The following is a 144,179-nucleotide window of genomic DNA, read 5'->3' as shown; positions in this document are numbered from 1 at the left end:
CTCTGTAGCAAGGATGCTTACAAATAAGTAACCATGGTAACAAGTGCACTAGATGCTCAACAGAGCTTGAAAGTATTGTGAGCATCACAAAGAAGGTTTTCTCTAGAGAAACTGAGAAAGATCTGGAAGCTATAGGGTTAGAAACACAATTTCAAAAAGAAAGGGTAGGTATGGGGTAAAGTACAGAAAAACTTGTCAGCAGTGAAGACTAAAGCTGAACCAGGCATCACAGGTCTGTCATCCCCACTCCAGGGGGAGGCAGACTATCTCAAGTTCAAGTCCAACTTCTACCATTTAATGAGACTATCAGGAAATGAAATATTAAAAAGAGAGCCAGGGCTGTAGTTCAGTGGAAGAGCATTTGCCTGGCCTGTGTGAGGTCCTAGGTTCAGTCTCTGATATTGCAGAACAAACAAACAAACAAACAAACAAAACCTAAACTGTGGCTTTGATTGAGAGAGGAAAACACATGAATATAGATTCTTTGTTTGGGATAAATAGCAATTAAAACATATAATGTCCAAACTTCACACATCTAGCTTCCTGGCTGCTATAGCAGTATTATCTGTTATTTTCCCAATAAAAGGCATTTGTGCCTGATTGTGGAGGGCAAGAGAGAGCTCAGTACATTGTGCTTACAACCTAGTAATTGCAGTCATTGTCCTGGTATTCTGCCTGCTCTGTGAATGCCGGCTGGAACCCATGTTCCCTCTGAAGAATAATGGTGGGTAATATAGGGTGTTGTAGTAATTATCATGACTCAAGACTGCAGATACAGATACTATTAGGCAAGGCTTTGTCAACTATGTGGAGGTATTGAGTGGGAAAGGGCATCCATCACTTTTAACGGTTATACCCCAGGCTCTTTCACCAGACCAGAAATGGCAAGATGGTTTTGAAGGACTCTTGCTCGGGATCCATGAACCCCCAAGTGTTAGGAAGTGATGTGGGAACCAGAGTGCTCACAGCACAGTGGATGCTTCACAAGTTCCTGTGCTATTTACAGCTTAACTGCTACCCCCTCTTCCTGTCTGCAGTCTCTGCTAATGTGTGGTCCATGGTTTCAGCCACAGATCAACTCATGATCTCCAACTAGGAAGAAATGTCTGCTCCACTGTAACAAGAGTGAAAAAAATTATCAGCGACCAATATGTATTCCCTCAATATTTTAAAATCATATTTTAGTGTTTCATAGATTATAATTTATATAGACATATATATGTGAATGTTTTTTCTAATACATTTAAATATCTATATTTATATTTCCTGGGTAAAACTTAGAAAGTCCAGAAAGGAATCATAGGTAGATAAGCCTTGAATAAGCCATGGACTCTTAGGTTGTCTTAACTTGAGTCAACCATGGTGGTTATAGGTGGTGAGTGGAGGCAGGCCTTCCTTTCTGAGGGAAGCTGGTCACACAGGAATGCAATGTGTCCCCTGATTTTATTACCTAGTCATTGTTCAGTGACCCTTGCTAAATTTTGGCCACTGGGATGATATCTTTACTCATCTTGGAGACAACAGTTTACTCTACATCTAGAATTGTATCACTAAAAAATGTGAATTGTAGTCTGGGGATGTAGCTCAGTTAGAGTCCTCGGTGAGCATGGACAAGGGTGTTGGATCAATAGCATTCTATAAAAATGAGCATGTTGTTGCATGCCTGCAATCCCAGCCTGTTCCAGAGACAGGAGGATTAGAAGTTCAGTGTCCTCCGCCTTACAGCAAGTGAAAGAAAAGCCTGGGAAACAGGAGGCCCTGCCTCTAAGTCAATCAATCAATCAATCAATCAACAAACTAACTAAAAGAAAATCTAAAATTTACACCCTCCTTGAAAGTTTTGACTAGTTAGTGGTTACTTAGTGTTAGGACTTCCTCTGTACTATCTAAAACAATATCTAGATATTTTTTTTGTTTTTCTCTAATAAACACAATATAGAGAACTATTTCATAAAAAGCAAAACAGATTATGTTCAGAAATCTCATTATTTTCAAACCCTTGTGGTGTAATAAGTGCATTGTAAAAGCAGACAGAGTGACTCTTGTTCTAGAAAGATTCCTACAGCAAATGGGAAATGAAAATGTTTACTTTTGTGTGTATACATGATGCTTTTTTATTACACTCACAGCACTCTAGATTGAGTTGGTATTTCTATTATTCCCCATGTCTCTTAGACTTAAAATATGGATCTACCACATGGCATTTCACTCTTAGATTTCTTTTTCATTTAACTTAAACTAGTTATGGATTGATGGGCTGTACAAGAAGTATTTAACAAAGGACTTTATAAACCTGGGGTTATCCTGCCCTAAGACTCAGTTAACACAATGTCTTGGTTGTTTTTCCATTGAGCATCCTTCAGACCAAGCTGCAAACACATTAGGAATTGTTTGTTACAATCTTAGGATGTTCAGCTAAGACCTCAAACTTTTAAAACTTGATAACTGGTTGCTTTTTAAAAAGGCGTTTACTTAGATTGAGCAAAAATGAAACTCTCTGTAATTCAAATAGTTTTCTAAGTAACTAGAAATGACTCACCAGTTTCTAGGAAAGATGAAATATTCCACGTTGAGGGTTAAAGATTCTCAGTATTAAAATCTCAGAATTAAAAAATACAAAATATTAATAATTATGGTTGTGAATCCCATAATTGGTGGTGGAGCATGACAGAAAATCTCCTCTAACATTTGTGCAGAGATCATCTCCTGATACAGTTATAGCAGTGAGCTGTTCCTCTCTCTTCACATGTCTGCACTTGACCATATCCCAGCACACAGGCAGATCATCAGAATTAGGGCTTTCCCCAGGTCAAATGCCATTGTTTGCATTCTATTGCTGTGATACACACTACGAGGCAAAGCAACTCCAAGAGGGAAGGGTCTACTTGGCTTAGAGGTTTCAGTCCATCACTGTGGGAAATCAGGGCAGGAATGCAAGGCAGGAGCTGAAGCAGAGGCCGTTGGGGAGACACTCCTTACTGGCTTGTCCCCATGGTCTACTCAGCCTGCTTTCTTATGTAACCCTGTAACCCAGGACTACCAGTCCAGGGGTGGCACCACTGCAGTAGGTTGGACCCCTCTACATCAATCACTAATCAAGAACATGCCTTTACAGGCTTGCTCATAGGCCAATCTGATGGAGGCATTTTCTCAACTGAGGGTCCCTCTTCCCACATGACCCTAGCTTGTGTCAAGTTGACAAAAAAAAAAAAAAAATCAACCAGGAAAGGAAGGAAATCCCAATACAACCTCAACTAGACGACTGTAGCAAAGATCACCTACACCTTCCAATTAGCACATCTGCAACATACTCCAGATGTTCAGAAGGTAAATATGATTTATAAAGTATATTTTATATCCTTAGATCTGTCTATTTGTAAAAGGAAGTCTGAATCGCAGGATCTCATGTGGTTCTAAGAAATCATCAAGCTCTTCAGTATGCAAAGTGGATGTGTATGCCTTCTTCCAGCTATGCAGCGGTCTGTCAGACACACGTTTCTCATTTTAGTAACAATTTTATGAAGCATTACTTATTTCTATTCTTCAACATAAAACATTCTCTGTCTCCAGACCACGTGACAGAAAGAGCCGTCTCCTTGGAAGCCCTTGCCTCCCAGCTCCACACTGTCCCATGAACCCCACGTAGACTGCTTCTTCCCTCCTTTTCCGGTCATCTCAACACAAGCATCAATTGCATTCATCACCTCATGTGGCTTTAATGACAGCTTACAGTCTACTTGCTTGATGCCAATCTCCTTGCTGATTCTGCATCTTCGGGATCTGCTGGGTCCTTTGGTGCTATGTAAACACTCAGTCAGAATGCTCAGAGAGGAAGTCCGTGTGGGCTCCTCCCCTCACTCATCAGACATCTCCACTGGCTGCCCAATGGTCAGTTGTCAGTTTAAGGTAGTAATTGTGGTTATTAGTGTTCATTGTCAGCCTGACACAACCTGGAATCACCAGAGGAAAGAGTCCCAATGAGGAATTGTCTAGCTTAGGCCAGCCTGCAGGCATGGCTGGGAAGGATATTCTTAATTGGGTTAATTGAGACAGGAAGGTCCACTGGAAATGTAGGTGGCACATTTCCTGGCCTGGGCCCTGGACTGTATAGAAGTAATATATACAGGAAGCTAGCTGGGAGCAAGCGAGCGTGCTTTAATTCATTGTTGTCTGTTCTTGACTGCATATATGACTGATTGCTTTGAGTTCCGGCTGCCTTGACTTCCTCACCATGATGGACTCTGTGAGCAAATCAACACTTACTCCCTTCAGTTGCTTTGTCCGAGTGTTTTATCTCAGTAAGTGGGAAGGAAGCCAGACAGTAACAAACCCCGATGTCACACCTCCTAATTCCTCCGCTAATCATGGCCATCTTTTCTTAACATCGACATCTTTCTAGTCATTCACACTAACCTCTCCCAGACTGTATGTGTGGGTTGGGGTGGGATGCGGGATTGAGGGGTAGGTTCTCATCTTATGCAGCAAACACTGAGAAACTTGCCAGGGCCACTTCCCTCTACTCTTTCCTTTTCCAGGAGTTTCAAAGTGTTGTCATAGTAATTTTTCAAACCATATTTATAATTGTTAGACTACACTCAAAAAAGAAAAACTATAGTTATTGACCTCTGTTAAGATATGTAAAACTTCTTAGTGTTGGAATTAGACACTCCACAGCCTGGCTTCAATGTACATTTCCAAAAACACTTTCTTAGTATTCTGCAATGTCAATACATTGGCCCAGGAAATAGTCTCATTGCTTATAATGAACTAATTTACTCAAGAGGTACCTAGTAAAGTCAATGTCCCAAATACTGTGCTAGCTTCATTGAATGGGTGAATGTAGATTTCCTGAACTCAGCTGACAGGTGAGGGAGAGTGCCAGTGGCTGGCAAAGGTGATGTCATACAGCCTCACATGATGACATAGGTGAGGAATGCAGTTACTGACCTAAAGCAAATGACTGGTGTGGAGTCAGCAATAAGGAAATGCTTTCGGCAGGGCAGGTGTGATCAGTGCAAAGGGAAGTTCAGCCATTGGTCATGTGGAGAGTTGAGGTTATCAGCGGAGATGACTGGAATGTTGATCTCCCACCCAAAGCCAGGGGCTCTGCACCTGCCACCTACTGTCTGCCTGGGACAGAGGCCAGTCAGTCCACTTTCTCCAGTGACTCTGGAGTAAGGCAGGCTTTGCATATTCGTGCATATTGAAGCTGATGTTTCAGGGTGTAGTGGGCAGAACTTTTGAATCCTACAGGAACTTTTGTGGGTCAGTTTCTGGGCTGGAGACTTGCAAATACTCCAATGGTTTGAATGACTGACTAGTGCTTTCAGAGATCAGCACAGACGAGACTAGTGGAGTTTGAAGCCACATTTTCAACTTCTGGTGTGACTGGGTCTAAAGCTTGGGTTTGTCCCTTTGGTAATGAGAAATTGTGGGCAGGAAGCAAAGGCTTGGTGATCATATGCTCTGCTTTCTCTTACTCAAGCATTTAGTTAACTTCTTTAGGAAGTTAAACCAAAGCATGAGTGCTTTCCTCTTTGGAGATTTACATGGTTTCAGCCAGTAATCTCTCATTCCCAACCCTTCCTTCACTCTCTTCCCCTCCCTTGATCTTTACCATTTTTCTCCATATCTTGTTCCTTCCTTTCTTCCTCCCTCCCTTCCTTCCTCTCGTTCTCTTGTTCTCCCTCCCTCTCTTTCTCTCTTCCCCCTCCCTTCATCCCTTCTTTCTTTCCTCCTCCTCCTTGAGATAGCTAATCTGGGTTGTCCATTTGACTGCATCTGGAATCAAATAAAAACCAAGCAACTGGACATACCTGTGAGGAATTTTTCCCCCATTGGGTTCTTAGAGGTGGGAAGACCCACCCTAAACCTGGGCCACTCCTTCTGGTGGCAGCCCACATAAAGGACAAGGAAGAAAGAAGCTTTTGCTCTTTACCTTCTTGCCCTCACTCTTGCTGGCAAGCCCATCTATCCTGACGCCGAAGCATTCCTTCATTGGTGCTAGAATCTGCTCCTTCAGGATTCCAACCTAGACCGAAGACTTGCAGCAGCTCTCTACCAATTCCCTGGGACACCAGCTCCTATTGGACTGCTGAGATATCTATGCTCATGGACTGAACTGCCACGGGATTCTTGGCCTTTTCCTGTAGGAAACAACCATTGCTGGATTACCCAGACCATAGCGTGTAAGCCACTTCAATAAATCCCATAAATAATGTATATGTATAGGATGTATATGCATTGGTGTGCACATATATGTATAGCTATAGATAGATGATAGAAGATAGATTAGATAGGTAAATGATAGATAGATAGATAGATAGATACATAGATAGATAGATAGATAGATATTCATTCTATCTGGTTCCTTTAGAGAACCCTGACTAATACACTCCCTTCCTTCTCTCATGCTGGAGATTAAATCCAAGATTTCAGGTGTGCAAGGCCGACGCTCTATCACATAGCAACATCCTTCTCCCTAGAGCTCTTCTTCAGTTATTTAATTATGAAAGGTTTCCATAGACTTGTAGGGGTCCATGTTTTGTTTTAGCAAGATTTAGGCTTAGTAAGCTTTAGGTTTGCAAATTTTAAAACAGTCAGCAAATTTATATTAGCCAATAAACTTTTACTTCTTCAATAAATTATAGAGCAGGGAGGAAATGCAAATGCAATCTCTTGTTTTTCTCTTACAGTAAAACACAGCCTTAGAGATATCAGTCCCCAACCTCAGAAACAACAAGTCTTCTGCCAACACCTGGGCTCATGCAGACAGTCCGCTTGATGCTGACTTCCCACATTTATCCAGTGGCTCACCTTATTCTCGGCATAAACTGTGACAACCTGAACTGGCAAGTTTAATGAAGACTGGTATGTATTTGGCCACTGTCCTAGTTTTAGCTTTAAGTGTCAACTTTACACAGCTTAGAGTCACCTGAGAGGGAGTCTCAATTGAGGGGGCAACTATATCAGATGTCTGTGGGGGATTGCCTTCATTGTAGTTGACATAGGAGGCCCAGCGTACTGTGGGCAGCACACCTTCCTGGCCGGGTAGTCCTGGCCTGCTAAAGGAAGCTAGCTAAGGATGAGCCTGCAGGAGAGTCATCAAGAAGTGTCCTCCATGGTCTCTGCTACACTTTCTTATTCGTGAGTGTGTTACCAGAGCTTTAGCAGAGAAATTGGGGGTGGGGAAGGGACAAAACCATTTGGTCATCATAGAACTTGAGTGAGAAATATGGAGGGAGAATGGATTCATTCCCACATGAAAGGGTCACCCAGGAATATGGGCCAAGCACAGTCAACAGATATGTCTATGGCTTATTCCTTTCTCAGATGTAAACCTGATTTGGGGGGAATCTTATAAATAAGACTATAAACTTGTGTTGATGCAGACCTATCTTGACTTCTCATGAAACCCTTTTGAGATATGGTTTTACGTCATGAGCTCACATCCCCTCTGGTGTACCACAAGAGCCATGGTATGATCTCATGTGAGTTTCTTCGCCACCCTTTGAGTTATAACTTCAGCATCCACCCATGTCATACTTATGTTTGAAGTAAATACTTGAAGAGTGGCATTCTCTTGAGAAGTGCCCCCCTGCTTGGGTGTGTCTAATTCTTCCCCTGAGTACCTCTCTTTCGCTTAAGTCTATGTGGAAGTTTCTCCTTAATGAACTCCAACTCTACTTCGTAATGAGTTGTCCTGAAATTCTTTTCTGCTGTGGAGTTCAGGGTCTTGGTGTCATCCTAGTAGATAGAGGTCTCTAAAAAACATGAGCTTCTACAGTGAAGGTGTTTTTCTGACTCCCATCCCACTGCTTCTGCCAGGAGACTGTGTCTTTCCAAACCAGTTTAGTTTCAACAAGTTGCTAGACTCCCAGGAATCACTGAGACCAATTATATTTACTGCTGCATTTATGACAATCAAAGAAGACAGAGATGAAACGCATGGGCCAGAACCAGGGACGGGAGGCTCAGAAGTGAAGCCTCACTGTTGTCTGGGGGTGGGTTGGGGTGAGGTGGGATGGGGTGGGATGGAGTGGGATGGGGTAGAATGGGATGGGATGGGGTGGGAGGTGTCATTCTCTTGGCTTGGAACACTGCTAACAGGAAATGTACCTTAGGATCATCAAGCAGTTGTACTGGGATTTCATGATGTGGGCATCATTGGTTGAATCCTTACCTAGAGTTTGAGCACAAGCTCCAGGCCCTCTTCTTCCTCTCCTTGCCAAAGATGTGCCTCAAAGCCATATCTAATTAGCATGACCAGCCCCCCCACACACTGAGTTACCCCATTACCATGAACTATTTGAAGATGACCCCTGCAGTCACCTTATTAGCACAGACGGTCAGGTGGCTCCTAGGTAATCAATATCTGAATCAGCCCATCTCTCCTGGGATCCATACAGCTTACGTCTTTTCTTTTAGTCCACTGGGCATAGCACGGTGGCCAGGCAGTTAGCAGTTGCTTTTTTAAAAAGAATCAACACATTGCCTGGGCCCAGGAGGCAACTGAAAGCTTGTGGAAGCCTGCTGTCTCTGCCTTCATTCTGTGTCTGCTAGGCTGAAAACACAGGTGACCTTTTCTCCTGAATTGCTCTGAATGCTGGGAAGGGTAAATCCTCACAGGACACAGGAGGAGAGACTGCATCCTTAGTGGTGAATGGAATGGAGCTTGAGCAACCTTGCAGGACCAGAACTGAGACATGGTGTGGTCAGTCACGGGTCACACCTTGACCCAGTTTGTGTGGTCCTGCATTCCTCTTCCCTCTGTCTAAATCTGAACTCAAGCCAGGACCCTCCACAGCCATCCTGGGGTCACTAGACCCTTGCATTTGTTCCTGTTCCCAATGTGACCACAATGGCAAACCCCTGCTTTTCACCATTATCAGTTTCTTTAACTGGCACATTGGCATGGTGGCCAAGTCTACCTTGCTGAGGTTGGCAGAACCCAGGCTTTTGTGACAAACCCCACTAACAGTACCTGACAAGCACCAAACAGGACTTAATTAAATGAAGGATAAACTGCGTATTTCTGCTCATACAGATACAGCAAAACTCCTTGGTAACGACTGAGGTACCCAAGATGGGATGATTTCTCTTAGGAGTGAAGTAAGCTCTCAGAGTCACATGCTACTTTCGAAGCTTTGTCTTTCTGGAAAAAAATAAATAAGAAGAGGGCTGGCAAGGCAGCTCAGCAGATAAAGGTGCTTGTTCCTAAGCTTGATGACCTCTAGGATGCACAGAGAGGAAAAAGAGAACCAGCTCCAGCAACTTCTCTCTCTCTCTCTCTCTCTCTCTCTCTCTCTCTCTCTCTCTCTCTCTCACACACACACACACACACACACACACACACACACACACACACACACACACGAGAGGGAGAGACAGACAGACAGACAAAGCATGAGGTGATCACACACAGTGGCTTTGAGTGGCACTGCAGGAGACGGCTTTCATGAACAGTAACTTTTGGCAGCAAAGACAACAGAAGAAGACCTTGAGCCTTTGAGGACAGCAGTTTGTATAAAGGTAAATGTAGCCGATAAAGGCTACTCAGGTATCACCTCCAGGTCTAGCAAGTTTGTATGCTGTCCGCAGTAGTAGCTAAACTTTGTTCTCCCTGGTCCTGATGCTGGGAACTGGGCGGCGGCACAATACAATGCATCTTTGCAGATCTGTGTCTGACTCTCACCTGTGCCTGCTTCATCTGGGCTGCTCTCCACGTACGTGCTTTACATCCTTTGCGGTGGTCCGCCATGGTCTCCCTCAGGGAGTACTGCTTGTGACCTAGGCTAGTTGCAGATGGCACTGAACATAAATGGACTGGAAGTTCCTCTTGGAGGAGAAATTTTCTTCAAGAGACATTTGTCCCAAGAGGAGTGGCTGAGTGGAATCAGGTGAGATTTCCTTAAGTCTATATAAGTTCTGCTGTGTGTTTGCAAAGGTACTTACACTTAAGTAAGATAGAAGTCAGTTAAATATGCATTATGAAGAACCAGCTAAGACTCTCTCTCTCTCTCTCTCTCTCTCTCTCTCTCTCTCTCTCTCTCTCTCTCTCTCTCTCCCTCTCTCTCTCTCTCTCTCTCTCTCTCTCTCTCTCTCTCTCTCTCTGTGTGTGTGTGTGTGTGTGTGTGTGTGTGCATTTGCTCGCACACATGCAGTGGGGAAGTACAGGGAGAAGAAAGCTTTAGGATGGAGGAGTGAGCAATTTCAAACACACTCCGATTTCTGTATTTGGCCTTGGAGCAAAGCTGTGAGAGTAAATTATTGAGGCTTGTTAAATCTCTAGCTCAGAGCAGACCCTGGAAGCACACGTGTATTCTCTCCTTTGTCTGCTGCCCCTCACCCCCATTTTTCTAACTCAGGTACCATCAAAATGGACTCAGGGATGACTCAAAACAGACTGCTTATTTTAGAGCACCGAATTGCAGAAGAAGAAAGAATGAATACCTTTTGAGATGATGTATTGCTTGGAAATGTTCTGGCTGTAATGTAATCACCACCCCAGGCAATAAAACAGACAATTCCGAGTGGATTCCCAGACTCCAGAAGCCAGGGTTTTGAAATGTCTTATTGGGTTCTGATGAAGTCACTCATGACCTTGTACTTTGGGCTGTATCTAAGCATGGTGCGAGGCTATTATTAATTCTGACCACTTTGCCCTACAATAAAGAACTGGCTTCTTTCCTCTGTGTTCTGGAAACATAGATTCTCTCCTGGTGTTAGGAAAGATTCCTTAGCTGGTGTTGCTGGTCACACATACCTCCCACTGTTCCACTACCATAGTTTAATCCTTAGACCTATGCTAAATCCTTTAGTATTTCATTCCATAAGACATTGACCTTAGGAGTGTACACTCTCTCAGGACTAAATTTTCTTAGCAAATAATAAAGAAAAAATATCTGGTTACCAAATACATTATCAATCCCCCAAATTGTTACTAATTGATATATACTTTAGATAATTCTATCAAAGCCATTACCACATATTGACTACCTTGTGTGGTACGTGAGAGAAAGTTCTAGAAAACGAATTCATATCAAACATTCAAAATTCCAAAGATGCTTCTAAGGGAAACCTCTTTCCTGAGTTTATTTTGTCAATATCTGTTTGCTTTTTCTCTGAATCCCAACATACAAAGATAAATTCTCCTTGGGACTGTCACATGTCTGTGGCTAAAGGCACAGACAAAGGCTGGAGGGAGATGTAGATTTTCTTAAGTGGGGCTTTGGAACCTGCAGAATTATTTAAAAGTTTGCAATTAAATGGCATAGCTGTGGCCCAAGCCTTTCATCAGAATTCAGTTCACTTCCATTCTAATTACAAGAAACAAAAGAATTTCATCGCGATCTTATTCTGCCTGTGCAGTCTCCACTAGCCCCACATGAACCCCTGGGAGGTGGATGGAGCAGTTTCCAACTTTCGCTACTGAGCAGAATCAAGCCACAGTGCAGGGACCACCACTGGCACAGCACGCAAGACAATGGGCACAGAACACCGCACTAGTTCTATTACAGCAGGAAACCAATGCTTATCAAATATTCAAAACTCCAAAGGTATTTTCAGAGTGTTGCCCAAATTACATAAATGAAAAAAGAAAAGAAAAATCATGTGTGAGATAATCATAAAATCGAAGGTCCCAACCGGGACCCACTCTCCTTGGGATTTTCTGCCTGCTCACTAACAAGAGAAGGGAGAGACTCGTGAATTCTGCCACAAGGCAAGATAAAATTTTTGTCACGTTCCATGTGTCTCGATGCTCATCAGACCGTGTGAGCTCCATTCCCGGTGTTTCTGCTGTAGTGATGTTTCCCCTGTTATTATTTTTAAAGAATACACATTCTGTATCCAGGGGCTCTTTTGACCACTGACTGCCAGAGCCAATTATAATTTAAATAGCCCAGGCAAAGAAAATTTAAATTTGAACCAGCAACTAGCTGTCACCAACACCTAAGTGCGACAAAGTCATCTGGGGACCCGAGGAAGCACATTGACATTCAGGCTCAGTGGCTCTGAATGGAGACGGGCTGAATTTAAAATAGAAGGGTTTGGTTGTTTTTTCAGTAGTCAGATAAATATGCTTCTAAATAAAATAGTTAAGAAGGGATCAAGAGCTAGAGTTATCCTGAACATGAGGCACACTTGAGTGAGATTGAGAACAGAGAGTGAACAATAGAGATTGAACGTTGAAATATTCGAAGACTAAGAATGGATGATTTTAGCTTTCAGTGGCTGCATCTTTAAAAGAAAACCATACACCCATTTCTTAATAACAAATAGGAAGCTTTTGATGGTAGGAAAACCTCCTGCACCGGCTATTTAGAGGGATGATGCACTTGCATTTATCCTGTCTCTTATATAGTAGAAACATTTACTGTGCATAAGCTGAGCAGACGAGGGAGCACACCCTGTGACTCTCACTCAACACAGAGCATCCACAAGAAAGAACACCTCACATCAGGAGGAGGGAGGGTCCTTAGAAGTAGGGTTCCCAGCAGGCTTTTCAGCATTTCCTGTGAGTTAGCTAGGAATCAGGGCTCTTTAGTCTCATTGGGAAAAGAATCTAAAATCCAACTCAGCAGGAGGCTGGGAAGGGGTATCTTGTTAGACTTGGGTAGGAAAACAGCAACAGGGCATGTAAGCTGTAAATCTCGGGAGTTGCCTGGAAAAGAAGGATTAAGAGGAAGAAAACCATGCCCTTGAAGCAGGGCCCAAGAAAACAGGCAAGTTAGCAATGGAGGTCACTGAGCAGCTGCATTGGGAGGGAGGGGGCTGGGGCAGGACTGCTGAGAACTGTGAGAATCTGGTGTAAGGACAAACATGCTTAGCATTTGGGCTGGGATCAGAAGAAGCACCAGAAAGAGAGAAGGAGGAAAGTTAGACAGGCTTACTTAGGAGGGAGCTCCTGGGAGGACAGGTACATTACCTCATTAAGGGGGAAATTATTCCTCTCATCTCCTTATTGTGTCTTTCAGTGAATCAGCTTTCCAGGCAATTGACAGACCCTGTAAAATTAACTCTGAGGGGGGGGGGCATCATATGTAATCTTTGGAGAAGTTAAGAATGCCATGTCTCCTTCCATACAGGGCCAGGGGTAGACCACATATTTTGAACCCAACAGCACATATAACAAACCAAGAGATATTTTTATCTCTTCCTTTTCATATGGTATTTTAAATCTTAAGGAAGAGCAAAGCTTTTATGATGAAAATGTCCATCTGATACCCATCTAGTTGAAATCATGGCAAGTGCTATCTGTGGAGAAGGGTGATTTAGCTAGGATCTGTGGGTTGTATTAAGTGTGACTGAAGTAGACAAAAACCAACTCTCTTTCCACGGGCAATAAGAGATGGTTTATTCTGAACCGAATATGAGTGACCACGGCTCAGATAGATGCATTGATATTTGCTCCAAATGTATTGTTCTACCATGGAAGAGGTTACATGGATTTTACAATCACAGACTAAAATTCAGTCCTAAACCAAGGCATTTACCAAATCCATTGCTGGGACAGCAGGAAGCTGGGTTACAGCAAAGTGGGGAAATGGTGTTTGTAAGTCAGGTGCTTCTTAATGATGTTCCTAGATGTTAGATTTGTGGGAGCTAAGGATCTACTGCATTAGTTTATCTAGAAAGTTTAAGATGTTAGAATTAATCAGTGTACCCATTTATCTATCCATCTATCCATCCATCTATCTATCTATCTATTTATCTATCTATCTATCTATTTATCTATCTAATGCATATATGTTTGTGTACCATGTGTGTGCCTTGTGCTCATGGAGGTAAGAAGAGGGCATTGGATCCCCTGGAACTGGAGTTGTGGATGGCTGTGAGCTGATATGTGGGTGCTGGGAATTGAATCAGGGTCCTCTTCAAGAATAACAAGTGCTCTTAACTGATGAGCCATCTCTCCAGTCCATTATTTTTATTCATTTTTGGTATATGCATGAGCATGATGTTATGTGTGGTTGTGTATAGGCCTGTTTGCATGTGTGTGGCCACACCTGTATGAGCGCATGCAGGTATGTGTGCACGTATGTATGCAGAGCTGAGGTTGGTATTGTGTATTTTCCTGGATCACTCTGCACCTTACACATTGAGAGAGAGCTTCTCATAGAAGTGCCAGCTCTGGCTAATTAGAATGGCCAGTTTGCTCTGGGAATTCCTTGTCTCTGCCCTGGTGCTGGGATTATATCGTGCAAATCCTTCACCAGCTAAGCCATATCCCCAGGCTGACTCTATGTCTCTTAAACTCAGCCTCCCATGAAATCGTAGGGTGTGGGCGGGGAGTGGGCGTGTTTCTGCCACTGTGAGGAATGCCATCTACTCCAACTCCTGACAGTCCTTAGCCCCACCTGAAATGGCAAGAATGGAGTATTTACTGTGCACATTCTGTCAGCTTTCTGGCTTGAGCTCCTCTCAGAATCACCAACTATATTTCTCTATCCTACATTCCAAACTTTTCCGACTTCCTCCTACAAAGCAGTTCCAAAGGCCTGAGAGCCAGGTGGGTAGATGGAGTCACGGTGGCTGCTTCATGGTAGCTGCTTTACTTCTCCGGCACCCATTTTCTGTCTTCTTAGCTCTGGTGCTCTGATACAACAGCTCACACAAACAACTCAAGGAGGCGGGTTACATATGCCATCTTATTATGAGGAATCCCCAGAGAAGACAACCCAGACACAGGTTCCAACTAATAAAAAGTATTAGCTGGCTGGTGACTACACTGGGTGTTCAGGACCCGAGTGCAGTCCCAAGCTTTTTTTAGAGTGAGCTTTGAAGTATACAGAGGACGTTGTGGATTGACACACCTCAGTTAGTAGGAACAGTTATCCAGAAGCAGAACTACAGAAGCCAAAAAGCAACGTTAGTACATTAGGGCCTTTCCCAGAACTGTGGACTTGATGGCTTAGGTCTTTGTTTTCATTTCAGCAGGTGGTACTGCCTACCTGCTGGGTTCCAAGGCCTGAACGGTACTTCCATCATGGTGTCAGTTGTGCTAAGGTCTGGAGACTGGTCACAAGTTCACGCTTTCAGGGGCTTCAATCCACAGTTCCTGGCTCTATTGATTCGGGACCTGTGGTGAGACAGAGACATAATTTACATCAAAAGAATGTAGCAGAAATGACTTACCTCACAGCAGACAGAGAGCAGAGAGACAGGATCAACTGGGAATAGGCATCATCTTCAGAGGCATGTCCCCCAAGACCTACTTCCTGCAGCCAAGTCCCACTTCCTAAACTGGTGGTTCTCAACCTTCCTAACCCCACGACCCTTTAATACAGTTCCTCATGTTGTGGTGACCCCTAACCATAAAATTGTTTTCATTGTTACTTCATAACTGTGATTTTGCTACTGTTACAAATGGTAATGGAAATATCTTTGTTTTCCGATGGTCTTAGGTGACCCCTGTGAAAGGGTTATTCACTTCCCAAAGGGATTTTGACCCACAGATTGAGAACCACTGCCCTAAAGTATTCAGAGCCTTTCAAATTAGCACCAGCTGTGACCAAGCATTCAGTACACAAGCCCATGGAAGATACTTTATATTCAAACCATAAGAGGAGACTCATAGCCCCAAACTTCATTATGGAAAAACTTGGGTGGAGATGGAGTGATGGCTCATGGATAAAGTGCCTTTGGCTCTTGCAGAGGACCAGAGCTGGATTTCCAGCTCCCATATCAGGCACTCATAACTTGTAATTATAGTTTCATGGGATTCACCACTCTCTTCTGGCCTTGGTGAACAATGTTCTCTCTCTCTCTCTCTCTCTCTCTCTCTCTCTCTCTCCCTCTCTCTCTCTCTCTCTCTCTCTCTTCTCCCTCACACACATAAAATAAGAAAAGAAAATAATATTTTTCTATAGGAAAGCTTAATATCCTAATATATAATGTGATAAATTATATATTGCATATAGTGTGATATATAATATATTGTAATATTATAGTTACAGATTTCAGAGCTTTTTAAAGATCTCTTTCAGTTGGGTAAGAACACACACACATGCTGATTTTTTTAAGTGTCTCTTATGGCAATACATTCCTTTGTAAAGCTGTTTATTGTGATTTCTTAACATTTCAGCATGAACTTCTGGGTTTAACCATGTTTGCATCCTGGTATTTATAAACTATAATCTTTCCCCAATCACGAATAACACTTTATTTCTCAAAAGTAAAATTAACTTTAAAACAATGGTATGTGTTTACATTCCATCTTAGACTACAAGGAATGAGCATACAAACTGCTGTCCTTCATAAAGCATAGCTGTGTCTTTATTTATTTCTAAAGGCAATTTAAACTGTATTAACCACCCTCCCCTGAAATTCTAGAAATTGCTTAATTAAAATTTTAGGTATTTCATATTTTTGCCAGAAGAATATTTTGTAGTGGCAGCTAGTATCACTTTAACTAGGACTGGATTAAGTTCAAGAATGAAATGACTTCCAAGAGTGGCAGAAAAGGAATTCTAAAATTGGGCGATGTGCAGCTTGGCTGCTCCTGGCTCTTGGTGATCTTAGAGGACTTGGGAAGTAGGTTGGCTTGGTCCCTGCACAGACCTTAAGCTGCTCCGTGTTGAATTCCTGCACTTGTGAATCTGAATCTTTGCAGTCCCATACTCACAGATGGAAAGTCCAATCTTCTGGTAAACTACTGATTTACCTCATTCTTCTCCTGGGCCTTATGAGGAATGAGATGGTGGTGGTCGGTCAGAGGTAAGATCCAGGCCACTGAAATCCTAATGTCCTCTTCTTCCTACATACTTGGAAAAGGCTAAGGGAAAGACTAGGAGTCCAGTCAGAGCCCACTTACTTGCTGAGAGAAACAATGACTGGGAGAGATGTCTAGCCTTACAGGGGGACACAGACCTTAGCATGGTGGCTTCCCGGAAGTGATCTTTAGGTTAGAAAGTGAGCTTGAGACCCCGGGGCACAAATGGCCAACGTAGCCAAATGAGCACGGGCTTCTTCAGAGTCAGAGATGATGGAGAGAGGTTGAAGGCCATTGGTGAAGCTGCAGCTTATGGAAACCCCAGCATATTAGAGACACCAGGACTGTGGGACCTAGAAATAGAGAAGTCTCAAAAGAGACAGATCAACCCAATCAACAACAAATGGCCTCTGTGGCCAAGTAAGTGAGATTGCACCTTGTTGTAGAACAATCCTTTTCTATACTACGAATATGTATTATTCTCATTTGCTTATAAAAAGTTGATTGGCTGACAACTGGGCAGGAAGAGATTGAGCACGAGAACCAGACTAGGAGAATTTTGGGAAGAGGAAGGGAGGAGTCAGAGAATTGCCAGCAAACTTGGAGAAGCAAGATGAAAATGTCCTACTGAGAAAAGGTACCAAGCCAAGTGGCTAAACATAGATAAGAATTATGGATTAAAGTGTAAGAGTTAGCTAGTAACAAGCCTGAGCTATCAACTGAATATTTATAACTCATATTCAGCTTCTGAGTCAGTTATTTGGGACTGGGTGGTCAAAACAGAAAATAGTCATTTACAGCACCTACTCATACCATGCTTAAATTCTTGATGGAGGGATTTATGAGAAAAATGAATGTTGTTTTAGGTGCTCAGTATCAGAGCTGTTTGCTAGTCATTAGAAGTTAAGAATCACAGGCACAGTTCTGATGTGTTTGGTTTGGTGCTATTTTTAAATGTATACATATTCTTACAGAATGTGTGTGTGTGTGTGTGTGTGTGTGTGTGTGTGTGTGTGTGTGTGTGTATTTTATTTTAAATGTTGTAGGGTACACCTCAATTTGTTTTCAAGTAAACACATGCTTCTGGCATCCACTCATGTCATCAGATACACATACCTGCCCATGCTTCTCTTTTATTATATACATTCATGTTTTAATCTACACATTTTATCTGCTTGTGTTTACAGGTTGCCTCCAACTCCCAGGTGCTACATGCAACACTCAGATAAATATCCTGAGAATTCCTGCTGCCAAGTTGTGTGAGGACATCTCTCTTTGGAAGAGTGGAACAGCTCCAGCATAGTTCATGCCTTCTTTACTCTACGAGACATGTCGTCTTTGCTCTTCGTCTGCATAAAAGTTAAAATGAGATCTGTTTTTAACCTGTGTTTTTCTGACTGCAGGTAATTTTGTGCTTCCTCGATTGCAAAGTACTTGATTGTAATTGTTGCCACTTTTTAAGATTGTTGTCTTGTTCTTACAGCTTTTCTTTGAAATAGTTTTTCACGTACACAGGAATATTTGAAATGTTACAAAAATCTCATCTATTCTTTCATTAGCTTGTTCATATTTACTGTAGTATATATCTGTGAATAGGCATACTTATTTTTATGTTTTTATTTATTATTGCTTTGTATGTGTGTGTCTGTGCCTATGTATGCCATGTTTTCTAGAGGGCTCACCATACATGATGTTTTTAACACATTTTGAGCTCATTTTTTCTATGACCTGCTTTATAAGCATCCAAAATCAGTCTTCTAGAGAGGCTCTCTGACTTTCCCAGCACCACGCAGGAGAGACGGGGCTCTCCACTGTGTGTTCTGGGCTGTGGTTGCTCTTCGACTCCATGCTTGCTTTTTGTCTGCACTTATAACAGCATCCTACATCTTAATCACAACCGTTTTGTAGTAAAGCTTTGAATCCTTGAGTGAGATGTCTTCAGCTCCACCCTTTCATCCCCTGGGGACATTCATTTGATTATTAGAGGTCTTTTGCATTTCAATTTAGATTTTATGCCTTTTAAAGAGATTTCTGTGAAAATGCAATTAAAGATGTGATAGGGCCATGTTACTTCAGGTAGTACAGGTATTTTTTCTTTCTTTCTTTCTTTTTTAACAATATCTAACTTTCAATCCACAAATAAGATGGCTTTTCATTTCTTATATAAATGCTAAATTGTTTTTTTTTCTGTGATATCCTAAATGGATTTTTTCCCTTAGTTCCTCCTCCTCCTCCTCTTCCTTCTTCATACCCTGTCACTGCCTATTGTACATTGTTTTGTTTCCTCAATTTCCCCCCATCTTTTAAAAAACCATTTTTAATGAGTTGTAGTGGATTCTCCATGTCTTATCAACATGCGATCATGCCATCGGTGAAGAGAGATAATTTAACTTTTCCCTTTCAAATGTAATGTTGTTCCTTTGCTTCTCTTCCTTGATTGCTCTGGCTAGGATGCCATGTAATCTGTTAACTGGAATAGATGAGAAAGGAGAGCTGCCATTCTGTAGATCTTCTGGGTTTCCTTCCCAGAGTATGATGACCTAACAGGCCCGCCCCTCTGGTATCATTGGCAGTGTGGAAGTTCATTCCTAGGTTTCTGAAAGTTTATCAGAAAAGAATATTGAGTTTTCAACGGCTTCTCTCTTAGCCGGTTAGCAACTCCCCTATTCCAATCTCCATTTGTTATGATGGTATATCATGTTTATTGACTCATACGTGCTGAGCCTCTCTTTTATTTAAAGTGCTTTTCAGTTCAATCTGCTAGGGTTTGGTGAAGATTTTGACACCGATAGTCATTAAGGATATGGAATCACAGGTTATCTTTTCATTTCTTTTGGTTTTCTGGCTTTAGTGCCAATGCTGTGCTGGATTGCAAAATTGGTTTGGAAGCTACTTCCCTCTACCTCCTCCTCCCCCTCTGTAATGATACAGCACGTGGGTGGCCTCGGCAGGTTGGCCAAGGTGCCCTGAAGTTGCTGAGGCACTGTGGATGGTGACAAGTTATTCACGCAGCAGGCTCGTTGTCCACGTGGCAAGTTTATTTCAGGGCTGGGGGGAAGGGAGAGGGAATGGAGGGAAGGAGAGAGAAGAGAGAGATAGATAGGAAGAAAGAGAGAAGTGGGGAGAGAGAAAGAGAGAGGTTCGTGGTGCTACCTCTGGCGAGAGAAGAGAGAGAGAGTGCGCGCTAAAAGGGAAGAGTTTTTCTTAAAGGGAATGTAGGATGGCATCAGGAGGATGCTGGGCGGGTCCCCAAGGGGCAGGTCAGAACCTTAACATTCCTATGTTTTGATTATTCCCCTCTTCCACCTCCCCCTCCACCTCCTCTGCCTCTTCTCTCTCCTCTTTTAAACTTTTTTTTGAAAGCATTTGAAGAATGGTTCTAATTAATTATTCTTAAAAATTTTGGTCGATTTCATCAAAGAAGCCATGAGATCTTGAGCTTTTTTGATGGGAGAAATTTTATACTGATTTATCTCTTTACTGGTTACTGATCTGCTCAGATCCTCAAACGTGTCATCATCCTCAAAGCTCAACTGCTTTGTCTTCTAAACTGGCAAAGTGAGGTGAGCTCCCTACGCAAGTAACTTAATGAAACGGCTGTCTGAAAAACCATCCTTGTGGTTTGTAAGAGAAACATCGTCCATAGGCTCATGTCTTTGAACACTTGGTCCCCAGCTGTCAGTGCTACTTGGGAAAGTTCTGGAACCTTTAAAAGGTGGAGCTTTGCTGGAGGAAGCACATCATCAGGGGCGGGCTTTGAGGTTTGTTAGCCCGGTTCACTTCCTGTTTTCTTTCTGTTTCATGGGTGCCAAGAGGAACTCATGTCCATGCCGTAGTGATTTACACACACAGACACACACACGTACACACACATACACACACACCTCTACACACACACACACACACACACACACACACACACCTCCTGGGAACTGAGAGCCAAAATAAACCCTTTCTCTCTTAAGTTGCTTTTCCTTGAGACATTCTATGGCAGCAACATAAAAGTAATGATTGTAATGATTTTGATTTCAACCACAGTTTTTCATTTTATACCTGTAATTAATTATATGAATTCATTTTCTTTCTTTAATTAATTGTTGGCTTTATTCTAAAAATGTTTTTATATTTTAAACATACTATTATTGAACATTGGGGCAACTAAAATACAAAAAAGGCAATGTTATAAACCAACCAATTGTTAATTGGGGTTTAGTTTTACAAGAGTGCTTAAAATTATTTTAATTCCTGTATATTTTAGTGTATTCATCATTTCATATAGTAATCCAAATTTCAGACAAACACATACATAATCTGTGTATGTGTGTGTGCATGCACCCTTTTGTGTGTGTGTGTGTGTGTGTGTGTGTGTGTGTGTGTGTACATAGCTAATATCTAACCAAGTACAGAGGCTTAAGATTTAGAAAATTTGGTGTTAGGTAAGTAACTCAGTGAACAGAATTATGTCATATGTTCCCTTGAATTTGAAGAAGTACATATATTATTAGTCAAAATTAGTAGTTTTCTACATTTTAAATTACATGTAAATAGCCTGATACATCACAAAATTTTAGTAAGACAGATATCTTATACTCAATATAATAACATTTCACTTTTTACTGGTAGTCACCTTTGTGGACAATCCCCCTGACCTTTTAGTTGCATACCTAAAGGCTGAACTTCAGGTATTAGCTGAGCAAAATTCCTCAGTACAGAGTTATTCCTGCTCTCATGAACACTAAGAGAATTAATTACTGAGCAATATGTTAGTGTTTAGGGAACTTGGCTGAAAAAAAATCTGTTAATAATTTCATTTATATTTACCTTTTCACAATAGATAAAGTTGCCCTCAATGCCCTTGAGAACTTTTAGATTCCAGTGGTTTGGTAATGCTTCTCCAGCATATTTTCACAGAGAATTTAGATACTGTTAATAAATGTGTATTTTTTACTTATGTATGCATAAAATCAGGAAAGCTATTCTTCGATGCTGCTAACTAATGACTGTACAGACTTTAGTGTGGTCTTGAACTATAAGAACAAGGAGTCTGATAGTGAGCAAATGCTTGATTTTAATCATTTAAGGAGCATGGGAGACCTAGCCTGAATCCTTGTGTTTTCAGCTAAGATAGGAATTATGGGAAAGCATGTACTCTGGACGTTAAGTCAGTCAAGATCTTAATGGGAACTTCAAAGTGCCAATTGAGTCTATAAATTTAATGTCAGGTTGTAGTTAAGTACTCAATAATTAATTTTTCTCAGTCAAACACTACACTGTATTGTTAGTGCAGAAAAGCTCCTGGTCACACATGAAACCTACCTGAGCTGAGACCTAACATCCCTCTTGGGGTGTCCAATCATTGTGCACTCTTAGGAAGGTGGGCTCTCCTTTAGCCATGGTAAAGAGATGGGTGGAATCATTAGTCCTTAAATGAGACACTGAACTTTTCCTACCCAGAATCTCCAGCCCTGGAGCAGATGCTTAGGACTACAGCCATGTAAGGGTCATGTCTGCTCAGCATTCTGAATTGTCAGAAGAGCAAAGTTTTTCCTTTACCTCTTTCTCCCTCTAAGCATGCTTTCCTTAACACCCTGGCCTTTCTCCCTAACCGCTGAGCTTCCTGACTTCCTCTACTGCTCCCTACCCCCACCACGTGTTGTGTCTCCACCCAGCTTAAACAGCATGACCTTTCTCCCCCTCTGCTGTGTCCTCTTCCCCAGGCAACAGCTGCTACTTCACCTCTTGCCTGCCCTGGGGCTTATCGTTTAAACTCTAATGAAATCGCTCCTGAGCTTCCATTTGGTCCATTCTTAAATTCTTTTGTTAATGAGACTGAGAACCCCAAAGAGGACTCCAATTTCCCCTCTATCAGTATGATTTCAGACTTCTTCTGAAGTTCAACAAACTATAAAAATTGTTAAGATTTAGTTATTCTTTCCATGAAAATTCATGAGTTCGGGATTATGATCACCACTCAGTTCCTCAGCAACATTCCAACAGAGCATTAAATTACAGTATTTTAGTATTGTCATTACTGGTAGGAAATATTGAAATAAAATAGCAAAAATTCACTGTATATGGGAATGGCTTCGAGAGAGCCAGTTTCCAGATTGTTTGTAAAAGAGCTTTCAAATGTGCAAAGCAGCATTCCTTGTTTCTTGCTGGTGTGGTGTGCACTTTGTGAATAGATGCAATTTCTTCCTTTCTGCTTAGAAGGAATCTGAACTGCAACTGGCTTTGTTTCAGCACTTTAAAAGGCATTTTACCAAATGGAATACAAACTGAATTGCCTTCAGAAATAAATGCAGTTAGCTGCTGTGAATCGGAATGTGGGGTTTTAAAAGCCCAGACCGTCTGATGTGTCTGCCTGTGTGCACAGGCTTGTGTGGGAGTGCTCATGTCTGCTTCAACCTTGCAATCCTGCTTAAGGACATCATTATAGAGGACTAATAGTGTCTGGGGTGGACTAGGAAATTCCAGTAACATTAACATTCTGCTTCTGCTGAAGAGAAGACTAGTTTTATCATTGCCACGACTGACTCTGACAGTCATATGTATGCCAATATTTTATAAGAATCTCTGCTTTTCACCAACTTCCTAAGCCTTATTATGATGTATAATATACTATTATTGGCCAAACATAAATATTGTGAAATGGGACTGGGGAGGTGACCCAGTGGGTAAGAGTGTTTCCTTACTGACCAAACAGGAAAACCTAAATTCAAATCCCAAGCACCCACGTAAAAAATATCAGAGTGTGGCCACGTGTGTGCCTGTAACCCCAGGGCTGTGGGGAACAGGGTGAGGTTGATGATCACTAGGATTTGCTGGCCCAGCCTAGCTCTAGGTTTAGTAAGATATCCTGTCTCAAGGGAGGAAGATAGGGAAGGACAGAACATTCTTCACACACACACACACACACACACACACACACACACACACACACACACACACACACCATTTTAAATCTAGCAAGGGTATAGGACAAGTGCATGGCATATCAAATCAATTTCCAAGGCATTTATTTTAGTTTTGTATCAAGCTGAATAGAGAAAAAAAATCACAAAAAAATTGTTACAGTGCACGGGTAACTAGAAACTGTATTGTCTTTTTCATTTTCTTATGACTGTCTTGGAGCCCAACCAGAGGGGCTGTGGTCAGCCCACAGCTCTCCTCCCTCTTTGCACTCAGCCACCCTAAACTGGGCTCTCTTATCAACTTACTGGATATAATTACAGGCAGCTGAACCCATGCCTCTATTACTTAACATCAACATAATTGTAAGTCAACATTTACAACCTCTGTAACTGATGTTTCAAGTATCTGTTTACTTCATTTAAATTTTTTAAATTTGTAATTTATGCTTGTTTTTTGAGTCAAGGTCTCACTACATAGCCCAGGCTGGCCTCAAACTTAGGACCCTTCGGCCTCATTCTCCTGCAGCTGGGATTAGAGGACGTTCTACTATGGGTAGTCCTTGTTTTGTTTTTAAATGGTCTCAAGTCCTTGATTTTTAACATCTTTTTAAAAAATAATTTATTTTTATGAGTATTGATTGGTGTTTTGCCAGTATGTATGCCTGTGTGAGGGTGTCAGATCCCCTGGAAATGGAGTTACAGACACTTGTAAGCTGCCTTGTGGGTGCTGGGAATTGAATCTTGGTCATCTGCAAGAGCAGCCAATGTTCTTAACCACTGAGCCATCTCTCCAGCCCCCTCATTTTAACATCTTACCACCAACTCTCCATTTATTCAGGCTATCTTTATCTTCAGTGATCTTAAATGCAACAGAAAGAAAAAATATTATTTGTTAAATTACCCACATGTGAGGTTACCGTCATCTCTGCCACAATTGTAGAGAATTGTTTAGAGATTCATAGCATCTCATTATATCCTCTTAAATACCTGTAGGCTACATAGTGATGTCATCCTTATAATTAATAAGCTTTGTTTTCTTAGTCAATTCATTAATTAATCTGAATAAAAGCTTATAAATTCTATCAGTTGCTTCAAGAATAAGCTTTGGTTTCATTGATTATTTTGTTTCCTCTGACAAGATAATTGATTTATTTAAAAAATATTACATTTTATTTATTTTACATGTGTATGGTTGTATGTGTGTATATGGTGTGTGTGTATGGTTGTGTGTTCTGTGGCACATGTGTGGAGGGCAGAGTACAACCATCAGGAGGCAACTTTTTTCTTCCATATTATGGGTCCTAGGCATGGAGCTCAAGCCATGAAGCTTTGTAGTAAGTACCTTGACCCACTGAACCACCCACTCCTCCTGACTTATTTGGTTTCTATTTTCTCTCTTGTTCCTTTGGTTGGAAGCCCAGCAGTCTGATGTTAACAATAAATAACTATATTTATTGCTCAAATTTTTCAGATTTTATGGTCAGTTTTCCTTAATATCAAGTAAAAACAAAGAACAAATATAATTAGCTTTGTTTGTTGCATTTTTTATTATTTATTTTCCTGAATAGTTCTGAGTGTTTTATTGTATTAGACTTTCCTTCTCTGAGGTCTGCCCTTTAACATCGCTCGTCATTCAAACATTAATGACTATAGTTTCACTTAGTTTTTATTTGAGAAAATGTTTCGTTTTAATTCATTTTGAAACATGCTTTGTGGGGTGGAAGTATTCTTTCTATCATTATTTCTGAGCCCATACCTCATTCTCTTCTGTCTTGCATAGCCTTGGATACGATGTCTGTTGTTCACACACACACTGTGACTTCTTTTTCTTCTGATGACTTTGGTGTTTCCTCTCTTCGGTGGGTTATTCTATGTCTACTGCTGGTGTTGATTTTACAGTTGTCCTGGTGTTTGTATTGTTTATATTTTCTGAAGTACTGGGATTTAAAAAATAATGTCTGCCATTAATTTTTTAGAGAGCTATTAATTACTTTTATCTCAAGTTTATTGCAAATTTTCTTCAAATATATTTGTGTTAATTATTTGAGAATTTCATGCATTTTATTTTCAACATTTTTATCTCCCTCCTCATCTCCTCCAAATCCACTCCCATTCCATACTCACCCAACTTTTTGTTCTCATTTTTTTAAACACACCGAATTCTGTTAGAGCATAGTAAGTACGCCCTATACACTGGAGCCTGTTAGTCCTGCCAGAGGCCACGTCTTTAAGGAAAACTGACTCTTCCCCTCTCCAAGCAGCTGTCAGGTACCAATAGCTCCTCATATCCGGCTGGGACTTTCTGCCCACCTCCCCGCTCTGTGCATCTGGCTTGAGCATGCACAGGTGTGTTCGTGCTGTCACAACCTCTCTGAGTGCAGTTGTCCTACTGTGTCCAAAATCCAGTTTCCTCGTCACTCCATCTCTATCTCCTACAACCCTTCGGTGATCCCCGAGTCTTGGGAGGAGGGGGATATGATACAAATAAACTCTAGGACAAGAACTTCATGATGGCCAGAGGCTTCTGCAGCTCTGCTTCTGTAGTCAAGAGCTTTCTGCTGGGGACCTGGGGTGGTCTCTCCTTCTGTCCTGCTTACCTATCTGTAGTGATTTGAGTTTCTTCTGCTGTTTTTTTTTTGTTTGTTTGTTTTTGTTTTTGTTTTTAACACACACTTAAAAAATAAACACTTGAAAGAAGACATGGGACTCTGAGATGATTTTTCAATAGAGTAGTATTTTGTGTGTGTTCTTTTGTCTGTTGGGACAATATGGAGTTCGTGCTTTGTTGATGAAGGTTCCCCAGAGAAAGACAAACATATGAGCAAGTAGGCGGGGCCGTAACTCCACTACTATCCCAACATTGTCCACAACAAAGAAGAAGACAGAACATGCCTACATGCCATTCTACCATAGACTTACAAGTAGCCTTGTTGATCCAGATCAGAATTTCAGTTATCCAATGCAGGAAAATACTCCCAGTTTGACTGACTTTGGCTTCTTTGCCTTGTCAATCAATAGGTGACTCAGCTATTATCTTCTTATTTTCTGTCCCTCCATGTTTTGTTTTTTCTTTTTTTACATGGTCCTTTGAGACTGGCTATGGACCAAAGCCAATGCGCACTGCTTTCTGGCTCTCTCCTCGGTTTTTGGATCTTAATTAGCAAGTGACTTCTGGCTCCCTGACCTAGACTTTATTCCTGAGCGATCTGAGCCCTGTGGACTGTTCCATCCCAGCTGTAGCCACGGCATTCACTCTGTTTTCTGTACATCGTGTGCAGGGATGCAAAGAGGCACCCAGCCAGATGACTCCGAAAGACACATTTCTCCCCATCTCCCTCAAGTGACTGATACCTAGATGTTGCTCAGCTTCAGGGATTGCATGTAAGATGTAACCCTTCTCTAGAGCCCTCATCTCATGTCACATGCTCTGTCTTAGGAACTAGGGCTTTAAAAGTCCCACAGTGCCCCAAAAGAGTCACCAGTAGTGATGGAAATACTTAGGCTCTGGGTCACAGAATTCCATCCACTGAAGTCAGGATGACATTTAGATGTCATTGCCACCAAGACCAGCTCTGCAGGCTGGAAAGTGGCACCCATCCTCCCTGGTCCTTGCTCCATGGTGATGCATAGCTGTGTTTTCACCATGTCTTCTAGTGAAATAGTGTGTGGGAATCAATGACTGACCCTTGGCTGTCATGGCTCATGGTCTCCCCATGTCAGGTAATGGTAGCTGTCTCTTTATAATGTACTTTAAATTTATTCCTCTTGGTTGAGTCCCTCTCCAGGTTTTGAAAGGAGACTCCTCTCTCCCTTTAAGTTCCCATCATGCCATCTGTTACAGGATGCTCTTTCCCCTCAAATTGCTCTCCCACTCCAAGGCCTGCTGGTGTCCCTGCTATGGCACAAGTCTCTCTCCTAATAAAGCTTATCTTAAGGGAGATTGGTCAATGATTATTACAGTGTTTAAGAAACGCATACCACGCCGGGCGTTGGTGGCGCACGCCTTTAATCCCAGCACTCGGGAGGCAGAGGCAGGCGGATCTCTGTGAGTTCGAGGCCAGCCTGGGCTACCAAGTGAGCTCCAGGAAAGGCGCAAAGCTACACAGAGAAACCCTGTCTCGAAAAAAAACCAAAAAAAAAAAGAAACGCATACCAGCATACCACATTATCAATTCAGGAAGCCCTGAGAGGTTCTCACTCAGAGAGACCAGATGAGTAAGATGCCACATGGCTTGATGGTCGTCATTCCAAAGTCAGCTGCAGAGAAATCATATTGTAACACAGCACCTTACTGGGTTACTCGTTTTGAGCTCCCTGGAGGCCAGGCTTGCTGCTGGTGTCAGTGTTCCTGAGAATGTTGACACTGCAGTCCTAGCACCCATCAATTTAGGGGCAAGTGTTTGGAGTCCGGGCAGTGTGGGAGAGTGCAACTCAGCCTCCTGGAAGCCTGCTAAACTGGTTTAACCCGATTCCAGTTCTTATGAGGATTTGAAGGGAAACCCCAGTGTCAGCCCTGAGCCAAATGTGAGGACTGGAGTATGAAGCCTTCAGAAACAGGCAGAATTGTAATTACCATGATGAGTGAAATCTTAAATGGTCGAAGGCTCATCTTGTGTAAACATGTTCCAACCTGAGCTGATGGGAGCCATGTCTCTCTAACACAGACTGAAGACCTTGCCACGCCAAGTTTCTAGTGTCTTATTTACTCTTGCCATTTGCTGTGAAAAATTTGGTAAGAGATTTGCATGCAATTCCCAGGAGCACAATGTGGGAATGCAGCACAACTCTTATATCTGTCTGCTGTGGGGGGAAAAAAAAGAATGTTTAAATAATTAACAATTTCAACAAGAAGCTGGAATTTTAAAAAGTATTTAATTAAGAAAAAACTTTTAGTGGGTTTTATAGATTTCTTTTCTCCTTGGTTAGAAGTCTGGCAGCTGGCAGCTGGCAATGGACATGTAGACCACATCAGTCCTCCTGCATCTGGCCACGCCAGCCCCCTTTGTTCAGATTGTTCTCTTCCACCCTCTGACCACCATCACTTCCCTTCAACCCTTCTCAAAGACTACCTCCTCCTCATGCCTCAAGTTTTATCTGGAAAGTTCTTTGGGCAGGTGATGACTTTTCCAAACAGACTCTGTTGTCTTTCACGTTGTGTTTCCATAACACAGTTTATACCTCTTTGGTAATGTGCACCCTATGATGTAACATCCATTAGCAAGGAAAAAAAATTGTTTCTCAATGAACAAGAGAGATATCAAAGGTAAACTCACATCTTCTCTACGTTTTCCATAGTATCTTCAACACAGTAAACGTAGAAGGTGGTGAATAAGCAAAAATCTTTGATTTTTTTCCTTTGTGTAGATAAGAAAGAACTCATGTGTGTGTGTGGGGGGTACATGTGTGTAGTGCACAGTCTTTGAATGTGACATAGATAAAAATGAGGAAACTAAACAGAAGAAAGGTCTTAGGTGAAATCAAGTCTTGGTGCATTTCTTACTGCAGGGAGTCGCACAAACATCTGATGTACTGTTTGGCACACAGGTTGCCTTGGAGGGTCTATGAAGACGCCTCTGAGCCACTCTGATGAACCGACTGGGGGTCTGTGTGGCTTTCCAGCAGAGAGCTTGACTGTTGTCAGGTGCATTGCTGTTTAGCTCAGAACTACCCCACTCTCGAGAACACCAACCAGTTGACTCAATTCCACTCCAAGGACAGAGCTCCTGACCATGTAAAACCTGCTGAATGAAGTTGGAAGGTCCCAGGCTGTGTTCTTATCTTGGTTCCTAATAATGATATGCTATTTCTGCATGGATATCTTGGAAGCTTCACTGATTTGTATCATAAAAACACCACAGAATACATGCAATGATGCCTTTGTTGATCTCTGTTTATTCTTCTTTTGTTCCTAGCTTGTTCCATGAACCTAAACATCTCCTGTTGGCGAGATCTCTCTCTGAAAGACACTCAGACCTTCTGTGGAGGCAGGAGAATCAGAAACATGCTTAGACCTTGCTGTGATTTAGTGTTCAATAAAGCTGGTGTCTCTACAAGAAAAATATTTTTTTAATTAAATTTTTTACAGTTTCCCCTCTCTCCTCTCATTCCATTTCCTCCCTCAACCTCCTTTCTACCCCTACCTCCAATCCACTTCTCAGAAAGGATGTTGATTCCCCATGGGAATCAACAAAGCATGGCATACCAAGTTGAGGCAGGACCAAGCTCCTCCCCCTGCATCAAAGCTGAGTGAGGCATCCCACCATAGGGAATAGGTTCCAAAATGCCAGCTCATGCACCAGGGACAGATTTTGGTCCCACTGCTAGGGACCTTACAAACAGACCAAGCTATACAACTATCACCCACATGTTGGTCCCATGCAGGCTCCCTAGCTGTTGATCTAGAATCCATGAGCTTCCACGACCTAGGTCAGCTGTCTCTGTGGGTTTCCCCATCATGATCTTGACCTCCCTTGCTCATATAATCCCTCCTCCCTCTCTTCAACTTGACTCCTAGAGCTCTGCCCAGTGCTTGGCTGTGGATCTCCTCATCTGCTTCCATCAGTTACTGGGTGAGGTTCTATGATGACAATTAGGGTAGTCACCAATCTGATTATAGAAGGCCAGTTCAGGTACCCTCTCCGCTATTTCTAGGAGTCTTAGCTGGGGTCATCTTTGTGGATTTCTGGGAGTTTCCCTGGCACCAGGTTTCTGCCTAACCCCATAATTGCCCACTCTATCAAGATACCTCTTTTGTTGTTCCCCTCATTGTCCCTCCCCCAACTCAACCATCCTGATCCCTCATGTTCTCATCCTGCGTCCTCTCCCCTTTTATCCTCCCTCAGTTCACCTGGGAGATCTCATCTATTTCCCCTTCCCAGGGTCATTCATGTGTCCCTCTTACGGTTCTCCTAGTTAGCTAGCTTCATTGGAGCTGTGGGTTGTAGTCTGGTTATCCTTTGCTTTACATCTAGTATCCACTTATGAGTGAGTATATACCATGCTTGTCCTTCTGAGTCTGGGTTACCTCACTTGTGATATTTTCTAGTTCTATCCATTTGCCTGCAAATTTCATGATGCCATTGTTTTTCTCTGCTGAGTAGTACTCCATTGTGTATATGTACCACATTTTCTTTATCCATTCTTCGGTTGAGGGGCATCTAGGTTGTTTCCAGGTTCAGGCTATTATGAATAATAATGCTATGAACATAGTTGAGCAAGTGTCCTTGTGATATGATTGAGCATTCCTTGGGTATATGCCCAAGAGTGGTAGAGCTGGGTCTTGAGGTAGATTGATTCCCAATTTTCTGAGAAACTGCCATACTGATTTCCAAAGTGGCTGTACAAGTTTGCACTCCCACCAACAGTAGAGGAATGTTCCCCTTGCTCTGTATCCTCTCCAGCATGAGCTGTCTTCAGTGTTTTTGATCAGAGCCATTCTGACAGATTTAAGAAGGCACCTCAGAATTGTTTTAATTTATATTTCCCTGATGACTAAGTATGTTGAGCAATTCCTTAAATGTCTTTCTGCCATTTGAGATTCTTTTGTTGAGAATTATCTGTTTAGGTCTGTACCCCATTTTTTAAATTGGATATTTGTTATTTTGATGTCTAGTTTCTTGAATTCTTTACATATTTTGGAGATTAGTCCATTCTGTAGGCTGTCATTTTGTCTTATTGACTGTGTCCTTTGCTTTACAGAAGATTTTTGGTTTCAGGAGGTCCCATTTATTAATTATTGCTCTCAGTGTCTGTCCTACTGGTGCTATATTTAGGAAGTGATATCCTGTGCCAATGCATTCAAGGCTACTTCCTACTTTCTCTTCCCTCAAGTTCAGTGTAACTGGACTTATGTTGAGATCTTTGATGCACTTGGACTTGAGTTTTGTGGATGGTGATAGATATGGATCTATTTGCAGTCTTCTACATATGTACATCCAGTTATGCCAGCACCATTTGTTGAAGATGCTTCTTTTTCCCATTGTACAATTTTGGCTTCTCTGTCAAAATCAGGTGTTCATAGGTGTGTGGATTTATGTCAGGGTCTTCAAATCAATCCCATTGATCCACGTGTCTATTTTTATGCCAATACCAAGTTGTTTTTATTACTATAGCTCTATAGCAAAACTTGAGGTCAGGGATCATGATGCCTCCAGAGGTTGCTTTATTATACAGGATTCTTTTAGCTATCCTGGGTATTTTTGTTTTTCCATATGAAGTTGAGTATTGCTGTTTTAAGGTCTGTGACAAATTATGCTGGGATTTTGATGGGGATTGCATTAAATCTGTAGATTGCTTTTGGTAAGATTGCTATTTTTACTATGTTAATCCTACCTATTCATGAGATGGGCGATTTTTCCATTTTCTGATATCTTCTTCAATTTCTTTCTTCAAAGGAATTCAAAGTTCCTGTCACATAGGTCTTTTACTTGTTTGGTTAGAGTTATCCTGAGATATTTTATATTATTTGTGACTATTGTAAAGGGTATTGTTTCTCTGATGTCTTTCTCAGCCTTTTATCATTTGTATATAGGAGAGCTACTGATTTTTTTTGAGTTAATCTTGTATCCTGCCACATTACTAAAGGAGTTTATCAACTGTAGAATTTCCTTGGTAGATTTTTTTTTGGGTCACTTATGTATACTAACATATCATCTGCAAATAGTGAAAGTTTGACTTCTTCCTTTCTAATTTGTATCCCCTTGATCTCCTTTTGTTGTCTTATTGCTCTAGCTAGAACTTCAAGTACTATATTGAATAGATATGGAGAGAGTGGATAGCTTTGTCTTGTTCCTGTTTTTAGTGGAATTGCTTTGAGTTTCTCTCCATTTAATTTGATGTTGGCTGTCAGCTTGCTGTACATTGCTTTTATTATATTTAGGTATGTTTCTTGTATCTCTGATCTCTCCAAGACCTTTATTGTGAAGGTGTTGGACTTTGTCAAAAGCTTTTCCAGCAACTAATAAGATGGTCATGTGGTTTTTTCTTTCAATTTGTTTATGTGGTGGGTTATATTGACAGATTTTCATATGTTGAACCATCCTTACATCTCTGGGATTAAGCGTACTTCATCATGGTGGATTTTTTTTAATGTGTTCTTGGATTCAGTTTGCCAGTATTTTATTGAGTATTTTTGCACCAATGTTCATGAGGGAGATTGGTCTGTAATTCTCTTTCTTTGTTTCATCTTTATGTGGTTTAAGTATCAGGTTTACTGGAACCTTATAAAAAGAGTTTGGCAATGTTCCTTCTGTTTCTATTGTATGGAACAATTTGAGGAGTATTGATTGATATTAGCTCTTCTTTGAAACTCTGGTAGAATTCTGCTCTGAAACCATCTGGTCCTGGGCTTTTTTGGGGGTTGGGAGAGACTTTTAAGGACTGATTCTATTTTCTTATGGGCTATAGGTCTATTCAAATTGTTTATCTGCTCTTGATTTAATTTTGATATGTAGTACCTATTCAGTAATTGTCCATTTCTTTTAGATTTTCCAGTTTTGTGGAGTACAGAATTTTGAAGTATGACCTAATGATTCTCTGGATTTCCTCATTGTCTGTTGTTATGTCTCCATTTTTCTTTCGTACTTTGTTAACTTGAATATTCTCTCTCTGACTTTTGGTTAGTTTGGATAAGGGTTTGTCTATGTTGTTGATTTTCTCTAATTACCAACTCTTTGTTTCATTGAGTCTTTGTATTGTTCTCTTTGTTTCAGTTTTATTGACTTCTACCCTGAGTTTGATTATTTTCTGGCATCTATTTCTCCTGGATGATTTTGCTTCTTTTTGTTCTAGAGCTTTCAGGTGTTCTGTTAAGTTGTTAGTGTGAGATTTCTCCAAATTCTTTATATGGGCATTTAGTGCTATAAACTTTCTTCTTAGTATTGCTTTCATAGTGTCCCATAAGTTTGGGTATGTAGTATATTCATTTTCATTGAATTCAAGAAAATCTTTAATTTCTTTCTTTATTTCTTCCTTGACCCTTTGATGATTCAATTAAGCATTATTCAGTTTCCATGAGTTTGTCGGATTTCTGTAATTTATGTTGTTGTTGAATTCTAACTTTAAGCCATGGTGATCTGATAATATACAGGTGGTTATTCCAATTTGTTTATATCTGTTAAGATTTGCTTTGGGACTGAGTATGTGGTCAGTTTTAGAGAAGATTCCATGAGGTGCTGAGAAGAAGGTATATTCTTTTGTGTTTGGATGAAATGTTCTATAGATGTCTGTTAAGTCCATTTGAGTCATAACTTCTGTTAGTTCCCTTATTTCTCAGTTAAGTTTCTGTCTAGCAGACATATGATGAGAGTGGGGTGTTGAAGTATCACACTATTAGTGTGTGTAGTTTGAAGTGTGATTTAAGTTTTAGTAATGTTTCTTTTACAAATGTGGGTGCCCTTGTATTTGGGGCAAAAACATTCAGAATTGAGACTTCATCTTGATGAATTTCTCTTATGATGAATATGAATTGTCCTTCTACATCTCTTTTGATTAATTTTAGTTTGAAGTCTATTTTGTTAGATATTAGGATAGCTACACCAGTTTGTTTCTTAGGTCCATTTAGTTGGAAAATTGTTTCCAACCCTTTACTCTGAGGTAATGTCTGTCTTTTGAGTTGAGGTGTATTTTTTGTATCCAGCAGAAGGATGGATCCTGTTTTAGTATGCATTCTGTTTGCCTGTGTCTTTTTATAGGCAAATTGAGTCCATCGATATTAAGAGATATTAATGACCAGTGATTGTTAATTCCTCTTATTTTCTGGTCTTGTTTTTGTTGGTGGTGTTGTGTGTTTGCCTTCTTTGGAATTTGCTAGTGTGAGATTACTTACTACCTGTGTTTTCCTTGGTGCAGCTAACCTCCTTGGGTGGGAGCATTCTTTTAGTGCTTTCTATAGGGCTGGATTTGTGAATATGTATTGTTTAAATCTGGTTTTGTCATGGAATATCTTGTTTTCTCCATTTATGGTGATTAAAAATTTTGCTGGGTATAGTAGTCTGGGCTGGCATCTGTGGTCTCTCAGTTTCTACAAGATGTCTGTTCAGGTCCTTCTGGATTTCAGAGTCTCCATTGAGAAGTCAGGTCTTATCTGGTGGATCTGCCTTTATATGTTACTTGCCCTTTTTCCTTTGCAGCTCTTAATATTCTTTCTTTATTCTGTATATTTAGTGTTTTCATTATTATATGGTGAGAGGACTTTTTTTTTTTTGGTCCAGTCTGTTTGGTGTTCTGTAAGCTTCTTGTATCTTCATAGGCATGCCCTTCTTTAGGTTGGGAAAGTTTTCTTCTATGATTTTGTTGAATATATTTTCTGTGTTGGTGAGCTGGAATTCTCCGTCTTTTTTCCTATTATTCTTGTGTTAAGAATTTGTTGTGTCTAACATTTTCTTTGACTGATGAACTTATGTTTTCTATTATATTTTCAATGACTGAGATTCTCTCTTCTATCTCTTGTGTTCTGTTGGTTCTGCTTGCATCTGTAGTTCCTGTTCATTTATCCAGATTTTCCATTTCCAGAGTTCCTTTGGTTTGTGGGTTTTTTTTTTGTTTGTTTTGTTTTTATTGCCTCTATTTCAATTTTCAAGTCTTGAACTGTTTCCTTCACCTATTTGATGTTTTTTCCTTGGGTTTCTTTAAGGGATTTACTAATTTCTTCCTATTTTTTGTTTGTCTTCTCCTGAATTTCTTTAAGGGAATTTTTTTATTTCCTCTTTAAGGGCCCCTATCATCTTAATAAAGTTATTTTTAAGGTTGTTTACTTATGCTTCTTCTATGTTGGGATGTTCAGGTTTAGCTGTTGTAGAATCACTAGTTTCTGGTGGTGTCATTATGTTGTTATGTTGTTATGTTATGAATGTATTCTTGCACTGGCGTCTACCCATCTGAGTTTGGGATAGTTACAGGTACAGGTGTTGATTCTTGTAATGCCTTTGTTGGATGGGTCTTTGGTTCCTTTATTATCTGTTTCCTTTATTGTCTTTTGGCCTAAATGGCCAAGGGTTCTGGTAATTGTCTGGTTATCAGGTAGAGTAGTGTGAGGTTTATAGGGGGGTTGGATGCCTAGATCCAACCTGTATCTTACAGGTTTTCTGGCTGATGTGGGCTTTACTTGTGCCTGTGGAGTCCGTTCTTTCAAATGGTATAGGTTTTGCTTGTGCCTGTTCTTACAACTGTTGTGGGTGACACTTGTGTCTATAGGGTCTGCTGATATTGCTGGAGAGGGCTGTTCATGGTGTGTGTGGGGGGGCGCTCTTCTTCCAAATGGGGCAGGTGGTGCTTATGCCTCTAGGGGCTCTTCTTCCAATTGGTGCAGGTGGTGCTTGTGCCTCTAGGGGCTCTTCTTCCAATTGGTGCAGGTGGTGCTTGTGCCTCTAGGGACTCTTCTTCCAATTGGTGCAGGTGGTGCTTGTGCCTCTAGAGGTTGCTGATATTGCAGGGATGTTTGGCCATGGGGAGGCTGATGGGATCGGTGGGTTTAGGAAATGGAGTGGATCTTCTAAGTTATAGAGTCTAATGGGAGGAGGCGAAGGTGTAGCAGCCTGTCCACAGGGCTCTTACCAGCTGGTGGGCTGCAGGACTACAAGAAAAATCTTAGTGTCAAATGTGAAGGTAATGACATTTTCTTGATCCTTAGGGGTATTTTCAACTGAGATTCATGTTAGAGGTCAGGTCAATGGCTTTAGGATGTGAAACCTGGAGCTGAGAAGACCCCTAAGTCAATGCAGCACTGAAATTGCAGCACAAGGACCTGCCTTTAATCCTCAGAGCCACACCAAAGTCTGCTGTGATGGCATGTGCGCCCACTGCCACACTGGGGAGCTGGAAACCGAAGACCGCCTGAGGCATCCCCCAGGATCGACAGCCAGCAAGCCTAGCTTACCTAACAAGCTCCAGGTCAGCGAGAGACCCTGTCTCAGAAAAGGAGGAGGATGGTGCCTGAGGAACAACAGTCAAGATTGACCTCTGGTCTCCATTTGTATGTGCCTTAATACATATGAACAGATGCATGCACAATAAAGAAAATAAAATATGGAAACATTTTAGGAGTTCCAGCTGCAAGCATGATTTCAGTTGTTATGACACACATTATAATGTCACTATACCTCAATGGTTCTCAACCTTCCTAATGCTGTGACACTTTAATATAGTTCCTCATGCTGTGGTGAGCCTCAATTATTTTCATTACTACTTCATAACTGTAATTGTGCTACTGTTATGAATTGTACTGTAAACATTTGTGTTTTCTGATGGTCTTAGGTGACCTCAGAAAGGGTCATTCAACCTGCAAAAAGTGCTACATAGATTCAAAAATTCATTGACATTTCCTTTTCCATAAAAGATGAAGTCTAGGATATAAGTATCGGATCCACAAATAAGAGGATAACATGGAACACAGTCCACGCCCGTGAAAACCAGGGAGACTGCCAGCAGAGCTTCTCTTTTTTCTGTTCTCCCAGATCTATCTGTCAGTCTCATGCCCAGCTCTGCAGCAGAACCCCTGCAGCAGCCTTCCCTGAATCCCCTGCTCCCATCTCCTGTGGATGCCGCTACAAGTCTTCCATTTCTGACCATCCTCCTCCCACTTGTTTCTTTGTTTTAGACCCCAACTCCAGCAGGCACCCCCTGCTAACCCAAGAGCCTCTCCTCCCAGGACGACAAGTAGGCTGAAAGCAGACCCACACTTCTCCTACTGGTCCTGAGATCTAATTCCCTCAGTCTCATCCCCAGTTCTGTGGCAGGAAACCTGCCATGGTCTCCCTTTAATATCTGACCCCATCCCCAAGGCATCACAAAGACCTTCTCCAACCTTACTTCCACCTCATTCCAGTATCCCAGCCTCCAACACCATCAGGCCTACCCTGTGAACACACCAACTGAGCTGGCCAAGGAAACATGCAGCATACAGCCATCACACTCTCCAAAAATCAGGGGAGGAAACAGAAACCAAGGAACAAAACAGCCGCACAATAAAAACAAACCCAGAAATCAGCACCTAGACTTACAATCACGCCAAATCCAGATGCCTAGACTCCAATGTAAGAACACAACCAGTAACAACCAGGGCAAAGTCTCCACCAGAGCCCAGCTAGCCTGCCACAGCAGGCCCTGAATATTCCAACACAACTGAAGCATAAAACCAACTTCATGAAGATGATAGAAGTCCTTAAAGAGGAAACAAATAAATCCCTCAAATAAATTCAGGAAAACACAAATAACGGGAGGAAATGAATGAATTCCTCAAAGAAAGCCAGGAAAACACAAACAAAAAATTAGAAGAACAAATGAATTCCTGAAAAAAAAAATGCAAGAATACATGAGCAAACAGTTGAAGTAAACTACTAAAACTGTTCAAAACTTGAAAATGGAAATAGAAGCAGTAAAGAAAACACAAACTTAAGGAAATGAAAATTGTAGAAATTCAAACAGAAGCTACAGCATCAAGATTCACCAACAGAGTACAAGAGATGGAAGAATCTCAGGCATTGAAGACGTGATAGAAGAAATGGATACAACAGTCAGAGAAAATACTAAATCCAAATAACTCCTGACAAAAACATCCAGGAAATCTGGTACACTATGAAACGACCAAACCTAAGAATAATAGGCATGGAGGAATGAGAAGAATCCCAGCTCAAAGTCCCAGAAAGTATCTTCAACAAAATCACAGCAGAAAACTTTCTAGCCTAAAAAAAAAAAAAGACTATAAAGTTACACATGAACACCAACCCAGCCACGAAACCTTTGAACTACAGTCTGTCCTGCCTACAGAATATGCTAGGGCAATGATTGCACAGAACTTGTGGGAGTGGCCAACCAATATCTGATTTGACTTAGGGCCCACTCCATGAGAAGGATCCCATACCTTACACTACTTGGGCAACCAAGAACCAGAGACTAGATGTGGTGGTATTGTGTTCCCCAAAATGTTGTGCACCCTAATAAACTTAACTGAGGTCAGAGAACAGAACAGCCACTAGATACAGAGGCTAGAAAATGGTGGCACTCACACCTTTAATCCTAGCCATCTAGAGGCGTAGATCTCTGTGAGTTTAAGGCCACACTGGAAATAGCCAGGCATGGTGACTCACACCTTTAATCCCAGGAAGTGATGTCAGAAAACGGAAAGATATATAAGGTGTGAAGACCAGAAACTAGAAGCTTTTGGCCTGGTTAAGCATTCAGGCTTTCAAGAAGTAGTTCAGCTGAGATTCATTTGGATAAGGACTCAGAGGCTTCCAGTCTGAGGAAACAGGATCAGGTGAGGTAGCTGTGGCTTGTTCTGCTTCTCTGATCTTCCAGTGTTCACCCCAATAACTGGCCTCAGGTTTGATTTTATTAATAAGTACCTTTACGATTCATGCTACAACTAGATAGCCCAGAGACCTGGGGTAAAACAAAACAGGACTGGTCTAAAGAAAAAAAATTAATAAAATGATTCTTGATGATGGCTGTATTCATTGATCGGTACCTTATCCAGTCATCATCAGAGAAGCTTCCTCCTGCAGCAGATAGGAACAGATGCAGAGACCCACAGCTAGATATTATGTGGAGATGGAGTCTAAATTCGAGATATCTATCAAATTCCTCCCTTTAGAGCCCAGAGAATCCCATGGAAGAAGAGGGGAAAGATTTGAAGAGTCGGGGCGGGGGGATGGAGGACTCCAGGGGAACAAGACGCATATGAGCTCACAGAGACTGAAGTAGCAAACATAGGGCTTACCAGAGCCTGCACCTGGTCCTCTGCACACATATCGTAGCTATTAGCTTAGTATTCTCAGGGGACTCCTGACTAGGAAGTCAAGTAGGTCTCTGACTCTTTTGCCTGTCCTTCGGACTCTTCCTCCTGTTGGGTTGTCATGTCCAACTTTGATATGATACTTTTTGCTTCATCTTATTATGTTTTATTTTGTCATGTTTGATTATTATCTCTTAGAATCCTGTTCTTTTCTAATGAGAGACAGAAAGGGAATGGATCTGGAGGGGAGAGAGGTTGGGAGGAAATGGTAGAGGAGAACTATAATCAGGATATATTGTATGATAAAAGAATTTATTTTCAAGAAAATATAGGAGTAGAACATAGAGTCTGTTTCATAGATCTTGTTTATGAATGTCTTTTGAATTAAATTTTTAAGTTTCACACATCTGAGGGCACAAATGTTGAAATCTGTACTAAGGTGGTTTTGGTGTATGTGTGTGTATGCGTGCGTGCGTCTGTGTGTCTCTGTGTGTGATAACTGCTAACTTGGGACCTCTATGTTCTGGGAGAATTGCTATATTCTAAGAAGTAAGTCTGTGCATTTTGAATCCCTAACAGAAGTGTCCTGTCTGCAGCAGTCACATCCGTTGTTCCCTGACTGAAATGCCAGTTGTCAGGAATCCTGCTCTGCCCAGCATCCTCTCATGGCACTGCCATTCTCACTGCTCATTGAGTTTGCTGTTGGCATATCACACCCGTGGGAATTTCTGAGTTCTAACACTGTGCAGGGAATAGACTGAACCTGCTTTGGAGTTTTTGTCTTGGTCTGTCACTTGGAAAAAGAAGTGCTAGCACTAAAAGATACCCAGTTCCACATGAACACCATCTCCGGCGTTGTGTAGATTCTGTCCCCATCGCACCACTTTTCCCGTTGCTGTCATAAAACACCCACAAACAAAGCAGCGTAGGAGTTTATTTGGGCTCACAGCTTGACGGTCAGGCACTGTGAGAAAGTTCCGGTGTCAAAAGTCGAGGCTGCTGGTCCCATTTCACCCTGGATAAGAAAACAGAGAAAGATGGAGTTCTGGCCTCGCCCCACTTTCTCTGTTTTATGCATCCCAGAGCCCCCACCAGGGAATGGTGCCTGTAGCATTGGTCTTCCAATGTTAAACCAACCTGGAGAATCTCTCGCATGCTCAGAGGCTCCTCTCATAGCTGTTTCCAGATCCTGCTGAGACAATCAACAATGATGTCACAGTTCCCCAGTGGGGTTACTCTTCCCACACCAACTGTACTTCTCAGTGTTCCTCTCTGCCTCCATCTCTTGCAGCAAGAAATTAATACCTCCTACCCACTAAGCATACTCAAGAATTCCTAGAGGAGTTATTTATCCCGTAGTGATTAAGTCACCTGCTTCCAAAACAGCTGCTCTTGGTGGGAATGGAACATCCTGGTAACTTTATGTCTCCGCAGTGCATTATAAACTGATTTCACTAGAGCCTCACTGGTCACTAATTTGTAGAGAAGGAGACTGATGCTTAGAGGCTAAGACGATCTTTAAAGCATGGCAGGAGTCCACAGCACGTTTCCCTCAAGTCTCCTGGCATCACACAGCATCAAGCCTATCCTGTAGGTCCTAAGGGGCTGCCCCCAGGGGCACTTCATACACCATCCCCACGGAGCACTCGCTGTCATCTGTTGCTCTGTGCTGGGAGCAGGTGCTGCCGGGGTTTTTCCCACAGTGCCTTGCATGGTTGTTGGAAAACATAAAAACAAAGAGTGAGAGTGGACAATGCAGCAAAAGTTAAATAAGCAAGTAGTTTTTGCTTCAAAAAAAATTCACTGTCACTTGTATTACCTTGGCCATAAAACTATGTTGAAAAGATGTAGCATAATGTATCAGGGAAATTTTGTTACTTCATTATGTACCTTTAGAATAAAGTAAAACTTAATAATGTTATATGTTGAAGATAGTCCCATTATGTATTTTTAAGTATTTGTGATGATGATGATGATGATGATTGTTTTGCCTGCATGTAAATCTGTGCACCATCTCATGCCTGGTACCCAAGGAAGTCAGAAAAGGTGCTTGATACCCTACCACTGGAGTTACAGACAGTTGTGAGCTGTCAAGTGGGTTCCGGGAATTAACCTCTTCTAGGTTAAAATGCACTCTTAACTACTGAGCTGTCTTACTAGTCCCCAAATGGAGTATTTTTTATGTCTGGTTTGATTTTATGTCTGATTATTACACAAATAGTGATTATTTAAATACACTAATATGGACTGATTTGATGTAAAACTTCAAACTATCCAGATAGTAGAAGTAAGATCATCAAAAGGGCTACCTATTTCTCCTTAGTGCAGTGGGATAATCCTATTGTTCACTGTGAAGATGTGCTTCTCTCATTGTTAATAAAAGTTGACTGGCCTATAGCTGAGCAGGAAGAGATTGAGTGGGAGAGCCAGACTAGAAGGAAGCAGGGAAGAAGAAGGGCAGAGTCTGAGGAGTCACGAGCCAGAAACAAGGGAGGCAGGATACGTAGAAAATGAGGTAACAAGCCATGAGCCACATGGTAGAATTTAGATAAGAAATAGTAGTTAATTTAAGTTGTAAGAGTTAGTAGTGAGCCTAAGCTATCAGCTGATCATTCATAATTAATATTAAGTCTCTGTGTGGTTATTTAGGAGTTGGACAGTGGGCTTGATGAAGCACCCCGCCTACACCTTGATCTAGAAGTTTCTGCATGAAAGATGTTAGTGAGAAGCCAGGAGATTTTGCAGTCATCTCTTTTGTTAGTGTTGGTTCTGGAACAATCGTGCTAACTGGAGGCCTTCCAACTGCCTGTCATGTCCACCCTTGCTCATTTCCTTATTTGGTTGCTGCTTATAAATGTTTTTTTTTCTCTTTCTCAATTGAAGCTATTTTTGTTTGTCTTATTGGTATGGGGGAGGGTGATGTCACATCACTGTCACTTACTAGCCTCAAACTTTATTTTTTCAAAACATTAAATGATGATGTGGCTTGGCTTTGCTCTTTGGAGTTGGAGAGTAATATGAATGAAGACACAGGTTAAGGAAGAAGGGTTTACTTTGTGTTAGTCTAACTTGAGAGAGAAGTATCAACCACAGCAACCCCTGTTCCCCATGTTAGAGACACGGGGATCTCGGGTCTCTATGGAAGCCCAATATCCTCATGGACTGAGAGCCACAGAGGGCACAGTTTACCGTTAGGGCAGAAGTTGCCATTCTCAGGTCCCATTGGGGAAGGACTTGCTCTGCTGGTGTCCTCTGGACAGTTTCCGTTCTCAGCTCTTTGGGAATTCCCACACTTGCAGAGAACAGAGCCTCAGTCCTCCTCCCAGAGGCTGAGTGCAGTGGAAGCTTCAATTGGGAGAATCAAAGCTGCCCATTTGACCCACTCAAGGCCCACTCCAGTTCAAAGGTCTTCAGGAGGTAAATGAGACATGTCATTAGCCCTGTTGCTCTGCCCGCTCCAGCTTTACCATCCTCTCCCCGAATACAGATCCGTAGGGAATTTCTCATAAAGTCTATTAGAGATGCCCATAAGCCATCCTCCATCTCAAGTCTCCTCCTCACTGATGGTGGGCACTGTGGGTTTCCTCAATCACACCACTGCCTCATTAGGTATTTCATTCTGTGGGATCAGCTCAGCACTCATCTCTGGGAGAAGTCTTTATCCGAGACAGCCAGTCAGGTTGTAGTTATTAATTCACTATAGCCAGAAGCTCAGACAGTCCAAACTGGGAAACTCATCACAGTTGCCTGAGTGTGGGGATTGTTGGAACCAATGCAGGAATCAACCAGTCAGTGTGGGCTGCAAGACCGATGATTATAGGAATGAATGTTGTAATTCACTCTCTTTCATTGCCTCCTCCTCAGCTTCCCTCCCTCCTCCCCCCTCCTCTTTCTCTTCCTGCCCCTCCCTTCTATCTTCTTCACGTGCATTGCCTTTCACCGTTGCTAATGTCCATCTTCCATTAATAGCAGGATGCAACTTGAAGATGCTTTTATGGCCCAGGAAAGAAAAACTGGAGGAGATGTTGGGGTGAGCTGGGCCCTCGTGGAAATGCCTGCATCTTGTCCTGTCAGTGTGGGGGCAGATGATTCAGCAAGGCAATTTTGTCTCCTAAGAAACGACACTTCAGAAATAGCAATGAAATGGGTCTGTGTACTCTTAGAGGGTAAATGACTAAGGGGAAATTCCATCTTGAGCATGAGTTAGCTAAGGAAGAAACTCTGCTAATACTCAGAACAATTCTTATGGCCTCAATTGTTCAAAAGTTAGTTGGACTTACCCAGGAAATGTACAAATTACATATATTGAATATCTCCACCAATTCCACTAATTTGGGCATATATGTTTATGAACATTGGTTATGATTTAATGCAAATGTGTGGTGATTTTTATTAGAAAAGTAATGGAAATTTTTCCTTCTCTCTTTTATCCATTAGAGTGAATTGATGATTGTACATTATGATAATTTCTGTACAGCTCAGTGACATTGGGGTCATGTTGTTCTCATTCCCAACTGAATTTGGCCAGAGTTGAAATTTATTATTGAATTTGTATTTAAAGGATATAGAACAAAGATAAAGGCTGACCTTGGTCACCTTGCAAATGTATCACGCTGTATTACATTTTTACTTTATTGCTTTGTTTATTGTAAGGGAAAAAATGGTCACAGTAAGATGAGAAATACTGGAAGCTTCAAAGCACTCCACTACAACAGGAGTGTGGTATTTCTGGAGACCTCTCTCAAAATTGTGCATGTAACTAAATAAACAAGAAACAGAAAAACAGACAAGAAGTAGGAGGAGGGCTACAGCAAAACAAAGCCAACCACTTGCTGTTGATGTTTGTGTGTTGTAAGACTGTCTTAGCCACTGTTCTGTTGCTGTGAAGAGACAACATGACCGAGGAAACTCTTATAAAAGGAAACGTTCGATTTAGGGCTTGCTTACGGTTTTAGAGGGTTAGTCTGTGATCATTACGGCTGGAAGCAGACAGGCACAGCACCAGAGCAGTAGCTGAGAGTTTTACATTCACAGGCAGCAGGCAGAGAGAGAGACTTGGCATGGTGTGGGATTTTGAAACTTTAAAGCCTGCCCCCAGTGACAGATCTCCTCCAACAAGGCCACACCTCCTAATCCTTTCCAAATAATTCCACTAACTGGGGACCAAGCATTCAAACATATGAGCCTGTGGGGGGTCATTCTCTTTCAAACTACCACAAACACTAAAGTGCTTCCCACATTGACACTCACCCCAGTAACCCATGCCCACAAACAATGTCATAGTCTGCTGATAAGTTTTCCAAAGATGTCTGGGGTTTATGTGCAGGGCAAGGAGTCAACTGCTTTCTGTATGAGCTCTACACATTTCAGATGCTCCTAAATGTCATCCACAAGTGTTTAGGAGCACACCAGTTGTAGTGTCCTGAGCATCCTCCTAGAAATATCTTATTTGTGTTGTGTCTCCTAGAAAAAGGAATTACTTATTTCCAAGGAGAATACAATAAAATTCAAGATCATTTTGTTATCTTTTGTTTGTGTGCTTGACATAATATATTTTTAACCAACTAAAAGGGAGTGTAAGTTTTCTGATGGTACAACCATTAACTCATTGAAAATAATAGTCATTCTGATATAATTCACTATCTGTTAGTTTAAGACTAATAAATGAAAATGATTTCTTGCATGAAGGAATTAAATGTATTTTAGGTTTATGAATAAAAACATCATTTAGGAATGAGTTTTCAGATGGAGTATAATTGCTGACATAATATGTGGAAGTGTTGCTACTCTATGTCACCATACTTTGTAAATCATCCAACAATTGTGTGTGTGTGTGTGTGTGTGTGTGTGTGTGTGTGTGTGTGTGTGTGTGTGTATGTGTCCTGTCTTTCACCTTGTTTAAGACAGTGTCTCTGTGGTTTCTCCACTGTATGTGCCAGGCTAGTTGAAACTTCTATATGAAAGGCAGCCTCTCCCTCACACATGGTAACCAGGACACACTATGTTCAATTGTTACTGATCACACTTAAAAAAAAAAATATGTGTTAAAACAGCAATGCAACTTTTTTTGGTCAAAAATGCTATTTTTATGCAAAATATAAACTCTATACACAAAGAGACATTCTGTCTAACAAATCTGGTAATCACTGAGAGCATTTCATGGCTTGGCTTGATGACATCAGGAATTGACCCAGGGAGCTTCACACTTCTAGGCTGGACTTTGCCCTGGGGCCATGTCCCCATCCCCCAACCCCAATCCAGGGTGCTTTTTTCCAGACATTTCTCTTCCTTTGGAGTTACTTTGGGTCACTGGTTCTCAGGAGATATTGCTGACTTTTCTTCCCTGAAAGGACATTTATCTATGTCTGGAGACAGTGTACAGAAATGTGTGCTGACCTGGGGGAGGCTACTAGACCCAGACTGAGACACGATGCTGAGCCACACACGCTCAGCAGATACTGTTATCCCTTCAATTTTTTCAGTGATGCTCTTGAAGGGATAAACTTTGACCTTGAACTTGAGTAGATCTTATTCTTTCTCAGTTTTAGAGAATGTGTAACTGGGTGTGAGAATTTGACATCATGAACACCATCATGGGTGAAGGTGGCACTCTGAAAGACTAATTTAAAACACACTGTCCATACTAAGCAGTCATGACAGATAAGGTAAAACATCAACCATAAAATATCAAAAGATGTTTCCACAGATACATTAATTGTTTATGGACCAGAAGCAGAATAGGAACACATGACTGTAGCTTTTGCTCATACAATTCTAGCTCTAACACAAGCAAGGTCAGATAGTGCTCCACTCGTCATGAATTTAGCTCTGGCTCCCTGCTGGGCAGCAGAGCAGTGGCATTATTTGAAAAGATTAGGACATAGGGTCTGGTTGGAGTAGGTGTGGCCTAACTAGAGAAAGTGTGTCACTGGGGGTAGTTTGGGGAGGGGGTTCAGAAGCTCGAGCCAGGCCAAATCTCTCTCTCTCTTCTTGCCGCCTGCTCACTGATCCATATGTAGAAATCGCAGTTCCTTCTCCAGCACCTTGTCTGCCTGAATGCCACCATGTTTCCTTCCATGATGATGGTGGACTAAACCTCTGAACTGTAAGTCAGCCCCAATGAAATGTTTTCCTTTATAAGAATTGCCATGGTCATGGTGTCTTTTCAGAGCAATATAAATCCTAACTAAGACAGTCAATGGCTCAGATTTGGCCATATCCTGAGACATTTTGATAAGGCCAGGGCCAATAGACTAAAGAGCATTACATAAGCAAGAAGTGTGTGGGAAAAGAGGAAAAAACAGCATCCCTCCCCAAACACTTCCATGTTTCCAGGCTGCCTCTGTCTGACAAACAATAGTCTTGAACAACCTCACTCTTCTGATGGCTTGTCATTAAGAGGGGATGATGGCTGTCACTTCCTTGATGATCAGGGTAGAAGACTTCAAATCCTCTGAGGGACAGAGAGGAGGAAGGAGCTAGCATAATGTGTTGACAACCTAGCACAACTAAGAATATTTTGATTGGCTGTGGAGATGAAGACCACTTGGAAAGAAAATTTCCTAGAAGATTCAAGAAGGTACTCATTACCACAGGCAAGAGCGCCAAGTTAATCAGGCGTTTGTCTCATGTTTAATAAGCAGCCATCTTCCCCTCTTGAGGTTACCTGAGATTCTCTAGGAGGTAAATGCCACAATGAACTTTGGTTGCTTGCTTTTAAGCTAGTGTTTAATCTAGTGGTTCTGTTTAAGATTGTTTTGGATGTAGAAAATGAGCCAGGCCCTACAGGAAGTGTGACATACAGGGCATAGCCAGACCCTACAGGAAGTGTGAGATACAGGGCGTAGCCAGGCCCTACAGGAAGTGTGAGAAACAGGGCATAGTTGGGGGTTGAAAGAACAGCACAGACACAAACTGGCAAGTGAGCAACTAAGCAAGTGCTAATAGGATGTGTTGATATACACAAGATAATTCCAGAGACATAAGCTAAAGAAAATGAATCAAGGTCACTCACAAAGTGGCAGATGGGGAGACGGATGTACAAGAGAAGACTCATTGGATTGCAGGTTTTAGCAGTGGAAGTGTGTCTACAAAAATAGCGATATCCAGCATGCAGTTATTCTATGGCTCATATGGGTGGGTGGGACTCAAGATGTCGGCGGCTCATTTTCAAATTATTCCATTAATTCCACTGGCTTGTTGGCTCCGTTTAGTCCCTGGAAGATAAGCCACAACTGCGAGTTCCCTTAAGTGTGGTGTCTGACAAGAGACAAGAGAGAGGTCAAGCTGTCACTGTCTGACTTGTCCTCAGCAGCCCCTGAAGTTTTGATATTTAAAAATGAAAATGGCTGTTGAGTGTGGAAATGGAGTAGATTGCTTAAGTGCTTGGACATTTTACAGCTGGACTTAGTACTCTTACCAAGCTGTAAGGAGCCTGGCTTCCAGCTCCAGACTTGGATGCAGGTTATTCTGAAAGCAAATAGGGGAGGCTGTGGGAGGCCTTCTGCGGGATTAGCTCCTGTAGGTGTCAGGTTATGTGTGAGCATCATGGATCCAGCCACTGAAGCTCTGCTTTGGAAAACTCTTGATTGGTTTTAATTCAAGAATAGATCCATAGTTAACGATGATTTTCTAAAAATAGATTGAGCTAAGCAAATTTATATTTGAGTTTAGACACAAATGTTGAAAAGATGAAGATTTCATTCATGTTACAGCATTTTCTACTTTCATTGCTACTGTTAGAAGCTTTAAAAACAGCAACAACAGAATGGAAGTGTGTGTGTGTGTGTGTGTGTGTGTGTGTGTGTGTGTGTGTGTGTGTGCGTTCATCACGTGTGTACAGTGATCATAGAGACCTGGAGAGAATGTCAGATTCTCTGGTTTTAGAGTTACAGGTGGTTTTGAGCCACATCAAGTGGGTGCTGCAAATGAACCCAGGTCCTGTGCAAGCAGAAAGTGCTTTAAAGATACTGAGCCATCATAGTCGAGAGGGTGCCTGAACTGGCCTACTCTGGTGATCAGATGGCTGAATACCCTAACTGTTATCATAAAGCCCTCATCTAGTGACTGATGGAAGCAGATACAGAGATCCATGGCCAGATGCCAGGCCGAGCTCCAAGAGTCCAATCGATGAGAGAGAGGAGGGATTCTATGAGCAAGGGACATTGAGACTATGATGGGAAAACGTACAGAGATGACTAGCCAAACTAGTGGAAATGCATGAACTGTAGACCAATAGCTGTGGAGCCCCCATGGTACTGGGCTAGGCCCTCTGGATAGGTGAGACAGCTGTTTAGCTTGAACTGTTTAGGGGGCCCCCAGGCAGTGGGATCAGGATCTGTCCCTAGTGTATGAGCTGGATTTTTGGAGCCTAGTTCCTATGGTGAGACACTTTGTACAGCCTTGGTGCAGGGAGGAGGGGCTTGGACCTGCCTCAACTGAATGTACCAGGCTTTGCTGACTCCCTATGGGAGACCTTGCCTTGGAGGGGGTTGGAATGCAGGGTGGGTTTGTGGGGAGAGCTGGGGGGCAGGAGGAAGGAGGACAGGGGAATCTGTGATTGGTATGTAAAATGAGTAGAAAATCTCTTAATAATAATAATAGTAATAATAATAATCTGCCGGGCATTGGTGGCGCATGCCTTTAATCCCAGCACTCGAGAGGCAGAGCCAGGCGGATCTCTGTGAGTTCGAGGCCAGCCTGGGCTACCAAGTGAGCTCCAGGAAAGGCGCAAAGCTACACAGAGAAACCCTGTCTTGAAAAACCAAAAAAAAAAAAATAGTAATAATAATAATAATAAAGATACTGAGCCATCTCTTCAGTTATAGCAGGGTTTCATGTGAACTTGGTGGCACGAAACTAAGAAGCAAGCAACTGACTCTTGCATGGTTTCTCATACCCATACAAGGAAATACTGAAATAATTTTCATAATATTTTGGGGTTCAAACACAAAGCAATTCTGGCATTAAGACTATAGGGTCTTTAGGATTGCTATGCTGAACGCAAAAATCACATGAATGGCAATAGCATTTAAGCTAACTAAGACTTTCATCATGCACTCCTGGCTATATGTATATTAACCTTATGTTTGTAAAAGAAGTCATTTCTGATAGAATTATTGCAGTTGGCAAAGAGGAAGTTCTTATGAGGTATAAAATACAACAAAATAAATCAGCTGTTTGTGATCCAAGTACTTACATTTCTTAATTTAAACATTTTACGGAGTTTTTACAATGATGAAATTATACAAGATGCCAAAAGATATTTTTGTCTTATTGCTGATAGCCTCTTTATGGTGCAAACATACTGGCAGCCGTAGTTTCTCCTTATTTTCTTAACAAATTTATAGTGAGCCATTAAAATAGTTAAGAGGCAATGTGACTGAGGCTGGAGAGATGGCTCATGGCTAAGAGCATATGTTGCTCTTATAGAGGACTGTTCACTATTGTCTGTAACCCAGTTCCAGGGGATCTGGCACCCTCTTCTGGCCCTGAAGAATGTTACACACACATAGTTCATATACATACATACATGCTGGTGAAATACCCATACACATAAAATAAAAAGAAATAATCCTCTAGGAACAATCTGATTCTTACACAATCTGGAAGTGTTTGGAAACTTTTAAATGATTAAGAAACAAGCATTTAAAGCTTGTCTGAAAGCAGACGCATAAACAAAACTGCTGTGGGATAATGCCCTTGCACACTGTAAAGATTTGTCACTCAAACTGTTTTAATAAAACACTGCTCAGCCAATAGCCAGGCAGGAAGTATAGGTGAGGCAACCAGACCAGGAGAATTCTGGAAAGAGGAAGTGTGGAGTCAAGGAGTCACCAGTAGACACAGAGGAAAGCAAACATATCTCCTTAGTTGAGCAGAGTAAGGAGCTTAAGACGCCCTGTTTCTCCAGAACTGGCTACACCCCAAGAGAGATCATCAGTCACCATCATTGAAGGTAAAATCAGAGCTCAGCCTCCACTTTGGCCAAGATGATAATTCCCAAATGTTTAAATGTTTTTTGTTTGTTTGTTTGTTTGTTTTATGTTCATGGGTGTTTTGTCTGTGTGCATGTGCTTGTTGCCCACAGAGGGCACAAAAGGCAACCAGATCACCTGGAACTGGAATTATAGATGGTTGTGAGCCACAGGGTAGAAGTGAACCTGGGTCCTCTTCGAGAGCAGCCAGTGCTCTCCACCAGATCAGTGTCAGAATGTCATTCCAATAATATTACTGTGGACATCTTGAACCCATCTGTCTGCTTCATGATCTTCCCCATTTATGAGTGGTAATACCAGCAGAGAAGTTGCTGACTATTGTTATGAATTATTATGCGGGGGGGGGGGGGGGGCGGGGGGACCCGAGGGTATCCAGCAAGTTCAGGGAAACATGCTGGGCACATGCACACCATATAGGCATAGTGTCAGCGCCGGCAGCCAGTAATTCACAATACAGACACTGTATCCACATGGAGAGTTTATTATAATAGAGAGATGAAGAGAAAGATAGGAGAGAGAGACAGAGACAGAGACAGAGGGACGGGGTGCACACCTCGTGGGAGGAAAAGCAGAAGAGGGAGAGAGAGGAAGGGGAGGAGTTTTTCCTTAGAATGAGAATCAGTGTGCAGGGCAGTGCTAAGGGGTGGGGTTTCAAGGGTAGATCAGAATATAAACAACTATGGCAACATCCCCTGACTCTGTTGCTGGGCTGAAAGCTGCAGGTGCAGAGCTGGGGTTGCTGCTTGCTATGGGGACTGGGGCCTGCTTGCCAGGACTCACATCTCGGAAGCTGGAAGCCAGATCACCATTGCCAAATCATAATTTACTTTCAGCTGTATGTCCACTGCTCTGTGTGAGTACCTTAAAATGCTAAGCCATAGCAACCCAGTCACTAGGGACTTTTAGTATCCCTGCTTTGGAGAGAGGAAGTCTGCTACTCAGAGAAAATAGCTTACTTGGTTCAGGTACTTAAGAAATGGCAGTGACATGGCAGGTGCTCCTCGCAGTGGGATGTGTCTCAATAAATCTGCCACTTTGAAAATGCTGTAAGCAGAACATGCCCCTAAATTCTTAATGTACAGAATGCCAAGGCTCCCGTCTAGAGCTCTGCTGTGACTGTTAATATGGATTGTCAGTTTGAATGGATCTACAATCACCCAGGAGAAAAGCCTCCAGGGACATCTAGGAGAAATTCTGTAGAATTCTTTAGGCATCCATGGAAGGGACTGTCTTCATGTGGGGAGACCCTAAGGGAGGGCAGCATCATTCTCCCGGCTACGAACTACATAAAAAAGAGAGGTTGAGCTGAGCACCAGCATCGTGTCCCTCTGCTTCCTGACTGCAGATTCAATGAGGCCAGCACTCCTCAAGCTCTTGTAGTGTGAGTTCCAAGCTCTGAGGGACTGCAACCCAGAACTATGGGCCAAGATAAAACCTGTCTCCCTTAACCTGCTTCTGTCAGGATATTTTATCACAGCCACAGGGAAAGTCACCAAGACATCATCTCATAGCATAGGTTTCAAACTCATGATTCTCCTGACTCAGCCTCCTGAGTGCTGGGGTTGTAGCATGAACCCCACACCTGACTCACAGTCCTAACTAACAATGTGTGTCCTGTCCCTCTGAAGCAGCCACAGCAGTGTAGTGACAGTCACTTGTGTTCCCTGATGCGGAGTCCCCACTAATGTGCCTGCTCACCCTGCTTAGTTTTGTGAAATATTTTTCAATTTTGCTTAATTTGGAACTGGAATGGCCTTCTTTGTTTTCATTGCTCATCCAAGATGGCTGGGAATATGGCAAGTCTTCCTAAGAAATCACAATGGTGGTATCTACAAGTAGAAAGAAATCAGTCCAACTGAAAGTTCATCCTGAAATCATACAAGTATATAGAAGGAGGTATGTGTTTTGGTGTGTTCTTGTGTATGTGTTTTTTTTTTTGTTTTTTTTTTTAGTTTTGAAGAACTTAGGTAATTAATGATAAATATGTTTTCTGGTCCACTAACCACAGCAATCATATACTAGTCCCCAACTCTACTCATGAGTTCTTTGGTTCCAGGAAGTATAGTTTGAACCTTTGAGGCCCCTGGATTCCAACCTGAAAGTAAAATTATTTTCAACTTTCTGGACTCTTCCAAGCTCTCAGCTTTCATGCTGTATGTGAGGTCATCAGGCAGACTGCTTTGAATGTCTCTCTAGATTGAGCAATTGTCTGTAAAACTGGCGATGAGTGAGAGAAAGCTGTCTCGTGGAAATTGTCTCATGTGTCAGGTGAGTGACACATGCATCACTCTGCAGCCATAACCCCAGGAAGCCAAGCATGCTGATGAGTGTGCAATATCACAGTTGTGTTGACGTGTGTAATGCAGAGGTTGACTTGTGACTTTTGGACTTTACAGTGGTGCAGACTCAGTAGAACATTTGGTGAATCATATGGAATGTTCAACAGTTTATTATGAAGTGGTCACTATATTGATGATTTTGTACAACTTCAAGGGTAAGAGTCTAAGTGTTAATACGGATTCTTAACTTGACAGGATCTGGAATCACCTCGGGGACAGCTTCTGCGCATGTCTGTTAGGGACTTTGTAGATTGGGTTAATTGAGGTGAGAAGACCCACCCTGAATGTGGGTAGCACCATGACATGAGCCCAAGTCCCAGACTGAACCAAAAGGAGGGAGGGAGTTGAACACCAGCATTCACCTCTCCCAGCCAACTGGGGCTTCAGAGTGACTGAGAGCCCGCATAGACCCTTCCCTCCTGCAGCTGCTTTGCCAGTACGTTACACAGTGACAAGAAAAGTCACTGACACACTGAGCATGTTCAAGGCAGGCTGGGCCAAGCCATGCTCTGTGAGGTGGTGACTGTGGATTCAGCTTAGGTCACAGGCCCATGCCGAGGCATGTCTGTAGGACTGTTCTATACAGCAGAGGCTGCACAGCTCTAACATGGCCATGACTCTGTCCTCCTCACTCAGCGGATCTTCTCAAGCATGCTCAGACAAGATCTTTTCTCCCTTCGGAACTGAATGAAGGGAGCTGACATATGTCCCAACTTCCGAGGCATTTCCTGGGAGATCCAGAGCATGTTTATTTCAGGATATAAAAATAAACCATTTGTGGGTGGTCAAAATAGCTTATTTGAGTGAGCAAGAGACTGAAGAGAAACCATGGGGCTGCCGAGATGGCTTAGCAGGGAAGGGCACATACTACTAATCCTGATGATCCGAGTTCAATCCCCTGGACCCCCATGGTGGAAATAAAAAACCAATTCCCCAGTGCTTTGACACACATACCCACAAACATGCACACATTCACCAAATAAAAATGGAGCAACAAAACTCAAGCTCATCCAGTGAAAAATTCTCTGTTGAAACACAAATGATCTTGCATATCTAGAGTTGACACTGAGATCTCAAGTCTGCAGTGAGTGTGCACCCTCAATAGTGCTCCCCCCTGCAGGCAGTGTGGGCGGGACTCTTAGGAGGACAGGGCATGCACACATAGCTGTAGGTCAGACAACTACTTCCCTGGTTTCCCTGTGCAGACGTCACTGTGCTGGCCGCAGACTCTCGACACAGCATCCATGGAGAGCAGATGAAGTTGCTGAGGAAAGCCATGCTTTAAAATGAGAGAAACATGGTGACATTGGGGGACCACACAAATAGAAAAGAATAGAAAGTCCTGGGCTTATAAATACATTGTGACAGGCAGCTTGCCGAAAACATTAGCAACCATCCCCACCCACCCTTAAGCAAGTGTTAATACAATGTGCTATTAATATATCTAAGTCAGCAAAGCTGACGAACTTACAATAGGAAGAGTCTTGCCCAAAGAGCCTTCCCCTAGGATGGGTATGAGAGAAGAGAAGAGCCAGCCAGCCAGCCAGCCACACACACACACACACACACACACACACACACACACACACACACACACAGAGAGAGAGAGAGAGAGAGAGAGAGAGAGAGAGAGAGAGAGAGAGAGAGAGAATTTAGTTTGAATTTAAGAGACTATCAAGGATCAGAGCCTTGAAGCATAAGGTCTGAAGGATGCAGTGTGTAATTTTTCTCATGTTAACTCTGCAATAAAACACATGCTCTCTTTTCATTGAGTGGAATTCTTTTTAGAGATGCTCAAGGGTCTGGTGTGTTCAGGTGGGAGAGATGGAGGCAGTTTGGGGATTTATAATGTGGGGTAAAGACTATGTCAATGAGGCCTTGAGGGGTTAGGCACTCTAGAGCTTGGACCAGATGGACAAGGGATGGCAGCCATTCCAGAGCTGTCTGATACTGTGCTATCCAGAGAGCCCACACACACAGCTGGTAACAACAGCAGAGGAAGCCAGTGTGCCAGGCAAGGGCAGGCAGAGAGGCAGCTTGGGAGCAATGCCCAGTATAACTGCTTCTCTGACCTCTCAAGGGTGCATCCTGAGCAGACTGAATTGTGTCACTTGAAATCTGTGTGCTGAAGTCTTATACTACAGTGCCCCAGACTGTGTCTGTATCTGGAGATGGGGTCCTTAAGGAAGAGAAACTGAGGTGATTTTGGTGAGCTCTAGCCTGATATGACTGGTGTCCTTATGAGAAGGTACTGGGAAGCAGGTATGCCTAGATGAAGACCACATGTGGATGGCCAACCAGGAGCCACAGGGTTGCCTTCAGCAACAGAACGATTCAACAAAAACAATGCTGCTGACACAGCCAAAATCCCGACTGTAGCCTTCAGTGTTGTGTGATAAACCTTCATGTTGCATAAGTGTGTCAGCCTGGTGTGCTTTGCTACAGTGCTGGCAAATGGATCCATTTCCCACTGCAAGCACCTTAGGTACAGTTAGAGAGAAGTGATTTCATTTTCAAGGGATGGATTGAGACTGGTGGATGGGAATCTAGCACAGGTGAGAGTCTGTTCTCAGATACCAAAAATGGCCCATCGGCAACATCTGCTTGGGGAAAGAAAATCATTTTCTGGAGGCTTATTTATCCCTTGGTATATTTGTACATCCAAGGGAGATTTTCTATTTTTCTCTCCTTTTAATTTATCAGGATTCTGCCTTTAAAATCCTAGGGAAATAATATCTTGGGTTTTGTTTTTTTCCTTTTATTTTCAGCCAGTATAAAGAAAAAAATTGATTTTTCAAAGATAACTACATAGGGGATAAAATTTTCAAAGGCAGATTGAAGGAAGGGTCATTTTACACTTTCCAGAAAACCTCTCAGGCCTCTGCAGAACACAAGCACATCTCTGTAGAAGAACTAACTACCCAGGCCCGACAGTATTCATTCTGAAACTGTTTGCTCGGTGCTTACTGCAATTTTTAAAGGCACGAAACCATAAAACGTTCTATATGAATGAGGTTGGCAGATAACTTGGGGGTTCAGACACTTGTTGTGCTTGCAGAAGACCTGAGTTCACTTCCCAGCACCCATGCTGAAAGGCTCACTAGTAACTCCAGCCCCAGGGGATCTTTTGTACCCTTCTGACCTCTTTTGGCTCTACACATGCACACACACACACACACACACACACACACACACACACACACACACACACACATCAGAGTTTTTGGTTCGTTAAACCATTCCAGGGATTGCTGGAATATTTTATCAGTTGCTTCAAGACAGAGTTTGGGGGAGTCTGTCAATAACAGATGTGTCCCTGTGGGTGAGCCGACCTGAGTCACCAGCTCTTCAGCAAGGTCCCTTCCAGGCCTTTCCTACCCACTTAACAGAGAATTCCATCAGGGAAACAAGCGAAATATGTTCTCCTGTCATGTCTCCCTGACTCTGAGCAGGCTTACGCCGCTCTGTATGATGAGGTCGGTTGAAGCAGGTCTGAGCATCAATTGTCACCTGTAACAGCCAGGTTTAGCATGCTTGTCCATGTTGACAAAACAGACTTGGTACAGCTGGGGGCCTTGGCCAGTATAGACCTGAACACTTGATGGCTGGAAAGAACTTTGCTCTGCCCTAATGCAGAGCAGACTCACCATTGCCTCTAGAGTAATTGGATTCTCACTTAATCATGCATGCGTGCCACTTACAACTACATGAAAACGTTATCTATTAGAAATTGTAGATTTCCTTGGAGACCTGAACAGACACTACATCAGAGCTGAGGCAGGGCAGAAAGACAGGAATAATCAGGGGCACAAGGAAAAAGAGCCCCTCACTCCATAATCTGGTTTTATCAGCTACTCTTCTGTAATAGAATACCCTGATGGAAAGCACCTGGGGAAGGCTTTATTCTGGCTTGAAGTTCCTCGAAGGACACAGTCCATCATGGCAGGGAAGGAACAACAGCATGAGCATGAAGCTGACCTGGAAGCAGAGAGAGAGAGAGAGAGAGAGAGAGAGAGAGAGAGAGAGAGAGAGAGAGAGAGAGAGAGAGAGAGAGAGAGAGGTGGATGGGTTGATGAATGGACAGATGGATGGATGGATGGGTGGATGGGTGGATCAGGGAGGGAGGAGGGAGGGAGAGATGGAGAGAGGGAGGGGAAGAAGGATGGAGGGGAAAAGGGAGGGCACAGGAAGCAGAGCCAGGCTATTAAACCTCAAGGCCCTCCCCAGTAGTATGTATCCTCCATCAAGGCCCCACCTCCTAAAGATTCCTTAACCTTCCCAAGCAGCGCCACTGGCCTTGGTTCCAAGTGTTCAAACACATGAGCCTGAGTGGGAAATGTCTTGTTTAAACCACCACACTAGTAGAAGCTTCTCCTGAGATGAGAAGCAAGAATTTTAGCACAGTTACATTTGCTTTGGAGGTTGGCAACATAGAGTAGACACACCTTTTACATAGAACTATTTTACATGGAAGGAACAGTGAACCAGGGTGCAGGCTTGAATGAATGTGACTGTGTCTAGAGCTTCACACCTCTGACAGATGTTTTCTGTAGTCTCACTAATACAACTATTAGCCTTATTTACAGTAAAGACATCCTAACTCAAGGAATTCCTACCCCATCAGTCATAATCTTGCCAGGAACCACCCACTGATCTCATTTAAATTCCTTAATCATCTTTTCATACAATAACTTTAAAATCACTAAAATCCTGCAGATGATGGTTGTAAAGACAATGAAGGGACTCTCCTTCTAGAAGCCCACACCCAGGCTCTCAGGTGTCTCTTACTTTCTTCTTGAGTATTTGTTTCTCTTGGCTCTTGTGGTTAAATCCTATGTTTAAAATGTCTTTTAATGAACACCATCAATGCTTCTCACTGTCTCCTCATGAAATTCTTTTCAGTTGGGAGCCCAAGGATCTCAGGTATCCTTTCTCATTTGTCCTTAGTAAATCTATGCCCACTCTGCTTTTTTTCCAATTCTTTTAGGGCACAAGACTATGAAGAAAATGAGCTTAGACACCTCTGGCTAGAGGTGGCTCCAGTGACTGGTTCAGCACCCTAAGCTCTTCAAGGTGTGGTCCTTCACATCATTGCATCATAGGCACATGACTGGCTATACTTTCCTTCAAGGACAGATTGTCAGAGCAGTATGCAATCTCTTTCAGAGTGACAAGCTTCTCCTCTGTTTGACACCAGGCTAGTCCTTTCCTCCTCCCAGTGTGGGATTCCTGGGGAAATGAAAATTTCTTTGGGTCCACTGTTTCAGTATCTGATAGCCAAAGGGAGGGATACAGTGTCTCTTTAGAATGCCCTCGTTCCTTCCAGGATGGCTGCAGCGTGTTAGACACTTGTATTCATGGGCAACACCATCTCCCCCTTTTATTTAGAAAGCTATATGAAGTGCTGGTAGCCTGGGTCTTGTAAAGAAAGTAGGTTAACTACAAAAGCAATTCCTAGATTGCATTGTACAGCATTTAGCATTGTACAGCATTTAAGGTAGCCATTTCTTTTAATTAATGAAAAGAAAACTTCCACACTCTCTTAAGGCCTCTCTATTAGAGGTGATGCCAGGGGTCAGTACACCTCCCTCAAAGACCCCCCCCCCACTAGCTGCAGAACTACTCCCTGGCACCCCCACAAAGGTCTAACAAGCCCTTTAAAAATGCAAAGCAAATTCTTAAGGTTCTGGAAGGCCAAGGAGATGTGGGGGAATTTGGAGTCTGGCTATATTGCTCATAATTTCTCATCTTTAGCCATTTGTAAGTATTTAACAATGATTCTATTTATATATGATAGCATGCCACACTGACAACATAAACAAACTGTAGCTAAGAGCTGCCCTTCTTTCTGTTACAGTTAGTTTTTTTTTTTTTTTATCAACATGGGCTTATCAAGACCTGGGCTTCACCTGGGAGAAAAATGCCCAAGGAGACAGAGAAGGGAGAGGCAAGTGTGTTCTACAGCAATGGCCCATTTTGATGCCAGGACATCTGAAGCAAGGCTGTTCTCTAGTTAATGCCTTTGACTCTCAAGAGAGAACTAATTGGAAGCAGGTTTCCTCATCCAAGGCGTCCCCAACATTTAGCGTAGACTTCAGAGCAATTTCTGGCTCCATGGAAAGCACCTTTACCTGTTGTGCCCTTCTCACCAGCCCCAAAGGTATAGTGGAGATGGCCTGGGCCTCTGTTGGGAGCCTTTGTTCAATTGCTGCTTTTGACTTCACAGGTTCTCAGCTCACACTTGGAAGCTTCTGGTATCTCTCGCTCTCTTAAGTGGATTGAAAAAGTACTTTTTGAGTCTTCCTGGTCTGCATGGAGGCCTGGAGGTCATGGAGGTCTCCCTGCAGAAAAAAAGAAACCCTAAGTAGCTATTTGAGTTTAAGGCAAGTGTGATCAGCACTGAGTGTGAACAGGGCTGAGAGCATTGTTCATTGAAATGTCAGTACAGAAGGCAACATTTTAAACGGGCTGAAGCAGACAGTTGCTTCTTCTAGTTTGAAATCTGCCTAATCTTAGTGGCTCTTTCTCAAAGCTCAGGGAATGATGGTGTAAAATGCCAGGATCGGCTTGGCATGCATAGTTTCCCATGCCTCATTTGACCACATCTCCTGATCTAATTCATCACCTGGCTTAATTTAGTGATGGGATTGAAGGCACCAGGTGCATTCATGTTGATATCCTTAGCTACCGTGTTCGAAGAAGCTTAGTCCAGGTATAATAATCCAGTTTTGTTGGTCTATTTCTATGAAGCCGCTGATGAACTGGACTCTGGTGCCTTTGCTTTAAAACTAAGAAAAAAATTAAATTATATTCATAAACCAATTCAGCATCTTTATGTCTCTAATTCATATACATATAAACTATAGAAAATGAGGAGGAAACACTGCTTCCAGATGATTCTGAGACTTCCAGACTTACACTGAGCAAACTTGTGTATTGAGATCAAGGTGTGGTTAGAGGTGCCAAGAACCTGCCCATGTGCTTCTTGCCTCTCGGTCCCTGCCGTAGTTTTTTTTTTTTTTTTTTTTTTTTTTTTTAATGATGTAAAGAGACACCATGACCACAGCAATTCTTGTAAATGAAAACATTTAATTGGGGTGGCTCACTTACAGTTTCAGAGGTTCAGTCCATTATCACATGATGAGGAGCATGGTGGCATGCAGGCAGACATGGTGCTGGAGCTGAGAGTGCTACATCTTTCAGGCAACAGGAAGTCAACTGACTGTTACACTGAAGGAAGCTTGAGCAAAGAGGCCTCAAAGCCAACTCCCATTGTGATACACTTCCTCCAACAAGGCCACACCTCCTAATAGTGCCACTCTCTTTGGGGGCCATTTTTTTTCAAACCACCACATTCCACTCCCTGGCCCCCAAAGGCTTATAGCCATATCATAATGCAAAAAAAAAAAAAAAAAATGCATTCAGTCCAACTTCAAAAGTCCCCATAGTCTATAACAGACTCCAACTTTTTCACATACTTTCAGCATATAATGGCACAGAATAAACATTACCATTCCAAAACACAGGGAAGGGGGCACAGTGAGGAAATACTGGACAAAAGCAAGACTAAAAACCAGTTGGGCAAATGCAAAACTCTGCAGCTCCACGAATGATGACAAAAAACTCTTCAGATCTCCAACTCCTTTCAGCTTTGTTGATTGCAACACACTTTCTCTTCGGCTGGTTCCACTCCCTAATAGCAGCTCTCCTCAGCAGGCAATCAAGGCTTCAACTTCACAGCTTCATGCAATGGCCTCTCTAGGGACACCCCTGACACATGCCTGGCCTCAGCTGCTTTCTTTAGGTACAGAGACCATTTCCATAACCCATTTCTTCTATCCTTAACTCTAACGCCAGAACCATGTGGCTGAAGCTGCCAGGTTCTGCTGCTTACTGGGGCCCGAACATGGCCCCCTTGTTCAATTACAGCTTCATTAGCTTTCTCTCCTCCATTGCTTAAGCTTGACTGTCCTTGAACTTGCTCTGTAGCCCAGGCTGGCCTCAAACTCAGAGATTCACCAGTCTCTGCTTTCCCAGTGGTGGGATTAAAGGCGTGCTCCATCACCTCCGACTCTAAGCTTTTCTTTAGTTCCTTTTCAGTATAAATCTTCATTAGAGTTACCAACAAAACCCATAGGACAGAGTCTATACTAAGCTGAGATTTCTTCTGCCAATGAAATTAATTCAAAATTCTTCACTTTAGCCTCGGGCAAACTTTTTGGACAAGAGGAAAAAGCAGACACCAAAATATCATAAGAATAATTTCTAGGTAACATACTAAAATTCTTCTCCTCTGAAACTTCTTGAAGTAGCCCCCCACAGTTCATCCAATCACACTCAGCACCATTGTCTTCCATACTCCTACTAGGATGGCCCATTAAACAGAGCTTAAAGTGTTCAACTGCTTTCCTAATCCACAGTCCCAAGGTCCATATTCCTTCAAACAAAAGCATGGTCAGGCCTATCACAGCAGTACCTCACTCCTGGTACCAACTTCTATCTTAGGGTTTTGGTTTTTTTGTTTTTTGTTTTTTGTTTTTTTATTTTGTGAAGAGACACCATGACCACAGCAATTCTTATAAAGAAAACATTTAATTGGAGTGGCTCACTTACAGTTTCAGAGGTTCAGTCCATTATCACATGATGAGGAGCATGGTGGCATGCAGGCCGACATGGTGCTGGAGCTGAGAGTGCTACATCTTTCAGGCAACAGGAAGTCAACTGACTGTTACACTGAGGGAAGCTTGAGCAAAGAGGCCTCAAAGGCTACCCTCACAGTGATAGACTTCCTCCAACAAGGTCACACCACTTAATAGTGCCACTCCCTTTGGGGGCTATTTTCTTTTAAACCACCACACTCACTGACCATCTAATTCTCACACTGGGAAGCAGGTGAAATAATCCTGTCAGTCACATCCTAAGGAACCAGTACTAGAGAAGTTCTTAAGTTTTGGTACCCACTAGCCCTCTTCCCTGAGCCTGAGCTGAGGGTACTGGCATCTTTTGATGGCTGACTGCTTCTGAACCATTTACAGGAGAGCTAACTAAAATCTCCTCAATGAATACACTAGAAGCACAGAGACAGACTTCTGGGAAAGGTGGGCATTCAGTTGTTTTCTCAGTGTAAGTCTGGAAGTCTCAGAATCATCTGGAAGCAGTGTTTCCTCCTCATTTTCTATAGTTTATATGTATATGAATTAGAGACATAAAGAGATGCTGAAATGGCTTATGGATATAATTTAATTTTTTTCTTAGTTGATAAAATAGCAATGTGTGGAGAAACAGCATGTTTTCAAAGGTTTCCTGTCTTTTCCCACTGAGACTGTGAATGTGAATATAAAACCATGTAGCCACATTGGTCCAGGGGCCAGTCTCAGGCTGAATTTAGCTAGCAGCCTTGTCCACCATCAAGCTATGAGGCCTTGTTGAGTTTCAGGCAGCTGAATAAACCCTCCCTCGTCAACTTCAAAAAGCCGCTCTCTGTTTCTAAGGAAGATGCCCTGTTGGCAGTAAATTAGTTGCGAGGACCCTGAGCATCTGTCTCTCGTGTCCCAGGTTCAGCCGTCTGCCAAAGGTCAGGGGCTAATCAGCCCTGCTGCTTGGTTACACAGCAGAATAACAAACAGTTTCAAGGCCAGCGCTGTGTGTGGACACACTGGGGCCCTCACACTTCCCCGCAGCATTTGAAGGCAGATTGGAAAAAGGGTTCTTGTTTGCCAAACCGATGTTAAGAGTATTCAGGTGGACCATCCACAGCTCAGAGCTTGTATTTACTTGCTTCAAACACTTGTTATCAACACAGCTGCCCGAGATGGTCTGAGAAATGTTTACAGCACCACGGAGTTGCAGTTAGGAGCCCTGTTCCCTGCACAGGAGTACATACCACTCCGTTGAGGGTCATGATGTGGGGACTAGGAGCTGGCATTTTATCTCCCACTTTGTGCTCACATGTCCGAAGGGGTAGGCGCTATTCATCTTGTGAAGCGGCGAGACATTCCTAAGATGAAATGAGGTAATTGGTACATTTGTCTTTGCTGCCTAGAGGCCAGGCTCCTCAATATTTAATGATCTCAAGTTCTGTGATGTTCACTCTTCTGGTTAGGACAGTGAAGTCCTTTGAAAATCGGTGTGTGGGTTAAAGCTTTCTGCCTCCTCTGCCGACAGAAAACAACATTGTGGACCCACAACACCTGAGGTGGATGGAATTGACAGCTAGCCCTGATGATAATTCAGTGAGCCTGATTGGAAAGAAGCCATTTGTGATTTAATTTCCAAAGGGAATTTGATGGATCTTACCTTGGTCTTACATGGACCGCCCCCCTCCAAAAAAAAAAAAAAAAAGACTATAACTTTGTAATCGTCAGCTTATATTGTGTCAGTGTTCATACTTGCCACCCATTATTTCCAGGTTGAATTAATTGACTCAGCATGGGAGATAAAAGGCATGTCACTGGTCTTTGGATTTCTTCTTGTAATAGACACAAGAATTAACCTTGAGCCAGGCAGCACATGCCTTTAATCCCAGCAATTAGGAGACAGAGGCAGGCAGAGCTCTGTTAGTTCAAGGCCAGCCTGGTCTACAAAGTGAGTTCCAGGACAGCCAGAGCTGTTACACAGAAACCCTGTCTCAAAAAACCAAACCAAACCAAAATAAAACAAACAAACAAACAAACCAAAAAGAATTAGCCTTGAAATGTTGAAGAACAAAACCCAAACCATCAGTTTGTTATAATCATAAAATTATGTGGTAGCAGATCCATTAATGATCTTCAAAGACTAATTATTATATAATATATATGCTCCTAAGATTTCTGTAAAAGAAAAGCACAATGAAACGATTCGACAGAGCTAAGCCGGCACCGAAGTTCACGGAATGAAATAAAATCTCAGGCTCTTCAACTACTCATCATTTGCTCCAGAGTAAAATTCAAGAGTGTATGTGACAGGTTGCTCCCTTTTGAGTCTGTGTATCAAATGCATGAATAGAATGTCAACACAATGACAAAAAAGAAGAGAAGACTTGTCCTTGGATATCTCAGAAGCTAAGCCAGAGAAGCCAGGATTGCTCGTTTCTGAAGCCCCAGCACAGACTCCTGGGCCACGGGCTTGTGTGACGGTGCCAGCCAGGCTTGCTTCCTGGACTGGGTGATGAACCTTGTCTGCTTCAGAGTAGGCCAGGTACCACTTAAGCTGAAACACATACCATCCACGCAGCGCACGACGCCATTCTGAGTTTGTGGGAGTTTTTCCCTTTGCTGAACATTAGCTCACGTCCCACGTGTATTCTCAGTGTCTATTTAGAACCACAGCTGCTGAGTGCCAGGGTTCTCAGAAGTGCCCCTCCTAACCCCTCCCCCGCCTCCCTCCCCTATTCTCCCCACCCCCACCCCCACCCCCCTCCCTGGCTTATTCCAAATCTGTTGCCCCACCTGTTGGCAGGCTCAGGACATTCCTTTCACAGAAGATAAAAATTTGGATTTATTATTAGAATTCTGACTTGGGAATACTCACTGCCGGAGTGTGGAACACAGCAGCCCAAGCTACAGTGGGGTGTCACGTTTCTCTCTGCTCTGGCTGACACCCAGGCACTCAGAGAATCTTTCCACAGTGTGCTGGCTTGCCACCTCTTTTCCATGTGCAACCAGATGGCAGTATGTTAGAGAGAAGCTTTTATTAAGATGACAACATCCTAAAGCTATTCTTGTAAGTGCCAAGCGAGCATCCTGGGACCCCGGAACATCAGGCCCAGTGTGACAAAGGAGCAATTTACTTAGAAAAGTCCTTCAGGAGTCACTCACACAAAATTGGAGGCAGTACCCCTGGCATGAGCCTTCTGTCCCCAGGATCTGCTTGCTTTGGTTTCTGGGGTCTGGGTTCTTTTTTAATCCGAAGTTTCAGTGAGTTACTGGAAGACAGTAAAAGTTTCACTCCGGTTTTAAAATGCTCACAGAGAAAAAAGTAACGATGAAAAGGGAATGCTTTCCAGGGTGTGGAAGCCTGTGGAAGCTTGCTTGGCACAAGTGTTAGTGTCTGCTTCCCTGCTGCTACTGGTCCGTGAGAGAATGAGGTTCTTAACCCCTGTTAGCTTGACCCTGACCCCAGCCACACCACACCAATGCTACATTACCCCACTCCATGGGATGGCCACTTTGAGAAAACATTACCGACACTGATGTGAATTTTCCCTTGCTCCCTGGAGGCTCACATTCTTACATATATACTTACATAAGGAGTGTAGAATATGATCCACAGGCAGCCCGGACCTGCTGCAGCATTCTTACATACATCCTTACATATGGAGTGTAGAGTATGATCCACAGGCAGCCTGGACCTGCTGCAGATGGTCCTGGAGGACTCACCCCTTGCCTGCAGCTCTGGCTATGGACTATCTATACACCTGGTGTCCCTACTCTAAAAATTTCAAATCTGAAATAATCCAAAATTTCAATGTTTTTGAGTGTGGACATGATGTCACAAGTGGAAAATTCTTGTGACATCAGAATCAAATGCAGGTGTGGCAAACATTTTGTATCAAATCACCTTCGTGAATTGCGGGTAGGCCATGTATGAAACATGAATAATGCGATGTTTAGACTCAACTCCCACTTCTAAGTTATCTCCTGTTGTACATTCAGATACCCCATGTTCTAAAAATTTTCCAAACTACAGACAGTTCTCTCTCTCTCTCTCTCTCTCTCTCTCTCTCTCTCTCTCTCTCTCTCTCTCTCTCTCTCTCTCTCTGTCTCATGTGTGTTTGTGTGGGCAGGTATGCCACAGCAGCGTGAAGGTCAGAGGACATCTCTGAGTTCATTTTTTCCCTTCCACATCTATGGAGGGTCTAGGAATCAAACTCTAGTGGGCAAGGCCTTTTACCCACTGAGCCTCCCTCCTGACGAGGTTGCCTCACAGTCAACAGAAACCATTTAAAGAAACAGTGTCTCCAGGTGAGTGGCCATTGCTCCATCCTTCAAACTTTGAGGTCATCAGTTTCCAACCATAGAAGTAAGAGGAGGACTCATCAGCACAGCTTGGCTAAGACCTACAACCTCATACACCCCTACCTCTCCAAATAAGGGGGAAGTCGCCTCTCCCCTGTCTGAGGCTCAACAGTATACAAGTTTCCCTGGCCCTGGCCCAGTTGCCCCATTAGATGCTGAACTGAAAAAACAACATTGGTTCTTAATAAGATGGTTCTTCTCACAAGGGTTGCTCACACTGGGCAAGGATATCTGCTAAGCAGCTTCCAGAGTCTCTACTAAGACTAGGCATCCTTCAGCACATGAGCAGGCAAGTTGCTATGAACATCCTGGGCATCCCAGCAGGAGGGAATGATTCATGGCCACCATTGTGGCTGTTTCTGTGAGCAGCCTCCTTGGAGGAGGGCTATCATTTTCTTTCCTGGGGCCGAGGAGAATTTGTTGATCTGTGTACATTCTTTGTTTTGGGAAGACTGCAGGGCTGTTTTTCCTGGGTTTAAAATAGAAAAGGAAAGGAGAAGGAAGGGGAGGGGAGGGGAGGGGAGGGAGTGGAGGGGAAGGGAGGGGCATCCTATTCAGTATCTAAACTGACAAATAATCACTGGGAAAATTTCATTCATCCCCCCCCCTCTCTCTCTCCCTCTCTTTCTCTCTCTCTCTGTTTCTCTTCCTTTCTCTGACAAATAACTGCTGGTGCCTTCCATCATAAACCCACTGCTATGATTATCTAGTTAGTTTTCCAACCAAAGTTTTGTATCCACAAACCTATCAGTTGAACTAGCTCCCCTATGCAGTCAAATAAGATGAACTATTTATGGAGTTTTATATTTTGTGGAATTTATGATTTCATCAGCTTTTGGGGAACAACAGTTCTGTACATGTTTTCAATAGGCTACAGAGGCCAAGCCATCCCAAGGATGAGGTTTCAAGAGGGCACCGGAAGTGGGAGCTCTCTGAAGGAAGCGTGTGCTCTTACTAGTCTCCTCTGGCCTTTGGTCATGGTAATGGGACCTTCTGCTTTCAGTTGAGGGGCTGAGTTGCTGGATTCCATTTAAAGTTCCTCTGGTATGGAGGAACTTGTTGACAGACAGCCTTCAAGAACCATACTGTGACCTTGAGATTAAGTTGGGGACCATTGGTGCTATTAACGTGCACCTGACACACGCAGCACGTTGCCCTTTGTATCCTGGATATTCTTGACATAAATGGAGTCTACAGTGTGTCCTCATTCTTTCTTTGAAATTTAAGAGCTACTCAAACTGTCCATATGCAGAACACACATAGGTAAGGAACGGCATGTAGTGACTGCTCCCAGCTCCCAGGCTTAGCTCAGTGACATTGTTATCTCTAGAGAGACATCTTTATAGAGAAGGACTCCCTGAAGGTCATACACATCTAAACCCATTTCCCATATGGATCCATTCACTCACCCGTTTGCTTCCTTGTGCTTTCTATATACCAGCTGCTATCTGAGCTGCCAAGGGCAGCCTGAGAGCAGACAGAAGGCATTTCTGCTTTCCACAGCTGGCAGTGGGGGAAAGACCCACCCACGTGGAGAATTTATAGACCACGGAAGAAATCCTCAGAGATACAAAGGACTTACTCACAGAAAGATCTAAGAGTGAGTGGATTCTGTGTGACTCTGTACAAGTGGGGACTTGCAGTGTGAACACCAGAAAATGAATGTCATCAAAATTAGAATCTTGAGCTCCTGCAAAGACATATTCCAAATGCAATCATATTTCATAGACACAATGAGAAATTGCTTTTCTCATACACACATATACACATACAGGAACACAGATAAGAATCCTAAAAATTGGAGTTGGGCACAGCAAGAAGGAGGTATAAGTATTTAGAAATTATTGAAGTATAATTAACAAATGAAAAAGTAGGTATTCAAGGTATAGGATGTGACCATTTTTCACACAGTGTGTAACTACCAAAATCAAATCAAGTTTATTTGTCACACCGTAGTTATGATTTCTGTGAGGTGACACATGTTGAGAAGACTGTATGCCTGGCCTACCGTATTGCAAGTGAACAGTCAGTTACCAGTGTCTGTGCTGTGTATCAGAGTCCCTTAGAAGCTGTCTGCTCCTCTCCCCGCATCACTTCCAGCCCCCAGCAGTTGACACTGCACCATTTGTGTGTGTGAGTTCCAGGTTCTGTTCTTTGAGTTTGAAGCAAGTGGGGTCCAACATTTGTCTTTTCCTGCTGCCAGCCTCATTTCACTTAGCGCAGGTTCATCTATGTTGCAGCCAATGGCAGGTTTTCTTTCTTCCCGTATGATCAAATAATATTCCATTCTATTGGCATACCAGTGTTTATTTATTCACCGATAGTGTGTATGGATGTGTGCATGTGCCTATACATGTTAGTGTGTGTGCACATGTGTGTCAGCCAGAGATTGACCTCCCCATTTTGTCACCTTGTTTTCTTGAAGCAGTCTCTCACTGAACCTAAAACTCACCATTTTGACCAGCCAGGCTGACCAGCAAGCCCCCAAGATCTGCCTGTCTCTACCCCCATAGCCTGGAGATGACAGAAGCTCGGGGTTGTGCCCAGCTTTTAACATCAGTGCTGGAGATCCAGACTCCAGTCCACATGCTCCCTCAGCAGGCACTCTCCCCTTCTGAGTGTTCTCCCCAACCCTGTCACTAGGGTTTCTTCAGGTTAGTTCTTTACCTCTGTTCTCTCCCTTTGACCCTCCCCACCCCTATTTCTTCATTCTTTTGTAATCTCCTTACTCTAATTGGATAATGTCCAAAGGTTGTCTTTGCACCTCTTGGCTCTAAGAATGTCTGTTTGACAGCCTTTCCATTTTCATAAACACTCAGCACCCTGTTGTGCTCTGAAGCTCTGGGGTTGAATTGTTCAGCTTCGGGATTTGTCTGACTCTCAATGTGGCTTCTGTTCTGTGTAGAATCTCTCCTTTGGCTCATGCATCCTCTAGATTTCTTCTAGTGAACTACCTCTATACTCCTGTGTCTTATGGAGCTTCTTTAAAATTAAGAGTTCACATCTTTCTCCTGGGATGTCTAGATCTCCATTTCTTTAGTGTTGGCTGTTGGTGCTCTTTGGTGGTGGTGTGCTTTACTTGTTTATTCATTTGGGGACAACATTGAATTGTTTTCCATGCACTTACCAGAGCAATGTTCTCTGTCGGTATTTGCAGACTGGTTTCAGCATGAAGATTTTGTCCCACCAGCTCAACAAATGAGCTTAGAGACCTGTCATGTAGCTGCTGTGGTGTCCACAGTGCAGGCTGTGGTTGGTGAGTCTGTCAGGAGGTGCGTGCAAGAGATGGTGCCTGAGGTCCCTGTGAGGCTTCTGCTCTAAAGGGAGATCACTCACTGGGGAGCGAGGGTGGACTTGGACTGCACAATGAGCAGCACTGGCTGGTATGCTTCTGAGGCCAGAGCCAAAGCTGAGAGCTACAGGTTCATAGTAGGGAACAGGTGTGCAAGCTCCTATGGGATTGCCGTGTGAGTGGGGCTGACTGGTATCACACCTATGAATGCCTGGAGTCAGAGATCAGGGCATTATCAAGAAGTTAATGAACTTGTCTCTGAGGTGGCAAATGGATGTGTCTCCCAGGAGATAGGCAGGCAAGACTGTTGACAGAATGCCCCTGAGAAACCTAGAGCTGCAGGATCACTTCAGGACCCACAAGAGATAAACATTGTTGAGTTGCCTCTGGGAGAATGAATGGCCTTCCTCAGTAGGACCTGGGCTAGCTAGATTCCCGTCAGCCCATAACTGGGGTAGAATCGAGCTGAATGAAGGGCTCTTCTTCCTCTACATGCAAATGTGATGTTCATAGGGTAGTCACGTGAGCCATGGGGCTCTTGTCTTCTTCCAAGTATGTAAGTGAATCCTGCTTGGAGTAACACCAAAGACAGACGGAGTGATGGAGAAGTCCACAGAAGAACTACAAGGCTGTGCCTGAGGTTGGAGTCAGGGCATCCTTCGGGAAGAATGAGCTTGCCCTCTCAAAGCAGAATGTCTGTCTTATGAATCACACATCTAACCCTAGAGCTCTCACTAAAGTACCTGAGCCACAATTCACCTCCAAATTCTTCTGACTGTGGGAGACACAAGCGGAAGTCCCATATTTGCCACCTTGCTGACACTGCAGGTCACTGGGCAGGTTTTAATGTTGCATCCTCAGTGCACGGCATTTGGAGGGTTGTCTTGATTCTGCTCTGCCCATCTCTAGCTGGGTGGCCATTAGAATCCTCTGCGGCACATTTGGTATAGTGTTCATCATTCCCCCTCTTATGGTAGCTTTCCCTCTTGAGTGTGAAAATTTCCCAACTCGTCAGTTTCTTCTCTCAGTTACTTGGATCCCATGTGATCTAGCTGGCTTATCTTCCTCAACTTCATGCTTTTATTTTATGATTTGGATAAAATGGGAAATTTCATGAGAAATTTTATAAGGAAATACCTTGAGTCATTAGCCAAGCAATTTCTTTTTATGTGCTTGCAACCTAATGGCCTCTGGTGGCTTCACATAGGGAATGTATTTGTTTTTAGCTTAAGCTATTATGGGAAAAATGTATGGCATCAAGAAAGGGCTGGGTGGCTTCATCTATAGACATTTTTAATGCATTTTCTAAGAACTTGACCCTTAGCTGGATTCTTTACATATTTCTTTCAAGGATATGGATTTAAATCCAGTGAAAAAGTAGAACATGAAGGTCTTTGTGTGCCCTTTGCCAGCTCAGTAGTGGCAAAAGTAAGACATATGTTCATTCATTCTAGATTATTTCCACATGACTTGCCTATTTCACATTAGTATGTAATTGTTTTTCTCTGGTTCCTAGAACTTTCTGCTCTTTTTTTTCCTTAATCACACAGTACCACAGTTATCAGAAGGAGATACCCTTCTCTACTACCCACAGTCATACACAGTACCACAGATATCAGAAGGGGGTATCCTTCTCTGCCACCCAGTCATACATGGTAGCACGGTTATCAGGAAGGGGTATCCTTTTCCACCACCCATAGTCATACACAGTAGCATAGTTATCAGAAGGAGTATCCTTCTCTACCATCCACAGTCATACACAGTAGCATAGTCATCAGAAGGGGTATTCTTCTCCACCATCCACAGTCATAAATATACAACCATAGTATTTTAGCCATTGCTTAATAAAGTAAAAGAATAAACAAAAACAAACAAATGAAAAACAGCATTAGAGATTGCAGGAAGATAAGGCTCAAATCAGTTACCAAGGCATTCATATAACATACTTCCTTATGAGCCAACCTGGAGTCTGCCTGAGGGTCTAGCAACAGGCACTGTCAGATATCCTGATCATGTCTAACCAATGAGGGATGACCATGAAATGTCACCAGATCAGGACACAGCCTGGGTGCAGAGAGGAGGGTATATAAGGCTTTCCCCATTGCTGAATAAACAAGTCTGCTGTTTGCCTTTTACCTGACTCCCAGTGTGTGTGTCGTTGATTCTGTGCCTTCTCACCCCCTCCAATGAGGGAGCCATTAGGACCCAGCAACAAGAGATTAGTAGGGATAGAGACATTCAACTTGTATTTAAAAATTATACTTTTATCTAAGTGTCTATTTGTAGAAAAGCCCCCAAACCTGTAAGAAGAGTTCAGGTGGATATATATATATATATATCTGGAATCATAAAGGGGATCAGCTGGCATCTGTGCTAATGATTAACTGAAATCATGTGGATAACTGCTCTTACAGCCTATGGTGTCTCTACCTTAGTGAATAAAGCAGAACTCTGTAAAAAGTGACAAATAACCTACCATGCAGATCTTACAGTGCTAGATGCACTTTTACAATGTCAATCAAGTCAAGATAGCATCATTCAAATCTGTATTTTTTTCTTGATTACTGGGAAAGAATTCAGGAAACCTCCAGTTAGAATGATTCATTTATTTATTCTTTCTTTGAATTCTGACTAGTTTTTCTTCTTGCATTTTAATGTCACTTGTGGTTGTATGTGCTTGTTCAGCTGACCCTTTAACTATGAGAAAGAAAATCTGATGGTTCATTTTCAAAACAAAAGTGTCTTGAGTCAGCTCAACTCTAGCCACAGAAAAACAGGAAGCACTGGACCCCTTCTGACAGTCCAACTATGAATGCTGCCCTCCAAAAATCTAGAAGGTGAAAAAAACTAGAGAAAAAAATGACTAACAGTCAAGTGTGTCTGTAGGATCATGTGCCTGATAAGCTTTAAGATAAACAGGAGGTAAAATGTGGTGATGAATATTTTATAATGTGGTGCAATCACATTACAGTGATTGTTGAGGAAAAGGCAAATCTAAGGGACAGAAGGAAGGGTAACTCTTGGATGACAAGTAGAATTGTCCCTCCTGGTCACTTGAGAAGTGGAGGTCGGTCACGCAGTAGGGTTTGCTAACTGCGCTCTGCACTCAGTGCACCTGCCCTATGGAGGGCTTCACTCACTGCTGTCTCCAGCATCCTCACTGTGAACCGAGGCTCCAGGTTTCTCACATACACTTTCACATCATCTCTTTGTCCTGCAAACCACTCTGTCAGATGCATCTAAAGCACTGGCGTTTTCCCTCTGTTTCTTCAAGTTTCTTTCCCCTTTTCTTGCTCCCAGTAGGTCTGTCTCTGAATTGAAGTAGCTTCTCTTGTGGAGAGCACAGATTAGACCTTTCCCTGGGATGATGACCATCATTCTAACCACAGCCGACCAGCACAGCAGCAGCACACACGCTTCCATCAATCTCCAGCCTGCAGTTCTACAAATAGCACAAACTTGATGATATTTTGTTACTGCCTATGGAGTTAATTGGTCATTGTATTTTATCTTTTTAAGATTTAAAAATAAAGTGTGTGTGCCTATGTGAATAAATGTGACACATGTGCAGGTACCCAAGGAGGTGTCTGATCCCTTGTATCTAGAATTACAGGTGGTGCTGGGAACAAAACCCAGGTCCTCTGTAAGAGTGGCTAGTGAGCCATATCTTTAGCTCTGTTTAACTTTTTAAAGCAGTGAATAAAAATATTTAGCTTTTTACCAAAACCTGTTAGTGGGATGCCTGTGAAAATGTTGCCAGGACAGTAGACAAAGCAAGAACAGAACTTGAATTTTGGCCTGAGGCCCGTATGTCTTTATCTTGGGCTGAGCTCATATTCTCAATTTCTGCTATAAGATCAGTTTCCAACTCTGCCTGATTTGCAATTGTTTCAGAACAATCCAAACTTCACAGTTGAAATTTCTCAGACCTGTTCTAAGGTAGAATCCTCATCAAGTCACCTCCCATTCCAGCAGCCCCTGAATGGTGGTTAAATATAATCTGTGTTCCTGTGCCTAGGAAGAGCTCAGGTGCCATGATGTTTGATGTTGCTGCCCATAGTGTATAGATCACAGAAAGCCAAAGAAGCCCCTGCCAACCAAGACATAACTCGGGCTTAAATAAACACAAGAAATAAATCCTATGTGATAGTTGCATAGGAATTGAAGATAGAGTATTAGCTTGAATTTTTAATTTTCTTTTTTTCTCTTCTTCCTTCCTTCCTTCCTTCCTTCCTTCCTTCCTTCCTTCCTTCCTTCCTTCCTTCCTTCCTTCCTTCCTTCCTTCCTCCCTTCCACTCTCCTTCCTTCCTCCCTTCCTTCCTTCCTTCCTCCCTCCCTCCCTTCCTTCCTCCCTCCCTCCCTTCCTTCCTCCCTCCCTCCTTCCCTCCCTCCCTCCTTCCCTCCCTCCCTCCCTTTCTTCCCTCCTCTCTCTTTCTTTCTGTCTTTCTTTTTCTCTGTTGTTACAGAGTCTCATTTAACCCAGGGTGGCCTCAAACTCACTGTTAAACCAAAGATGACCTTGAACCTCTGGCCCTCTGCCTCTGCTTCCTGAATGCTAGGATGGGAGACTTATGCTACCTCACCCAGCTTGATTTTCCTTTTTATAAAGATTTGTTGTCTAGTTTTTGTGGATTGTTTTTATACCTGAAATTCTTGTGTGAAATGAGTGAGACTCAACATTTTTCATGCTTCTAAGTCTGTGTCTATATCATTGTTTTAACATGTTATTCTAGTAGGAGTCAATGAAATACATTTTAAGAAAGAGATCAATAGGATGGATGATAAGAAAATATACACATTTCAATTGCTTTTGAGTCACTTTACCAGCAGTGAGAGAATATGATGCCTTTGTAGATAATAACTAATACTTATTACCAGGTACTAAAGGCAAACTATATTAGAATAAATTCAAATGAAATTTACTGAGGTAACTTCAATATATAGACACAGAGAATTTCTTTTCATTAGTTATTTTTGATCACGTATAGCCAAGAGAGTTGTCTAACTAAAAAAGACATTTTCTCAATATCTTGACAATGGAATTGGTTCCTTAGGGAATGTGCCCTATATTTATACATAGCTACCTTGGCACTTTCAATCAGGTAGGATGGCTCAGTGGGGAAAGGAGCCGGCTGCCAAGCCTGAGAACCTGAGTTGGGTCCCCAGAACCCATGTGGTAAAAGGAGAGAATAAAAGCTGTCCTCTCACCAACACTTGTATGTTATGGTGTGCACCCACACCTGTACACACACACACACACACACACACACACCACATACATACACACACACCACACACATACACACACACATACACACATACACACACCATACACAAACACCATACATACACACACACCACACACATACACACACATACACACATACCACACACATATACACACATATACACACACCATATACACATACCACATACACACCACACCACACACAACACCACACACACATATACAATACACACAACACCACACACCACATGCGCACACACACATACACACACATATGTACACACATACACACACGCATACCACACATACCACACACACACATACACACAAACATATACACACACATACACACACACCATACACACCACACACACACACACACACACACACACACACACACACACACACACCAAATAAATGAGAATTAGACATTTTCAGGAATGGAGGCTTTGCCTTTTGAGAAAAGCCTTAGGAGATGGTGACATATGATAAATACTCTGTAAAGACAGAAGGCCTTTTACTGGATTTGCTGATAAGAGAGCCTTAACTCAGAGCAAAGACCTGATTAGGCCTGTCAAAATGTCAGAGTCAGTGGCATTACCATTCTGGTGACCAGCACAACAAACGTGACTTCGTTTCATAAAAGAAATGAAGAAAAACAGTGACCCACACACCACCCTTGTGCTATCTATGTGGGGACATTCATATTCCCTAAGGAGTACTGTGATTTTCTTCCTTCCTTTGAGGATTTGGAATCTGAATTGTAGGTGACAGACTCACTCAAGATCCCAGTCTGAGGGGATGGCTCAGTGGATAGTGTGCTTGTCTTGCAAGCTCAGCAACCTTGACATCGATCCACAAGAATTGATAACAAAACAAAAGTATGATAGAGAGTGTTCTTGATTCCAGTACTGGGGAGACAGACACACAGATCCTTGGACTCACTGATCAGCCAGCCTCTCCCACATGGTGTTCCCCAGGCAAGAAAGAGGCTGTATTAAAAAAAGATAGGCAGTGAATGTGTGCACGTGTGCACGTGCACACACACACACACACACACATAACATACGTGACTTAGGGCACATTAAGGGCAGAGTTTGTGCTGGTACTGGAGCCTGCACAGCCTCAGAGCCTCGTGTTGGTGAACTTGGACCAACGCAAGGCTTTGGAGGAGGAATTTAAAGACTCCTGCTGCCTTCTCCATTTCTCCCTCCTGTCCCAGAAGCATCTGTGATGTAAGAACAGGCAGAGTCTGTATCTGATGGGGTCTGAGAGGGTGCAGTCTCGGGCTTTCCTCCACCTTCCTGTGTGACTCACAGACCGGCACCCTGACACAGACACACTGTCCACTATTCACATGCCCAGAGTCTGTAAGCAGCTGTCCTGGGAGCTACAACTCTGTATCTGTCAGAACAAGAACTGCCTGTCAGGTTGTCAGCCTTCCAGGTGTCAAATCAACCTGGCCTAGAGGAGGAAGAGAGCTGGAGCTCTCTGGGTTAAAACCAAACCTCTCACAGTATGATGCTAGGGCTGGGGATGTGTCTAGTTGATAGAATATTTGCCTAGCAGTCATGTGGCCCTGAGTCTGCCCCCAGCATCATGGACACTGGCGCCAAGTGGTCAAACACACACACACACACACACACACACACACACACACACACACACACACACACACCTGTAATTCTAGTAATGGGAATGTAGGGCAGGAGGATCAGGAGTTCAAGGTCATACTTAGCTACATAGCAAGTCTCAGACCAGCATGTGCCATAGGAGACCCTGCTTGGAAGACAGACAGACAGACAGACAGACAGATAACCAAACACACCCAGAAATTGTATCACATGCCTTACAGAGACACAATACACAATATAAAGATGAAACCTCTTGCCTTTTGAAAGGCATGGTTCATCTATGATGTAATTTGGGGTAATTAACATTTCTTTATCTCAGCATCCTCAATTAGAGGTAATAATTAATAATCAAAAGAATTCAGGCTTAACACATAGGAAATGCTTAATAAATATTAATTCCACCAAAATATCTTCTGAGATCTTTGTTATGTATTTAGCATGCTAATTGCATAAATGTAAGCATTCAGACTTTTATATTTGAAATTGTATTTCAAGAATGACTTCATTATGTCTCAGACACAAAGCGCATCTTATCTCTTCAGGCTGATTGGGAGGGCTGCTTGCACTTGCTCTGATAACAGAGAATGTCACTGTCACTGGAATATGCTAATGCCTTATTTCTGAAGGCTGAGCCTGAAGTACTGTTGCACTTGGTTCCTGCAGGCCTATTTTAATCAGAGCTGCTTTGCAGGACAAGCTAAATTGCTGTAAGAAGGATCTCTCTTTCCCTTTCTCTCTGGGAAGTGTATCATCATCCTGACACTGCCTGTCTGATGGAGAGGACTTAATTACACTCACGCAGCCAGCTGCTTCCTCCTTTTGCTTTTGGTCTTTATGAACTGGGCCAGGCCTTGGAAGGAGAAAGAGGGAAGAGAAAGCCAGCCATTGTCATGGTGGAAGGGTCAGGAGGTTGCTTGGCAGTTCCAAGTCAGGCTGCTGCTGAGGGAGGTCTCTCCCATGTCCCAACATAGATCTGTGATTAGGACAATACAGACAGAATACACTCAGGTAACAGCACTCCCATGTCTTTGCCTCAGTGACTTCTGGGAAATAGCAACCACCTACAACTGAGGGGCCTTTGAGAACAGGTAAGAGACTTACCATTCATTAGGGAAGAACCATCGGGCTCATTTCTCTTTTCTTCCTTCTGATCAATATTGAAAGCACTTTTGAGTCACCAGCCAACAGCCACCAATACTGACAATAGTTTGTAATGAATCAAGAAGTACGGTCAGAAGTTTCTCAGGGTTAGCTGTCCTGAGCTACTACTGAACTCTAGCCTTGTGGAAGCCAGGTTATAGCCAGGCAAGAAATCCAAGAGAGAGACAGGAAGAGGAAGGGCAGAGTCAGGAGTCACCAGCCAGACACAAAGGAAGCAAGATGACAAGGCAGACTGAGAAAAGGTACCAAGCCATGTGGCTAAATATAGATAAGAATTATGGGTTAATTTAAGAGTAAGAGCTAGTCAGTAATAAGCCTGAGCTAATGGCCAAGCAGTTATAAATAATATTAAGTCTCTGAATTATTATTTTATATGTGGGCCACAGGACTGTGGGGGCCTGATGGGACCAGAGAAACCTTCAAACTACAGGTAATCACTCCTTTTATTCCACTTAGCATAGGCTTTTATCTCTATCTCCTTGAGCACAGAATTTAGCTCCATTACACTTCTTGGTGCCACTTCAGTTCTTTACAAATTGTACAATTTTTTTTAATTTTTCCTTTCTCAGATTGCTCCTTTTCATTATAGATTTGTATAAGGTTGGCCATTAACAACCATGCTATATGGCCAATATGAGGCTATTTTGAAATCTCCTATGCCAACACCATTAATCCAAACCTCTTCAATTTAGCCTCAGACAGGCATTTTGGACAAGGGCAAAAAGCAGTCACATTCTTTGCCAAAATGTTACAAGAAAAATCCCTAGGCCATTTACAATATTCTTCTCCTCTGAAACCTCTTGAGACTGGCCTTCATAATCTACATTGGTCTTAGCACCACTGTCTTCCCTGCTTCTATTAGTATGGCTCATGAAGCCCCACTTAAAGCATTCACCTGCCTTCCTAACCCAAAGTCCCAAAGTTCACCTTTCACCAACAAGAAGCATGGTCAGACATGCCACAGCAATACCCCAGCCCATGGCACCAGTTTCTGTTCTAATGCTGTGAAGAGACATCATGACCATGCTAACTCTTATAAAGAAAGAATTTAATTGAGGTTTGCTTATAGTTTCAGAGGTTTAGTCCATTGTCATGGTGGGAAGCATCGTAGGAAGCATGATGGCACATAGACAGACATGGTGTTGGAGAGGTAGCTGAGAGGTCTACATCTGGATCTGCAGGCAGTAGGATGAGCCAAGAGCCACTGGGCTTGGCTTGGGCTCCTGAAGCCCTTGAGCCCACCCCCTAGTGACACATTTCCTCCAACACCTAGCCCAAGAAGGCCACACCTTCCCAACCAGGACACACCTCCTACTAGTGCCATCCTCTGAGGACTAAGCAAGCTTAATCAAACCACCACAGGGACACAGCAGCACTTTTTTTTTAACCTCTTAGATGCCTAAGAAGTAAAAAATAAAAAGAGCACTGTGCTGTGCTTTCACAAGCAGCAGGCAATGGTCCTCTTGCTGGCTCTGGGAGGAAGATGCTCTGACACTGATAGAATCATAGGCCACATTGACACATTTGTTGTTTGTGTCAGAAGCAGACAGACTTTAAAAATCAGCAAGATTAATTTTCTGGTGGATTCATGTTGAGAAGCCAAGGCAGGTGTACAGGTCACCAAACACACAGGTCAACAAGGAGAGAATAGCCCAGGAGTGCAGGAATGAAAGACAGGGATGGGGGGGGCGTTGCACCTCATCTCCAAGGGAAACTGAGGTGATCAATCACTCAGCCTCCTCTCACCAGAGCTCCTGGAGATAGAGAAACATTTTCACATATGCCGGTTCCAGGTTCACTGTGGCAGCAGATGGAACACTTCACAGGCCCCCTTTCTCCAGTCTTCTTCTCCATAACCTACAAAACAACATGAAAGTGTTCACAGTGAGAGAAAATATTGGCTCACAGGGCAGGCAGCGGCTGCTCTCTGAGCAGGGTTCACAGAACCTGAGGCTTGCTTCTGCAGAAAACCATGAGCTCTGCTATGCCAAGTAGAGGGAAGGACCCAGAAGGCAGGGGCAACCTGTGTTCTGACAGCAGGAGAAGGGATATGGGAGATTGTAATTGCATTAACCCCCAACGTCACATTCTCCTCTTAGTCCTCTTCTTTTGCAAAGCCCAGAAGACACCAGAAAAATTGCTACTGTGAGTTAATGTCATTGGAGATTAGTGGTTAGGGGGAAAACCTCTAGCAGCAGTTATGAGAGACACAGGTGGGTATCTATGTTTCAAGGGTGTGTGCCTGAAGGGCTTTCCACTAAAACATGGAAGAAGGACAAATGTTTTCCCTCAAGGTGCTAACTGGTGACTGGAGTGTAATGAGCTGCCCTAGGAACATGACGATTGAAAAATAACATTTCAAAAAAGATGACGCTGGGCAAGATACACAAAAATGTGTCTCCTTCCTCTCCCATTCTCTTCCCACTTTGAGTGGCAGCTTTCCTGTACTGGATGTGACATCACCAAACTCCAGTCCTCACTCCCTGACATACCTGTGGCACTGCAGGGAGCTCTGCATTTGTAGATGTGGCTTCAGCGTGGGGGTGGAAAAGCATTCCTCAGCTTGAACCTCAACTATGATCTAACATCTGCTTCCAAAAGTAGGTTAGTCACATCTGGAAACAGAAGTACCAAAGACAGATATGGAGACTTTGAGCTCAGGGCCTCCTACAGAGTGGGCATACTCCCAGGCACTGAGCTACATCCCAGCCTGAGACACAGGGGTCATTGTCAGCATGTGGATGAAGACACTGATGGGTAGCTTTCGTAGAAAATTGATGATTGGTTTTCATATTAAGCACTATTTTTAACCCTGATTACTTTGTTACTTTACATTATGTTTCTTTCTATAAAGTTAGTGTGGATGCTCACAACACCAGGCCAGCAATCTCGTAGGAAGACAAGCAACCGCAGAAATCAACAGTGATGGGAGACTGAAAGCTATCTCATTGGTTCCAGCACCAGGGACAGAGGGTGGCCTAGGAATAATAAAGGGTATTTTTAAGATGGATATCAAAGCAGCAGAGGTGAGAACTGAACAGTATTTCACAGTATGTGAGGGTAAAAGCTGGTGTGAGCTCAGATATACGCTTCTGGAATTATAGGTGGAGGCTTCATGCTTATTAATTTATTTATGTTGACTGAGAGATATAAGATTCCTGATGTTTTCATGACATCTAAGAAAATACTGAGTTAAGTGTCTCTCTTATTACTGTCCTATCAAATTTGTAAAGTCATACTGCTGGTTCCACTAAGTGTCCTGGTAGATAGAAGATTAAATCCATACTTACTGGAGTTGGTTTATAGAATAGCTGGCCCCTCTCAGGACAACTCCAGAGAGCCAGAGTGAGTATTTAAGAACAGCTAGGGTAACTGAACTGTTGGTGGTCTGCAGAAGAAAACACTACTTTAGCCTTGGGCTTCATGTGTCCAGAATGACAATTTACAGAATTGTCAACTCAAGAGATCAGAGGATATGAAAGTCCTCTTCCACAGTTCCTTTGTACAATGTTAGCTTTTAACGGTTTTATTCTTCTGTGATTTTGAGACAGGGTCTCTCTATATAGCCCTGGCTATCCTGGAACTCACTGTGTAGATCAGTCTGGTCTCGAACTCGCAGAAATCCACCTGCCTCTACTAACTTCTTAGTGCTGGGACTAAAGGCATGTGCCACTACACTCAGCCAATAAGGCTTTATTTTGACAGTGCAGTTCAATTTTTTTTTTAAAGCGAGTGTTTAAAGAAATGAAGTTGGTTGTGGCAAGATCTCTGGAAAGAGGTGTGCAAGAGTGCAATGCTTCCTGGAGCTACCTTCTGAGAGGTTCAACTGTGTCAGGTTGTGGGGAGGGATTGAATATTAGATCGCAGAGTGCAAGATTTTGTCAGACTACAAACAACCCAATGGAAGATCCCAAGCATCCCACCCATGTGTACCACTAGCTGCTAAGCTTTGTAAGATGGGAGGACCACTTCCTACATTAACTTTGGAGATGTTAGCATTAGTACCTAACAGATGATCCCATCTTCTGGGTATGAATTTGCTTTACTTCAGTTTCAGCAGCCCATGGTCATCTTCGAGCACAAGTATTTTCTTCCTGCTTTGGACTCCACTCTCTCTCTCTCTGTCTCTGTCTCTGTCTCTCTCTGTCTTTCTCTGTGTGTGTCTCTCTTTCTGTCTCCCCTCCCCTCTCTCTCCTTCCTTCCTTCCTTCCTTCCTTCCTTCCTTCCTTCCTTCCTTCCTTCCTTCCTTCCTTCTTCCCTTCCTTCCCTATCAGCACTGGGATGTTGAGAGTTAAGGAATTTATTATTTTTATTTTTATTTTTACTATTAACTTTTAATTTATTACTTTTGTTTTTATTATGAACTAGAAACAGGTTCGGGATACATTCCCATTCATTGGAAACTCTACAGATGGCTCTCAGCTTCCCATTTGTCAGCGTATAAGTATAAAATTGTGTCCATTTTCCTCCACAACCTCATCCAACTGCCTTGTGAGGCCAGGCAGATGTTTTTGAATACCCCTGGGGATGGGCATTGTAACATCTGCAGTCACATCGCACAAGGAACTTACTGGAAAGCATGAAGATGACGATGATGAAAAGTTATTATTTTATAAGTAAGACCCACTTAATGTCAAACTGATTAATGAAAGCAGCAGCAGAAATTTTACCGATTTTTTCAGAGGATTTGTAAACACAAAGACCCCTTTCTTTCCTCTGGATTGGAAACTATGTCAAGTGTTGCGAAATTGCTTAAGTTTTTCTGTTTGTGTCCAGAGTATCCGCAGCTGTTGCTCGCAGGTCTGGCAAATTATTAGATTTGTCAGGGGAATTACAGGATGGAACTCGTTGGAATTAAGACCAGGGAGTCCTTAAACTCTGAGAGGCCTGAAATCCTCCACAAGAGACTTTCATCAGCTGTCAGGTCAGGAAGCATCTGTCTGGGGCAGAGGTCCCCACAGAGACAAAAGAACTAATTGAACATTTTCATGTGTATCCTTATTTGAACATGGAACCTTCTAGTCTTAATTGCTGTTCAAAAGCTGTCTGGTAGACACAGCCCGTGCATGTGATCTCAGTCACAGTCATCTGAAGCCTCCACAAAGTTGTCTCCAGTTATTTTCTCCATCTGTTTATTACATGCAGTGGAATAAATGAACTCTGTTGGACACAGTTGCTTACCTAACAGAAAATGGGGGGACAAAAAAATCGAGTTTTAGTAGCAGGAGGTGGTTCAGATATATATCAGAGATGAATGTGGGTATCTAGCAAGAGCTTATAGAAACTGTGGTGCCTCTGGGAAGCCCTTACCAATGGGACAGTGTTAATGTTCTAGATGCTGTATGGCGCTGTTGAGAGGCTCAGAAATATGACATGGCTAAGCCCTTCAGAGATCATCCAGGCATTGTCTCCAGGTAAAGGCAGATTTTAAACCAAATAAGTAATTCATAACTCACACAGTAATACAGAAATCCCTCAGCAGAGAAACCTGAAGCTCGTACAAGTCTTTATTTTCGCATTCCCATGCACAGGCATAATGGCTGAAAGGGGGGTTGGTTGTTATTGAATTCCATGGGCATAAGGATAACTAATTCAGGGGGAGAGACTGCTCCGAGACTAAGGACAGTACCACTCTCCAGACGACCCAGTTTGGCTCCCAGTACCCATGCCACGTGGTTCACACTGCCTGTAACTTCAGTAACTCTAACACCAAAGGATCCTATGCCCTCTCATGGCCTCCCAGGGCACCTGCACTCATGTGTGTGTACCTACATATACACAAACAAACATTCATACATGTAATTAAACATTAAAAAATTCTTTTAAAAAGAATAACCAATTCATTGTGAGGGCCATTTAAAGATTATCTTGAAAATTCTGAAATAATCGTAATTGCTTATTATATCCTATCTCACAAATACAATGTTTTTTTTTTTTTTAAGTTCTGAGATTGGTGTTTCTGTCTATTAAAACAATAGCAGTAGACTAAGCAGTTAAAAATTAATAGTACTCATTTTATATTATTAAAGTTGCTTATATGATACAATTATCTTATAATTTGATAGTGTCATGCTCAGCAAACAGCAATGTGTACTATTCTTTAAGGAACTTTGCTTCACAGGATTCGGTCCAGTCAAGGCATCAGGAAGAGTTCAGAGAAGACGCTGCTGTTCAAATCACTGAAAAGGCCAGGTAAACTTAGTGGCTGTATGTGGACGTTCCTTCCCCCTGTATCTATACAATGACATGCTTTAAAAAGGTCTCTTTGTTCTGTCCATTTCACTCTTTGTTTACCAGATTCATCAGTTCTGAAGGGTTTCTATCCTTCATTTATCTGGTTAATCGATTCTCCAAGCTCTGAGGGCTGGTAAAGCAGACTACACTCTCCAAAGCAGCTGCTCGGCCTTTCTACTCCATGCAGCTCAGTAAGAACCTTATTACTGAACATGACTTAACAGTGAGGCCCGTGCTGCCGGCAAACAGCTGGCTTCATACGCCTGCTGCTCACACAAGACTTCCCCACCGTGCACTGTCACACTGTAGTCCTGTGTGGAAGTTTTGTTACCTTGTTTTGAAGTTACCTTCAAGCTCACCTCCCACCTCATCATGGTCACTGGGTGTTTGACTTTCTCTGTGGAACATGATCCTTAGACAAGAATTTAAAGAGACCGGGCCAGCATCGATGTATGGTTTAATTCCTCTTTGCAGGGTTTTCTCAGCAGAGCGATGTAAACTGGTGTCTAGTTAAAACCCTGCAGAAGGGCTTACAATGTCTCCGTGAGTCCCCGTTCCTCACAGACTCTCTCAGTGTCCTTCTTGGGAGACTATTTTGTGAACACTTTGGCATCTTGTTTTGTTTCCAGTCACTGCTACTGTGAATATACCCACAACCTCATGTGTTGGAACACCCAGCTCCCAGCGGAGGATGCTGTTTTGAGAGGGTTTAGAGCATCCATGCCATTACTGCACTCATGGGTCCTTATTGCAGGTCACAGAGTTCACAAATGGGTAGGACTGATGGCGATTGCTTCCCCCAGCAGCCTGCCTAGCACCTTCCTGTACTAGAAAACCTAGCCAGCATGGAAGAAGCTTCCTGTTAATAAAAACGTAATGTTTTCATGGCCTGTGACCAAAGTGTGTAGCATGTTTAGCAACAGGGTTTTCCCATGAAGTTCTGGCCAAGACTGGTGGTGATAGCATGTGTTGCTTTGGGGGATGGAGGGGTCTCTGGAGTAGCCTTGATTGACAACTGGAGAAGAGACATTCCACAGCTGGCACAGGGCTTTTTATTTGGCAACCTATGGATTCTAGGGGGAGCATTTCCCGCTGTGTAGGGCAACCCCACTTAAATGCTTTCATTTGTGTATGTGTGTGTGTGTGTGTGTGTGTGTGTGTGTGTGTGTGTGTGTGATGTTTATAAAGTAGTAGGTTTTCCATGTGGCTCCCCACCTCCTCCTCTTCCCATCCTCCCCCAGCTGACACTTCCCACCCCATTAGTCCTGTTTCCCCTTCATATGACCAGTGCAGGTGCAGCACACATCCCTTGATTTGGACGGTGTCCTGGAGATCTGCTCCCACCCCAAACAATCCAGGCTGTTGCCGCCTCTCCCTTGTTTTTAAAGACATGCTCCTGCCTTTTGCTGAGTAGACACAGGAGCTGGGGAGACACGAAGGCCAGGTTCAGAGCTCTAAAACCTTGCTCAGCTGTATTTATTTCAACCTTCATTTTTGCTGGTAGACTAATTATGGCTTATTTGCATCCTATATCATAAGATTTCTCATTACTGAAGAACTTTTGGGATAGTCTCTTCATTCCCATGCTCTGAAATGTTATAATGATGCGTAGTGGATAATGACAGGTTCTTGTTTAAATTTGTGGAGCTCTGAAAGACTTAGTTCTTTTTCAGTTTAGAAAATCTTTTCTATTATTTCTTGGAAAACCGTCTTCCTCCATTCCTCCCCTGTTTTACAGCAGGGTTTCTATGCAGCCCTGGATGATCTCTCCATTTGTAGAGCCACAGGTAATTGTGAACATCTCTGCCCTGTACAAAGATGGTGTGGACTTGGCCCGAGGAGAGCAGGTTATGGCAGTTCTGATACTTAGAGGTCTTTGCTGTCCTTAGTCCTGCTGAAGGCACAGCCTGTTCTCTGATGGAACTCGAAATGTTTGATTGGAACTTCATGACTCACCTCTGCTGTGGACTGAGTCATGCTCTGTCTCCACAGCCATTCATTTGTCCAAACCCTAATGCCCTATTTCTTCCCTGCCCCTCCAAACATCACGTGCAAATGTTTGGCGATGGACATTGTGAGGTAATTAGATGAGGATGTGTGAGGTTACAGAGGCAAGACCCTCATGCTGGAATTATAGACCCATAAAAACAGCCATCACAGAGCTTGCCTTGAAAGCACAGTGATACAACAGCCATCAAGTCAGGGAGGGACACTCAGTGCCCAAATGTGAGCACATTCTGGTCTTGGACTTCAGCCTCCAGGCTGTGAGGAAACCAGTTTCTGATGCTAAAGTCAGGGGCATTTTGTCAAGACTGCTCAAACCCACTTATATAACTTTGCAGCTTTCTGAAGCTTGGCAGCCTTATTTTCTCTCTGCTTTTGCTTTATGCCTTTGCTATTATTTGCTTCTCCTTGTGAGCTGGACCCAGTAACTTCCTGTCTCTGACTTGGGGTTAATTTCTTCCCAATTCCGATGCATGAAATTTTTTTTTTATTTCCTCCTCTTTCCTTTTTCTCTCCAAAAATGCAGTTAATAATATATTCCTTGTTACATTTGGCTAAGCTGTTTTGTGTTTTCAAGTGTCTATACCGTGCATGAGCTGGAACCCTGGGTTGATCCTATTGATGGTGATTTAGAACACCTGGTCTCCAAGCGGGGCTTCATACAGTGGACAATGTCATCAAGCAGGCAGAGGCACAGCCATTGGGGAAATGCCAACCTAGATTCAGGGTTGTTTATGTGGTAACTAACATCTGTCATAGTCAGGGTTTCTACTGCCGTGAAAATACACCATGATCATGATTTTGGGGGCCCACAGAGGCTCCCTAGTAAGGCCTTACTCAAGGTCAGAAAGTCTGAGCTTGCTTTGCCCATCAAGGCTGCATAATAGGATGATTTGGCTCAAAGTGTGGTTACTAAGTGTTTTGAAGGGCCTACACTTGGTACTTTATACCTTGACCTTGAAAGGGAGAGGTCTTCCCCATGCCCCTTGCTGATATATAAAAAGTCCATCATGAATAAACTTTGGGTGACTGGATACTGACGCAAGGCCCTCCCAAATCTATCCTGTGTCTTTTTCTTCATCTCTGTCTATATTTCTTTCTATTATTTCTCAATTCCTCACTCCTCCATTCAAGAACTCTTCCACAGGTCAGGGTTGGTCCCCAGCATATGACAACTCTTATAAAGGAAAACATTTAATTGGAGTGGCTTATAGTTTCAGAGGTTTAGTCCATTGTCATCATGGCAGGAAACATGGTGGCATTCAGGCAGGCATGGTGCTGGAGAAGCAGCTAAGAGTTCTACATCTTGATCTGAAGACAACAGGGGGTGAATTGTGTGCCACACAGGGTGCAGCTTGAGCAAAGGAGACCTCAAAATCCATCCTCACAGTGACACACTTCCTCTAACAAGGCCACATCTCCTTCAACAAAGTCATATCTCCTTATAGTGCCACTCGCTATGGGGGCCATTTTCTTTGAGACCAACCACAACATCCAACCTGGAGCTGCTCGCTATGTGCACCTACTTAAAATCAAACTACCTAAAGTCAAATGGCATTAAAGATTGTGTCCTGATTGTCACACTGGAACTTCCCAGTGACCACATGTACAGTACTGTGCAGTCGAGAGAATGGTGTCATCATCTGGGGACACTGGCTGAGTTCCACCCAAGAGAATGTTTCAGTAGGTGTACTTGACTGTGAAAGGGGAATACTTTTGAGTCCTGATATAGGAGGCAAGGCATGGTATCTTTACTCATATTGATAAATATTGCTTCAAAAGTGAGTCATAAGATGAAGACTGAGCTTGGCTGTGAGGGACCACCTTCAGCTTCATTTACATAGATGACAGAGCTGGAGAGACGGACAAACAGAACAAAGCAGGGAAACCGGAGGCTCACAAACCTTACATGTTTCTCACTGCCTGATAATAGGCGTAATCTCACACCGGGGAGGATCTGATAAGCACAATGGCTTCCTATGCAGGGCATACTGCACACACTGTTTCTCCCCTAATTGTGATGAGTCACTGTTACTGATTTACAGAAGGCTGCATTTCATCCTGAGGAGAAGAGAGAAAGATGGTTTCCCGGACACTGAATGCACAGGCTTCCCTCACCCCTGCTCCTCATTGGGTGTCTCAATCGTATAATAATAATAATAATAATAATTATTATTATTATTACTCCCTATTCTCCTGCCTTACAGTTTGTGATTGTCTATAACTTACTTCCTGTCTGCTCTTAGTGGCCCCTACAACAGACATTCTACAGTTCATTTATCTATAACTAAATACTCAATAAATTTGCTAGAAATAAACTGATAACCAAACTTACACCATTTTAACTCTACCAAGCAAATGCTTCTGGCCTGACTCTCTACCTTAAGATGTGTCACTATGATGCCAGCGGTCATCTGGTCCATCCTACCCTGCCCTGTCCTTGAAGACAATAACTGAGACCATTCCAAGACATCGGACCTTCATGGTGAAAATTGGGAGTTTGATGTGTAACTGACTCAATGTGTTACTTCGGTTGTAAGCCAATCTCCCATCTCTCTAATTACCCATTTCCCCATCTGCCAACCATCCTACCATCTCCACAGCTAACACTTGTAAAGGACCAAGGAGAGGAAGCAGTGACCAATATGCTTCTCCCACAAAACTCACTTCAATTTTCATAGTTCTGTTTGTTTGTTTGTTTGTTTTTTGTTGTTCGAGGCAGGGTTTCTCTGTGTAGCTCTGGCTGTCTTGGAACTCGCTCTGTAGACCAGGCTGGCCTCAAACTCACAGAGATCCACCTGCCTCTGCTTCCCAAGTGCTGGGAGTAAAGGTGAGTGTCACCACTACCCTGCTCAATTTTCACAATTCTTCATGAATTCAGTGTTATTGGTCAGTTAGCCACACATCAGACATAAAGGACTTGAAGTGTGGGTAGACTGAATGACCAGCCCATATTTCTATGCTGCCAAACTGCAAACAATACTTTTTTTGAGACACATTCGGTTGCTCAGTAGATCGATGGCTTTATTCTAGAATATGGAGGCTTTGAGGAACTAGGTTCCAGCTGGAAGACAGTGTAAAATAGAAGAACCATAGAAAAGTACCCACTGGCCAGTGAAGTCAGCAGGAATCCAGGTTGAGCTGACCAGAACCAAGAGGTAGGAAGAAATGTGAGCCACTGTGGCTGCAGTCATGAGGGTCTGTGACTGTGCGCTAGTCACATAAACCTAGGGTTTGCAAGAAGCCAAGATCAGGTTTAGGCACAGGAAAAAAGACAACCACACTGTTTAATGTGAGGAAGTCATGGTTTAGTAAACATTCTGCTCAATTTGATTTTTAGAAAACATTTTTAATATCGTATTCTGATATTAAACACTCGTGATGCTATGTTAATGTGTCCCTTGCTCTGGGAATATATCTTGCTTTTTTTTTTTTAATCCTGTTGCCATGGTAATTCCAGGAGATTTAATTTGATTATCCAGCAGAGTTCTGAGTATTGAATGTCCTCTAACCTCCTTACCTCTTCTACGAAGCTAAAGTCTTTATCCCAAGAGGAAAACAAACCTTAATACTTGAAGTTCAAGAAAGACAAAGGTTTTGTGAGGCTATTGTTATCCTGTAGGCAGACATCATAGCCAGAAACTGTTTTTGCTTGGAAAATGGCCCTCATAAGTCTACCATTACACAGGAAAGTAACAAAAAAGTCTACCTTTAATGGTTTTGGCAGGTTTGCTCCGCATAGTTGCTCAGAAGATCACAGGTGCCATCCAAACCCCTCTGAGGCTCTACACACACCCTCCACTCTCACAGCTTTGCTCCCCAAACTGTACACACAGGCTTGGGTGTGCGTGTGTTTCGGAAAGCTCTGCATTGTCCCTCTCTTTTCTTCTTTTAAATTAGAACTAAGGTTAGGACCTTGGAAGAAAAGCTGCAGATGAGCCAACACCACTTCCCTTGGCATGATGTCATAAAACTGAATTCTAGCAAATACTCATACCGAGTTTGTAGTGGTGTGTGTGTGTGTGTGTGTGTGTGTGTGTGTGTGTGTGTGTGTGAGCTATCACCCTTAAGGCCATGGACTCTGTGAGCATGGGGTCTTCATTATGCTGTGCTGGAGGACCCACGCACTTCATCTGTCCTCTCAGTCCCCTGTGGCTTGCCCTCTGTTGGGCACTTAGGCTGTTGCGACTAGAGGCTGTGATGTGTGCAATAGGATCAGTTAGAACTGACAGAATTCAGCCTGACTCAGAACAGCATTGCAAAGGAGGCAGGGGGTAAGACTAAGTCTGTATAAAGAGGTGGTGAAACTTCATGAAACTTCAGGAAGATCGTTACATTTCCTTAGGATTTTAGGGGAAGCAGCTGGGTAAAGTCTCTCATAAAATCAAAACATCACAATGGAGCACAGGAAGACTGAAGGTCGTAGCAGGAGGGTGTGAGCTCATTTAAACCCTTGTGATGAGGAGTTCCTACTGAGGTGCCTACATACTGGGCTCATTTGGGGCCCCACTCATTTGTTACTAGTTCCCTGTGAGAGACAAGTGTGTGTTGGGCTCTTTAGGCCAGTACTCAAGTGTTCTGCCTGAGTACAGTCTGCTTCCATCTGTCTTTGTATTTTTTCAAGTGATATATCCCAGCTTTAACTTATAATTATGGTTATGCCTAAGGAGGTGCTAAACTGATTTTGGAAACAGAGAGAGGACCCTTCTATACCACACTCCATTACATCACAAAGACGGAGTTTTATAAAGATGTGCAGAATTCCCAGAGAGAACACATCTAGCTCAAAATTTCTAAACATCCAGCTTGTTTAGTGTTCTGTCTGCAGCATGGGGGTTTGGTTATTTTTGTTCCCTATTTCAAGTTACTAAAGGTTATCTCACATAGTTACTTCTCTGCAATCTTTTCATATAGGCAACAGCAGAATCTTTGTAACAATGTGGTTCACTTTTTTACATAATGGCTTAATTAAAGGCCTCATTTGTTTCTCTTCTGAGAGGTTATTACTGCCACGTAGGGAGTGAGGACAGCAGCTGCTTCCTCTCTTGTATCTCACGGTTTCTGGGCATAAAGGATGAGATAAATGTCTTGGAATGGCTTCTTTTTCTGGAAGAATAATGAATGTATTGGTTATTCTTCTCTTGTTGTGACAAAACACTGTGACTAAGGTGACTTAGAGAAGGAGTTTATTTTGCCTTCAGTTCCAGAAGGTAAAAGTTTATCATGGCGGGGGGAAAACGTGGCAGCAACCTGAGAGCTCACATCATGAACTGGAAGAAGGAAGCAGGGAGAGCAAACTGGGAATAGCTGGAGGCTTTGAAACCTCAAAATCCACCCTTAGGGACATACTTCCTCCAACAAGGCCACACTGTGTAAGCCTCCCGAACAGCCACCAATGGGGGACCAAATGCTCAAATGCCTGAAGATCATGGGGGACATTTTCATTCAAACCAATAATTATTTATATAATTCATTAGTTGGCAGCATTTTAGTTTTTAAGATTTATTTTTATTATTTTCCTTTATGTGCATCTGTGTATGTTCTACCTAAGTACAGGTGTCCTCAGAGGTCAGAAAAGGGCATTCAGTTTCTTGGGGCTGGAGTTATAGATGGTTGTGAGTTACCCCACGTGGGTGCTGGGAATTAATTCAGGTCCTCTACAACAGCATGAAATCTCTTTAACTGTGGAGCTGCCTCTCCAGTCCAGCTGGCAACATGTTATTAAAAAAATAGCTATGAAATCCAGCTAATACACCTGGATAAACAACATTTGGGATCTGAATTTGCAGCAAAGGCTAAGTGTTAAGCACTGAAACTGGGTAAAGAGTTCAGAGAAAACAAAGGTGGATCTGAACCCTAGCCAACACCAAGGGTAGGCCCTCCCCAGAAAAAAAGAAGTCAGCAACCATCTTAAGGGTAGAGCAACACCAAGAAGTCAAACTGAGTGCTGGCTTTATTTTATCAAAACTGTGGTAGAAAAAGTATGGCTGAAATGAAGTTGTGTGACTTATAGCCATATGCTCAACTTTCAGGGTTGTAATTTTTAAAAATGCTTGAAATATCTTTGATTTGGAATTCAGCCCCAGATGAATTCCTTTTTGCATTCTTGATAAACACTCATTCATCTAATTTATCTCCGAATAGAAGAGAGAGGTTTATCAGATCCGCACCATAGAACTCAATTAACTAAAAAATAGCGCTATTCATGTTTCAGGCATGGCAGACAATAAAAACCAAAGTCAGTGTGACCTTGTGTGAAGAGGCCTTGTATTGAGAAAAAAAGTTATAACACTTTCTAAATTTCTTTAAAAAAACACTGGCACAAAATTCAAGCATATGTTTGATATAAAGTATAAGATACTCCTTGCTTAATCCTATTAAGTCTAAAAAGTCATGTGTGGGCTGCACACTAGTGCCTACCTGTAATCTGAGCCCCTAAGAGACAGGGCCAGGAAAATTTTGAATTTTGGCCATCCTGGACTACACAACAAAACCTAGTCTTAAGACAAAAAGGCATTCCTAGGACACCCACACATGTCCTTTTCCATAACTGCTGTTTTCTGTAATCGCACGCATGAAGAATAACTAAGGTGGAGAAAGGGACCTGGGAACATCCTGAGTGCACGCAAATTTGTCAGGAAATCGCTGAGCTGAGAGATGTCGCTTCAGGGACGTCAGATGGGTACCAAAATAGTCAAGTGGAAATGTAGCTTGGGCTGTCCTGAGGCTACCAGGGAGGAAGTGAAGGTCAGGGCTCCTTGTTAGAAACATCACTGGGAAGAGAGGATTCCACTCAGCGCCTGGAGTCTGGCCTGGGAGTCCTGGCCTGCAGAGCCTGGTTTTTAACCCTTCACTATCCACTTTGCTCTTCCAGCCTCACCCACCATAGATGAACTCATCTGTTGTAAGGGAGCAGGTGAGGCTGCAGGCCTCTCAGCCCCGTTTCTAATCTTCCACTGCATTGTTGAGCTATCATTGTCCACACCCGTCTAGTTTTTTTTTTTAACATGTCCAACCCTATCATGGGAGATATTTTATAAACATGTTTGCTTTTCAGAGTCCCTTGGCCCTGCCTGGAAGAAGAGGAGGCTCATGATGTCAGTGTAAGAAGAGTCACCATTGAGTAGGGAGAATGTTCTAGAGTGTCCAGAACTGTGGAAGCTAAGGCAGGAGGGTGAGGCAGAGGAGCCAATGCCATCAGCAAGGAGCAGCATGGAGTCTGGATTCCAGAGGCCCAGTGGTAGCACATAAGCAGAGGCAAAGAACAGGGACTCTCGCATAGAGTACACCTGCCAAAAAGAAGAGCCATTGGGGAACAGCTCAAAGGAACACGAGGCTCCATTGTTTTATTTTGAGGAAGACCGAGGTTTGAAATCTCTTGTGCAAACACCATGGAGCCAGGCTAGGAAGTGAAGTGCCGCAGTGTGGCTCCAGATGAGGCGTTGTGGGGAGCAGAGGTGTGGACCCACACACTTCAGAAAAAGAGGAAGGGACTATGGTGCATGGATTTGTCCAGGAGGAGGGACCAGGAGGAGGCAATGGCAGGCATCTTCATCTTGTATTCTTCTTCCTCTGAAGCAGGAAAGAAGGCTGCTGTGCAGGTGGTTTGAAACAGCAAGCACTGGAGGGAGAAAGAGGAGATTATGGGATGGCCAGGAGGGTGGCAGAGAGCCCTGCAGCTGAGTCCGGCCTCTACCCTCTGTCACTGGAGTCGAGTCTGAATGACCCATGGGTGACAGCTCTGCCTCAGCAGAGGCTCCTGTGCTCTGGGTGAGCAGGGGCCCCTGCTCACCTGGAGCTACTGCTCTCTGCATCTGTCGCTGAAGCAAAAATAGGAGTAGCCCAGGCAGTGCAGACCCAGGTTGGCATCTGGACCACTATTTCCCGTTCATGGTATTCTTTGGATTCCACGGTCCATGTGAATCAGAATCCAGTGCCTAGCTCCCACCTAGCGGTTTTCAGACTGAAATGGAGCAGTGGCCACAGGTGCCTGGTCAAAAGCAGGTACTCCAAATACATGGTCCTGTATTCATGTAGGGCAATGCTGCTTCTGGGGTTGTTAGCTGAACAGGAGAGAACCAAAACAGATGGAGGACTAGACCTGGAGTCTGGCAGCATTTAAAACCTGACTTTCTTCACCAAATTATCAGATGATACTTTCAGAAGAGGTTGTTTTGTGGATTTAGATTTCTTGATATTGCATTTTTGGGAAAGTATAAGGTGGCCTTAGAATTCTGCATGGGCTGCATGGGGCCAGGCAGTGGTGCACTCCTTTAATCCCAGCACTCTGGAGGCAGAGTCAGGTGGATCTGTGAGTTCGAGGCCAGCTTGGTCTACAGAGCAAGATCCAGGACAGGCACCAAAACTACACAGAGAAATCCTGTCTCAAAAAAAAAAAAAAAAAAAAAAAAAAAAAAAAAAAAAAAGAATTCTGCATGTGACTCTTTAACTTGGGCCATTTCAGTGGGTTGTTATAAGACTTGAAGATGGTTTTAGACAAGTTGTGGTAGTTTATGGCTGTCTCTATGTACATACAAATACACATACATATGTGCATATCTTTTGACTGTCTCTACATACAAATATACATGTACATGTCTTTGACACGTCTATTTTGCAATTTCTGTTTGTTCACGACTCTTTGCAGGATCTTATGGTTTTGATTTGTGCTTTTATTTTTAATTATTAATTATTTGTGTGTGTGTATAAGATAGAGATAGAGATAGAGATAGAGATAGAGATAGAGAGAGAGAGAGAGAGAGAGAGAGAGAGAGAGAGAGAGAGAGAGAGAGAGAGAGATGAGAGGTGCATAAGTACCCACAGAGGCCAGAAGAGGATTTCAGGTCATGTTGGAGCTGGAATTATAAGCAAGCTTATAATTGTTAGCTACCTGATGTGAGTTCTAGAAATGAAACTTGGGGCTTGTGGAAGAGCAGGAAGTACTCTGAACTCCTGAGCTAGCTCTCCAGCCCTGATTTGCACTTTTCTGAGGCAACAAGTGCCCTTGCACAGAACCTGAAATCTAACCTGCTTGTTACTCTCGTGGATTGCTGGCCTTCATTACTCCAAACAGTATCACTAGATCAGCAAAGATTCCACACAGGATACAGCAAGGGCCAGCTGCAGAGGATGTTCAAGGCTGACCTCGGAACACCACAAAGCAGTGAAAAGCTGTCTACTCTCCTGTCTTGTCCCTGGTTGCTACCTGGCAAAGAAGGATTTTATTTGTGAATCCTGAGTGCCTTCTGCCCAGAGGACAGTGCTTCCCAGGTGGAATAAAGACATGATCAATTTTGTCCTGTGAAACCATTTTCTTATAAAACATTGAGAAGAGCGAAATCCTGCGAACCACTTTGGCTTCAGCACACAAAGCCCCCGATGAACATTGCGGCTCCCTTTCATTTTGTTGACCGATAACTTTTCTAAGACACTGGCTGAGCCCCATTGCTATTCCACAGTCCAAGTCAGCGACTGTGGAGGCCACTGCTAATTGCCAGCTTCACAGTTTCTGGAAGCTGGTGATAGACGGGCTCCTGGGCAAGCTTCTGATGGGTTTCCTTTACTGAGAACACTGAGGTGGGAAGACGCACCCTAAATTTGGTCCTAGACTGCATGGAAGGGAGAGGGGCAGTTGAGTACCAGTGGGCATCACTGTCTGCTGCCTGAGGATTTGACCAGTGGCCTCAGCTCCTGCTGCATTGACTTCCGCATCCTGTTGGGCTGCGAGCTAAGTCCTACACCCCCCACCCCCACCCCCACCCCCCTACATTGCTTGTGCCGGAACTCCTCAGTCCAGCCACAGGAACAGAGACGGTGACACAGTATCTCACCTTACCAGTCCAGGCACGCAAACGTTTATTGTTTGTGAATTCCATAGGTGCCCCCAATGTGTTTTGATCAACTCTGCTTCCATTCCCTCCACCCCACCCTACCACCCCTTCTCCTCTTAACTTCCTGTGCTGTTTTTGAGCACACTGAGTCCACACAGCACTGCCCATGTGTGCATGTGTGTAGGAGCATCTACTGGAGCATGGTGGCCAGCCTCTCTGGGACCACGTCCAGGAAGAACACGGACTCTCCCTCTACCAACTGCCATAACTCTTCAGCTAGGGGTGAGACCTCGGGAGACATCCCATGCTGGGATTTTAGCCAGCTGGATCTTGTACAGGTCTTGTGCACACTGTTCCAGGCTCTGTGAGTTCACACTGATGAACATTTCTGCATTATTTGTTTTGTTTTGTTTTGTTTTGTTTTGTTTTGTTTTGTTTTGTTTTGTTTTGTTGAGATAGGGTTTCACCACGTAGACCAAACTGGCTTCACTATCACAGAGATCCGCCTGCCTCTACCTCCTGAGTGCTGGGATTAAAGGCATGCACCACCACACCTGGCCCATAGGCACACGTTTAAAACAAGATTTCTGAGATGAAATCACTACATTTTACAAAGTAATGATCTGGAGCAGGGGTTATGAGGTGGCAAGTTGGGTCTTGTGAATGAATAATCCTGGAATCTTAGACTATGAAAACTTACTCCTAACCGTGATAATGAAAATAATGTACAAAGAGACTAGTTTAAAGAGACATTAAGGAAAAAATTCAAGTATGAAACAGGATTGAGACTTTGTTTTCATGACAGTTAAGAAGATGCAGAGAAGTCAGAGGCTATTGGTGACTGCCTCACTGGACCTGGTGCCTGATGGAACACAGCTTTTAATTGTCACTCAGATGGTTAGTGTCCTAGTTAGGGTTTCTATTGCTGTGAAGAGACAACATGACGATGGCAACTCTTATAAAGGAAAACATTTAATTGGGGTGGCTTACATTTCCAGAGATTTAGTCTATTATCACCATGGTGCTACATGTTGGTGTGCAGGCAGACATGGTGCTGGAGAAGCAGCTGAGAGTCCTACATCCTCACTCATAGGCAGCAGGAAGTGGTCTGAAACACTGGGCGAGACTTGATCATATATGAGACCTCAAAGCCCACCCCTACAGTGACACAGTTCTCCCAACAAGGCCTCCCTTTGAGCTTATGGGGGCCAATTACATTCCAACTACCACAATTAGATCTCAGCCAGTCTAGATGAAAAAACAGGAGACATCCAATTCAGGATTTGCATCTATCTCTTGACATCAGTAAAAAGCTTTAGAGATCAGTGGCATGACAAGTCAGGGTTTGTGGTACTCTTACAGGTTTCAGGTGTTAGCATTTCTTTCTCTCTGACTGCATGTAGAACAGAGTCCCTCTGCCCTGTAACACTTGTGTCAGTCTGTGTTGTCACACAAGGAAAGACCCCTTAGGATGTAGTTGAAACAGTTCAGGTGCATCATGGTGGAACCCGAGGTGAAAATGTAGGAGGCATGAGCTGGGCAAGGTAGGAAGAGCCTTTAATCTCAGCACTGGGGAGACAGAGGCAGGTAGGCCTGTGAGCCTGAGGACAGCCCGGTCTCTATAGCAAGTTCCAGATCAGCTCTATACTGAGAACCTGTCTTAAACAAACAAACAGTAGCATTCAGACTAGGGAGCCAATTCAGTGAAGTGTGTGCTGTGGAAACATGAGAATCTAAGCTGATCTCCCAGTGCCCATTTGAAAAGCCAGCATGGTGGTACATGCTTGTAATTCCATCACAGGAAGATCCCTGGAGACGGGTGGCCAGCTAATTGGCCGAATCAGTGAGACCAAAATCCTTGAGAGAACTTGTCTCAAAAAACAAGGTGGACTGCTCCTGAGCAACAACACCTGAGGTTGACCTCTGGCCTACATACACATGTGATCACACATGTGTACACACATGATGTGTACTCCCCATATATCCATATACACACAAACATGCATACACACCGACAAGTGCACACATGGAGTAACCATGACAGTTGAGAGAACGGATGGATTAAATAATGTCTTTATCCTTGTCAGTGAGATGCTCATAATTAATTGAGCACTGAGTGTGGGTAAAGGTACCAAGGAAGGGTCCTGGTGTGTTTGTTTGGGTGATGTTACAAATAAAGCCCCTCTCTAATGCTTTACATATAGGAGGGCTGCTTGGAGGAAAGATCTGAGCTGATTTGCACTGCCCATGTGACTTGCCCACTTAGTGAGATGTCAGAAGAGCTTCCAAATGTGTGATTTAGAGCTCAGGACTCGAGGTGGAGATAAGCAATTGGCTGTCATGGGGGAAAACTGGGCATTGAAGTCATAACAGTAAATCTTGCATTCTTATGCAGCACAAAAGAACAGAGATAAAAAGGCAGAGACAGCAAAACTCAAGAGCAGTTGGGTTGGTGAAGCCAAGTGGGGACACAGACACTGCTGGGTTACCCCAGACAAACTGGTACATTTCGAGCAAATGAAGAGAGGCCACGAAAAGCACAGTTACTCCTGAGCAAAGCCACGGTGCAGAATGACCAGAGTCCCACTGAGATCCACAACTGGAAAGTATCAGTAACCTTGGGAGATTGCTTGTACAGTGTGGTGTTAACTTGAGGCTTGATTATCATGTGAGTGAAGACATAGGTGTCTCCCTGGGGAGACACACACTTGGGAAGGGAACCAAAGGGCTTTTTGTTTCCATGTTTAAGAAAAACAGTGAATTAATTTTGCACATAGAAGGAAGCCTTCAACAGTTAGGAAAAGGATGAAGAATGAGGCAAATAAACTAAATGATGGAGGAACATCATGGAACAGTCAACCCCCCTCCCCCGCCACACACACACACACACACAATGAAAATCAGTGAACAGATAGAAGAATTGGATTTAAACAGGAGCAGAAAATATATAGCTAATATATTAAATATTATATAATTCCATTTAAAAGATTTATTTTTAATGTATTTGTATGTATGTGAGTGTTGGGTATGTGCACACGTGTGCAGTATCTGCAGAGGCCATTAGAGGGCGTCAGATCATCCAGAGTGGGAGTTGTAGGCAGTCGTGAACCACCCAATGTGGGTACTGGGAATCAAACTCAGATCTTCTTCTTCAAGAGCAGTCTGCATACCACTGAGCCATCTCTTCAACCCCCCTTATTCTATTTTAAATTGACAATATCATTACTAAGGCACCTGGGAAGTCACAGGTAAAACAGCCAATAAGCAATAGATGATGGTACTATTATTGTTTGTTCCACAAGGCCCCCGTTCTAGAAGCTTTATTCCCCCTGCCCACCTCTATTGCAGTTGTCAGGGAGATGACTCCTGTAAGAGGATGGTACATTTCAGTTAGATCAGGTTGTCACACTCACTTGAGTGGATGAAGGCTGATGTGGGAGTGTATCCTGGAGTCCCATGGTTCACTTCTCTATTCACTGTCATTTCATAAGAAGGGAAGTGTCATGTGAGGAGCTGATGACACCTACAGTAGTGTTACCTCTCTCTTCCCATAAGCAGCTCTGATGAACAAGGGCCAGTGGGGAAGCCTCTGCTTTTACTGAGTGTTGTGAATAGTGTCAGAGCTGATGTTTACAGATGTCCATGGCTAATTCCTCCTTCTATCCCTTGGTCACAGTGAATGCCTGTTAGTATGGCTCAGTTTCCTAACACATCCCACCTTTCATGGCCTCTCTTACGCCACACTAGGGTTCTCCATGGACATTTCCAATGTTTTCGCAGATGGCTAGTGGTAGCCAGTCCCTGTAGGAGCCCCCTTTGGCTGAGACATGTCCTTAAAGTGGAACGTAAACCGGTTCTGATGAAAAAGACTTTACCACTGCCCCGTGCCCCTGCTAGAGCTCTGGCAGTGGCTGCCCAGGCTGCCAAGGTGTCGTTTCTGTGGTCATCTCTGATGTCAAATGCCAGCTTAGCGTACCCACATTGTCATTGGATTAGTTACAAGAGGAACCACAGCGAATAATGTGCTTTCAGGGGCTTGACTCCCTGCCATGGGCTGCCTTCAGGATAGCTGTGAATGCTGGCCCCCACAATGGCAAAGCTGCATCATTATGAGATTTATTATTGTTGCTATTTTTTGTGACTCTATAGAGGGGTTCCTGTGCATGAACTTTGGGGGTGCCCATGTCATGTGTTAAGAGTGGAAGTGGGGCATGCCTGTGGGGTCTTTTTGTTCTTGACCAATGTCTGGCCACAGGTCTGCACCTCTGCCATGGCCCCAGCTTGCTGGTGGCCGTGTCCCGGCCTTGCTTTGCTGACAGTTAACAGTCTTTGAAATGCCCTTCATGTTCTCTAGGCTTTGTCTTTATTGGAAGCAGAAAATAACTAAAATATAATTTCTCAATTTCTCCTTTATAATCAAGGGGCAAGCCACAGCTTCAGTCACGGCTGGAGGCCTTCAGCGCCATAGTAATGTGGTTTATCTGATGAATCTGAAAGCTTAGGTTTTATGGTTCAATTACAAGTTTGGTTGGAATCCAGGTTTGAAAATTATATTTTACAAGCTCTGTAAATACCAGAATAGTATATTAAGCTCACCCCTAAGCAAAGTTTGAAAGTGCCAGGGAGAAGACAAAATGTTCAGAGATTTGAAGAAAGACTGAAAATTTAACTTTAAAAAAAAGTAGATGTGTTCTAAATGGAAGATGAATGATGATTGGGAAGGTGCCTTTTCTTGTCTTTCAGAGTTCTGTGCCTTTTGCCCTATGCTGGTTCAAGTTCTTTGCATTCATAGAGCTTCTATCTGGGAGTTATTTAAAGCCTGAAGCAATTGGTCAAAGGATAATACCATTTGGCATCCGTGTGGGACACAACCATCACATGCAGCTTAGTGATTCTCAGAAGCACGTGTCAGGGGAAATGGAGTTTTGCGTGCCTGTCAAAGCAAAGTGTACAGCATTTGAAGTCAAGCTGTTCAATATATTTGCTCTCTGTAAAAAAAGATTTATTAATCTCTCTCTCTCTCTCTCTCTCTCTCTCTCTCTCTCTCTCTCTCTCTCTCTCTCTCTCTCTGTGTGTGTGTGTGTGTGTGTGTGTGTGTGTGTGTGTGTGTGTGTGTGTGTGTGTGTGTGTGCTTGCAGGCACCCTCAGAAAATGGAATAGGGTGTCAGGTCCCTTGGAGCTGGCATTACAGGCAGTTGAAGCTGCCATGTAGGTGCTGGGACTTGAACTCAGCTTCTCTGCAAAAGCAGCAAGTGCTTTTCACAGATGAGCAGCCCCTCTGCCCTCTCCATCCTCAACCTTCTCAACACAGAGACAAACTTGTGAAAGAAGGGTGGTGGTGATGCCCCCCATTCCTTTTCCTGAATGTGTTCCAGATTACCAAAGCCAGGATTTATAGAGACACAGAGACACAGAGAAAAAAACCTCTAGAGTCATGATTTGTCAGCTGCTGGAAGGGGAAAAGAAATCTAAATGAATAGATTTCCAACTTAGTTCCACTTTGCTTCCATTGTTTTTCAGTTATTGATAGTTAATGTTTACAATTTATATCTTTTTTTGTGGAAAAATGCATGGAAATGGGAAATAGAGAGACTCTTCAGGGTCGCACAGTATGAATATTTAGAAAGTGTCAGCATTTGTTTAACAAATGAACAATCTTCGTGTTCTTTCCTGAGAAGATGGCACCAAGCCTAATTATCATTGGAGAGATAGTAGAGTTCAGCTTTTGTTATATTCTCAGGTCTCACAGGAAGTCACCACCAGTGTGTGTTGATAACATGAATACCATGGCCTGCCAAGGCCACTGATGCATCTGGGAAAGGGGGTCATCCAGGGCTCTGGCTGGGCTTCAGGAAGGTTGCTTGTGGGTAGAACATAGGGAAGATGCATTTCCCAAAGCAAGGGCATGTTTGGACTTTCTTGCTTCCTGCTCCTTGAGCTGAGACACTAGTGGACAGAAGGGTAGCCCAGGACTGCATTCTTCCTACATTCATTTGAAAGTGTTTTTGTGATGTCGGTGAGAAGGGAAGCTGTGGGAAGGCGTGCCAGACTCCTGCTTCATTCTGCTGTCTCATAACGGGTGTTACCATTACTGACTTCTCAATCTAACTACTGTAGACAGAGACTTCTGTGTTTCCAATGTTGGAGGGAGCGGAAACAGGTAGACAACCACATGTGGGTAATCATTAGACATGAGAGGTTCATTACTCCACAGAATGGAAATCTCTGATGAAAGTGACCCTTTTCCTGAGGACCGCTAAGCATCTGCATCCCTGTGTCTAGAGAAACACTCACTGATGAATGAAAGGAACTTTTAGAGCCAAGTTGGGCTCTGCTGTGGGCTCATTATGTGGAGTTTATAGCAGAAGGCTCCAAGCTGAAATATCAATTTAACTTTTAGGACTCTGCTTTGTCTTTGCCTTATCCAGCCAGTTCCTGGCAGCCTTTTCTGAGATGACTGCCAACTGCATGATTTCTATAATTCAGGTGATAAAAGTGCTAAGGGAATTTAGTCATTAACTGACAAACAGCAAATCCCTAATTTATTCTGTTTTGCATAATGCAATACTTTCCTAAGTAAAGTGGCCTGTGTAGTCATCAGGGTGTTGATTGATAATAACTTGGAATCATTTGAGATAATTTTAGCATAAGTTTAAATTTTTTTTACTTCAATAATGTTGGCATTTAATAACTCTCTTATGGAGTAGGCCTTAAATCAATCAGAAAATGCTTGGTTCCTCCTATAGCATCCAGGCCACTGTTGTACTGGTGGACGTATCCTGCCATGCTGTCTTTATTGTAGATTTTTGGGTTCATAGCTGGTGAAAAATAATGATTACTTTTCTCCTCTGGCAGCCCCGAAAGCATCTTCCAGCACTATGAAAGATAGTCAGTAGGAAGGAAGCTTCCAGATCAGCAACATCTTGGTTTCTCTATGATCTGTGACTCAAGTATATTGTGACTTCAGGTGAGGTAACTCACAGGCCCTAGAGAAGAACTTCCTACTATGATTCCAAGTGGTTACAATATTAAACAGTCCCTTAATGACTTACTGATATACCCATAGACTAGTGTGTTTCCTAAGCCCCATCAAAGAAGTTTCTTTTGTGGTAGATCACAATTAACACAGAGAACCATCACTGATCAGTGTGCAATGAAGAAAAGCATACTCATCCCTAAATAGGGCATTTATATCATATCACCTCATCCCAAGGCTTAAGGCTCATTGTAGAAGAGGAGGCAGGAAGATTCTAAAAGCAAGAGGTGGTAGATGACTACAACCAGTGTTTTCTAGACACACCAGGGCAGTCACACATGGGAACTTACAGAAATCATGGCAGCATACACAGAACCTTCACAAGCTCCATCCAGACAAAATCCTAGCATGAAGATGGTGTTTGTAGGCACAGAGCTCCACCCACAGCTAAGGAGCTGTTGGAAATTAGCTAAATAGCTGCTACCAGAAGGAGAGTCAGTTTTCTTTACAGGCGTGGCCTCTGGTAGGTCAACCACACTTCAGGGAATAGCCCCATACTCAAGACTATTTGGGATGACAAATTAGACTTTATAGATTTGGAAAAAAAATGAATAAGAGGACATGAAATTGGGTGAGTCAGGGATGGAGATGGATCTTGGAGGGGTTGGAGAGGGATGTGGATATGATCAAAATACATTGTGTAAATTATTCAGAGTTAATAAAACAGCTAAAAATAGAGCACAATAACTAAGTTTGTGTTCCATCTATTTGTTTGTTTGTTTGTTGTGTGTACAGATATACAGGGGTCACGCATGAGCTGCAGCACATTGCAGAGGTCAGGGCCCAGCCCGTGAGAGTTACTTCTTTCCTCTCACTCTGTGGGTCCTGGAGATAGAACTCAGGTCATCGAGTTTTGTGGCAAGTGCTTTTACCTGCCGAACCATCTCACCAGCCTGGTCTGGTTTATATTAATTTCTAATTATTTTATTCTATTTTGATTAACTAAAATCTCTTTATTGTAATAAACTCAGAAACAAAAATGTCACACAGCTGGATTAAGGTGGCCACTCAAACACTGTCCTGTCCCAAACTCTACACATCCCAATGAACTTCAGTAACTAGAATAGGCATTCTGAAAATGTGGAGCTTTGGCTAGAGTTTTACATTTCACTATCAATTATGTTTCTATGCACGTTTCCACCATAAAAACAGACCTAAAAATATCCATGAACAGATGAACAGATAGTGGAAATACGGTACATATACAACATGGAAAATTTTTCAGCTGTAAAAAGTGGAATTTGAAGGAAAATAGATGGGCTGGGAAAGTATATTAAGTAAGGTGACCCAAACTCAGAAACAACAACAGCAAAAACCAAAACACATGCTCTCTACCTTATGTGGATCCTATATGCAAACAAGTGTAAATGTGGGTTTGGAATGACATTTAAAAAAGAGACAAAGCCAGGGTCATAGTAGGCGAAGCCAAAGGATGGGACGTGGGCAAAGGACACATGAGACACGGGAGAGGATCTAAAAGCCACAGTTTCAAATCTGTCATAGTCTCTTTACGTCCTCTTTTGTTTATTTCTGTCCTCCATGGTTCCATTCAATTAGTTATCAACACTTTTGCAACTTGCTACATATTGACTAGACTCTGGTTCTCTACTGAATCGATGCCACTTTTGTAACCTGGTAACTAAGGTTTTTGTTGTTGTTCTAAGACAAATCTGTAGATTGTGTAATCTGTTCATGGAATGCTTGCAGTTTGTTGGTCTTGATCTCCACGGTACAGTTGTGGCCTAAGAAACCAGATGACCCAGCACACACTCTATCTAGTTTTAATGGTGTATTGTGGGGAAACCGGCAATATTCGTAGGAAAGCAGTGAAGTCTCTTGTGTTGTGAGAGCAAGAACACACTCCTTTGAATGACAAGGATTTCCTTGGGGGAAATAAAGCTTGTGTGGACTTACAGACCAAAGGCTTTTGGCAGCTGTTCCTACAGAGAAGGCCTGGTCTGCAATTCGGTATTTCAGTTTTCACCATAACTTTTCCAGGATCTGACCAGGTGCCTCTTCCTCTCCTAACCTTGATCTTGCTCCCGTGGTTTTCCATCCGTGGTAGTTACGAACAGTCCACATGTCAGCTTTCTTCTATCCTGCAGTCAGGTGCAAAGGATGGCAGGGTTTGCTATCTGGGCTTTTCTGCATTTCTGCCCAACACAAGAACCACGCTTAAGAGGTCCTTGAAGGAGAAGGTCTGTCTGTGGTGGGTTCTCGGCTCTACCCTCACTCCTCAAAGTGTGCTGTCGAGTGTGGGTCCTTAGTGTCTTGGTGTGGCTCTACCCTCAACTGTCAGGAGCAGGAAAGACCCTTCTGGTTCTGTCCTTGCACTCAGCCTGTGGCCCTGATTGTGAGGTGTCCTTCCCATTCTATGTTTATGACACCCCTCTCTGGAAAGGCTGATCCAAGATGGTGGGCTGGAACCTCTCACTTTGGGCAAAGAGGATCCTATTTCTCTTTCCTTCACTTGCATTTGGCTTGCACTTTCCGGTCCTTCCTGCTGTTGTCTCTTTTGCCCTTCTTAACTCACCCTATGAATTTCCATTCCATGAAATATCCAGGCTGGAGTGATCCAGGAGTAAAGTGGGTGACTGCCTCAGAGTCTTAATGGAAAAGGGAAATGAAGAAAAGTTGGTTTTGTGGACCTCCTCTCAGAACTGGCCAGGACAGAAGCATCAGCAAGAGGGGATGGGGGCCAGGAGTGAGAGAGGTGCCCTCCTTAGAGTTGCTCAGCCTACACGCTCAATCCCTGGCCCTGACATTGCTAGAACCTAGGGAGCGAAGGACCTGTGACATCAGAACTTACTGAAGCTGCCAGTCTGTTTACAAGCTTGCCCCAACAACACTGACTCCATCTAGCCTGTTCTATACACGGGAAACATTTCAGCGGCCTCTCCACAAACCTCATCATCTCTAAGGAGAAAAAAAAACAAAAAACGGTGAACCATTGATTGAACATTCCACAGTCAGAATGTGCAATTTAGTTTTGTCAGCCATCTACACACATGTCTAAGTAGTGATTAATATGTGTTATACCAATTTCAATGTGGTGAGGGTTTTAAGCCATAAACTTGACAATCAAACGTGAGGAATTCGAAACTAAACATGGCATGTCTGTATTGATAGATATGACAATATAGAACAAAGCAAAATGTCAGGTTTATTTCCTCCCTAAGGTCTGGTGGTACCACCACACTATAACATGGCCTAAGAAAACACCACGTTTTAATTTCAGGGCAGGTAGCACCATACATCAGCAATGCCCTGGGGCAATGGGGGCAGGGGAGATAGCTCTCTGGTCCTGTTTAGTCTGAGCAGGCCTTTACTTCAGGGGGATTCCAGAGTTATTGACTCAGTAAGTTCAAGAGTTCAGAAAAGCATACAGTCTGCACATAATATTTGATACACTTCATGAAATCAGAAGTGAATTACGCCAACATTAGAGACAGCCAACACCATTTAATTCTGTCAGTCCTCTGGATGGCACTGACTTCAGCCCTCTGACTTTCCTCTCATTCCATTAAAGTTTACAATTATATGATATAAAATCAGGTTTTACACCTCCAACTCAAAGACAATACAATAAGCTGCCTTGAAGATAAGAACCTTGGTTTTCTTGTAGATTTTAAAGTCAGAATATTTAAATTTAAGTATTTTGTATAACACCACAGACTGATACATATACACAATTCAAAATAATTAAAACATGACAAAAACTAAAACAATGGAAAAATAGAGTTATGGGCCATAACTAAAGTAGTTTTCAGGCACACACACACACACACACACACACACACACACACACACACACACACACACACACACACTCCAAGTAAACAGTAATGACAGCACCATCTTATTCATCAAATCATTAAGTAAATTTGGCAGTCAGTTGACTCAGAAGCAAAGTCTGAAGTTTGTGGATGAGACACTGTGACACTCATGTGCATGGTGATGTGTGTTGTGCAGTGTGTGGTCAGTGTTTATGCCATGGGAGAAGTCAGAACTGTTTGACGGGAACAGAAAGTGGGTGGCCATGGAGGGTCACACGTAGGAAACTGTCCCTGTTCTGTACAGGTGACCTAGGCCTGGTGGCTGCTGGGTAAATCTCTCTGCATCCACCTTGTGATGCTTGTGGGGGAGCTGGAGCGTAAGCAACTGGGAAGGTCACACTGTGCTGGAATAATCACTTAAGAGGTTTCTAAAGTGACTTATTAAAAAAAGAGTCTTTATTTTTGCTTGTGCATCTGGGGCTCCGTGACACAGGCTTCCCTCAGCAAATAGAAATCACTCAAGATGATTCCGAAGAAACACTGTAGGATCTCATTGACCATGTAAAATGCATTTCTCCTCACTTTGACGATTCCAGGTGAGCTGCACTGAGGTGGGGAGTGGAGGCTTCTGGGTAATCATTCTATCAAGTCCTTCACCCTCTCGACACTCTTGTGTTCTCATCTTTTCCCCCTGTCTTCAGTTAGAAGCAAAGAGCGAGCTTCCTGGATGCTGATGCAAAGTTTTACCACTTCCTTCTCCATTGATTTTGCAGCCCGAGGACCAGAACCAGAACTCTGAGCAAACATGGAGAGCACTCTCCAAAGGAGTGCCAAGTGCAGCTCCGCTCCCTCCTTAGTCATTGTCTGTAGCTGAGACTGAGACAGTAAAGAATCGGAAGCAATGCTGGCCTAATGCAACATGTTAACTTCTTACTCAGTGTAAATTACCTCCCTGTTCTTTCAAGCAGGAGATTGCAGAAATAAATCTTCAGCATACACAATAAGTTCAAACAACAGAACTGTTGTTTTTCCAAGAACGTTACCCTCTCTGTAGGTACTACAAACAAATACTCAAATGAACACACACACACACACACACACACACACACACACACACACACACACACACACACACAGTTTACAGATGGATTTGATGGACTACAGATAAGAAAGACGAGGCTATTTGTATTTTCCTTTGTTAGTAACGACACAGCCTTCACTCTACACCATAACCGAGCAGGAGTAAGTTACTGCAGACACAAAAATACTCTGGGGATGAACAGGAAGGAGAAAGCTTTGAAGTGGAATCCAAACATTACACGAATGTTCAAATCAGCAGCAGCCTGTCACCCGGCTAACAAAGACAAGCTACGGACAACTACTGTTCAGGTAGCTGGGGTGTTCCTCTCCTGCTAACAGAAAAATGAAGCTATTAAAGAGAAAATCTGTCCCTTATTCTTGGTGTTTATGATTGCTGACCCTTCTAACCATGTGATAAGAAGATTTATGACTGAGTGTCATTTCCCTGGCAACCAACCTTTGAGAAGTAGACATACGCATTTCCACTGGTGAGCAAGGATGAACATGTGTCAGTGTGAGCATCTGGTCAAGCCTGAAAGAGACCCTGCAACAGACGTGCTATGTGACCCATGGTCAGGGCAGATTCAGAGCTTCATAATGAGGGGCTTTGGTGGTGACTTTTGCAAGTGGAACACTGCCCTAACGGACATGCCGAAGTGTCTGTGGGAAGTATCCTCCAGCCAGTTGATAGCTCCAGCACCATGGGGAAGTTACTTTGCTTTGCCCTGCTTCATTCCCCCAGTGGGGAAACAGAGTCACAGTAGTGCCTGCCCTGTGATGGTTGGTATTTTCAACTTGACAGAATCTAGAATTGCTGCTCTGGGCATGTCTGTGAGGGATTATTATACTACACGAATTGAGGAAAACCCACCTTGAATGGGAGCCGAACTATCCCATGGGCTGGCTCCTGCCCTGAGTAAGGAGAGTGAGCTGGGCATCAGCGTCCATTGCCCTCTGCTTCCTGTGGATGCAATGACCAGCTACCTCACACCCTGTCTCCAGTGGCTTCTGGGCCACGAAGGACTGTACTCTCGAACTGTGCACCCAAATGAACCCTTCCTGAAGTTGCTTTTGACAGACAGTTTGTCACAACAATGAGACCAAAAATAGACAGAAAAATCTCCCAGGGCTTCTAGAAGAATGCAATAGTCTGTCAAGTTACAGGGCAGGCTCCCCTTCATCTGTTCATCGTCTGGCCCTACCTTCCCTTTATATGAATAAAAATATAAGATTTTTTTTTAAATGAAAAGCCATGACACAACATTCTGAGACAAGGAACCACTGAGTTCCTTTTCTGTTGGCATCTACTGCTGGGCATGCAGCCTGCCCTTAAGAGTGGTTTGTTTCCCCAGTGAGACATCCTTGGAGAAACTAAATTTTCATTTACAAGTGCTTATCAATTGGCGATTGTTTCTGGGTTAGGGATGGGGGCATGTGTCCACTTCTTTCAGCTCTAGGACCCCATCTGGTGCAGATCCATGCTGGCCCTGTGCAAGCTGTTGAAGCCTCTATGAGTTCAGATGTACGTGCATTTGTCCTGTTGTGTTTAGAAGGCCTTATTTTCCTGGCGTCCTCCATCCACTCTGGCTCTTCCATGCTTCCTGTCTCCTCTTTCACTGGGTTCCCTGAGCTCTGGAGGAAGGATTTGATGGAGACATCCCTTTCGGAGATGTGTGTTCCAAGGTTTCTCATTTTCTGCACAGTGTTGGCATGGGTCTTTGTATTTGTTTACATCTGCTGCAGGAGGAAGCTTCTTTGATGATGGCTGATCAAAGCACTGATATATAAGAATATTAAAATGTTACTAGGAGTCATGTTATTGCCTTTTTTTTTTGAACAGTAGTATTTGGTTTTACCCTAGGTCCCTATACTATCTAGATTAACTTTTATTTTGTTTTGGTTTTTTGGTTTTGTGAGACAGGATTTTTCTAACAGCCTTGGTTGTCCTGGATCTTACTCTGTAGACCAGGCTGGCCTCGAACTCGCAGAGGTCTGTCTGCCTCTGCTTCCCTAGTGCTAGGATTAAAGTTGTGGGCCACCACTGCCTGGCTCTAGATCAAGTTCTTGATCACTCAAGCAGTGTTGGGTATGGGTTCCAGCTCATGGAGTGGGTCTTAAGTCAAATCCGATATTGGTTGGTTACTCCTGCAAGCTTTGTGCCATCGTTCACTAGCATATCTTTCAAGCAGGACACAGTTATAGATCAAAGGATTTGTGGTGGGGTTGGTGTTTACCTTTCACCTTTAGCAGCCTGCAGAATACCGTCCTATACCAAAGACACTATCATGTGTAGTTAAAGTTTACCTGGTCCCACCCAGCTCCCATGGTCCCACAGGCCCACAGCCGCTCAGACACAAATGAACACACAGAGGCTTAATATTAATTAAAACTGCTCAGCCATTAGCTCAGGCTAACTACTGACTAGCTCTTGCATTTAAACTCAGCCTATTTCTGTTAATCTATATGTAGCCACGTGTTCCATGGCTTTACCTATGTGCCATTACATGCTGCTCCTTGGACGGCAGTCTGACATCTCTTGAGTCAGTCTTCCCCTTCCAAGAATTCTCCTTGTCTGTTTATCCCACCTATACTTTACTTGCTGCCTGGCTACTGGTCGATCAGCGTTTTATTTATCAATCAATCAGAGCATCACATTCACAGCATACAGAAAGACATCTCCAGCAATCACGTAAGGGTGAAAGCTGTCTGTAGGTAGGAGCTTGGCATCTTTGTATTGAATGAGTTGTATGCATGTTGTCTTCAGCCATGGGGCCTTGTTGCCAGCTTGTGGAAAGCAACCTATAGTCTTGGCAACAGCCTGGGTTGCTTGGGAGTTCCCATGGGACCTTTGGTCAACAACTCAATTAGTTGTAACCCATTCCTGGTACTGGAAATTATGTTTGGTGACAAGAGATGTCCAAATGGGACTCTGTCTCCCCTATTAGTTGATGATTTTATTATTTGGATTGCCTTCATATATGTATATATTCTGGGAAGTTTCTACTGTATTGGATTTCCATACTACCCCTCAAATGGCCCTTAATTTCAGCTGCCTCTGCCTCTCCCTGTACTCTTCTCCAACCCCTCCACCTCTCCACTTGCTTCTCCTGTTCCAGCCCCACCCCTGCAATCCATCCATAACTATCTATTCTATTTTCCTTTCTTAAAGAGATCTATTTGCCCCTCCACACTTACTCTATATCTAACCTCTATGCTTAGCTACGGTCCTGTTTATTGTTGATCTCAGTGCCTGTGCTATCAGCTATGATTGTAGCTTGGTTTGCATTGACTTAACAGTTAATATCCACATATAAGTGACTATATACTCTATTTGTCTTTCTGGGTCTTGGTTACTTCACTCATGGTGAATTTTTCCAGTTTCCTTCATTTACCTGCAAATTTCATGACTTCCTTCTTTTTAATAGCTGAGTAAGTTTCCATTATGTAAATGAACCACATTTCTTTATCCCTTCATCTGTTTAGGGACATCTAGGGCTATTATGAATAAAATAGCAATGAATATGGTTGAGCAAGTGTCAGGTGAAGCATTCTTTGGGTATATGCTCAAGAGTGGTATAGCTGGATCTTGAGGTAAATCTATTCTTATCTTCTTGAGGAAGCACCATGTTGGAACACAGTCCAAGAATAAAGTCATGTTAAGAGATTTCTGAGTACTTGTGAGAAAACTCCAAGAAACGTAGACAAGAGTCTTGTGACCTCAGTTTCTTCAAAAACATGGAATTGTTCCTAGAATGTGCTTTCCTGACCCTCCCAGGTCTAGCAGATAGGATGAGTTTATTTCAGATTACTCATTACAAATGGCTGTTATTTGTTTATATGCCTGTATGGAAAATCATGCTTTTGCTGTGTGCAGCTTGTCCTTGTGACTGTACACTTTACTCCCGTGACTCCTCTTACCCTCAGAGTATAAATTGTCTGATGCTCTGGATAAAGTTGGCTATTACATGAGACTTTACTCTGCTTCACTTATTGGCTCCATTTTCCCAGGTCCCACTGTCAACCAGAGCAGTAAATACTACCACATTGATTTCCTCAGTGATTGTACCACTGTGCACTCCCACCAATAATGGATGAGTGTTCATTTTATTCCACATTCTTGATAGTATGATCTGTCATGGCTAAGAATGTTGAACATTTCTTTAAGTGTTTCTCAGTCATTCAGGTTTCCTCTTTGGAAAATTTTCTGTTTAGATCTGTACCGCATTTTTAAATTGAGTTATTTATTTTCTTGATATCTGATTTTTGAAAATTCTTTATGTATTTTGGATATTAGTTCTCTTTTAGGTGAGTAGTTGGTAAATTTATTTTCCCCATTCTGTAGGCTGCAGCTTTGTCAGGGTGATGGTGTCCTTGGCTGTGTGGAGATTTTAGTTCCATGAGGTCCTGTTTATTGTTGATCTCGGTTCCTGTGCTATCAGTCTTCTGTTCAGAAAGTCTTTTGCTGTGCAAATGAGTTCAAGGTTATTTCCACTTTCTCTTCTGTCAGGGTTTTTTGTTGTTGTTGGTGGTGATAGATTTTAGTTATTGCTTCTATTTTACTAGGAATTATAGGTCTATTTAAATTGTCTGATCTTGATTTAACTTTGGTAAGTGGTACATATTGAGACAACTATCCACTTCTTTTATAATTTCCAATTTGGTAGAGAAGTACAATCTTGTGATTCTCTGGTATTCCTCAGTGTCTGTTGTTATGTCTCACCTTTCACCTCTAATTTTGTTAACTTGGATATTCTCTCCAGATCTTTTAGTTAATTTGAATAAGGGTTTGTCAATCTTATGATTTTCTTAAAGAACCAACTCTTTATTTCATTGATTCTTTATAATTTTTTGTTTCTATTTCATTAATTTCAGTATTGAGCTTGATTATTTCTTGCCATCTACCTCTTTTGTGTGTGATTTTTTTCTTTTTATTCTAGAGCTTTCAGGTATGCTGCTAATTTACTAGTGTGAGATGTCTCCAAATTTTTTTTTTTAATGCAGGTACTTATAGCTATGAACTTGCCTTTGGAAACACGTTTATTGCATTCCAGAAGTTTGGTTACACTGTATATTCATTTTTGTTCAATTCTAGAAAGTCTTTAATTTCTTTCTTAGATCCTGTCTAGACCCATTTTTAATTCAGTAGTGATTTGTTCGGTGTTTATGAGTTTGTAAGCTCTCTGTTGTGTCTGTTGTTGTTGATGTCCAGCTTTAATCCCTGGTGGCCAGATAGGGTGCACAGTGTTATATCAATTTCTTATATATGTTGAGACTTGCTTTGTGTTCAAGTGTGTGGCCAGTTTTAGAGATAGTTTCATGTGATGTGAGAAGAAGGTATATTCTTTTGTGTCTGGGTGAAATGTTCTGTAAATATCTGTTGGATCCATTTGGTTCATAATGACTGTTAACTCTAGCATTTCTGTTTAGTTTTTGTCTGAATGGTGTGTCTATTGGTGAGAGTCATCTATTTAAGTTTCCCACTATCAGTGTGCAAAGGTCAATATGTGTTTTAAGCTATAGTAGTGTTTGTTTTAAGAACCTGGGTGCCCTTGTATTGGTGTATAGATGTTAAGAATTTCAATCTCCTCTTTGTGGATTTTTCCTTGTATACGTATGTAATGTCCTTCCCTATTTCTTCTGTGTAGTTGAAAGTTTCTCTGGTCCTACCCAGCCACGCAGTCAGGACAAATCTCTCCCACCCATATTCTGCAGTCACTTCATCCCAAGTAAACACACGGATGCTTAATATTATTTACAAACTGTATGGCCTATGGCAGGCCTCTTGGTAGCTAGCTCTTTCATCTTAAATTAACCCATTTCTATTAATCTATGTTTTGCCACATGTTCTGTGGCTTTACCAGTCTGCTGACATGTTGCTCCTTGGGGAGCAGGTTGGTGTCTCCCCAGACCCCGCCTTTCTCTTTCCTGTCTCTTTCCTTGGATTTCCCACCTGCCTCTAAGCTGCCTTGCCATAGGCCAATGCAGTTTATTTATTAACCAATGGTAAGAACATATATTCACAGCATACAGAAAGACATTCCCCAGTACTTCTGATTAGTTTTGGTTTGAAGCCTATTTTGTCAGCTATTAAAATGGCTATCCCAGTTTGCTTCTTAGGTTGATTTGCTTGAAATAACATTTTCCATCTTTTTAAACTGAGGTAGTGTTTATCCTTGATGTCATGGTTTATTTCTTAGATGCAGCAAAAGGGTGGATTCTATTGTCACATCCGTTCCATTAGTCTGTGTCTTTTCATTAGGCAATTTAGACCATTGATGTTGAGAGATATCCATGAGCAGTGTTTGATGATTCCTGTTCTTTTGTTGTTGTAGGCTGTGTGTGTGTGTGTGTGTGTGTGTGTGTGTGTGTGTGTGTGTGTGTGTGTTACCCCTCTTTGATTTGCTGGTTTGGGACTATTTACTATTTGTGATTTCTTGGGTGTGGCTAACCTCTTTGTACTGGAGTTATCTTTCTAGCACCCCCTCTAGGGATGGATTTGTAGATAGATATTGCTTTAATTTGACTTTATCCTGGAATGTCTTATTTTTTTCCATATATTGTGATTGAAAATTTAGCTGGGTATAGTATTCTAGGTAGCATCTATGGTCTTGTAGAGTCTACAGCACATCTGTCTAGGATTTTCTGGGTTTTAGAATCTGCATTAAGAAATTAGGTGTTATTCTAATAGGTCTAGATTTACAAGTTACTTGCTCTTTTTCCCTTGTAGCTTTTAATATTATTTCTTTGTTCTTTGTGTTTAGTATTTTGATCATTATGAGCCTAGGAGACATTCTTTTCTGGTCCAATCTATTTGGTTTTCTCTATGCTCCTTGTACCTTGGTAGGCATCTCCTGCTCAAGGTTAGGGAAATTTTGTTCTATGATTGTGTCGAACATATTTTCTGTGTCTTTGATCTGGGTTTCTTCTCTTTCCTCTATTCCTATTATTCTTAGATTTGGTCTTTTCATAGTGTTCCAGATTTCCTGGATGTTTTATGTCATGATTTCTTTCTTTCTTTCTTTCTTTCTTTCTTTCTTTCTTTCTTTCTTTCTTTCTTTCTTTCTTTCTTTCTTTCTTTCTTTCTTTCTCTCTTTCTTTCGACTCAGGTGTTCATTTCTCCTGTCATGTATTCAGTACCTGAGAACCTGAGATTCTCTCTTCCATCTTTTGTATTCTATTCATGAAGCTTGCCTCTGAGGTTGCTGTTTGAGTGTCTAAATTTTTCATTTCCAGAGTTCCCCCAGTTTGTGTTTTCTTTATTGATTCTGTTTCTACTTTCAGGTCTTGAACTGTTTTGTTCACTTCCTTCCACTGTTTGTGTTTTCTGAGATTTCTTTACAAGGTTGATATATTTTCTCTTTAAGGATGTCTGTCAAATTCACAAAGGCTATTTCAAGGTCTTTGGCTTGTGCTTCAGCTGTGTGACAACACTCAGGACCTGCTGTGGTAGGGTTGCTGGACTCTAGTGGAGACACATTGTCCTGGCTGTTATTGACTGTGTTTTTATGCTGGCGTCTAGTCATTTGGGTTTGGGGAGATTGTAATTCTATGTGCTAATGTACAGTCTTGTCTGTGTTGGGTTGGTGTTTTGGTCCTTGGTTTCTGTGGCCCTCTCTGGTTCTTAGGAGGATGTAGTAGCTGTACGTTGCCTGGTAGGGAATTCTTCTGGTTTCTGATAGGTGTGGCCACTAGGAGTTCCAAGTAAAATATGTTTCTAGGTATTGGGAGCTGACACTTAGGAATGGGGATGGGCTTGGGGTGGCTGACTGAGGGATCTATAGGAGGGAGGAAATCAGAGTGTTCCACCAGGATCTGCTCAGTCTCCTGGGAATGGGGCAGAGTGGAAGGATAGGTCACAGCAGGTAGTCTGCTACAGAGCAGGGATGAGACTGGGGGATTAGATTTGGAAGTGAGGACTAAGAGTGAAGATCTGAAACTAGTCGGCCTGCCTAGCTGACCTACTTGTTTCTCTGACAGGCTTGGTTGAAGAGAGTTCTCAGGGAATGTCTGATGGAGTTGGGGGCGGGGATAACAGGATGCATTGGGATGAAGGCTGGGAGAGAAGGTCTATGTCAGCCTCTGGAGATAGAGGGAGAAAGGAGGTGAGTAGGCACAGAAAGTGGTGTGCTACAGAGTTGGGAGTGAGACTGGGGGATTGGATTTAGAGGCTAGGAGGGAACAATGAAGACCTACAGTTAGACTTACCTGCTTCCCTGGCCGTACAACCTAATTTTAATTTATATTCTGGGAAACACTTTAAGACAAGCATGCCTATGGAGATCCAAGGAACCAAATTCAATAGCACTAATCTAAGCATTACATGGCCTCGCATTTCTCCCTGAGTTAACATTTTAGTTTAACTTAAAGCCTGAAGAATCCTCATTTGTACAGTCAGACTCTGTGTAGCACTCACAGTCAAAACTCTATTAACCTGTGCCTCATCTCTTCCAATACTCCTAGGAATAGAACACCTCCCTCATTTCCAAAAATAAAGTGCCTGGTCTGACACAGGCAGAGTGTGGAATATTTACCTCCATCTATTTCCTGATGCCAAACACTTAGATTGGTCACCTCCAGGGACAGGAAATTCCTGTGTTATTATATTAATGAGAGCCCTGCTTTCTTAGTAGCTAAGTTGACTTATCAATATTTTAAGCAACATAGGATCCTTAAAAGGCTGAAGAAAAGCAAGTTGATGGGGCAGGAAACCAGCAAAGACAGAGCAGAGAGGCACGAGGCAGGGATCCAGGTAAAGCATGAAATAAGGGTTTAGCTGAATCCCATAGGCAGGTGGTGGTGGGCAGTGACAGAATCAGCAACATGAAGAGCCCTAGGGAAAACATACAGTCCTCCCTGTGTGTGGCAGTTTCCTTCCAGGATTCTTCTAACTGCTCCCCGGGGTCTTGACTGTATCTGTTATCCACACTGAGTAATAGGCATCCTTGGCTGCACACCAGGGGCAGCATGCCTTGCTTACTGCCCTAGTTTGCTTCTGCTGCCGTGATCAATGAAAACCACTACCCAAGGCAGCTTGGTGAGGAAAGAGTTAATATCTGGCTTATATTTCCAGGTCCCAATCCATCACTGAAGGAAGTCAAGGCAGAAACTCCAGCAGGAACAGAGGTCGGAACCATAGCAGACCCCTGCTTACTGGTTTGCTCCCTCTGGCTTACTTAGCTAGCTTTCTTATAGAGTGTTGGTCCACCTTCCCAAGATGGTGCCACCCACAATGGGCTGAGCCGTCCCATATCATTTAACAATTAAGAAGATGCCCCACAACCCTGCCCACAGGCCAATATGATCAAGGTAGTCCCTCAGTTGAAACTCCCTCAGATAACTCAGGACAGTGACAATCTGAAGCTAATCAGGAGACTTATTTCCTTGTGACTATGGCTAGGAATCCCAGGATGATATATTGTGTGGTTCTGGTGCATGGTCCATCTCTCACAAAGACAGCATTACACTGCTGTCTGGGGCTATGTCTTATGACAGTCCAGCTGTATAAGGATCAGTTGAACTCAGTCCCACTCTGTTTGGCATACCTCATATAGTCCTTGCGCTCCTACCCAGGTGAGTCTTTCCAGGGGGCTTCTCCATGATGCCACCTGGCTTTTTCCAGGATCAAGGAGGTCTGAAGGAATAGGAACGCACCAGAGCACACACAACCAAAGCCAGGGTCAGAACAGAAACGACCTATCCCTTCAGCCATGTGCTACTCAATAAGAATTAGTCACTAGGTTCAACCATCACTCAAGAGGAGGCACTAGGTACTTCTTCAGGAATCCCATAAGAGAAAAGGAGCGCTGTGGGAAGCAGCCTCTGGCTTAAATCTATAGCTGCCGTTCAAGCCGTCTCCTCACTCCTCTGCACGTGACTGGAGAACTCAGCATAGTTCATAAAGGTGGTGACAGTGTACAGGGACAGCTTTTGTTGAAATTCTGCTCTTTACCTCACAATTCAGAAGACATCGTCATTAACAACAACAAAATGCCTTCTCAGAGACACAATTCGACTCTAGTATCTAAATTGTGGAATTTGACTTAAAAATACCTCACCTTTCAAAGTTGGAATCTAGAAAAGACAGGGATATGCGGATAAGTTCAATTAAGGACTGTCATACTGGAAGACAGGTATTACTATTTTTTTTTTAACAATTCCCAAATACAAAGAGATATCTAACAAACAGGAAAAATGTTATATCCCAGAAATATGTGTTTTCCTTGCCCCAGAAATACCATGCTACATGACCAGCATCTGGATCCATCGGACAGAGGGGCTGAGTGTGTGGTCTTACTTTCTGTCTCAGCAATGTCCGTAAATTGCCTTTTATGGCTAGAGGCTCGACTGCACTCAAGCCAGGATCCTGTTAGCCAGATTATTTTGTAGGCAATTACATACGTTTCTGTTCCTTTGACAACAAATTCACCTGGGTGGCTTTCGATGATGTTTCAATCATCTTCTGATCAAATAGTCTATTAATATTTCCTCCATCTACTTTCTTAAGCTCTCTCTGGTCATTTCCCAGGTGGGTTCTTTCACTCTGCTGAAAAATGGAGGCTTTTCTTCTTTCTTTCTTTCTTTCTTTCTTTCTTTCTTTCTTTCTTTCTTTCTTTCTTTCTTTCTTTCTTTCTTTCTTTCTTTCTTTCTTTTGTTTTTGTTTTTCAAGACAGGGTTTCTCTGTGTAGCTTTGGTGCCTGTACTGGATCTCACTCTGTAGACCAGGCTGGCCTCAAACTCACAGAGATCCTCCTGGCTCTGCCTTCCAAGTGCTGGGATTAAAGGCATGCGCCACCACTACCTGGCTATGGACACTTTTCTAATTAGATCATTTTATGACATTATTTTGACATTCTAAAAAGTGTAATTTTTTTCTCATCATCTGTTTGGTTTCCCTGAGATGAAGTTTATACAGAAAAGGCAAGATAAATGATATTTTACTTTTATTGATCAGTGTCTCAAGTTATTGCCCTAGAGCCCTCTGAAATTAATGATTGGGATATATATATATATATATATATATCCCAATCATTATATATATATATATTAAATATCAATATATATATATTAAAATGAAAATATATCTGATACAACTTTATACATTTATAAAAGTCTTGATTATAAACGCCTTCGGATTTTACAAATCTGCCACTCTCCTTGTTTGCTTTTAATTGGATTTGTCACAGCTAATATACTAGCCTTTGTTGTCTTTCTTCTCTACCATAATAAACATCTTCACAGAGGACTTTCATTTCCTTTGTTTATTGTTATGCTCAGATCTTAGAAGAGCTGCTCAGACACATCATTACTCAATAAGTGTTTGTTGAAAATTAATTGGTGAGACTGGACGTGTGTGTGTGTGTGTGTGTGTGTGTGTGTGTGTGTGTAGCTCTGTGAATATGTGTACATGCTCCTCCCCCATCTCGTGTGCATTGTGTATGCAGAGATAGAAAGAGAGAGAGGACACAGAGATGGGAAGTGACAAGTGACTGAGCCATCCACACTTAAGCAGATTTGATACCCCTAAGAAAATGACTCTGAGGAGAAAAAAATTTGATAATTGTGTTTTCAAAACAAATTAAAAGAAGGGTTTATAAGATGGAGTCTTAGTTATTTTTCCATTGCATGAAGAGACACCATCACCAAGGCAATTCATGAAGCAAGAGTTTATTTAGGGCTTGCTCTTTGAAAGCGTTAGGATCCGTGACCACCATGGTGGAAGCATGGCAGGAGTCTTGGAATTATAAGTCTTTTGAAACTTCAAAGCCTGTCTCCAGTGACACACCTCCTCTCACAAGGCCATACCTCCTAATCCTTCCCAAACAGAACCACCAACTGGGAAACAGTCAGACATATGAGCCGATGGCAGCCATTTCCATTCAAGCACCTCATATGGAGAAGGGAATGGACTATTGGGTTAAAATAATTATGTGAATTTAGCAGTATATTACCAGGGCATTCCAGAACTAGCTATTTAGACAATTTCTCTCTTTCTATACTTAGCTTTTTGGCAAATACATCTAGTTATTAAACTAAATTCATTCTCCCTCCCTTCTTTCTCCAGATCTCTCTTTTTGACTCTGAAATGCACAGCTTGATAACTACCTACAATCCAAATATCCTAAAATCCAAACTGAATCACCCAGGTCAACATTTCCAGATGTCCAATAAAGAGCTCACTATTTGAAAAACTGCATGTCTGTTCTCATCACTGTCTCCATTTCTTCCAAGAGAACAATAAGAAATTCTATTCCCTCATGGATCAAGCTAAGCTTTCTTGAAATATTCCTTGGTATATCTCTTCTCATAGCTTCTGGAGAGGGCCAGAATTTGTCCAAAGACAGATATCTGCTCTAGGTAGATGCCATGAGAAAAGCCAGTTTTGAATTGACTGATGATTTCTCAAGCATCTCTGATGATTACAGGAAAAGATTAAATAAGAACCCCTCTAGTGCCCACCAGAACCCTGTGACTCACTCCATTACCCACCATGAACACATGATCCTCTCTGTTGTCCACCAGCACCATGTGACCCTCTGCATTGCCCACAAGGACCACAAGATGCTCTATCTTGACCACTAGACCACACAAAGATTATTTAGAAATGCAGAGACTAGACTGACCCTAGACCTGTTGTCAGAATATTAACTGAGAGAGTCAGGCTTATACATTTCTGAGAAATCCCTTTGCATTTCTGATAGGCAGCTATAGACTGAGAATCAGTGGGCCAGAATATTGCATCTGGTATGACATTCACAGTCACCTTCCTCTACTGCTGAGGATGAGTTCCTTGAGCCTGATGCTCACACAGCCACCACCTCTATCCCAGAGTTGTTTTCTGGGACAGTGATAAGAGCTGAGCCACAGTCTTCAACTTTTGTTTAAGTGATCCCCCAAATGCTTTGGGGGGGGGAATGTGACATCTAAGGATTTTTTAATCTCCCCCACCCCCCATGTGTGTGTATATATTTCTTTTGAGACAGGAACTCACTATGTAACTCTGGATTCCCTGGAACTTCCTAAGCAGCCTAGGCTGGCCCTGAACTTGTCAAGATCAGCCTGCCTCTGCTGCATGAATAATGGGTTTATAGGTATAACCATCTAGGCTGTACAAAAATACAGAATTTACACTTTTGGTGTTTCGTGACCAAATTCATTTACTGATCTAATATCAAAACAACTTTAAATATGACATTATATTAACTTCTCTTTTTGTTGTTGATAGTCAAAAATTGTCACTCTTTGTGCCCTTACATGTCCATAGGTGGAAATGGGGAGAGGGATCCTCCGATTGTTTTATTATATTTTACTTTGCTTCATTTTTGCAGTAGTGTGAGTTGACTCAGAACCTCGTGTAAACTGGGAAAAAAGTCACCGCTGAGTGTCATCTCCATGCCTTTTAAAAATGACTATTTTAGTACATGGCCTCACCAAGTTGCCAGGCTGGCCTTGAACTAGCCATCCTTCTGTGCCAGCTGCTGGAAAAGTTGTTACTACAGGGTTGCACTACTGTGTCTGGCACCCCCAGACATTGAAATTCCATACGGCAGGGCCCAGAGTTTGTTGTCCTTACACGCACCCAAATGAGCCTACCCAAGCTGCCCAAGCTGCCCATGCTGCCCATGCTGCCCGTGCTGCCCGTGCTGCCCATGCTGCCCACATGATCCATGCTGCCCGTGCTGCCCCTGCTGCCCATGCTGCCCCTGCTGCCCAAGCTGCCCATGCTGCACGTGCTGCCCAAGCTGCCCGTGCTGCCCGTGCTGCCCATGCTGCCCAAGCTGCCCGTGCTGCCCAAGCTGCCCATGCTGCCCATGCTGCCCCTGCTGCCCGTGCTGCCTGTGCTGACTGACCACACAGCCCATTCTGCCCATGCTGCCCACATGGTTCATTCTACCCATGGTGCCCTTGCTGCCCACATGGCTCATTCTGCCCATGGTGCCCTTGCTGCCCACATGGCTCATTCTGCCCATGGTGCTTGCTGACCACATAGCCCATGATGCTATGCATGCTGCCCATGTGCCCCTGGCTGCCTGTGCTGTCGGCGTGGCTCACACTGCCCATACCTCCCATGCTATTCAAGCTATGCATGCTGCTCAGGGGTCTGCCTGTGCTGTTGTTCGTTGTGTCAATATTTCAGGAGTCGATTCTCTTGCACTGTCACCAGTGGGTATCACCGCCCTTGCGTTTGTTATTCTGAAAGTTATTTGCACTCGGCAGGGGTGGGGGTGGGTGGGTTCTGGTAAGATGCCAGGTGATCATTGGCCAGAAGTAGGGCAGAAAAATTGGGAAAGGCCACATGCCCATCACAGGTCCATGTCCAGCCTGGTGAGGGTTAGGCTGGAGTGTGCAAGGAGCAGAAGAACAGAAGACCAACTTCTTTAAAAGTCCCTTGTGGCTGGAGAGATGGCTCAGCACTTAAGAGCATGGCTGCTCTTGCAGAGGACCAGAGTTTGGTTTCCAGCGTCCACATTGCTCAGCTCACAGCTAACTGTAATTCCAGCTCCAGGGTGTCTGAGGCCCTCTTCTGGCCTCCATGGGCCTCCACTTGCACATACACCAGGCAGAGACCCACATAAGCACAAATGAAACAAAATAAATCTTAAAACAAAACAAAACAACTTCTGTATGCTTTTGTACCCTTTAGGAAGTGTCTGAACAGCTGAGGAACACATACTTGTCCCCTGGCATGTCCTGTTGAGGGCTATTCACAAACCCTGTTTCCAGAGCCCAACGTAGGGATTCTGGTCAGGGTACCAAGCATGATGTTTGTGAGCATTTGCTTACTTCATCGTGTCTCAGTGGCTTCATCTGTGCCTAAAGACTGAACTCATCAGTTATAGAAAGGATAAATGATTCCGTGTGTAAGTGGTTAACCCTACCTGTGTCACCAAAAGTGCTCAAGGACAGAAATTATTATTGGTGGGAGATGATCTCAGTATTAGAATCCGAGAATTCCTTCACTCTCCAGGCCTTCCACTTGTACCACCTTCCCACTTCTGTTCTGATAGTCACGGGAGGGACACAGCCCAAAGACTAGGCATTGTATAAACCGACAGCATGGCCACTCCAGGGTGTGGTTGAGGGGAACGTTTTTATTGTAGATGTGAGGGAGAACAGCCAGAGGCATCTGGAAGGGTCCAGACTGAACATGGCCAGCAGACTAAACTCGGCCATAAAAGGGTAGAGGAGCAAGAGAAGAAGAGAAAGAGAGTGTGGGCAAACGAAAGGGAGGCATAAGAGAAAGCATAGCTGACATAGCCGGATTATAAGAGAATGAGAAGCCGGGGGAGGGAAGCTCCCGAGCTGGAGGAAGTTTAGTATGGGAGGTGGAGGAGGGAGAGAAGAACTGAGAAGATCCAGGATGCCACCATGGACTCTGAAGTGTGTAGCAGGAACCTGTGATGCCGAGGGAGCCAGGAGGCCATCATGCACTGTGGTGTGCTAAGAGGTGTCACAGGTAGCCATTGGTCCCTTCTCCAGGTGACACAGGAAATGGCTCCTTTGTTAGAAGGGAACTAGCTTTACAAGTTCCCTAGGAATGCTGGCTTTTGTCTAACAGCCAGAGTTTGGGAAGATGGAGTTTCCTTTGGACTGATCTCCATGTGGTTCCCCTGTATCTCTATGAACCTTTGTTCCTGATAGTCTGACTGGCAGGGTGGAACATTAAACCATGGCTAGACATCAAATACATTAACCTGAGAGTGGGGGAAGCTGGTGAGGCAAACCTGCCCAAGGGGCCCTCACATGGATTATGTTGGCACATATTATTTTGTCCAGTGTTTTATGAGCTAATTTTTGAATGATTTCAAAGTTTTACACATGTGTATTATTATACCTCCATGGACGACAGTTTCTTTAAAACCATAAACTGTAACTTTCTTTTCTACTTGTCCATGGAACTTAGGAAACGTTGATTCTCCTAACAGATGTTTAATAAATGCTGGTTGGCTGAAGAAATACAGATTCCAAATTGTTTCAGACATTTCCTGCTTAATTTTGGTCTGTAAGTATACATAGTGCATTTATTTATACTCCAGTTGATTTTTTGCTTTTTTAAATAAAATAAGGCCATATTTACCACCAGCCAGATAAAGTATCCAAGAGAATCCCTGCCAATAGCATGCATACTTGATTTGAAATTTAACGCTGTTTAAACAAAAATTCCAAGATAGATATTGGCTAAATATTTCTGACTGTTGAAATTAAACCACCATGTCTCCACACTCTGTGAACTCAAATAGCTTTGGCTATAGCACTTTCCTCAGAGGCAATACGCTAAAAGAAAAAAAAAAGCCAATATACAACAATAATGTGAGAATAAAGGCAGATTCTAAAGTGAATGTCATTTTTTTTTTTTTTTTTTTTTTTTTTTGCTCAGGAGAAATGACTACCTACCGTACAGGCTGCGATTGTGTGTTAGCCACATGGTTCTCTGAGACAGGGATATCCTGACATATGGAGCCATTTGGAGTGCCCTTCACTGTGCCTCTACAGTCTGTGTGATAATGAAGAGGAATTTCAAAAGTAGCAAACAATTTTGGAACTCTGTATTATGACTGTATGGACGCAGTCCTCTATCTGGGATCAGTATTTACAAAACAAGAAAGCCACGATTAGAAAACAGTGCCTCAGTCTTTCATTGGATCTCGTCACTTGTGGGTAATATGATTGACCATATCTTGTCAAGTTTGATTCATGCGAAAATTTAATAAGTACCCATGTGTCTGAGAGGCTGATGTTTGAGTGATCGGGACAGAAAACACATATGGCAGAGTTGATTGCTTGGAGAAAAGCCATGCTATTGACAGTCACAGCATGTATGCCTGTGAATGTGCCATGGACGCTGGAGAATGGCATGCACCCTTGAGTGTGACCACGTCTTCTCTTTCTGCTGAGACAGGGGTGAGCTGGTAAGACAGAGGGGAGCTGCTTGTTCTTGAGTGACTGTCTTGGACAGGATAGTAATACATTTCCCTCCATGGACCACCCCTGCACCTGACATCAGTTTAATATAACTTATTTGATTAGAGCAGGAGTTCTCAATTCTCCTAATGCTGCAACCCTTTAATCCAGTTCCCCATGCTGTGGTGACCTCCAAACATGAAGTTATTTAGTGGCTACTTTGTAACAGTAATTTTGCTATGGTTATGAATCATAATGTGAATATTTGATATGCAGGATATCTGATATGAGACCCCTATGAAAGGGCTGTTTAACCTCTCAAAGGGTTGGTGATCCACATGTTGAGAACCATGGCATTAGAGAATCCAGTTGACTCTCATACTCCAGGAGAGCAAATGTCTCCTCCATTTATTAGAAGTAAGTTGGAAAATGAAAGAAACAGAACTGGTCGTTTGGCCTCAGTAAATATGGTTTTCAATTTTTTAAAAATTGGATGGCATTTGTGATACTGAATGGAGCTACTGTGACTTTTCAACAATGGTGTTTTCTGATTCTACTTCTTCTTGCAAAGATGGAAGAGAGAGTGAGTTTTGTAGAACTCTAACCTCAATATAACTGGTTTAGTTGTCAGCTCTTAAAATTGGTGGTAGTCGTTAAACTGCTGTACCTTGGAGGAACCTTGGGCAGAACAGAGTGTTTAATGTGTCAAGTAGAACCTCTAACTGGAGGAGGGAGGAACCGACCATCTGCACAAGAGCCAGTGTGCTCTGTCCAGTTGAAAGGCCACCAGTGGGTAGCTGTCCAGCCCCCCAATTAGTTATTCACAGCGAGGTGTGGAGCAGTACTTTGCCACTACACTGGCAGATTCTACAGTTATAACTGAAAAGAAACTAATTGCTGCCATAAAACTCTCGCCTCCCAGGAATTGCTGGGCCTCTATAAACCCTGGGAAGGGACAGCCAGGTGTCAGTGGTGCTGCAGAATGGGCCTTGGCCACCAACTAGAGCAGATTGTTGAGAGGGACTGGGAGAGACTTCTTCATGTAAGTCCCCTTAGCCAGTCCCACAGACATATCCACTACCTTATCTCTTTGGTGCACCCCTAGGGTTCCAATGGAAAAGCAAAGGAAAACATGACCCCAGTCAGCATGGTGGGTGGGCAGTTCACAACATGAAGAGGCTTATAGATTTGTTCCAAAGCTCAGTGTTGGGGCTGGTTAATATCAACACTGCATCCTAGCACTGGCTCTCACTGCGGTATGCACTCACTTTGCATGCGTGACACAAAAAGTAAATTCCTGTTTATTTCCCTCCTCACGACCTATGAGGAGCTGTAGCTTTCCTATTTGTTCCCAAATGAGCTACAGATGACCCCCGAAGTCCCGATTGCTTTTGTTTCTCTCATTTCTTTGTTTAGCTCTCTTTGACAAACAGATGGAAATAACTTGACTCGTGTTGGATGATTCAGCCCATGTTTGGTCTAGCATTGTTTAAATGGACAGTTTGTAAGTTTAAGGTTAAGCAATACGTATTCTTGAACTATATTGCCTTTAGAGTCAGTCCCCAACAATACTGTCTTAGCAGAGCTCATTGAATTGGTGCCGTTTTCATGGGTTTTCCTCCTGCACTTGCTGTCCTGTCCCACAAGTGGTTCCACTTCTAGCCCTGTGCTCGCTCGGCCCTGGTCCTTCCCCCACTGCCCAGGGAGCTTTGTGCTTCTGAATGCATCTGGGTCATGGGAGAAGGGAGGATGTTAGAAAAATATGATCAGATGGGAAGAAGGACTAGAACAGAAAGAAACTAAGCATGATTTGTAACTGATGAAATTGTAATTTTTTATTTTATCCCACGATATGCAAAGAAGTTGCAATTGTAGATTCTTGTGGCTATTTACGGAACAGAGGCTTCCCAGTTTGCTTAGTTGGACGTGGATTATTTGCCTTCTGACAACCAATTTTCATTTAATAGATGTAATATAGGAACGGAATTACCTTGAACTTATAAATCATGATAAATAAGGAAGTCTTAATTGATCTTTGTATACAACAATATAAGTAGAGCTCATTAAAAACCCAGCCGACAGTATCAGCATTCAAATTTGCATAAAACTTTCAGTGTGTTTATAGTTAAAGCAAAGCAGAAACACATTACTGATATAGGTGAGAGGAGTATTCTGGTTTGGGTGGAAATTTAAAAAATGATGCTCCTGTCGAAGGTTTTTCTAAGAAAGCATAGCACTAATTTGAAATCAACATGGGAACAGAAAAGGAAAAGAGCAAGGAGTCTCAGCGACCCCTGAAATGTCCCCGGCCCTCATAACAGGCCCTGCAGAAATGGAGATGTTCTCAGAAGCCCTGTGTCTACCAGTGGTGAGACAGTGGACCTCAAGGAAATGGGAATTTCCCCAGGAATCTCACAGCAGGAGAAGGAAAGGACCCCAGCCATGGCAGAAACTCATTCCCCAGAAAGAGATTTCACAGCTCTAACAACTTGTCAGACTTGTCAGACCACCTTAGAGATGAGCCTGGAGTCCAGATGAGGGTGGGTTAAAGATGGGCTGAGCACACCTTGACCAGGACTGCTTAGATGTGCGCATCCCTGGTCCTCCATTTAAACTCTGGTCTCACATCAGGACCCAAACTTGGACTTGAGGTGTTTGCTGGAGCTTTTGTCCCCCTTCCCAATGCGACCACATTGAAGAATTCCTCCTTTCCTGCCTTCTGCTTTAATTTGGCTCTTTTGATTGGCTTGCTGAGGACAAATGGCTGCACCTGACATGGAACTCAGGTTGTGACCCCAAGTTCAATAACACTTTCTGTTTGATGAGACCTACAATTTCTTTTCAAACTTTGCTGACAAATCCAATTCTTAGACCTCTGATGGGGACCCATGAAGGGAAGAGTCAACAGTCTTTACTATTCTACTGAATTCAAATCTGATAGAAAGTCAGTAATGAGTTAATTATTAAAAAAAAAACCCAGCTTTCAGGATAAAAGTGGGTTCTTTCTGTTGGGAGTGGCAAGGGGACATCATTCTAAGCAACCAATAAGCAGGCCGTGTTATCCTAGTAGAATATGGCTGTGCAGCTGGCTTGAGGGCTTGTCATCCACAGTCACTGTTGTCCTTCACAGTAAGATTTCAATCTTCTGAAGACAGGGGCACACTTGAGTAGTTGTCAACTGTGATGATTTCGGAGTTTTGTGACTTAAATCAGTTGTAACCAATAATGGTGCTTTTGGTTATAAATTTATGTGGTTTGCATATATAAAACAAATACTATTACTTATGCATCTGGCAAAGTATTTTCATTATTATATCATTTTATTCATTGTTTGAGTGTGTGCATATAGATGCTACGAGTAGCATGTGGAGGTCAGAGGAAAATTCCAGGGAGTCCATCCGGTTTTTCTACTGTGTGTGTCCCAGGACTTGAACTCAAGCTCTTAGCCTTGGCAGTGGCCATCTTTGCCCACTGAGCCATCCTGCCCACCTGCAAAGTATCTCGAGTCATAAGTTATTGGTTAAGTGTCTGGCACATACCCATAATCTCATCACTCAGAAGGTGAAGTAAAAAGAGTCCTGTGAGTTCGAGGTCAGCCTGGGCTGCATATTGATTTCCAGGTAAGCCTGGGCTACTGAATGAGATCCTGCATCAGAAAGCCAAGAATGACAACATTAACAAAAATGAAATCCTGATCATGTTATTGAAATAAGCCAAATACAGTTTTGCTTTCACGGAACTGTATCCTGAGATAACTTAATATATAGAATTTAAAATCTCTGGCATTTTCAAAAGAGGAACATTTACCATGGATGAAATTTTATTTTCTTGTATTTGAATGTAGGGTTTTGCTTTGGTTCTTATGGTACAGAATACTGGTCTCTTTCCAATATGAGTAAAATAGAAAAGAAAATGTTACCTTGCAAAATGTTATTTTATTGCAACAATGAAAATATTTTCTCTAACATACTACTTTTTATGGATCATGATAGAACTTTTAGTGGTGGTTTCATTCCTAAGGTTTGGCTTTGTTGTCATGCTTTCAAGTTATGTGGATCAGTACTCCTCTTGAAGCATGGGCAAGCTGTCCAACAGTGCCGAGGACCACGTGTCAACCCAAGGCTTCCGCTACTGATGATTTGCAGCAAGTGGTGAGATCTTTTTGATGTTTTGTAGCAATGTCATGATATCTGCCTGGAGCTTTGTAGTAATGACTGGAGTTTCATGGTGATATGACAACTGCTGACACCTGACAGCAATGCCACTCTATTTGTCTGATGCTTTGTGGTAATGTCTTGATACCTGGCTGGAGCTTTGTGGCAATGTCATGACACCTGGCTGGAGTTTTGTGGCTATGTCATGACATCATCTCATCATCTGTCTGGTCAGAGATTTCCAGCCATGGCTTCAGTTTTCCTCTTACTCAAAAGGAGGTGATTTCCTTCTTTCATTGCCTCAATGGTGGGAAGCTATCTGAGTTCTCACCTCCCCATTTCCTCCTTCACCTTTCCTTCTTCAGTCTCCTCAAGTTTCTTTTATATCAGTTTTGCTTTCTAACTTCAAAATTAGTTCAACTGTACCAGTGGATAATCTGCTTGTGTACGTTATCAAGTTAGCCATTCAATACTGAGCTGAGGAGAATCACAGTGATGTCCTGTTGAACAGGGGTGAGCAATGTCTGTGAGTCACAATGATGACTCATTGAATAGGTAGTGGGCAGCCTCTGTGACAGTCACAAGTTACTCAGTTAGGCTGTAAATGCCCTAACCACACAGGCTGATGGAGAGCTGTAAATGTCCAAAACTAACATTTAAGCTGCATGATCTTGCTGTAGGACTTATTGGGACAACCTGGAGCTATGGTGTTGAACTCTGTGGGCTGTCATATCAAAGGGAAAGGACATGTGTGGTTATTTATATAAAGTGAATGAAAGTACTCAGTGGGGTTCAGGTAGTCACCTCTACAAATCCATAATGACCTTTCCCATTAACAATTCACATAGAACAGTGAGTGTCTGATGCATTATTTACCACAGGAACAAAGTGCATCATACATTTTTTTTAATGGAACAGTAAACCCAAACTTCGTCACCACTGTAAAGGTAACCATCTTATTAAATAAGAAACACAGAGCCAATACAGAGATGAAAGCCAAGAGGTCAGAGCAACAGCTAAGAGCTAAAAACCTTACCCTTCACTCTCCCTGTACCTGTGGCTTGTTCTGCATCTGATCTACTAGCATTCACCCCAATAACTGGCCTCAGGTTTGATTTTATTAATAAGAACTGTTAAGATTCATGCTACGTACCACAGCACACCCCCACACACAATCTCTCTCTTTTACAAAATGCTATCAATGACTTGACAGTTTCAGCATCTTTGAGTTTCAACGTTTTCCTCTAACCACCTACAGCTTTAGGATTTTTTATTCTATCACCGTCTTGTAATATGAATGTCCTCAGTCCCCACAAATGCATCTACTTTGGTTACTATGTAGTTAGTTTTGGAACGCTGAACCACAGTCTTAAGGCCACCCCACCTCCTATGTAGTTTTTGTGAGAGGTGAAAAGGAGGATGTTTCCTGGTCAGCAGGACACATTTCAATAATCACTAGTGATATCCGTATGTAGACTTCCGACTGCCTTTGAAGTACTCACACTCCAGCTCACTCTACTTTTCAAAACAAATATCATTTCAGTCAGGTAAACACTGCTGCATTGCCATTTCTTAAAGTGTTTTACATTCAGGAAAGAAAACTCGAAGGACATTCCGAAGCTGCCCAGGGCTCTTCACTTGGACCCGCTTTCTAGCATGTGTCTTCCCACTATGGCCACCATGTTATTTTCTACAGGACAAGGAATATTGATTTTTTTCTTACATATTTGTCTCAGAGCTCTGGTTAGTGGGTGGAAGCAGAGAGCTTTATTTTTGGAGAACTCATATCTGTTTCTGTGTCCTAAAGATGTTTACAGCTTTTAACATGGTTTTCTGAATAAATATAGCAAGGGGCACAGAACCTTCCCTCTTCTCTCCTCACTGTCTGTCTCCACCTTCCACTTCTCTTTTCCTTTCCTCTCCCTCCTCTCTGTCTCCACTCTCCTTCTTTTTTTTTCCTTTTTTGGTTAATGGAGCGTCAACATTACAAAAATAGCAGGAACTAAAAACTGGAGTTTGCAAGTCTCCTGAATAAGATCTGAGGTCGTTGATATGATTCCATGGGTCCCTAAGTCTATAAAAGGGTTGATTAGAGGAAACTGGATAATTAGACTAGATTATTTACAGGATTCTGTTGGGCTAAAAAAAAAGTGATGTAAATTTGGGTATTGGGTTTTAAAATTACTTCTTCTTGATTTCTGTTCCAATGAAAGTAGAAAAAGAAAATAAATGGTAAAGAAGAAAAAATGTAAATCATGTGTCTGTTGTGCCTTCAAGAAATTTTTATTTTTATTTATATGTCTCTGTGTATATGCTATGCTTATGCAGTAGCCTGTGGAGGCCAGTAAAAGGCATTGGATCCTTTGGAGCTAGAGTTAAAGACAGTTGTGAGGTGCCTTATGTGGGTGCTGGGAGCCAAACCCAGGTCCCCTGGAAGAGCATCCAGTGCTCTCAACCACTGAGCCATCTCTCCAGCCTCAGTGAGCCTGTTTCTAACTGTTGTGTCCAGGGAACCTATTTTTAAACTTCTTTTGTTTCTCAAGTCATATAAAAGCTGTGTGAGAACTCTAGACCACGGCTTTAGTAATGCCAGTGTCAGCAGAAGTGAAAGGAAAGGAATAAGCTAAATATTCCCCATTCTCGTTGCAAGCCCTGTGGCCAGGGGGAGCGCTCCATTTCCCTAATCACTACCTGAAGGACAATATTGATTGACTGTCCTTGGCTGGGCATGTAATGAGTTCCTGTGAGCCTTAAGGGGAGGGAATTCTTCATTACTGGGGAGATGTATGCACTGAAAGACTTACTGATTAATTGTAAGATAAAACTAGAATGGAAGAGAATTACAAGTCTTAACTCTTCATACACAACACCCAGTAAGATTTTGCCTAAAGACAGCAGCTAGTTGGGCCAAATAACTTGTCAGTTAGATAAGTAGTTTAATTGTTTGTTAATTTTCTTTCTGATGTCAATAATAATATGTTATGTATATTAAAGGGGAGAGGAAGTGTTAAGTGATATGGAATAGAATGAAGTAAATTTGTCTTATAAAATGTATTTTTCATAATATGACTATACTAAGGCAAAGAACCTAAGCCATGCCCATTTGTGGTGACTTGGGGCTCATCTCATTTGCACTGATTTCTGCTATCAGGAAGGGCAGTGTACAGAATATACAGCAGACAATTATTCATTGTCATTTAAAGGTTTTTAATTGTGTGTGTGTGTGTGTGTGTGTGTGTGTGTGTGTGTGTGTGTGTGTGCATGAGTGTGTAGTTGTGCAAGTGCCTGTGGAGGCTACTGAAGAAGACATCAGACCCCCTGGACCTGGAACTAAAGGTGGTTGTGGGGGTTAGTTTTACACAGCAATGGATCTCAGTGACAGCATTGGGATGGCCACCAAATTTCAGAAGAATAGCCCAGATGGTGCCTTTAGTGTCTTACCACAGTGGCCTCTGCACGCGGGGTGGCCTCACTCAAAAGTAAGCTAGCTTGGGCTTCTTACTCCTGATCTTGGTGTCTCTCTAGCCAGTGTCCTGAATGGTCAAAGTGGGAAAGTTCTGTGCCACACTTAGAAGACATCTTCTTCCTTTCCCTATGGTCAAGACACGTGACACCCGTGTGCAGTATCCATGGCAACCAAGAGCTAAACTGAAACTTGAAATCATTGACTCAAAGTTGCTTCTATTACTAGGTGTTCAAACATCTCACTCTTCACATTTCAGCTTACAACAAAATGTTTTGAGCACTATTGGTGGTGAGCTAGGAAACATAGTCAAATTGATACTGCACATCTGAGAGGTCCCTATAACTACCCTGGCATGAGCAAAGGTATTCTAAAGAGAGGCATCTATGCCACTCCCCATGGCCATCAGACTATTACAGTGATCTCCAAGGAGCTGTAATTTCTCCAGAGTCTCATGCCAGGGAAGAGAGGGCTGGGGCCCTTGTGCAAGCCAGAGGGAAGCTTGATTCCCAGGCACTTCCCACAGTGCTGACTTCTTAAAGCAGACCAGGCACACCAGGAACTGAAATGATGGGCCAATGATGAGGGACCTCACTTGACCAAGGCTGTTTACCTATGTATGCCTCTTGCTCTCTGTTTAAATCTGAACCTCATCTCAGGCCCCCAAAGACAGACTCAGGGGAGTCTACTGGGCTCTGTTTCTCTTCTCAAGGTGGCCATGTTGAACAAATCCCTTTTCTCTGCTTTTCTATCTTGTCTTCCATTCACTTGGAGTGTAGAAGATGGGTGGCTGAGCCTAGCTTCTTAGGGCTGCCAGGGCCCAGGCTTCAATCCTAAGAAGCCTGGTAACATCACGACATACAAACAATAAATGGATCTAAATGAATGTAGTTGGCATTGTTTGTGTTTTTGTGACGAGGATCATGAAGGTGGCACAGGTCAGCTTCAGGCTCAGTCAAGTCCCTGCTATCACTTCCTTTCCTGTTCCATTTGATGCACTTGATATCAGCTATTAGAGCCACCAAAGAGGAGCCCTCCCTCCTCGACCCACTGAGTTACCCCTGCTCAGGCAATGGGGAGGAATGTATAAAGGAACTAAAGAGAGAAGAGAGATACAAACCAGGAGAAATAATCGTGACTACTGGTTTGTCTACAAAGCTCCAAGATTAAGAGGGAACATGTAGCCTCTGCTGTTGGAATCAAGAAGTGAGTGGCCAAGTACATGATGAAATCTCCAAGGACATGGTAGAACCCTAGGACGGGCGAAAAAGAGGAGACACTAATTGTCAAAGAATGATCAGTCCTGGCTCGTAGCCAAGTGACAACAGCAAAGAGAAAAACAAAGGGCAGTGGTGAAAAGTGTCAAATGACCGAAGACTCAGAGAGACAGGTGTGAAGGTCTGAGGTTACAGTCATGAGTGAATAGAGTGTCAGGTCCAAAGGAAATTCCAAAAGGCCATCCAAATATCCAGAAATGAGCTCGACCCAGACTGTAGGAGGATTTCTGGTGGTTAGATAAAAGTCACATTCCCCAGGAACTTGTGAAACTATTTCCCTTCTACCAAAAGAAAACATTTCTGTTACCTCTGTCAAAAGGGATATATGGATATCTGTGGTACCTATTAGTGTATCAGATCTCATGCTGGCCTCCGGGCTCCCTCATTATCACAAGTACCTTTTACACACTTCCACACTAGCATCCTAACTCTTATTACCACCTACCCTACCCTAAACTCCCTCCAGCTCACAAGCTTCCTTTCCCCAAAATGACTCATTCTCCTTATAACCCTGCTAGTCTCACGAGGTCCCTCTTTGCTCTGCTCCTGCTTCGCTCTCTGTTTTCTCTGTCTTTATCACCTGGTATTCTCTCCTATCTCACAGATAGCCCTGGCCATGTACAGTCTGCTGGCCATGTTCAGTCTACTTCTTCCTCACTCTGCTCTGGACTCTTCCAGATGCTCTTAGCTGCTGTTGTCTCTCTCATATCTACAATAAAACCCTTCCCTTTAACCATTCTATGAATTAGTCACATCATCAGTCTATACATAGGACACCATCTAACTTGATTCTGAGGCTTTATAATGATGGAAAATTTTAGTCATCCCCTTTTAGAAGGGGTATAAGGAGAGGCTAGAGGGTTGGCCCAGTGATAAAGAGCCCAGGCTGTCCTTCCAGAGGATCCAGGTTCAATTCCCAGCACCCACAAAGAAGCTCACAACTATCTGTGACTCCAGTCCAAGAGGATCTGATGCTCTTCTCTAACCTCATTAGCACCAGACCTAGTCATGGTACACAGACCTGTATTTGTTGTGTAACAGTTTCTCTAATATTGAAACATTCTGTCCAGCAGGGAAACTCCTTAATAGGGAAGGCAAACAACTCTAAATAGCTTCAGGAAGTCCCTGAAACAGACCAGATTCGCTAGGATTTTTCCTCCTAGAGTAAACAAGCCAAGCTATTGAGAGTCACACTAAGAGAAGCTGCAAAAACTTGCAAACATACCATCTGCCTAGAAGAAGCAGAAACCTGCTCCAATGCCTGGAAAAGTTTAGATCAGCTGAGTCACTTGGGAAAGATACTCTCCAACCCATTGAGTTGTGTGCGGACTGTGCAGTGTGCTCCAGGTTCCCAGCTTTTCTGAGCTGTTACCAATAGGGGGGATGGCTTTGGTGTGCACCTGTCTTTGAATTGTTTCTGCTCCTATAGGAAATGCCCTCACCCCAATAAAACTAATAGTTCACCACGGTGGTGGTATCCATATATTTGGTCTGTGATGGGCTCCTTATCTGGGGTGAGTAGACATGTGTGTAGTGTTGTATAATATTTTATTTTTATTTAGACAAAAAGGGGGAAATGTTGTGCAATATTATTTTAAGATGTGTTACTTTTGTTAATGTTGCATTGTTTAACTTTGTGAAGCTGTGTTACTGTGCCTGTGTAAAACATCTGATGGTTTAATAAAGAACTGACCAATACAATAGCAAGGCAGGAGAAAGGATAAGCAGGGCTGGTAACCAGAGAGGATAAATAGAAGGAGAAATCTGGGAGGGGAGAGAAGTCCCCAAGAAAGACCATCAGTTATGTATGCGTTCAACAAGAGCATTTATTATTTTTGACATGTTAGGGTAACAAATAGTGATCCTGAAGGGAGGTCAAAAGCTCCTTTTAAGCAGAGTTAGGGGAATTCCAGGGAGGAGAGATTAATCTGGTGCTGATTGGAGGAGGAAAGATTATTTTGGGGGCTGATCGATGGGAGGCTCCAGTGGTTAGAGACTTCTAGCTGCAGGGTAGGAAAAGCTATTTTAGCTAGCAGAAGGCTGTGGGTCTCCTGCTGAGCCAGCAGAAGGCTGTGGGGTACCTGCTGATTGGTTGCCACTGAGTTGTGGTCTTCCTAAGAACTGCTTGCTCAGCTCCAGCCAGTTCCAGTAAATGGAATCAAAGGCCTGGTCTCTGGCATGTCTATTCGAAACTTATCATGGCTATGGTCTGGCTCCCCAGCTTTCTCAGTAGCCAGAGGAGGAGGACTCCAGGGACCACCCACTCAACTACATAGCAAATCATGGAGTAAGAGTAAGATTTACAGAAGTAAGAGAACAGGAAAAACCCAAAAGGTAGATGGGATAATTTAAATTTAAGAAAGCTGGCAAGAAACAAGTCAAGCTAAGGATGAAAGTTCATGATTAAGAATAAGCCTCCCTGTGTGATTTATTGAGGAGCTGAGTGATGCACCCCCCCACCAAAGATCCAAAAGAGCAAAAATCAACCAATAACAATTTGGCAAACCAGTGTGGTACTCCAATTTCCATAGTGTCTGAGAAAACTAAAAAAAAAAAAAAATTAAAAAAAAAAAAAGATGATATGGCTCCTTAAAGAGTTTCTGCCTACTGGTAAGCTCTTGATCAGTCAGTACATGAAGTAGGAACAACAACAACAACAACAAATACTAAATAAAAACACCTGCCACAATGCAAGCATCAGCATCTAGAGCTCTAGGAAGGTTGAATACAGTTCCTGGTCAGACAAATCTCTGACTGGCTGTGAGTCTCACACTTGGTTTTCACAACCCAAGAAGTGGGCAGAGCCAGCTGAGAGCCACATGCAGAGGATCCAAGTGTAAGTTAGCAGTTTAAAGGTTTGCTCATATGGTCAAAAAAGGCCGAAGATACACAGTAAAAGAGGTCCAGAGAGAAAAAAAACCTCCTCTAAACAGGTTGCAGTGTATTTAACAATGTGTTTAGACTTAAGAGAATAAAAAGTATATAGTTACAGAAAAAAAAGAATAGTTTAAAAATAAAGTCTTTAAAGAGAAAAGTAAAGTAATAAAAAAATAAGCCACATAGAGATGGGAAATAAACCTGGAGTCTGGATCCTGTGTGTTATTGTGATGATGCTAAAATTAGGTGTAAAATTTTGGATTCACTAAGATAGAATAGATAATGCATTATTTTCTCTGAATGTGCTAACTACAAATGGACAGAATATTATGAATGCAATCCTTACTTGATAATTGTTATTGTATACAGTCTTACTATGTTTAAGTTAAAACCCTTTCATTTTTATTTAGACAAAAGGGGAAATGTTGTAGAATATTATTTTAAGCTGTGTTACTTTTGTTTATGTTGCATTTGTTTAACTCTGTGAAACTGTGATACTGTGCCTGTCTAAAACACCTGATGGTCTAATAAAGAACTGAACAGCCAATGGCAAGGAGAAAGGATAGGTGGAGCTGGCAGGCAGAGAAGATAGCTAGAAAGAGAAATCTGGGAGGAGGGGAAGAAAAGAGATGGAGGAGTGAAGAAAGAAGCAGCCAATGGAGGAGGAGGAGGACTCCAGGGGTCAGCCACTCAGCCACACAGCAGGCCAGGGAGTAAGAGTAAGATTTACAGAAGTAAGAGAACAGGAAAAGTCCAGAGGCAAAAGAGATGGGATAATTTATGTTAAGGGAAGCTGGCTAGAAACTAAGCCAAGTTAAGTGCAGGCATTTCTAATTAAGAATAAGCCTCTGTGTGTGATTTATTTGGGAGCTATTTGGAGGGAGGGCCCCCCAAGAAAGAGTCAAAAAAAATAAAACAACAGTGTAGTATCTTCCCAGGAAAAGTTTTCTCATGCTACAACATTCAGGCAAACACTCATATAAAAATAATTGAATAAATAAATAAATCTAAACAAATTAAAAGAAAAAATAAAATGATTTTAAAAAGACAATTTCCTATTATGATCTCAAGATTGAAGAAAGTGAAAAGAGGAATCAGGATTTTTCTTTCTCTATCAAAGGGAAATTCAAAGGACTTAGCATATAGGTCTTGGGAGAAGAATGCCATTCTCAGCTGGCGGGTGGATGAGGTTGTTACATGCTATTACGGTTTCTGCATTCTCAAATATGTATGTATAATTACTGAATTCTTTAGGAAATCATAGTTAGAAACCAAAAAAAAAAAAAAGTGAGTTGGCAAAGTACAAACAACCTGGATCTCCAAAGCATTGTTCAAATCTTAGATGGTCTTTTAATAAAAAACCTAGAGCCAGATATCAGTGTGAAAGCTGAAAGATCAGAGAAGCAGAACAGCCAGCCACCAGTTCTTACCTTTACAAAATACTCAGCCTAAAGAGAGTGAGTGAGTTCCTGTTTCCTCACGTCTTATACAACTTTCTCTGCCCTGCCATATTACTCCCTGGAATTAAAGGTGTATGTGCTTCCCAAGCAAAAGCATGAGATCTCAAGTGCTGGGATTAAAGGTGTGTGCCACCATTGCCTTCTCGATGTCTAATCTAGTGGCTGTCTCTGTCCTCTGATCTTCAGGCAAGTTTATTAGGGTACACAATATATCACCACACCAAAGAAAAGAAGAAATTTAGGAAAAAGAGAAGAAAACATAAGCAAAACATGTTTTGTAAATGTTATAAAAATGAATAATTAGCACATTTGCTATTGGATGCTATATAAAATCAACTCAATGGTTTCCCTTTTTTAAGAGGGATGTTTCTTTTCAGAGACTATCTGTGCTTCATAGTGAGAAGGACATGGTGTCTGTGATAACTCTGTCTGCAGTAGTGGAAGCTTACTCAATGACTGCTCACATCTTGACAGATCAGGGTGCAGAGAGCAAATCTGAAGCCAGGCTGTGTCCTCAAGGCATGCCCCAGGGACCTATATCTTCAAGCTTTGTCCCATGTCCTCAAGATTCCCCAGCTCTTGCTTTATGCCTGCCTTCAAAAACAGCCCCATACAATGTCAAGTTTTGTTGCAGGCTCAAGATGCATCCAAGCTCTTTTTCTCTAGGGCTGCATTAACTCAGGTAAGAACTGGTTGCTCAGTAAAAACTGAGTAAGCATGTTTGAACCTGGAAGACATTCCCCTAGGGGCCCTATTTGAGGTTGGGAGCTCTGAATAGGCATTCCATTCAGTATTCTTCTTCTAGGATCCTCTCTTTAAATCAAAAAAAAATTTTTTTAGTCCCGTCTATATTCTTACACCCTTGAAGTTTTGGCAGTTGGGCCTTACTTTCCAAGTACCATTGATATTGTCCTGACACAGCTGTGCACAGTATCTCTCTAACTGCTTTAATCTATTCAATAACTACCATGTTTTGTACACCTGCTTTGTTTACATTTTCATAGCTTTTAATCACAAAAAAATTGCACATTTTCTATGGCCTGTGTTCAGTCTTATGCTCTTCAGTCTCCATATAAATCCAGCTACAGAGGCAACTATATCACAGCGTGGATGTAAGGCTACCTTCTGATTCCTCCCTCCAAATTTGTCCATTGTGTTGGAACTAAGTCTCATTTGAATTTTAAACAAATTAGTATTTATTTGTGATTTTGAGTAAAAATACATTGAGAAACCTTTTTGTTGCAGAATATTTAACTATACAAAGATGCATTGCATTTGTTTAACTATGTAAAGATGTGTTGCATTTGTTTAGTTATGTAAATATGTGTTGCTGTTTTACCTTGGCTGCCTAAGCAACCTGATTGGTCTAATAAAAAGCTGAATGGCCAATAGCAAGGTAGGAGGTATAAGGTAGAGAGAGAGTAAGGAGGATGAGGAATTTAGGGTGGAAAAAAGGGAGAAACAAAAAGAGACAACAGGAAGATTCCAGAGGTCAGCCAGACAGACACAGAGGAAGCAGCAAAGTAGGACATGCAGGATGAGAGAAAAGTAAAAAGCCCTGAGGCAAAACATAGATTAATAAAAACAGGTTAAATTAAGAGGGCCGAGCATTCATAATCAATAATAAGTCTCTGTGTCTTTATTTGGGAGCTTATTGATGGTCTCTCCAAAATCCCAAATATTCCTTTTTCTTCTCCATACTCAGACAGCTTGCAACAAAAATCATTACCAAGTCCCTTACTGACATGCATAGACTCCATGAACTTTATACTACCACTTGCTTGGTTGGGTAGACAGGGAGATAAGTACTGAATAAATCCCTAACTTACCATATTTACCCTCTTAGTTGGTACAATAAAATGGAAGAAAGTGGAAGATGAATTTTCTCAATGGTAACATCAAGCCATAGGTGTCTGCAGAAGACCTGTGTATATACACACTAACCAGCACATAAGCATGTTCTGGGAAGATGGTGAATTCATTTAAGCTACTGACTTCCTCACTGAAGTGTCATAGCAGAGAGGCCACAGCAGAGATGAGGGCCCATTTTACCAAGTAAAACCATTGATTTTTTAGAGCAAAAGATAACAGAGGGCCCATTTTTACCAAGAAAAACCATTGATTTTTCAGAGCAAATAGATAACAGGAAAGAAGAGGTTTCCAGGAAAGTGTATTTTCTACCCATCAGTCTCCCCATGTCAGAGTAACATCAAGGCCATTCTGCAGTCCCAGTGGTGGGGGAAGGGTTAACAACAAATACATCAAGCTCTTTGTTTTCTCCCCATTTCCTGCGAATTAGGAAGTTGTATCAGTAAGTGATGATTTCAGGAGAGGCCACAGCCAAAAGCAGACAGTGGGAAAATTGCTTTGCAGATAAGGCATTCTGGAAGTGAGATGCCTTAGACCATTAGTTACTTTTCTGTTGACCAAAGCAACTTAGAAAAGAAAGCTTCTAATTGGCCTTACTGTTTCAGAAGGTTACGAGTCTATTAGGGGCCTAGCAGTGGTCATGCCTGCCTTTAATCCAGCACTTGGGAGGCAGAGACAGGTAAATAAATCCCTGTGAGTTCAAGGCTAGCCTGATCTACAGAGCTAGTTCCAGGACAGCTGGGTCTACACAGAGAAACCCTGTCTCAAAAACAGAACAAAACCAACCAACCAAACAAACAAACAAAAAATATCGTGGAAAGGGAGCACACTAGCAATCAGCAGGCACATTTTCTGGAACAGCTGAGAGCTCACTTCATGATCCACAAGCAGGGACCAGAGAGAGACAGAGACAGAGAGACAGACACAGAGAGAACATGCTGGGAATGGTAAGAGTCTTTTGAAACCTTAAAGCTAGAACTCAGTAACACACCTACTCCAACAAGGCCACATCTCCTAATCCTGCCCAAACAGTTCCATCCTATGAGTTTATGGACACCTTTCTCATTTAAACCACCAAGTCCCAGAAGGCAACCAGTGATCTCAGTGTTAACTGTGGAAAATGAGGCTTATAGAAAGTTAAACTTACCAGAAAAACTAATGCGTTGGTCATAGCCAACATGGTGTTGATAGCGTTTTGAAATGCTTTAAGTGAAGGCAATTAGACTTCTAAAAATGCTGAGATTCTTTGGGTCGGGCTCTTAACAAAATCAGGGCTGCTTTAGACTTGTTTGGTGGGAGCATTTTAAGGCTCATTTAGTTTCTCTAGGACACAATCAACAAGCAGAAAGCCCATTTCTTTGTTATATCTTACTTAGACATGCAGGCTTCGAAAAGGAGCAGAGATCAAAACAACTTACACTACACGGAAATCCAATTTAAATAATTGTTCATCCAAAACCCAACAAATTAGATCAAAATTAGCTTAGGAAATTAGATTTAAGTAATTGTTCATCTTAAACAAAGTCACCCTCAGAACAAGATGTTCTTTTAGTCATATTTTTCATCTGCAAAAGTTACAGTATTAAGTAAGAAAATTCCACAGGCTTAGAGACCACTTTACCCTTTTTTACTCTTCCAAAATGTGATAGTCATTATATAATCATATAACAAATTACAAAGTTGCACTTTAGTGTGTGTGTGTGTGTGTGTGTGTGAGTGATGCATTTGTGAAGTGTGGAGGTCAGAGAACAGCTTGCAGAAATATGTTTTCTCCTTCCTTGTGGTCTCAGGAATCAAACTTGGTCCTCAGGCTTGGCGGCAAGTGCCTTTACCCTCTTGAGCCATCTCGCAGGCCCCTCCCCTGAGATTTGTGATATTTAGTTTGTCTTTCTGTCTCAGCGAGATTTGAGAAAGACTTCTCCCAGTAAGTGAAATGTGGAGTCCGTTGGCTCATTCAGTTTAAATCATCATTTACACGCTGGCACAGATAGGCACCTGAAATATGTTTTTTTTTTCCAAGTATTTTTCTGCAGTCGTCTTTGTTTTTGATGACTTCAGTCTCCTCCAAGTTTGCTGGCGAGCTATCCATCAGTAGCAGAGAGCAGAGTGAGCCTGGGATTCTCTGCTGGCACGAACTTGGGCAGTGTGGAAAATCGTGTTGCCAAGTCAACAGAGCACTCAAAATAGAATTAAAATCTCATGATAACGGCGACCACGGCATGCCAGGAGGGAAACAGAAACTAAATTGTTCCCAAATAAGCGAGGAGGGAAGGCGGCATGCCGCAGTGGCTCCCCCATTCTTCGAATAATGTGCATTATGTCCTTGGATGATTCGTTCAATTTCCCCGGGTTTTGGATTCCTCTCTGTAAATTGAGATGATTGGACTAAATCGGGAGTTTCCAAATTATGAACTTGGAATCACTGTGAGAGGCCTTGAATTCATATGCTTTATGAACCCCCACAATCACCGGGGTCCACAAATCCAATTGCAGTCTGTGGGGGTTGGAAAAAGATTTTGACATTTTTTAAAAGAGCCCTTGTGTAGGACACACTGGGTAAATGGCATGGGATGTCTTCTCAGAATATAAAATGCAATTATTTTAGGAATTGGAGGCCCAGATGTTAAAGAGCCTGCCTCTCAATTGAAGTCTTTCTTCCCAAAGCAGTATTGTCCTATGGAGCCCTAGAGAGGAATTAGAGCCTCTGGCTTCTAGGCTGGTCCCCCATTTATTAATTCTGTGGCCTTGGGCAAGTTATTTAAACTCTCAATTCCTTCAGTTGAAGGAACTATCCAGAAAGACGTAGAAAGGCTTAAAGTGCTTTTCAAATATAAGACTAGTCAGCAGCTTGTCAACATGCTCTCCAGACACCAGCCTTAGGAACGGCAGAGTGGCCACCAACATGACTGCCAAGCCACTGCCCATGGCTGCTGTGATCACTTTCTTTGCTTTTCTGCATTCTTCTTGGATGAGCTCTTCATTGCTTTGGTTCCTTTCTTACTTTTAGGCTGACACCTTATTCACACTCTAAGAAATTTAGTGATTACTTACTAGTTTTGGAAGAGAAATGATTTATTTATGTACAGTTCTTTGTTTAGGAAACAGGGTTTCATGGAGCCCAGAGCAGCTCGAACTCACAAGGCAACTATGATCCTGAAGGGCTGATGCTCCTGTCACCATCTCTGGAGAGCTGGGATGTCAGATGTGCACCACTACGCCTGGGTTTAGATTCTCATGAACAATTTTTATCAAGCCAAGCTATTGAGGGTGAGCGGTGTACAGCAGTGATTCGGTATCATTTGATGAGGTGAAACTCATCCTCTTCCACGTGCTCACCTTTCCTCTCTGCTCTTGCTGCAGTGGGGGCTGCATGCCAGGGTTGTGCCCTCACCCCACTTTCTAGCAGGACTGAGCTGGCACTGTCTTTTCCATTCGGTGTTTATTTACTGGTGTCTGAGTCTCTGCCCCAGTCTGGAGGGGCTCTGGGGCTCGTCCCTTTGCTGAGGTGTCTGTGAAAGCTGCTTTTGCAGTCTTTGGGTTCTGCTTCTGTGCTGGGGCCATGTCAGCAGACAGCAATGTAAATGGGGGGGGGGTGTTATCTCTTGAAACAGAGGGGATTAGGGCTTCCCAGGCTGGAAGGGAAACCTCCGCTTTCAGAATTATTGAAGATGCACCCATAGAGAACTCCACAGATGTCTCCACCTTCGGACCCCTGTCTCTGTGTTCATCTTAGCCAGGGCTACCACATCTCAGATCTGGCAGAATGTTCCGAGAGTTCAACCCTGTTCAGTCCCTGGAGACTCCAAGACCAAATAGTGAGAGTGATTTTGGTTTTGCTTTGGCAAAATACAGTGGCTGGTTTAAGAGAAGGAGTCTTCCTCTACAAACACATCATGAGGATGAATTTTCTGCAATGTGGCCTGTAGGCAAATGGTTATTTTGGTAACCTGAAGTGTTATCCTTAAATATGATTGCTCTGGGATAATAATACAGAAATGAAAGTAAAAACATTGCCTAGAATAAAAACGTAATTGTAAAATAATTTTGTGATAGACTGTTTTAAGAAACTATTTTAATCAAAATGCTCTTAATTTTAAAAAAAATCACATGAAATAGAGCATTTTAGGACAAATAGATAGAATGTTATAGGGGCAGCCTGTCCAGAGATGGATTTCTCTTGTCCCTGTTTTTAATTTTTCCCTCTCAATCATCTGAATATGAGATGTATATTTTTTTTGGATCTCTTGGAGGCATTTCCAGTAGTTCAATGCTCTTATTTTGTTCTTTCGAAAAGAATGTGAGTAGGGTTCTTTGCTACATATTTTTACCAGGTAACTAACACTTTTCCCCCCAAACAACTTATGATTAACAATTATACGTCCACATGCCGCTCTCCTTATGATTAACAATTATACGTCCACATGCTACTCTTCTTACAATTGACACATGCTACTCTCCTCAGTCATTAAAGTAAATGAAAGAGGAACTAAGAATACAGACACCATCTGGAAAGATAGAAGGAAGAGAAGGTAATGGTTGCTGGGAGTGGACTAGGCCACAAGCTAACTAAAGGGATGTTGGCTTGGGTATGTTTTAGGGTTCCTGGGTGCTATGGTGCCTGCGGATCTTCCCTCTGTTTCTGCTCAGAGTGTCTCCTGGAAACAAAAAGCCACTGTCTCAGGGAGGCTGCTTTTGCTTCCCTTGCCTAGGAGGATGTCCCTCTCACTCCCCATCACTCCTTTGGCCAATGGGTCCTTCCCTGCGTTTTGCGCATCAGATTTACAAGAGTAGTTTCTGCATCCTTTACCCAATGCAGACTCTTCTGAGACAGGGTCCCTCCCTGAGCCCTAAGTACTGTTGCTGGTAGACTGGCTGGCCAGCAAACGCCAGGGAGCCGCCTGTCTCCACCCACCTCCGCCCCCACCCAGCTGCTGCCACACTCTTAAGTGGTTACTTAGGACTTGAACACGGGTCCTTAGACTTGCTCAGCAAGTCCTTTACACAGTGAGCCACCTCTCCAGTCCTCCTTTTGAACTTTTTAGTGTAACACCTATTTCACATATTTCATTTATTGCCTTCATTTCTGCCCCTCCACTGCCTAAGAGTGTGAGGCTCACAGGAAGTGGGATTTTAACACCTGTGGTGGTAATCTAATTGTATTGAAATATTATTTTGATTTGTACTGAAATATTA

This window comes from Peromyscus maniculatus, chromosome 6 (assembly GCF_049852395.1).
Source record: "Peromyscus maniculatus bairdii isolate BWxNUB_F1_BW_parent chromosome 6, HU_Pman_BW_mat_3.1, whole genome shotgun sequence".
Taxonomy (NCBI): Eukaryota; Metazoa; Chordata; class Mammalia; order Rodentia; family Cricetidae; genus Peromyscus; species Peromyscus maniculatus.
Note: the sequence above shows the minus strand (reverse complement) of the source record.